The sequence below is a fragment of the Neoarius graeffei genome, chromosome 25, assembly GCF_027579695.1.
Source record: "Neoarius graeffei isolate fNeoGra1 chromosome 25, fNeoGra1.pri, whole genome shotgun sequence".
In the NCBI taxonomy this organism is placed as follows: Eukaryota; Metazoa; Chordata; class Actinopteri; order Siluriformes; family Ariidae; genus Neoarius; species Neoarius graeffei.
The window spans coordinates 55,235,338-55,379,516 of record NC_083593.1 but is presented as its reverse complement, the minus strand read 5'-3'; the positions used below and the strand labels follow the sequence as shown (position 1 = coordinate 55,379,516).

General features: G+C 41.3%; 2 protein-coding genes across 2 annotated transcripts; both read right to left on the bottom strand.

Annotated features, from left to right (window-relative positions):
* Positions 1-32,648: 32,648 nt before the first annotated feature.
* igsf9a (immunoglobulin superfamily, member 9a) lies at positions 32,649-108,390 on the bottom strand. The gene is made up of 22 exons (XM_060908749.1): positions 108,008-108,390; positions 86,778-86,885; positions 86,477-86,671; positions 63,807-63,953; positions 59,980-60,131; positions 59,007-59,124; positions 52,368-52,509; positions 52,117-52,262; positions 50,576-50,718; positions 49,480-49,620; positions 49,129-49,245; positions 47,887-48,040; positions 47,628-47,739; positions 45,151-45,332; positions 44,793-45,010; positions 42,570-42,654; positions 42,242-42,412; positions 42,020-42,044; positions 39,402-41,477; positions 37,760-37,938; positions 36,753-36,886; positions 32,649-33,578 (listed from the first exon to the last, which is right to left on the bottom strand). The coding sequence occupies exons 2-21, from the start codon at positions 86,848-86,850 to the stop codon at positions 36,762-36,764; spliced, it is 4,701 nt and encodes a 1,566-aa protein (XP_060764732.1). The 5' UTR covers positions 86,851-86,885; positions 108,008-108,390; the 3' UTR covers positions 32,649-33,578; positions 36,753-36,761.
* Positions 108,391-117,841: 9,451 nt separating this feature from the next.
* tmem230a (transmembrane protein 230a) lies at positions 117,842-123,042 on the bottom strand. Its single transcript, XM_060908269.1, has 4 exons — positions 122,915-123,042; positions 122,345-122,449; positions 120,960-121,082; positions 117,842-119,051 (listed from the first exon to the last, which is right to left on the bottom strand). The coding sequence occupies exons 2-4, from the start codon at positions 122,444-122,446 to the stop codon at positions 118,911-118,913; spliced, it is 366 nt and encodes a 121-aa protein (XP_060764252.1). The 5' UTR covers positions 122,447-122,449; positions 122,915-123,042; the 3' UTR covers positions 117,842-118,910.
* Positions 123,043-144,179: the final 21,137 nt, after the last annotated feature.

Genomic DNA, 144,179 nt, shown 5'->3' with positions numbered 1-144,179 from the left:
TGAATGGCTCTTTAATTCAAGATTGATTCTACTACTATAGTACCAGTTCACCCTGAGGCAAGCTCTCTGGCATGCATTCCAAGCTTCTCTTTCCCAGCATCATCTCTCTGAACTTCCACCAGCATCCTCTCTTGCCCACCACGCTTCCTTCTTCCATATGTTGGTTCCCATAGGAGGACTTTATTGGCTGTTAGCTCAGGTTGGCATAGACAGTGTCCTACTAGTCCCAAACTTCTGTATTCTATTATCTGGCTCAAACAAGGTTGATCTCCATATGGTTGGGAATTTGGCACACGGTTTTGCCACCTGGTGTTGCATACAATACTGAGCATTCTTATACGCTGCCTGGACAAAAGAAAAAAAAGCCACACACTCTTCCAATATTTCATTGAACCGCCTTTAGCTTTGATTATGGTGTGCATTCACCATAGCATTATTTTTGACAACCTTATACAACATTTATTTCTGTCCAGAGTTGCATGAATTTTTCACCGAGACCATGTATCGATGATGCAAGAGTTGAACCACTCTGTAAAGTCTTCTCCAGCACATGCCAAAGACTTTCAATGGGGTTAAAGCCAGGACTTTGTGGTGGCCAACTCATGTGTGAAAATGATTGCTCCCTGAACCGCTCTTTCAATGTTTGAGCCAGATGAATCCTGGCATTGTTGTCCTGGAATATGGCCATGCCATCAGGGAAGGAAATCTCCTTGTTGGGATAACCTGGTCATTTAGTACATTCAGGACTTGCCACAAAACATTGCTGAGCCTAGACCTGACCAACTGACCAATTTCAACCAGGTCAGTGTACCTGTACCATTTAGGGATATCATGCACTTAAGAGCTTTCTTTCTATGCCTGTCCCTTCAGAATTTTGATGTTGTGAGGATGATCAGAGGATTTAACCCAGGAACCTAGGTATTTGAAGTCCTCTACTTCTTTTAGCACTTGTCTACCAACAGTTCTCAAGAGCCTTTTGTGGTAATGGACTGTTAATAGTGATTACCTCAGTCTTGTTAGCATTGAGGCATAATCCTACACTCTTTTCTACACTCTTCCTCAACTTGATGCAGCAGATCTTGGGCTTGCTCCAGGGTGTCAGATAGCAAGCAGATATCATCTGCAAAGTCAGGGTCAGTCAAAGTAGTAGCAGGACACCTTCTTGATCACCTTGGGGTCATTCTGAGCCCCAAATCTGTCCACTGCTTGAATACATTGAGATATTCCAGGTCTGCATTCTATTAAGCTTTTCTTGTCATATGATCACTGTGGTCGGCATTCCTCTCAGTGATTCGGGTGGCCATTGATATTCTACTATAGATTCATCCACTCTTCAGAATAATTTAGTTTGGCTAGGGTCCACAGAGACCTTGCTTATTTGGTTAGGGTTAGTTTTCCATTTCCAAGCCTTTGCCTGAAGATTCTTAATCTGCAAGGGAGCAGGTGATGCAATGGTGAGTGCCAGGGCTTGGTCCACACATTATTGGGCCTGCACACCAAACCTCTCGGGCTCCAACCTCCATTGAGAGCCAGCGCAGTTCCACCTGGCGCTGCAAGGTACCCAGTTTCCCAGGTATGCCTTGTAGAGGTACTGTGTGAGTCATGACCTGGAGATCCATAAAACCACCAGGAAGGGACTTATGTACTCTGCCCCTCTTTTTGCTCCAAGGAGCTAGGAGGTGGTTGCAACTGGAAGCGAGAAAGACTAAGCAAGCTACATTACTCCATGCTATAAAATTACAGACTACAAGTCCTGTGCAGTCATACACCACACCACTGGTTCAAAATGACACAAAACATCAATTATCATTTTGAGTATCAGAAATCATAAAGATAACATATAAAAGCTGTGTGTGAGATGCTTTTGCTTTTTGGAAATAAAAAAAATGAAATCATAAATGAAGTAAAAATGAAAGACAGACAGTTTTTTTTCTGAAATGTGCATTGTTATTGATGGGGCTATAAATCGTTAGGTACAGTAAAAGGCCAGAAATTATGTGTGTAGTTTTCTAGTTTCAGGTACGAATTTAGAATCACATTCTGAAATCATTATCAACATGGCAAGCAGATGATAGGCCTCCATGATGATATCAGAGATTATGTTGCATTATTGTGGTGAAGCAAACAGCTTTTTCTCAAGGACTATAGGAGATTTTGCTCTGAAGATGGCTTAAATCGATCTGTGACTTAATCTATCATCCTTTTACCCCCAAAATGTGGTGGGAAACTAAAAATACTCTAGATAGAGACCATCTCCTACATCACAATCCATCCATCCATTATCTGTAACCGCTTATCCTGTGCAGGATCGTGGGCAAGCTGGAGTCTATCCCAGCTGACTACGGGCGAAAGGCAGGGTACACTCTGGACAAGTCGCCAGATCATCACAGGGCTGACACATAGACACAGACAACCATTCACACTCACATTCACACCTACGGTCAATTTAGAGCCACCAATTAACCTAACTTGCATGTCTTTGGACTGTGGGGGAAACCGGAACACCCGGAGGAAACCCATGTGAACACGGGCAGAACATGCAAACTCCACACAGAAAGGCCCTTGCCAGCCGCTGGGCTCGAACCCAGAACCTTTTTGCTGTGAGGTGACAGCGCTAACCACTAAACCACTGCGCTGCCCCATCACAATACAGTATTATTAAAAATCTCTTTAAATATGATTTTGTTACTATTTTGAATGTACATGCTAGTTTAATTTCTTTTCTTTCACTACCCTGACACTCTGCATAAGCTAACGTAAGATTTCATCACTAAAAATCTACATCCATCTTCCCCCACTAATTCTCAAAAAATCGAGTGACTCTGTCTCAGAGGAGCAACAAAAGTCATGAATGTGAAAAATGCAGAAATGATCACGAATATGGATTTACAAGTGTGATGTAAATAGCAAGGACAAACCAGAATGCCAAGGATCAGGGTCGCAGAAAATGTGTAGCGTCCAAGTGGGGGTCATTTATCCAAAAATGTTTGGAGACAGAACAGCTGATATTTTGTGGAGGACAATCTGATAGTCCTCTTCTTACTATGACTCTACATCTCATCTCATTATCTCTAGCCGCTTTATCCTGTTCTACAGGGTCGCAGGCGAGCTGGAGCCTATCCCAGCTGACTACGGGCGAAAGGCGGGGTACACCCTGGACAAGTCGCCAGGTCTTCACAGGGCTGACACATAGACACAGACAACCATTCACACTCACATTCACACCTACGCTCAATTTAGAGTCACCAGTTAACCTAACCTGCATGTCTTTGGACTGTGGAGGAAACCGGAGCACCCGGAGGAAACCCACGCGGACACGGGGAGAACATGCAAACTCCGCACAGAAAGGCCCTCGCCGGCCATGGGGCTCGAACCCGGACCTTCTTGCTGTGAGGCGACAGCGCTAACCACTACACCACCGTGCCGCCCCCATGACTATACATAATAATAATTTCAGAATCATTTCCAAAGCCATATACACTCACCGGCCACTTTAATAGGAACTTGTTCTTGACTCTAAGATCCCTGTTCTTGGCTGCAGGAGTGGAACCCAGTGTATTCTTCTGCTGTTGCTGAGATGCTGAGATGTTTTTCTGCTCACCACAGTTGTAAAGAGTGATTATATGAGTTACTATATCCTTCTTGGCAGCTCGGACTGCTCAATCTAGCCATTTTCCTCTGACCCTCTCTTATCAACAAGGTGTTTGTTTCCACCACAGAACTGTTGCTCACTTACTCAATTTTTTTTTGTTTTTCACACCATTCTGTGTAAACTTTAGATGCTGTTGTATGTGAAAACTCCAGGAGATCAGCAGTTTCTGAAATACTCAAACCAGCAGTCAATCTGGATCAAACCAATACCCATGCCACAATGAAAGAAAGTCACACAAAAATTGAGATCACAGTTTTTCCCATTCTGATGTTTGAACATTGTGAACATTAACTGAAGCTCTTGATTTGTATCTGCGTGATCTGATGCATCGTGCTGCTATCAAGGGTTTGGCTGATTATAGAACTGCATCAAACAGCTGCAGGTGGATGGGTGTTTTGAATAAAGTGGCCGGTGAGTGTACGTAGAGCTATCTAAGAGCATATATAGGCATATTGGCTGACCTCCAAGTAATGATTTGTGGCGATATCAGGGACAAGCACGGGTTTCAGAAACATGTCACTTTTAAATGGAGTAACCAAAAAGTCCAGTGACCTTTAATACATTTGTTTACAAGAAAAACTCTGTTATTGATGCTTAAGAAACAACCTTCCATTGATGTCTCTTTATCTTTGAAAGCCCTGCTAGCACATTTGAACCAGCCATCTGTGATAGAAACCCATCCTTGTGTAAAAACAAATGTAGGATCATTACTTTCTTCAAAAAATATGAAGCTGAAAAACATGGATGCATGATCCAGCACACTGATGATTTGTGGCGATATCAGGGACAAGCTCTGATAAGGTCTAAAAGTAAGAATTGTTTATCACTAATAAATAAAAATGCAAAGTAAAGTTTTATTTCATCATTGTGTCCATAGAATTTACCAATAAACATAACTGGAGTCGGCTGCTGTGCTGTGAAACATTGGTCTAATTGGCAGGCTGTGATGTGGCTTGGGTCCACCGTAATCACTCGGGTTAATCTCTTGGCTCCAAGAGGGTCAATTTTTCCAAGAGAAATTGCACCAGAGCTGCCATTTCCTCCAACTGTCATTACACGTCTTCTACAGTATTCCTCTGCCCTGGTAGATTAGGTAATCAGGACTGTGGAGAGTTTGAGTCGCCAATCAATGGCTGGTGGGGCTGCTTCTGAGATACGAGGCTGATGGTGTGTTGGTGAATTTAAGATGGAGGCATCAGTTGAATCAGAATCAGTTTATTCATCAAATGTGCACAGGAATTTAACACAATATATTCAAATAAGCAAGTGTGTAAACATACAAGTGTACAAAATACCTACAAAATCGCAATAATTAAAGTAGCCCTTTATCAGAATTGGTGTTTCAGAGTTTTTTTTGTTTCTGGCTGTCAGTATACCTAAAAAAATACATTTGAAGAGATACTTAATTTGATTGATTTAATTTCATCATCTGTATTCCAGGAAAATCATTAAAAATTATTTTAATGATGCACACTTGGGCTAATCTTTGTGTTTGTCCAATTATATGCTCTCCAGAAATGTATAAATCCCACCCCCAGGGTGGGTCTTGTTCTTCAGGAGCAGTTTGTTATCTCATCAATAGAAGTATCAGTAGCTGTTTAAAAAAAATTGCTAATTCTCTTAGCTATTCTCTATATTTAGCTAGTTTGCTAAGCTACTCTCAATTTTGTGTTGTTTTGGCAGGGTTGTGGTGTGGCTTATCAGAAACACTATTGGTTGTTGTGTAAATCAGGTAAACACTACGATTCCACTCTGACTTCCTGTTTCAAAAGGAAATACTTCAACATGTAGAATCAAGTCATGGCTCCAAAGCCATTTCAGTGGGATTTTAAAATACAATATAAGTACAAATGAGTTATTGTGCTCCCACAAAAAATAAAAATGGTAGGCCAAGTCTTTGGTGCTAAACTTTGTGTTTTTATTAATTATTTTATATTTATCATATCAAAATAAAAAACCTTCTCACTAAATGAAATGGAATAAAAAAAAAACATAAGAAAAAAACACACCCTGTTGGTCATATTTGGGGACATAGTGTGCTTAATTTGTTGTCATTACGTTACGACAGGGACTGACTGGGACCAAAAAACGGCCCTGGACTTTCCCCCCAAATAGGCCCACTATACTATCGTATACCATACTATAGTGCTATAGTAAAGTGCTAGAGTGGTATATTGTCTGTCATAACAAAACCCACACAGATGAACTATTTATGATTGTTTATTCAGGTAAGCCTGACAAACATATCTAAAATTAGGCTATTAACAAATTGCACAATGCAATGCTGCTGTGATTAGTTATGATACCATTCAACCAATCATCCTTCAAACAACATTTGTAGCCTATTCCAAAGACATTCCACCACGCACCACAAAAGAGAAGACAAATAGTGCCAAAATGGAAAACACTTCTCCACCTCACACTTTTGGTTAATGATAGGCTACAGCTTTGGTTCTCTTGAACGTAAAGAGCCTAATCTGCATGAATTATGCAGAGGTGAACATATGAAATCGCGGCCATTTGTGCTTGCCTATCTATTTATAATTGGCTTGCTTGGTAGTTACGTGTTTGTTTTGACAGCAATAAACCACATATTTCTCATCATCACACCGCAAATCCAGTCAATAGAAGGTTGGCCTACTATGAGAGGGGTCTATGAGTGGCCTTTACGTAACCTGTTTTATGCTATGGTTTTATGTCGTTGTCACTTACCGGTACCTCCTCCTCCGGTGAAATTCCCTCAGCTGCCTGCCCCTCATCATGACGATCATCATCAGCATGTGGTTGGTCAGGTTGGATGTCCACCTGGTTCTCAGTCTCGCTCGGTGATAACGTGGCATGAACGTTACTGCTGCTGCTTACAGTTGCACTGCTGCCAAAAAGCTCTGTGAGCTTTCTACATTTTGAAGCATCTTCTTCAAGTGACTTCACTTTCTTTTGTTTTAACTTTTCCCATCCACCTTTCTCCTTACGTTTTCTGCTTGCCATCTTTCTGTTGATGCCGTCTTTCTGTTGACAGACACTAACGTTACTCTTCTTTGTTGGCTTTTAAGCCTATGGAATAATGATTGACAGATAAATTATCGCCTTAGCGCCACCTGTTGTTAGTTGATAGACTGAAAATTTTGGTTATTGAACAGGGCCGACGGCCGTAGACCGTACAGCCGTTCTAGACTTTTCCAGAATGCACAGATTGCCAGTCCGCCCCTGCATTACTATAAGCATGCGCGTCAGGTACAATTAGCATTTTGAAAGTCAACCTGGTGTTAATATGTTTCACCTAGAACAAGCAACTATCAGACTGAACTTCTAACAGAAATGGAGATAAGAAAATGGAGATAAGAAAATGGTGACATCATGCTGCTTCTTCAAGGTCTCCTCCAGCTCCACCAACAGAAGGGGGAGCAAATGCTCCCAGCAGAGCCACCTCTGAAGAGCTTGAGCCTCCTTCTGTGAGCACCCATGATGAACCTACTAGTATAAGTGCTAGCTGTGGAAGACAACCCATAGTCATAGATGTCCTCGGGCTTAACTAGTCCATACAAATCTTCTTAGAACCATACCCTGCCAGCATTTTTAGTTTTAGGAAGGTTTAATTTGTTTCTACTTGGTATCACAACTGAGACTGGCTTGAATACAGTGTTGATGTTGATGTCAGCTGTTTAGTGCCACTCTGAGGTCTTGAACATTGGATGTCTTTGTGAATGTGGGTTTTGGTTGAAGAACACAAATCTTTGAAGGAGCATATCTCTTGATATACACTGTAGAAGGAGCAGGAGAGATATGTCAGTACTGGAAAGGAGATTGTCAAGGACTTGTCAATGGAGGCCAACTATGAAAGAACAGGAAGGGTTGTGATCCCTTACAATGCTGCATGACATGTATAATGAACTCATAGCACACTCAGTAGTGTGGTGACAGAGGCTATAGTGGATGAAGTAGGCGACTCTTATGCTTTAGAAGTATTTTGGAACCTGCCGGGTGTGAAAATATATTGATTGTCATTCGATTTATAAATGAGTCATATGAGATCACAGAGCACCTGCTAACCATAGCAACAGCTGGCAAAGGTGACACACAGACATTAACAGGCACTGTTTTGGCAGAGCTAAATGAAGTTAGACTGGACACATCATAGATTCTAAGGTATTTGATGGGGCTGTTCTGATGCTTCTGTCTGGGAAGCATGGTGGCATTCAGAAACTACCGCAAGAGAAACTAGGTCACGAGATAGCTTTTGTACACTGTCTTAACCACGCTTAATACTACCATGAATGGTAGTTTAAAAAAAAAGTTAAAGTCCTTCCCATGCCTTACAGTACCTGGTATTCCTAGGCAGTCTCCCACTCAAGTACTAACCAGGCCCAACCTGTATGGTGGCGCATTGGGCGGCGCTAATCTCCGTTTCCATAGCCCTCGGCCTCTCGCCTATTATATAGCTAGGGTTACAGTGGGGGGCTGGTCCTCTGGTAACCACAAGAGTTTAACTCCCCATACACATCTGTATTGCAGTGTGCCTTGCCAGATGGTAGTAGGTACCATTTTTATGATGGTCTTTGGTATGACCCGACCGTGAATAGAACTCATGATCTCCCGATCGAGAGGCGGACACGCTACCACTAGGCGGTACATGAATGGTAGTACACACCACTTAATGGTAGTACACACAATATCAGCAGAGACAGCTGTAGTGGACTTTTTCATGTTTTTCTTTCAGCTGCTCCCATTAGGGGTCGCCACAGCAGATCTATAACACATTTGATTTGGCATAGGTTTTATACCAGATGCCCTTCCTGACGCAACCCTCCCCAATTTTTCCGGGCTTGGGACCAGCACTAAGTATGCACTGGCTTGTACAATCCCTGTGGCTAGGTATTTTACCTAATCTGCATCTCTTTAGGGTGGCATGGTGGTGTAGTGGTTAGCACTGTCGCCTCACAGCAAGAAGGTTCTGGATTTGAGCCCAGAGGCCAACAGGAGCCTTTCTATGTGGAGTTTGCATGTTCTCCTCGTATCTGCATGGGTTTCCTCCGGGTGTTCCGGTTTCCCCCACAGTCTAAAGGCATGTGGTTAGGTTAACATGGGGGTGGTCTTGAGTAAGGCACCTAACCCCCACCTGCTCCCCAGGCGCTGTAGCATGGCTGCCAACTGCTCTGGGTATGTGTGTGTGTTCATTGCTTCAGATGGGTTAAATGCAGAGAGGAATTTCACAGGTGATGAATAAAGTTGTTCTTCTTCAAACTGTGGGGGAAACCAGAGCACCCTGAGAAAACCTACACAGACACAGGGAGAACATGCAAACTCCACACAGAAAGGCCCCCATTAGCCATGAGGTTCAAACCCAGAACCTTCTTTCTGTGAAGCAAAAGTGCTAACCCCTTGCACCATTGTGTCTCCATGCTGTTTAATGCTCTCTACAAATTCTGCAAGAAGCCCACAATTGTTGTGCACTATAAGGGTGTGCATCTTAAATGCCTTCTGGAACAGAGGTGGATGAGATATATTGCCACTGTGTCAGGCATTCTAAAGTCCTTCAGTGACATCACATCTTTCGACTGAGATTGAGTCTGTGCTGGCCTATAGAGCAGAGATACGAATGTGTGCCTGCTGTATGAGATGCCTGAGCACAGTTTCTCATTAATTGGCAAGTTAGTGCACACAGTTCTTGCCCTGTTGAACCCACCAAACACCACACTTCTACAGACAGAGGCCATTGACTTGATGACAGGTTTAAATATCATGGCTAGTGGAACACCTTGTGTATGGATCATTGTGATCAGGAGTTTAATAAGGTGTGGGACATGGCCACGGCTGCCACCGCATCACTGAGACCTGAGATCCCCAAACAGACACACAAAGCAAACATGAATATGGATGAGTATGTTGTTATGGGAACTACAGGACATAGGGATAGTGGCAGAAAAACAGAACTTCAGAGACTGTCACACACCACTATTGATTCAGGGCTTGGAGAGATGGATCACAGATTTAGCATGTGCAACTCACAGCTACCTAGTGAATTTGTTGCACAGAATCCAGAAAGTGATACATTTCTTAATGTAAAGCATCATGCGAAGCATATTATGGACCTGCCAGGATCATCTATAATTGACGATCACCCACAGCCAATTGAAGGGGACTGGACTTTACATCAAATCCTTTCAAAGTACCATACATCGATCTAATCGCAGGGCCCAGTGTACTGACTGCTTTCAAACATGCCTTAATATTCAGCACCTCCACAGCAATGTGTGAGATTTCATTCTCCACTCTGATAAATGTATTTTCAGACCACAGACACGCAATGCTCCATAAACGAAAGGCCCATTTGGTTTAGCAAGCATTTGAGAGGAACTTAACCAGAAAATCCACAACTGAGTGGAAGGACACCATTCACAGGAGATTCAGCACCAACTTACACCACGTGCAACTCTTCTAAAGGTAAGCCATGTGTTTAATTCACTTTATGACGCCAGTCTTGGCTTTCATGATGATTATGCAAAATCTTGAACGATTTTTGGGTCTATCTGCATTTATTCAGTAAGAGTGGACTATATAGTCTATTTCAAAAGATGTTCTAATGATGTACAGAGTGCAGGGTGGGCGTGAGTGAGAGAGAGCCCTTGCAGCACGTTTTGAAATTGGAACTGGGTTGGTGTTTTGTTTGTTGACCTGAAACTCATATTATCAAGCATTTATATCATAGAGTTCTCGAACAGCAGTTTGTGCCCCCCAGAGTTACTCTAATGACCCATTAGATTTGTTCTGAAGCAGAGTCTGAACTAAAATAAATAGACTGTTTCAAATTAATATTCATGAGCACAGGACGTGATGTCGCTCTTCCTAGAAGATCAGCAGGGTATGCTGGCTCAAAAAGGTTGATCCAAACTCATTTTCAGATGCTATTGAGGCCAGAGTTGGACATGGTGAGGAAACATCTCCAACCCGATTCCAAAAAAGTTGGGATGCTGTGCAAAACAGAAGTAAAAACAGAATGTGAAGATTTGCAAATCATGAAAACCCTATATTCCATGGAAAATATTACAAAGACAACATATCAAATGTTGAAACTGAGAAATTTTATTGTTTTTTGAAAAAATATGCTGATTTTGAACTTGATGTCAGCAACAGATTTCAGAAAAGTTGGGACGGGGCAACAAAAGACTGAAAAAGTTGTGCAATGCTAAAAAAAACTAATTTGGTTAATTGGCAACAGGTCAGTAACATGATTGGGACCCTCCCAGAGAGGCAGAGTCTCTCAGAAGTAAAGATGGGGAGTGGTTCAGTGGTCTGTGAAAGACTGCATGGGCAAACAGTGCAACAATTTAAGAATAACGGTCCTCAATTTGATATTACAAAGAATTTGTGAATCACATAGACTATGGTTCATAATATCATTAAAAGATTCAGAGAATCTGGAGAAATCTCTGTATGCAAGAGACAAGGCTGAAAACTGACACTGGATGCCTGTGATCTTCAGGCCCTCAGGAGACACTGCATTAAAAGCAGACACGTGTCTGTAGTGGAAATCACTGTATGGGCTCAGGAACACTTCAGAAAACCATCATCTGTGAAAACACTTCATTACTGCGTCCACAAATGCAAGTTAAAACCAGGTATAAACCATCTCCAGAAACCCCGCCCCCTTCTCTGGGCCCGAGCTCTTTAACGCTGGACTGAGGCGAAGTGGAAAACTGTCCTGAGGTCTGACGAATCAAAAGTAGAAATTCTTTTTAGAAATCATGGACACCACGTCCTCCAGGCTAAAGAGGAGAGGGACCATCCGGCTTGTTATCAGTGCACAGCTCAAAAGCAGCATCTGTGATGGTATGACGGTGCATTAGTGCACATGGCATGGGTAGCTTGTACAGTGGGGAAAACAAGTATTTGATCCCTTGCTGATTTTGTTGGTTTACCCACTAAGAAAGACTTGATCAGTCTGTAATTTTAATGGTAGGTGTATTCTAACATGTGGAGACAGAATATCAAAAAGAAAATCCAGAAAATAACTTTTAAATATCTATATTAATTTATTTGTATTTTATTGAGAAAAAGAAGTATTTGATCTCCTAGTAACCATCAAGAGTTCTTGTTAATACAGACAAGTTAAACTCTCCAAATTACCTTGTCACCTAAATTGAAGACACCTGATATCACTAATGACTTGTATAAAAGCTACCTGGCCACAGAATCAATCAGTTTGTCAGACTCCAAACTCTCCAACATGGGAAAGACTAAAGAGCTTTCTGTGGATTTAAGGGAGAAGATTGTAGACCTGCACAAGACTGGTATGGGCTACAAAACCATTAGCAAGAAGCTGGGCGTTAAGGTGACAACTGTTGGTGCAATTGTGCGCAAGTACAAAACTCACAACATGATCATCAATCGACCTAGGTCTGGGGCTCCAAACAAGATCTCACCTCGTGGGGTTTCCAGGATCATGAGAACGGTGAGAAATAGACCTAATACAACACGGGCAGAGTTAGTGGATGATCTTAAAGCAGCTGGGATCACAGTCACCAAGCAAACAGTTGGTAACACTTTACACCGCAATGGTCTAACATCTTGCAGTGCTCGCAAAGTACCCCTGCTTAAGAAAGCACATGTGCAGGCCCGCCTGAACTTTGCCAGTGAACATCTGAATGACTTGGAGAGTGACTGGGAGAAGGTGTTATGGTCAGATGAGACCAAAATTGAGCTCTTTGGCATCAATTCAACCCGTCGTGTCTGGAGGGAGAGACATGCTGCTTATGACCCCAAGAACACCATCCCCACTGTCAAGCATGGAGGTGGTAACATTATGCTTTGGGGGTGTTTTTCTGCACAGGGCACAGGGCTACTTCACCATATCAGTGGGAGGATGGACAGAGCCATGTACCGTAAAATCCTAAGTGAAAACCTCCTTCCCTCTGCCAGGAAGCTTAAAATGGGTCGTGGATGGGTCTTCCAGCAGGATAATGACCCAAAGCATACAGCCAAGGCAACCAAGGAATGGCTGAAGAAGAAACATATCAAGGTCATGGAGTGGCCCAGCCAGTCTCCGGACCTGAATCCTATAGAAAATCTATGGAGAGAGATGAAGCTCAGAGTTGCCAAGCGACAGCCACGGAATCTTGATGATTTAGAGGTCATTTGCAAAGAAGAGTGGACCAAAATTCCTCCTAATATGTGCAGAAACCTGGTCATCAACTACAAAAAACGTCTGACCTCTGTGCTTGCTAATAAGGGGTTTGCCACAAAGTACTAAGTCCTTTTGGCAAGAGGGTTCAAATACTTATTTTCCTCAATAAAATGCAAATAAATTAATACAAATTCTTTAAAGTCGATTTCTTGATTTTCTTTATGATATTCTGTCTCAGCATGTTAGACTACACCTACCATTAATATTACAGACTGATCGAGTCTTTATTAGTGGCCAAACCAACAAAATCAGCAAGGGATCAAATACTTGTCTTCCACACTGTACATCTGGGAAAGCGTCATTAATGCTGAATTATATATACACGTTTCAGCACAATATGCTGCCATCCAGACAAAATCATTTTCAAAGAAGGCCTTCCTTCTTTCAGCAAGACAATGCCAAACTGCTTTCTGCACGTATTTAAAACTACATGGCTCCATAGTAAAATAGTCTGGATGGTAAACTGGCCTGCTGCAGTCCAGACCTGTCTCCCATTGAAAACATTTGGTGCATTATGAAGTGCAAAATACAACAAAGGAGACCCCGAACTGTTGAGCAAATGAAACTGTGTATCAGGCAAGAATGGGACATTTTTCTTTCAAAACTACAGCAATTGGTCTCCTCAGTTCCCAAACGTTTACAGTGTTGTTAAAAGTAGAGGTGATGCAAGACAGTGGTAAACACGCCCCTGTCCCAACTTTTTTGAAACATATTGTTGACATCAAATTCAAAATGAACATATATTTTTCAAAAATCAATAAAATTTCTCAGTTTCAACATTTGATATGCTGTCTTTGTACTATTTTCTATTAAATCTTGGGTTTTCATGATTTTCAAATTATCACATTCTGTTTTTATTTACAGTTGGCACAGCATCCCAAATTTTGGAACTGAGGTTGTCCAAAACGCTGCAGTAAACATTGAATCCAACATCCATCATTAAGTTATAAGGAGCGTCTGTGCTGAGCTACACTGTCAGTTTCAGAATCAAAGATTTTGCCTGAACCACCAACTCACCCACACAAGTGCTTTTTAAGAATTCGTATATCCCGAAATAGTGTAATAATGGCACAAAATGTCTTGAAACTGTTTTTGCTTTAACTGTGAAAACGACCACTAATCAAATAATATTTTAGTGAATGGTCAGCTAAGCTAAAACCTAATTACCTGTGCAAACCCTAATAAATATCAACAAAGAACTCCACTCTACTGGAAATGTCATTTATCATCAACACCTTCACAACCCATCTGGCACACACAGCCGAGAATCTCAGTGTGACTTCAGGTAACAGACTTAACCTTTCCAACGACATCACATCAACCACCAGATCTTGTACATCTGTTTCGTACAGTAACATCCAAAGAACATGACCTTTTCCTCACCACAGAATCTGCTCAACTGCTCATACAAGCCCTAGTTATTTCTAGACTTGACAACTGCACCCCTGTTCCCACTGGCCGTCCATGTACCAGAGCTCTTCTTTCACAAAGGCATAAAAACACTGTGGTGTTGAATTCTCGATTGGTCAGAAGAATATTTATTTAATTCCTTTACCCACAGCTCTGACAGTAGTGCAGGCACAAATCACAGGTTTATATTAATGCTCTCATTCTAATATGTTATTGTTTCTGTAGTAACAGTAAACCTTAGGGCATGCCTTTTCTAAGAGTATATAGCAACATGAGATGATGAGCTGTCATTCTCCAGGATACAGATAAAATACCTGTTTATCTGGCTGTGGAAGGAAAAAGATGAGTTAAGTGTCAAAATATTTTAACTGTGTTTGGAGAAGATGTTGCATCACCAAGAGAAGGTTATGTTGAAAAAGAAAAAGAGAAGTGGGCTGAGCCCTGAGCCTTGTGGGACACCACTGATGAGAGATATGAATCCACTCCATGTTTCCTGATATGAGCGCGACTCAGAAATGTCTAGTGTGTTCCTTATGGCTTTTAGAACTAACTAGAAAAATGTTCATTCATTCATCTTCAGTAGCCACTTCATCCTGGTTAAGGTCATCGTGGATTCAGAGCTGATCATGGGAACACTGGGCACAAGGCAGGAAAAAAATCATCCTTGATAGAACTAGACAATGAAACCTTGATAAATCTACTTACAACTTCACATTCAACTGAGGTGATAAAATTCCATTCCTGAAGTGTGGCTACAAGTAAGGGTGGCATGGTGGTGTAGTGGTTAGCACTATTGCCTCACAGCAAGAAGGTTCTGGGTTTGAGCTCAGTATCCGAGGGGGGCCTTTCTGTGTGGAGTTTGCATGTTCTCCCCATGTCTGCGTGGGTTTCCTCCAGGTGCTCCGGTTTCCTCCTACAGTCCAAAATTGCCCACTCTAAATTGCCCATAGGTGTGAATGTGTGTGTGACCCAAGCCCAGAAATGGGAGGGTTGCAGTAGGATCAATAGGGTCCACATGAACCCTGATCTGGCAACAGTGCTGGACAAGGAGGAAGAAGAGTAGATACAATTAGGAACACGTGTGGCTGACATTCGTTCATCCATCTTCAGTCCTGGTCAAGGTTGAGATAAATTTGGAGCCTGTCTTGGGAATACAATATGGATGGGATTCAGGTCCATTACAGGGCACCATGAACATGTACATTTGCATCCTAGATGTACATTAGCACCTAACATGTTTTTGGAAGCTAAGAGGAAACCCATGCAAACATGCCCATGTACAACCCCGATTCCAAAAAAGTTGGGACAAAGTACAAATTGTAAATAAAAACGGAATGCAATGATGTGGAAGTTTCAAAATTCCATATTTTATTCAGAATAGAACATAGATGACATATCAAATGTTTAAACTGAGAAAATGTATCATTTAAAGAGAAAAATTAGGTGATTTTAAATTTCATGACAACAACACATCTCAAAAAAGTTGGGACAAGGCCATGTTTCCCACTGTGAGACATCCCCTTTTCTCTTTACAACAGTCTGTAAACGTCTGGGGACTGAGGAGACAAGTTGCTCAAGTTTAGGGATAGGAATGTTAACCCATTCTTGTCTAATGTAGGATTCTAGTTGCTCAACTGTCTTAGGTCTTTTTTGTCGTATCTTCCGTTTTATGATGCGCCAAATGTTTTCTATGGGTGAAAGATCTGGACTGCAGCCTGGCCAGTTCAGTACCTGGACCCTTCTTCTACGCAGCCATGATGCTGTAATTGATGCAGTATGTGGTTTGGCATTGTCATGTTGGAAAATGCAAGGTCTTCCCTGAAAGAGACGTCGTCTGGATGGGAGCATATGTTGCTCTAGAACCTGGATATACCTTTCAGCATTGATGGTGTCTTTCCAGATGTGTAAGCTGCCCATGCCACACGCACTAATGCAACCCCATACCATCAGAGATGCAGGCTTCTGAACTGAGCGCCGATAACAACTTGGGTCGTCCTTCTCCTCTTTAGTCCGAATGACACGGCGTCCCTGATTTCCATAAAGAACTTCAAATTTTGATTCGTCTGACCACAGAACAGTTTTCCACTTTGCCACAGTCCATTTTAAATGAGCCTTGGCCCAGAGAAGACGTCTGCGCTTCTGGATCGTGTTTAGATACGGCTTCTTCTTTGAACTATAGAGTTTTAGCTGGCAACGGCGGATGGCACGGTGAATTGTGTTCACAGATAATGTTCTCTGGAAATATTCCTGAGCCCATTTTGTGATTTCCAATACAGAAGCATGCCTGTACGTGTATGTGATGCAGTGCCGTCTAAGGGCCCGAAGATCATGGGCACCCAGTATGGTTTTCTGGCCTTGACCCTTACGCACAGAGATTCTTCCAGATTCTCTGAATCTTTTGATGATATTATGCACTGTAGATGATGATATGTTCAAACTCTTTGCAATTTTCCACTGTCGAACTCCTTTCTGATATTGCTCCACTATTTGTCGGCGCAGAATTAGGGGGATTGGTGATCCTCTTCCCATCTTTACTTCTGAGAGCCACTGCCACTCGTAAGCGGGCGCAGAGGACGATGAACCGGGATGAGGGAGCATACGCGCTGTCACACACCTGGAGCGCAGTCCTGGGGCAGCGACCTGACAGCAGGAGGCGTGGACTACCTGTCAAATTGGGCGGGACGTTCACGCCTCCATAGAGTACATCAGCTGATAAGGCACGTCACCACTCGACATCTGGTGACTGTTTTGAAGAAGGCGGAAGTGTTCGACGAAACTGTCAACAAATGAGGTAACATACTAAAAAATACGTGTCTTAAGAAACGAACTTAAAGAATAGAAATGCTCTTTTTATACCCAGTCATGTTAATGACCTATTGCCAATTGACCTAATGAGTTGCAATTTGGTCCTCCAGCTGTTCCTTTTTTGTACCTTTAACTTTTCCAGCCTCTTATTGCCCCTGTCCCAACTTTTTTGAGATGTGTTGCTGTCATGAAATTTCAAATGAGCCAATATTTGGCATGAAATTTCAAAATGTCTCACTTTTGACATTTGATATGTTGTCTATGTTCTATTGTGAATACAATATCAGTTTTTGAGATTTGTAAATTATTGCATTCCATTTTTATTTACAATTTGTACTTTGTCCCAACTTTTTTGGAATTGGGGTTGTATTTCACAGTGCAAACTAGAGTTAGTTATTGTAACAGTATAACTGGTAGGAGAAGATATGACATCATGAAGACAATGGTACGTACAAAAGAAGTAAAGAGAAGAGAAAACATGAAGTGGTAAAAGAGAAGTGGGTTGAGCACTGAGTCTTATGCACCACTGAGACCACATGGAGAAGATGCTGGAGGAGAGCTTCATGCTACCTGACATGAGGAGATCAGGAATGATGTCAGGTTGGCTTTCTAAAAAGGAACATTCTGGAAACCAGCCATGGGGACCGTATTTGTAGATCAGGGTTTGTCATTTCTGGTTCCAGATTACTGAGATACAATAGAGTTTGGTACCTTCCCTGTTCTGAAGTACAACCCCAATTCCAAAAAAGTTGGGATGCTGTGTAAAATGTAAATGAGACCATCAGTGACGGCATAGCTCACTCTGGCCCCGTCTAGTCCAAAAGGAACGATCTAAAGTGTGCAAGCTATACACATTATATGCAAGCTACTGTAAATATAGAAGTGATATCCACCCTAGAAATACCGACCTATTTACCAGAAAGAATCCAAAACGGTGAGGAATTGAATGAGAAGAAGCGATTTTTGTTGAACTGCTCATTCAGGCTTAATTAGTCTGAATCATTAATAATTGTAATGAAGCAAATCTGGGTAGAAGTTATATGCACCCTAGGTACCCCTACTGTACCTTCATGCCAGGAAGAATCAAAATCGGTGAAGAATTGAGGGAGAAGAAGTGATTTTCGTGAAATGTAGATGACGCCGGATGGACGCCGGACAACACATGATGGGATAAACTCCTCGCCTGTCGGCCGGATGAGCTAATAAAAACAGAATACAATGACCATTCCAACTTTTTTGAAGGGGTTGTATCTACTGAACCTGGTTAGTTGAATTCCTTGTCTTTGAGAAGGACAATAACCAACTTGTGATGGACTCCAAACATCTAGGAACCTTTGAAACCAGATTTAAAACCATAAACTGGATACTAACTGCTGGTGTTAGTGTTTCAGTGTTGGCTCTTGCTAGAAATAAAATCTGTTGGTGGAGTGATGAGTTAAGAAAGTAGGAGAATGATGATGAATGAAGCACTTTGGATCTGGACAAGGTTTGTTTTGCTCACTGACAGTGAGAGCTTTAAAGTATGAGGTTGGGAAAATTACATGATGTGTTTGTGCTTTAAAGCTGATTGAAAAGGCTGACAAAAATGCTCAAAACATGCTTTCAATATTGGTACATTTTTGGAAAATTGTGGAGTTGGGGATGAAGCATATAAAATACAAGTCTGCTTTTCAACAAAGTCAATGATAGTGTTTTCATCTTTTTTGCTTCTTTTCCAACAGTCTTGTGGCCAGCTGAAGCATTCTGATGAGTCAAAAGAATAAAGAATATTTAAAATTTATATCACGTTTATTGTTAGCATTGTTACATGGTCTTGAATACAAATGAAAGAGTTGATTGAGTCATTTTTTTGCCTTATAATCAAGACAGAAAGACAAAAAGAACTAGAGCATGAAATATAAAAGGTGAAAAAGAGCATTGCTTACTGAGATAATGAACCAAAAGGTCACATCCAGTCAGTCTGAAGTGATTTCAGTATTTTGAGAACGTTCAGGACGTTCTTTTTCCTCCCCACCTTGAAGATGTTCAAGCTCCGAGGAAAGACTATGCTAAAGCTTGAATTGTATTGGAAATGCATTGCTCTGTGTTTATTAAGCGTCTTGTTATGCTAGTGTTGATCCTGAATCAGCTTGCTCATATTTATCACTGTATGCTAATCAATATCTGCTAGCGCATGTGTAAGAGTGCTGGGAGGGGAAAAAATGATGCAGGAGATGGTACATTGGATGCATACTAATGTGTCTACAGCCAGTTCAGCTCAAAAGACAGAGCTGATCGAGAATGAAGGAGAAAGAATCAAGGGGGATAATATTGTCTTTAGAACATGAACGAGAAATATGGGAAGAAATTTTTGTAATCAGTTGTACTTCTATGCAAAACTTAAATAAAATAAAAACACCCATGCACAGATTAAGCTGTGTTTAAACATGGTGTTTGGCACTTCTTCTCTCATTTGCATATTATTATTGCTGGATATCAGTCACAGGACTCAGTGCATGGCTCATTAAAAGTATAAAAATAGTAACAGTCTGTCACAGAGGTCCTCTGCATACCAGAAACGCTCATCTTCTGAATCTATCATTTGGACCAACTGCTGATTTCTCGACGTGCACCTACAACCAAGTAATAATTTTAAAGGAAAAACCAATGTAAAATACAGTATGTTAGTAAAGTGTTGAACCACTACAAGCTACCAGAACAGCTTTAATGGTATAGATTCTACACGGCTCAAGAACAGTACTGGAAGATCGTCTCTCAGTTGGTGTTTTGATGATGGTGGTGGTGGTGGTGGTGGAGAGCACTGTCTAACTCATCTCTCAGGTGTCCAGGTCGAGATCTAGGGCCTGGGAAGACCATAGCATCTGATTTGCATAATTTTCACCTTTATTAAACTATTCAGGTCATGGAAATGGGCGTGGGGTCATCTTAGAAGAGACACCCCCACCAGAATAGAAATGTTTCATTGTACGATAAAGGAGATCAGTGAGAAGAGTGATTGGTAGTGATGCTTTTTTCTAAGCCAGGGGGGTCAAGCAGAGGTGTAAGGATCAGAAGATGTGGTTAACACACTGATATAAAAGGCAACAATTCAAATTAATTTAGGCAACAGTCATAAATTAGTACACCCTTCTAAGAAGGGTGCGTGTTACCTGTGCCCCCCCCCCACACACACACACATTCTGTCTGTCCCTCTGAGTTACATGTCGATCCTGAGATCGAGATGCTGAACCTCTTCTGCTCCTCGGACCTGCCTGATCCATCCTGATGCCCTACTTCTGGCTGGAGTCTCATCTCATCGCTCCTGTGGAGGACGGCCCCATATGGACAGTCAAAAGTCACACTTGGAAGACGCTCTGGACTCTTACAGTAATGCTTTTATGTCTGAGGACTACAGTTAGCTTGCTAACTTTAGGACTGCAGTTGTCATGAACAGTTTTGCACTCAAGTTTCCATCAATGTGCAGTTTATAACTTCAACAAAACAGACTTCATGTTAAAACTGTAATGGATTTCCTGCTTACATAGTTATACTTTGTGACTCTATAGGACACAGTTATCAAAACAAGCTATTTATAATCATGTTGTCTGTTATCACCCAAATGAGGATGGGTTCCCTTTTGAGTCTGGTTCCTCTCAAGGTTTCTTCCTTGTGTCGTCTGAGGGAGTTTTTCCTCACCACTGTCACCACAGGTTTGATCATTGGGGATAGATTAGGGATAAAATTAGCTCATGTTTAAAGTCTTTAATTTCTGGAAAGCTGCTTTGCGACAATGTCTGTTGTTAAAAGCACTAAAAAAATAAACTTGACTTGACTTTTAGGTCAAAATCCCCAGCCATAATGGTGGCACGATTCCTAGCCGTGCCTCCTTGCTGAGAATCAGGTCTCTTTTCAGATAGATGGTGCAGGGTGGACTTTCTCAGGAGATAAAGCAGTGGGCGACTGTTGGACGGAAGCATATAAATCCTATGGTGGCAGTGCGTTCCTAATCCTCGTATCTCCTGGAGGACCACCATAGGGTGTACTTCTCTCTCTAGAGGACCACCACAAGGGATGCAACTTGGGACACCGCCATCATTGTAGATCTTTGTGCCACAGATAAGCAGGATCCCAGGCCAAGACTGGGAATTGAGGTATTTCACCTGACATCACAGGGTCACGTGACGCCCCGGTGTCCGCCATTTTGAACGTCAAGCTACATACTAACGCTGCAGACAGAGAGGGAGAACCAGCTTGAAAAAAAACGTGTTACAGACACCTAGAATAGATTAATTTGTCAGTAAGCACTCTATAAATAACCATGGTGTTTGCTTGTTGTGCTGTGGGCTGCCACAACAGACAGGGACAGTGTGCAGGACGCTCCTTTTACCGGTTTCTAGTGATGGGAATTTCGGCTGTTTTTCGGGAGCCGGCTCTTTTGGCTCTTCTTACTATAAGGAGCCGGCTCTTTCGGCTCCCAAACAGCTCCTGAGATTTTATTTTTTATTTAATTGCTGCAATTAACTAGTTAATTAATTACATTATTTATATTTTATCAATAGGATGTTTTCCATTTTATTTTTTAGTTTTTGTAGCCATTGTAAAGCTTTGTAAAGTATAGCAGTGTAACAATGTTCTAGCTATAGAAATAAAACTTACCAATTAGTAAATTATTTTCTCACAAACATAATGCAAAACTGTGTTATATTACCAATATAAAATACACAGCTGATTTTCCCCTCCTCAGGTGCCTCACAGACTCCTCTCCCCTGCGCTCCACAGCTTTAACCCTCATCCTACCATGCTATTTTACACCTTAATCTTACCATGTGGGGTCCGTTTGGACCCCAATACTTTTCTTTAAAATTAAAGCTTATAAAGACAAAATCACCAGATAAGTTTTGTTCAGAACATCTTGTATTAATAACAGCAATACACTAAAGGGCCGAAGGCATAAAGAACACACTTAACCTTCATCCTACCAGCCAATTTTACATACACAAACTACCAGGCGGGGTCCGTATGGACCCCAGGAGGGAATACCTTGAAATCAATGCAGTAAGAACCAATTCAATGCAGCAAACAGACATAACTTTATTGAAGAACAAAATCCACTATGGCTGAATATCAGTGATGTATTATAAATGCAATAATATTGCAATAACTAGCATACATGTAGCAAATTATAGTGCCACAAAAAAATTGGCATTATATACATGATTTTTGCAGCTCATGCAGCTGTAAAACATTCTGGATTACAACTTGGGTCTTTTCTTACAGAATTTAAAACAAAAAAGTAATTGTAAAATAATTTAGGGCTTTTGTTTTGCAGCCTGTGCTTATTGCAGCAGTGGGGTCCACACGGACCCCAAGAAGGAATGCCTTGGTAGTTTCATTATGGAACATAAAAGAAATAAAAGAAGTTAACTTTCAGTGTGCTATTCAATTATAAAATGAAAGACAGATAAACTTTACTCTGGGGTCCGGTTGGACCCCAGTAACAAATTAATTATACCTTCACAATGCAAAAAGCTGATCTTCTGGTGCTTTAGTGTTTTAATTAAGACATAAATTCCGACAAATTCATAAAACGGTGAGGCAGTATGTCACATTTTTAAAATGGCAAACAAACATATAGGTGCGGGGTCCAGATGGACCCCACTTGGTAGGATGAAGGTTAAGCATTACACCAATTTTCATATTTTCGCAGCTGTGAATGACATCAACCAAAAAAAGTAGGCGTACACCATGCTACTTTTTTCCTTTGAATGGTAATAGACAACACAAAGATGCAATCGGACAGCAACTTTTTTTGTGAAAGTCTCTCTCTCTCTGAGGCACCTAAGGACAAAAAACTAATTCGGCTCCCCAACTCGGCTCCCACCGAAGAGCCGGCTCCCATCGTTCACTTCAAAGAGCCGGCTCCCGTCATTCACTTCAAAGAGCCGGCTCTTTGAACCGGATCGTTCGCGACCGACACATCACTACCGGTTTCCTACTGACCCAGACAAGAGGGCCAAATGGATTGCAGCTGTGAAGAGACAGGATTGGGAGCCAGCAGAGTACTCCAGACTTTGCAGTGATCATTTCATTTCAGGTTAGTTTATCAGTTAACGCAATTTTGATAAAATATATAGCAAAAAGTAAATGGGTCAGTGTTTGTTAACCCATCTGAGCAGTGAAACAAGGCAGTGTTAATTTGTCTAGGGTTGCATGTAGCAGACATCAGACATAAAACGCAATAACAGAGGCTAGAAAGAAACGGGACACAGAAATAAATAAACAGTGCTCCATACCAAGGCTGGGTACAGTGTTTGTGATAAAAGACAGATCCAATTTAACACGAATCACAGCTTACTCATCATCTCATTAACTCTAGCCGCTTTATCCTTCTACAGGGTCGCAGGCAAGCTGGAGCCTATCCCAGCTGACTACGGGTGAAAGGCGGGGTACACCCTGGACAAGTCGCCAGGTCATCACAGGGCTGACACATAGACACAGACAACCATTCACACTCACATTCACACCTACGCTCAATTTAGAGTCACCAGTTAACCTAACCTGCATGTCTTTGGACTGTGGGGGAAACCGGAGCACCCGGAGGAAACCCACGCGGACACGGGGAGAACATGCAAACTCCACACAGAAAGGCCCTCGCCGGCCCCGGGGCTCGAACCCGGACCTTCTTGCTGTGAGGCAACAGCGCTAACCACTACACCACCGTGCCGCCCTCACAGCTTACTTTCTTGTTAAAATGTGCAAAGGTCTCCACCATCTCATACCGCCTTGCACTGAAGGACTTAAGCGTGCCGTCCAAAATGGCTGCATCACGTGACTTGGTCACATGGGTGAAATACCTCAATAGGAAGTCGCACCCTTTCTCGATCTCATGTGAACAGTGGGTGATTGACAGAACGAGAAGTTAGTCTCCGCCCCCTCCCGTGCCCATACTATCGAAGACTCTCCTGTTCTAGACTGGGTCTTCAAAGTCATGTTCAAGCTCATCAGCATCGAGTTCAACAACTTATCCAAGCTCAATGTGGCAGCTTGTGTCAAGCTTATCCAGCTCAATGTGGAAGGCAGCATGAACGCACACACACACACACACACAGCAGTGGAGCAGTAGGGGGTTAAGTATCTTGCTCAAGGCCACTTCAGCCATGGATATAGAGGGAGGAGAAAGTGCTGTTCATTCACTCCCCCCCCCCCCCACACACACACACACATTTTTTCTGCTGGTCCAGGGAATCAATCCGTTGACCTTTTGGTCCCAAAGCTGCCATTTTTTTTTCTATGTAATCAAAACCGAATGGCTCCACAACAGCATTACAGCAAAATACACAACCACCACCAGATTTGTTTTTCTTTTAATCGGTCATAAATTAAAACAAAAACAGCAGGACAAATTTGGACTAAATTGTCATTTATAATATTTAGTGTGTCTTAAAATGGAATGTGCACAACGCTCCTGTCCCCTTTAGCCCAAATGTAGCTGACCGGCTGAGACACGCTTCTAATTACTGTAACTTTTTCAGTACAAAAAACAAATAAACAGAAATGTGTAGTGTGTGTGTGTGTGTGTGTGTGTGTGTGTGTGCGCGCATGTATACTTGCAACATACTGAGGACCGGAATATGTTTTTTGGCTGGCCCTCACTTCTTCATAGGGCTGTTTGAGGATTAAAACTTATTTTTAGGGTTCAGGTTAGAATGAGATTTAAGGTAAGGGGCGGGGTTAGGATAAGGGGCGCGGTTAGGCATTTGGTTGTGATGGTTAGGGTAAGGGGCTAGGGAAGTCAGTTAGTCCTCACAAAGATAGAAGTGTGTGTGTGTGTGTGTGTGTGTGTGTGTGTGTGTGTGTGTGTGTGTGTGTCTGTGTGTGTGTCTGTGTGTGTGTGTCAGGCTCTGCCATTAGACGGCCTAATGACCCATTACTGGATTTTTTAATTTAATCATCTGGAATGAAGGAAGAATTTGTCGTTAAACACACACACACACACACACACACACACACGTTTGTCTTACTATCCTTGTGAGGACCTTCCATGGATTACATTATTAATGCAGCTAATTAATTCTAATCTAACAAAACCACAACCTCAGGAAACCTTTTGGCTCTTTTAGTTGACTGTAAAAACTGAATGCCAAACCTGTCTGATATTCATATCCTTGAGGGGACATTACACACACACACACACACACACACACACACCATCTACTAATAATCATTTACTTTTAATGTATGAACTCATCACACAGAAATATCCAGTGTGATCTTGAGGATAAAATCACTGTACAAAGCTGTAACACGTTTGTTTTGGTTTAAACAGATGGAGATTTTGCAGTTCTGGAAGTGTTCTCTTATTTATTGATGAACCTGGGATTTTTAAAAAGAAATAAGAAAAAAAAACTACTGTAGAAAAATACTCTAAAATTTGGATGGACAGCACGTGGTAGTCGATTTGTACATTTACTGTATATAAACATTTACATATCAGCATATTTATATCACAAGGTTGCAAAGAAAGGCAAAATTTAAAAAAAAATGGAATGTGCACAACATCACAATGTCAACATGAACAGCGAACCGTAAAGTACAAAAATATAATTCGCAAAATAGAGCATGTGTTACAAATGTGTCTTTGTATGCATCCTTCCATCCTTCACACTCACTTTGGTCACAGTAGAATAGAGAACAAATCGGTTATAACGATTAAGCAGTGAAGATTTCAATTAGCTCTTGTTCCATTAGACAGGATGAAACAGGTTCCTGTTCCACCTGGAAGTTGATTAGTTTCCTACAACAGCACATCCTGGAGTCTTTTATTCCTCTTATATGATTTGTCAATGATGACATGATTACATCCTCATTAAACAGCTATACATTTAAGTTATTCCATGAAATCGAGTCATACATGAGCTGATAGCTGATGAGGCGTGTCTAACCACAGTCACTGCATTTTGAGAAACTGAGCATTTTAAAAAATTTTTGCAAATTCAGTAAATTAAGAACTTCATATAAAACGTCCGACAAAATCAGTTCCACTTAGAATGTTAACAAACTGGCAAAATGACAGGAGCAATTTGTGAAAACTGCAATAATAATAATTATTATTATTATTATTATAATAAATATTCCATCCTCAGTTGGTTCAGCAACACGCTCCACCATTTTGTTTTTCTCTACTCATGGTATATGAGCTGATAGCCTAGTAGTAGAGTAGCCAATCAGAGTGCATGATTGCTTATATCCAGTGAATGTGGATAGAATAATACTTATCTATTTATAGTTGCAATTAATATTCACAAAACAACCCATTTCCTGTTTCGTTACATCAAAGTGGATATAAACAGTCTGAAGCACAAAAAGCATAAGCTCTTCTGTCTCGAAAACATCAGAAAATTTAAGGTCACAGCAAATCAATGACAGTGACACTGCAGACTTGTTCTATAAACGTTAAAGAAACATCTCTGCATATCAGTGATTACTAAACGTATCCCTGTGGATGAGCTGTTACCATGGAAACAATAACATAGATAATAGAGCCAAGGAATGTTATAGAAAATTAATCAAGGCCTTCAGACCATCCGAATCGAGAATGTTGAGGAAAAAGCATTTCAGTGTGGCTTCTTATGACTGAAGACACAGTCTGGTGCTTTACATACAAACATGGAATGGCTTTAAACGCTGAGAAACTCTTTTAAAACACTTCTCTTCCTATTTGTGACTAATTTTCAGCGTCTACTCGACTATGAAGCTGGATAGAGATGCGACACTTCATTAACTCTCCTGATTTGGCGTAAACGTCGATCACGGTTGGTCTGAAGCAAGCGTGCATGATGATACACCTAATTTCCCGTAAAGGAAACGGAATAAAACAATTGTACGCTGTGTACGGTGCAGGTAAAGCAGATAATGAAACTCATTTTACACACCATTTCTCATTTCATGATGTGAAGGTTCTGCTGTGGTTTATTAAAGGGCAGGATTACAGGATCAGCAGTGTTCCTGATGCACATCGCAGGATCTCAGAAGCCAACGTTCACAGCATGTTTTCTCTTTTCGTGGTTCGTTTATTTTGTTTATATTGCCCCTGCTCAGAACTGAATAAGAGGAAATGCAAAAATACATCTGTGTAACTTTATGCTGCCTGTAGAGTTTATGATAAGAGTCTTCTCCTGATAGTGTGTCTGGTGCTGAAGCATCGTATTTACAGCATTTCAACGGTGAGAGCTTTGAGCTAGCATGTCACTGTGTCATGCTCACATTTTTTTCCCTACATCATGCCCTATTTTGCTGATTTACAGGGTCATTTTTATCTCACATTCTGATTCTCAAGATTGTCCAGCATCCTTTCTATCTGATTAATACGGCTAGTAAAAAAAAAAGAGAGAGAGAAAATGCCTCAAGTTGCTTTTAGCGCCACTGAGAAATATGTGAATGATCAGATGAATAAGGTGAATAGTTTGCTTTGGATAACAGTGCATTAGAGCCACTGGAGGTAAAAAAAAAAAAAAGGGAGGGGTTAATATTCTGAGATGAAACTCAGAAATTCCAAGATTAAAGTCGTAAATTTACGAGAAAAATAACTCGGATATTCTCTGACATTGTAAAGTCATTGATTTGCAAGAAATAAATTCACAAATTTATGTGAAAAGTCACAAATTTACAAGAAAAAATAAACTTGGAAAATAGTGTTGTTGTTGTGTCAAGGAACCAGATCGCTTCACTTTGCAAGACCAGATCAGCGTCATCACACCACAGCTGCCACGGCTGAGCTGAGAGTTAAAAGAAATGCAGTCTTTCCTCTTCAATCCTGCAATATAATGGAATAAAATGCTAAGGGATTTTTAACTATGTTTCTCAGAATGCACTGCAGCCAGGAAGCATGTGATTGTTGTGCTTCCTGGATGCAATGGGAGATGAATGTTTAAACAGCACAGCTTTATTTATCTGTGTATTTTTTGGTATAAACTGTTTATAAATGTAAATTATTGTGAAAGTTAAGTTTCTGTTATTTTCAGTATGCAGATTTTTCTCATTCGCCCAAATCTCTGTCACTTTGAAACGGCTGAGATGAGAGTTACAGGACATGCAGACTTTGTAGTCAATGTGCTTCCTTGACAAAGAAACACTATTTCAAGGTTTGTTCCTTGCAAATTTGTGACTTTTTTTTCTTGTAAATTTGTGATTTTTTGTCTCACAAATTTGTGATTTTTTTTCTCTTGTAAATTTTTCTTGTAAATTTGTAAAAATTATTTTCCTGTAAATTTGCGACTTTTCTCATAAATTTGTGAAATTTTCCTCGCAAATTTGTGACTTTTTTCTCTTGTAAGTTTGTGACTTTTTTCACCTAAATTTGTGACATTTTCTCATATATTTGTCTTTTTTCTTGCAAATTTGTGACTTTTTATTCTCATAAATTTGCCTTTTTTTCACCTAAATTTGTGACTTTTTCTTGTAAATTTATGACTTTTTCCTCACAAATTTCAGACTTTTTTTCCATGTAAATTCGTAAGCTTTTTCTCATAAATTTGTGATTTTACAATCTCAGAGAACATCCAAGATTTTGTCAGAAATTTATAACTTTAATTTCAGGAATTGAGTTTTTTGTCGGAATATTATCCCCCTCCCCCAGGTTATTTTTTTTAACCTACTCTGACCCCAACTCTTAGTGTTGCGAAAGCTGATGGGAAATTTTATTTCTGTGTTTGTTGGATGAATAAATTAAAGAAGAAAAAGGAGCTCCCTTATCATCCAGAAAGCTGGGATTGAAAATCTAACAGTCTGGATGTGTATTCTGTTCACGGGGCCTGGTAGTCTAGAGATTTTTCTACGATTGTGTTTGATTTCTTGATGGATATTATCATTACAAATTGTTTCATATTTTATTTATTCAAATAATTCATTCACTTCTATTGATTTCCTTTCCCTTTTTTTTCCTTCTCTGTCTTTAACAGTAAAAAATAAACTGCTATCAAGGTCTGTGGTGGTGGTGGTGGTGGGTTTAAAAGAATGAAAGAAAAAAGATGTGAATGAGGATAAAATAATGATGAAGCTGAAGATGTCTATCATTTCATCTTTGATTGTCTTCAGGCTTTTCTTTAATCCTAATTTTCAATTCTACACAACAATGTGAGCTTATTAGAGTTATTAGAAAAAATGAAACTGTCAGATTGTTTTTATTCTTTTTTCTTTACAGAGACAGAAGCTTTCAAAGAAGATCACCTACTGTGAAATCCACAATGTGTAATTAGACTTAATCCTCTCTGATACCAAAGCCTGAAAGCCAAATGACTCTGTTTCAGCAACTTAGCGAGGCTCGTCAGCGTTTCCCAAATCACTCCACGTTTTTACTCTTTTTCAGTTTTCAGTGCTGAATAAAGACAAAATTTTGGATCTGGAATCCCAGAGGATGGTTTTGGAAAACACTGCATGATACGACATATTACTGTCCATGATAACTGAGTATCTTGTTCTATATTTGTAATTTTCCACCTATTGTACAGTGGGGAAAACAAGTATTTGATCCCTTGCTGATTTTGTTGGTTTACCCACTAAGAAAGACTTGATCAGTCTGTAATTTTAATGGTAGGTGTATTCTAACATGTGGAGACAGAATATCAAAAAGAAAATCCAGAAAATAACTTTTAAATATCTATATTAATTTATTTGTATTTTATTGAGAAAAAGAAGTATTTGATCTCCTAGTAACCATCAAGAGTTCTTGTTAATACAGACAAGTTAGACTCTCCAAATTACCTTGTCACCTAAATTGAAGACACCTGATATCACTAATGACTTGTATAAAAGCTACCTGGCCACAGAATCAATCAGTTTGTCAGACTCCAAACTCTCCAACATGGGAAAGACTAAAGAGCTTTCTGTGGATTTAAGGGAGAAGATTGTAGACCTGCACAAGACCGGTATGGGCTACAAAACCATTAGCAAGAAGCTGGGCATTAAGGTGACAACTGTTGGTGCAATTGTGCGCAAGTACAAGACTCACAACATGATCATCAATCGACCTAGGTCTGGGGCTCCAAACAAGATCTCACCTTGTGGGGTTTCCAGGATCATGAGAACGGTGAGAAATAGACCTAATACAACACGGGCAGAGTTAGTGGATGATCTTAAAGCAGCTGGGATCACAGTCACCAAGCAAACAGTTGGTAACACTTTACACCGCAATGGTCTAACATCTTGCAGTGCTCGCAAAGTACCCCTGCTTAAGAAAGCACATGTGCAGGCCCGCCTGAACTTTGCCAATGAACATCTGAATGACTTGGAGAGTGACTGGGAGAAGGTGTTATGGTCAGATGAGACCAAAATTGAGCTCTCTGGCATCAATTCAACCCGTCGTGTCTGGAGGGAGAGACATGCTGCTTATGACCCCAAGAACACCATCCCCACTGTCAAGCATGGAGGTGGTAACATTATGCTTTGGGGGTGTTTTTCTGCACAGGGCACAGGGCTACTTCACCGTATCAATGGGAGGATGGACGGAACCATGTACCGTAAAATCCTAAGTGAAAACCTCCTTCCCTCTGCCAGGAAGCTTAAAATGGGTCGTGGATGGGTCTTCCAGCAGGATAATGACCCAAAGCATACAGCCAAGGCAACCAAGGAACGGCCGAAGAAGAAACATATCAAGGTCATGAAGTGGCCCAGCCAGTCTCCGGACCTGAATCCTATAGAAAATCTATGGAGAGAGCTGAAGCTCAGAGTTGCCAAGCGACAGTCACGGAATCTTGATGATTTAGAGATCATTTGCAAAGAAGAGTGGACCAAAATTCCTCCTAATATGTGCAGAAACCTGGTCATCAACTACAAAAAACGTCTGACCTCTGTGCTTGCTAATAAGGGGTTTGCCACAAAGTACTAAGTCCTTTTGGCAAGAGGGTTCAAATACTTATTTTCCTCAATAAAATGCAAATAAATTAATACAAATTCTTTAAAGTCGATTTCTTGATTTTCTTTGTGATATTCTGTCTCAGCATGTTAGACTACACCTACCATTAATATTACAGACTGATCGAGTCTTTCTTAGTGGGTAAATCAACAAAATCAGCAAGGGATCAAATACTTGTTTTCCCCACTGTATGTTTTAAGTCCTGCAGCTCCGTCTCGTTCCCGGCTTCTTTCTCACAAAGTTCAAATAAAAAGTCGATTGCGATTGGTGTGGCGATTTTAATGACCAGTTCAATCGGGATATTGATGATACCACAAGAGACGGTTTGTGCTTTGCTCTCGGTGCAGATCTATACACTGAGACCGCATCCACAAAGTTTAAAGGAGTGTGTTAGTGTGTGTGTGTCTGTGTGTTTCCCTGGAAACCAAGCTGACATTTAATGTGCTGTTCCACATCCTGAGTCTTTCTTTATAAAAGTATTATGTCTGGCAAACTGTGTGTTCTCACAAGCCATTTTTAAATTGCTCTTCTTACTCGGTTCATCACACAGTGGGCCTCGTTTATCAAGCTTTGTTTTCATGGGTCAACTAAATATCAAACTAGATACACAAACTAAAAACTCCCACCAGATTTAAAATACTACACAGAATAACGTTGATATTCTTCATACTTGTGCATTGTTTTTTTGTTGTTGTTGTTGTTTTTTTGCTAACTGTTAATCATCTGTAAATAAACGTGTTCATGGCGTATTTACATTCAGCCACGCCTATAAAACTCCATCAAAGGCAAACTTCACAGAGAACATCAAGATGACGACGAAACAGTGGAAGAGCACCTTGTAAATCTTCTAAATCCAATAACGCAGCTCAGCCACTGCAGCGCTTCAGCTCTTAGACACACACTACAGTAACTCCTCCTCTTTTTTCTTTTGTTTTAATTGAACACCTGGTATTAATTTATATTCTATCCACATTCACTGGATATGAGCAATCGCACGCTCTGATTGGCCGCTCTACTATGAGGATATCAGCTCATATACTGTTAGTAGACAAAAACAAAATGGTGGAGGATGAAATTAAAAACTCTACTCAAAAACGAAACCCTCAGAAATGCAAAAAATAAAGCAACAAAATATGGAATAAAAGTATTTGATGGTAAGAATGTATCTCTTTTTTTCAATAATAATAATTATTATTGCATTTTTCACAAATTGCTACTGTCATTTTGCCGGTTTGTTTACATTCTTCATCTAAAAATTTGTTGAATTTTTTTTTTTATTGAATTTGCAAAAATAAAAATGCTCTGTTTCTCAAAATCCAGTGAATGTGGATAGAATAAAACAGTCATTCCACTCAATCTTGACGTACACGGCTTATAGCCAACCCGGCACTATCAGCTCATGTGCGACTTGATTTCATGGAATAATTGTTAAATAGATGTTTTCTGTAATGCGTAGATCAATAAAATCGCAGCAACTCATCAACAATGATACATTTTGAAGCCAATCGATTGAGATTCCCATTACTGAGTCTCATTATACAAAAATGTATACAAACACAACTGGATTTTCATGAAACCAGAAACTATTTCTTGTATAAAGGCAAATAATTTACAAGTAAATCCATTTCTATATAGTTTTGATGAATGAGGCTAAAAATATTTGAAAAAATAAAGTTTATATATATATATATGTGTGATGTTGAGTAGAAAAATGTATTAAACAGTTTAATGTGATCTTGGTTGTTCTTTTCATTGTAATCCTTCATGTAAGTTTTGTTTTGAAAAAGTAAACTCTGCCTTCCATCAAGCCATTTTCACATTATATTGCATAATGGATCAGTTCTTACGCCCTCAGAGTACCAATCACAGTTCACATCCTCTTGTGTTATTCTCAAAGGCAATGAGTGCAAAAAGAAAGCGTTCACTTGATAACTTTTTTCCTGACAACTGACCAGCCCTTTAATCCCACCGCTCTGCCTCTGAGCACCAATCAATAATGATGTCCACAGATAATCACTGTGTACAAAGTCTGCTTCAAACTGCATCTCAAACTCAAAAATACCCGAGTCGGACCATCTGGACTGGCAACCTTGCTCAATTTAAACCTGTTCCATCCTTGGCATAAACCGTTGTTTTTTTTTCCCTTCAGATACAGGACGTGTGAATCACAGTGTCAAAAGATCAGAGCAGCTTATTTCGAGCAGGTTCTTGAGTAACTTTCCTTCTCAGTGTAATCTCAGGAGAGTGATGAAACGACGGCTTCATTTCCTTCACCCTTTGAGTCTGGTGAGTGCAACCAATCAGAGTCGCTCTCCTCAATTCCATGCTGAAATGATTCCTGAATCCAAATGTCACCGGAGATGTCATGATGGCTGGACTCGTCCAGGAAAATATTGGGCTGCCTTCATTTGCATATTTCCACTTAATAGGCATTAAGGTCGCATAAAGTGGAACGGAAAGTGATTTTTTTTTCTTTTTACTGCTTATCCGTGCTGAGGAAACTTCAAGAAACTTCAAGTTCTGCTTCTTGGTTCTGCTTTGCTTTGTTGCTTTCTCATCAAAGTCGTCAATGCTGTCATGTTTGGATGTGTATGAGGATAACATCGTTGCTCTCTGGTCCATCATGCTTGGTGCACAGGATCCTGTTTTACACAGAAAGAGATCCTGTTAGATAGCAGTATCAAATATGCATTGGGGTTAGCTCTGAGTAATACTCAATATTAAAATATTAAATAGAGCTGTTCTGTCTGAGAATGTAATATATGTAGTTATCATTCAGCTTAATCATGTGTCTAATACAATATTACTTTTGGCAAGGAAGACAGTTCTCATATTCTCATATTTCTGATTTATTATCTGTATAGACAAACACACACACACACACAGCCACACACACTCGGTAGACCGTGGACATGACCCTGTATTCACACTAGCACATTCCAAGACTCTTGTATCACTTGTTGTGGATGTGCGCTGACATATTTTTATTTGTGATCAGACACTCTACAGCCTACAGCTTGATTTCCGTGTTTCCTTGGCTTCATGCTAGCTTCATTTTCAGAGTAGATTAGATTCGATTAGCAAAGCATTAACTGTCCTAGGTATGTACACTCACTACAAGCACAAACAATTCCTCCTACATCCTTCCATGCTTTATTTTCCTGTTTTATTTTTATATTTTTCATCTTGGCCTCTCGGGCGGCACGGTGGTGTAGTGGTTAGCGCTGTCGCCTCACAGCAAGAAGGTCTGGGTTCGAGCCCCGGGGCCGGCGAGGGCCTTTCTGTGTGGAGTTTGCATGTTCTCCCCGTGTCTGCATGGGTTTCCTCCGGGTGCTCCGGTTTCCCCCACAGTCCAAAGACATGCAGGTTAGGTTAACTGGTGGCTCTAAATTGAGCGTAGGTGTGAATGTGAGTGTGAATGGTTGTCTGTGTCTATGTGTCAGCCCTGTGATGACCTGGCGACTTGTCCAGGGTGAACCCCGCCTTTCACCCGTAGTCAGCTGGGATAGGCTCCAGCTTGCCTGCGACCCTGTAGAACAGGATAAAGCGGCTACAGATAATGAGATGAATGAGATGAGATCTTAGCCTCTCATTAATTATTTATAATTAATGAGAGGCTAAGACAAAACCATGGATGTAAGGTTTTTATTTTCCTTTTTTCCATGAGTAAATGGAAACTAATTGCAGGTAGGAACTAAAGTAGGAAACTGAAGAAATGACCTAATGAGCACAGAACTGAGAAAATCCCACTTCAAATATCACACTTGTCACACTGTTGGTGAAATCGTGGCTTCACATCATGCGCATGCATAGAAATTGAAGGATGACCAATTACAGCGCCTTGCAAAAGTATTCATCCCCCTAGGTGTTTGTCCTGTTTTGCCACATTACAAGGTGGAATTAAAATGGATTTTTGGAGGGTTGGCACCATTTGATTTACACAACATGCCGACCACTTTAAAGGTGCACATTATTGTTTTATTGTGACACAAACAATAATTAAGATGAAAAAAACAGAAATCTGGAGTGTGCATAGGTATTCACCCTCTTTCGTATGAAACCCCTAAATAAGAGCTGCTCCAACCAATTCACTTCATAAGTCACATAATTAGTTGATTAAGATCCACCTGTGTGCAAAGTATCACATGATCTGTCACGGGTGGCACGGTGGTGTAGTGGTTAGTGCTGTCACCTCACAGCAAGAAGGTCCGGGTTCGAGCCCCGTGGCCGGCGAGGGCCTTTCTGTGTGGAGTTTGCATGTTCTCCCCATGTCCGTGTGGGTTTCCTCTGGGTGCTCCGGTTTCCCCCACAGTCCAAAGACATGCAGGTTAGGTTAACTGGTGACTCTAAATTGAGCGTAGGTGTGAATGTGAGTGTGAATGGTTGTCTGTGTCTATGTGTCAGCCCTGTGATGACCTGGCGACTTGTCCAGGGTGTACCCCGCCTTTCGCCCGTAGTCAGCTGGGATAGGCTCCAGCTTGCCTGCGACCCTGTAGAACAGGATAAAGCGGCTGCAGATAATGAGATGAGATGAGATGAGATGATCTGTCACATGATGTCTGTATAAATCAACCTGTTCTGGAAGGACCCTGACTCTGCAACACTGCTAAGCAAGCAACATGAAAACCAAGGAGCCTCCAAACAGGTCAGAGACAAAGTTCTGGAGAAGTATAGATCAGGGTTGGGTCATTAAAAAATATCCCAAACTTTGAATATCCCAGGGAGCACCATTAAGTCCATTATAGCAAAATGGAAAGAACATGGCACCACTGCTGTACAAACCTGACAAGAGAAGGCCACTCACCAAAACACACAGACCGGGCAAGGTGGGCATTAATCAGAGATGCAACAAAGACACCAAGATAACACTGAAGGAGCTGCAAAGATCCACAGCAGAGATGGGAGTATTTTAAGCCTTTAAGCCGTACACTCCACAGAGCGGGGCTTTATGGAACAGTGGCAAGAAAAAAAGCCATTGCTTAAGAAAACACATTTGGAGTTTGCCAAACAGCATGTGGCAGACTCCCCAAACACATGGAAGAAGATTCTCTGGTCAGATGAGACTAAAATTGATCTTTTTAGCCATCATGGGAAATGCCATGTGTGGCACAAACCCAACAACCTGAGAACACCATTCCTACAGTGAAGCATGGTGGTGGCAGCATCATGCTGTGGAGATGTTTTTCATCTGCAGGGACAGGAAAGCTGGTCAGGACTGAAGGAAAGATGGATGGCACTAAATACAGGGCAATTCTGGAGGAAAACCTGTTTGAGTCGGCCAGAGGTTTGAGACTGGGACGAAGGTTCACATTTCAGCAGGACAATGAGCCTAAACATGCTGCTAAAGCTACACTGGAGTGGTTTAAAGGGAAACATTTAAATGTCTTGGAATGACCTAATCAAAGCCCAGACCTCAATCCAATTGAGAATCTGTGGCATAACTTGAAGATTTCTGTACACCAATGTAACCCATCTAACTTGAAGGAGTTGGAGCAGTTTTGCCTTGAGGAATGGGCAAAAATCCCAGTGGCTAGATGTGCTAAGCTAATAGAGACATACCCCAAGAGACTTGCAGCTGTAATTGCAGCAATTTTTTTTTATTCATCTTAATTATTGTTTGTCATAATAAAAAACAATTTGCACCTTTAAAGTTGTAGGCATGTTGTGTAAATCAAAAGGTGCTGACCCCCCAAAAATCCATTTTAATTCCAGCTTGTAATGTGACAAAAGAGGACAAACACCAAGGGGGATGAATACTTTTGCAAGACACTATACTTTGTTACCTGCTAGTGTGAACAAAGTGTAAATGTCCTTACCATTAAGACTCAGAATAGCACAGCATCAGGATTAGGACCAGAGTCAGGGTAGCACATGGAGCCGTGCTGAATTTCCTGTTCCAGGAGAGACTGTTCGCAGCTGGGGGGCAAAATGCTCACCGAGTGGTACAGTCCTGCAAACACACACATTAATAAAAACACAAAAATGGTTGAATTTTCACTTTCAATTGGTTATAAGGTGTTGATTAATTCAAAGATTTGTCTACTAGTTTATATTAATGAGCTCTTGTTTCTGTAGTAATAGCTTGTTCACAGGGACTTGTACGGAGGATGTGCCAAATAAACATGTGCAATCGCTAATATGGTGAAGTTTTCTGTAAGGAGAAATGTGTTTATTTAATATTTATGGAAGTGCTAACGCTTTTTAACAGTCTGAGGTAAAGCTATAACTTTAAGTTCTCTGAAATCTTCAAGACTGACAAGTTTACACTTTGTGGTTTCGATATGGTATAAGATGAATAGATACTGCGAGCTGGCCTAGAGGTTAGCGTGTCCGCCTCTCGACTGGGAGATCGTGAGTTCTCCTCATGGTCGGGTCATACCAAAGACCATCATAAAAATGGTACCTACTACCATCTGGTAAGGTACGCTGCAGTACAGATGCAAGTAGGGAGTCAAACTTTTGCAGTTACCAAAGGACCGGCCCCCCACTGTAACCCTAGCTGTATAGGCGAGAGGCTGAGGGCTACAGGAGCAGAAATAGGCGCTGCCCAATGCACCTTAAGGGCCTGGTTAGTACTGGGACGGGAGACTGCCTGGGAAGACCAGGTCCTGGAATGAGAGGAACTTTGACTTTGATAAGATGAATAAAACACTCTAGGATATGCTATTATACAAAAACAATCAACTTCAATATAATAACATGAACTCCCTTGTCAAATGTTTTATTGCTTACATAAAATGGGATTCAATCAAGAAGTTATTTTAACTGTCAGAACATTTCAGAGAACTTTTCAAGTGTGTCTGATTCAACAGATTTCCCCCACCTCTCTTTTCCTGCTTTAGAGCCAGCCTGCCATCATTCACAGCACTCCTCTGTCTTCCTTTGCTCAGGATCTCCCCCTTCAGGCAGACTGTGCTGAGTGATGTTTTGGGGTCATTAGAGTTCGTGGAGACGTAGTGTGAGTCCCACTCGTAGTTCTCATCAACAGAATCTCTCCTGGAGCTGAAGACATAGTTGTAAAAAAGAGATTTTTTGCTGTTGTTTTCATTTTAGCACCCATGCTGAATACCACAAACCCCAATTTCTCAAGTTGATATTATTTATAGGCAACTTTCTTTTGGGGCGGCACGGTGGTGTAGTGGTTAGCACTGTCGCCTCACAGCAAGAAGGTCCTGGGTTCGAGCCCTGTGGCCGGCGAGGGCCTTTCTGTGTGGAGTTTGCATGTTCTCCCCGTGTCCGTGTGGGTTTCCTCCGGGTGCTCCGGTTTCCCCCACAGTCCAAAGACATGCAGGTTAGGTTAACTGGTGACTCTAAATTGACCGTAGGTGTGAGTGTGAGTGTGAATGGTTGTCTGTGTCTATGTGTCAGCCCTGTGATGACCTGGCGACTTGTCCAGGGTGTACCCCGCCTATCGCCCGTAGTCAGCTGGGATAGGCTCCAGCTTGCCTGCGACCCTGTAGAACAGGATAAAGCGGCTACAGATAATGAGATTAGAACTTTCTTTTGAGTTCTTAAGGGTCTGATTAAACTATTACTATTCTGTATGAAATATACTACCTTTGATAATGGTGACCCATACCACTTATCCATCAGCCTTGCAGGGGGAAGCTGGAGCCAATCCCAGCTGAGTTCAGGCAAGAGGTGGGGTACAATCTGGGGAGGTTGCCAATCTATCACCAGGCTAACATAGAGACAAACACCCATTCACCCTCACAGGCAATTTATAGTAGCCGGTTGACCTAATCCACATGTCTTTGGACTGTGGGAGGAAACCAGAGCACCTGCAGGAAACCCACTCAGTTATGAAGAGTTCATGCAAACTTTCCAGAGAAAGGCCCCAGTCAGCCATGAGGTTCAAACCAAGAACCTTCTTGCTTCGAGCTGACAGTGCTAACCACTGCATCACTGTGCTGCCCTGATTTCCATCACTGTAACAAAATTTCACACACACCCTGGTTATGCATCACAGAGCCCTAGAGGTCCTTGAATCCCAGTTTGAACTGAAAACATTTGCATGCACAGGAAAGCTGGTTCCCCAGGATCAGGGTTGGGAACCTGTGGGCTACACCACTGGTAGTTGTTATGCAACAGGAGAGAACCAGCTAGCAAGTGGGACTTGGCTACAGCTGTATTATTAGAAAATTGGATATGATTTAAAAAAAATTCTGGCAATTGTACACCAAAAAATATTGCATGTAGTTTTATGTTAATCAAGTTAATACTCTGAAAGAAAAGGATTATATCCACACTAACACACTCAGGATTCCATCACTTTATTGAAGGACCCCTGACATGCCTTATATTTTTTTTTATTATTTTTTTTTTTTATTTCACACACTTGATTCAAATAGCTGGTTTAATGCTCCAACACCCTCCTTTATATCTGTAGGCTAGAAAAACACTAGCTTAGAGCTTATCAAATAATAATGGACAAAGAAATGGAGATTGAAGCAGATATATCTCACCATTCCTGCAGTGAGCGCTGGCCAGCCTCATCTCTATCGCTCTCTTCAGGGATCTCTAGGGAGCTGTTTAAAGGGGGACTAAAAGATAGAGACTGCCTGCTGCTCGGTTGATCCAGACTTCCTCTGCCACTGCTTTGGCTGGCATAACTCCGGCAACTTCCCTCAGGTTCTGGGGAGTAGCAATGCATTGGAGGCCAGCTTGAATCCTCGAGAGGCATGGAAGGCGGACTATGGTGCTGACAGTCTTGGTCAGCAGTAGAGGCACTATTAGTGGCCTGCTGATGATGGGCGTCTTGAAGCTGAATTTCTGAAGGTTCACATGGTTTAGTTTCTTGACTCTGTGTTGTCCGGTTCTCCTTTCCACTTGGAGAAGGAGACAGGGAGGAATTTGGCCCCATGCTTAGTGAGTCAATCCAGGCATCAGGTGGCAGGAATTGCTCACTGTACATTTTATCATCCAAACTAGGGGCACTTTTGTGATGATTTACATCTTGGGACCCCCCACTAAGACCATTTTGGAAAGCTGGCTTTTGTTGATGTTTTGAAGGAAGGGTTCTGCTTGACCCACTACTCATCTTCTCCAGGTCTCTTTTCAAGCCTCTTTGAATGGTTTTGTACCCTGATTGTCTTTCTGTCTCCATCTGCAGCTGATATAAACTGGGTCTCTGAGAATCCATGGGCCGCGACATTGGCCTTGTTAGGGGAGCCTGAGCCTGTATCTCTGGCTCATCCACACACATCTCCACGTAATCATTCGGAGAGCCAGCCTGCAGTCTGCTTTTCTCTGCTGTTCCTTCTTGCTGTGCATCTCTTAGGTGACTCATTCTTGGGAAAATACGTAGTTGACTGTGACTGTAGGCTCCAGGATTCTTCAGGCTGCTCTCCACACTATAATGAGATCTTTCCGATGTTGGATCTAAATGTTTATTATCAAAATTGACAGGGGCACCTTCAGTCATGGTTCGCCTGCGCCACTGGTCTTTAACACATGATCTTTGGTGCTCCCCTCGCTCTAGACTTTTAGACCTCCTGTGGCTTGACATTAGGCTTAAATGAGAATCCTTCGGGCACTCAAAAGTCCTTTCATGGGGATTCTGTTCTTGCACTAGATTACTGGGAGACATTATATATCCAGCCTCCCAAGGAATACAAGAGGAAGCTCTTACTCTTGGATAAATAGTGTTCCTGGATAGAGACTGCCCTCTGTTGGACAGTTGTGTAACATGCAAGGATCCTATTCCTCTTCTTTTCCAGGCTGTTTCCTCATTATCCTCAATTTCCCTCTTGCACTCCACTCGGAGTGACCCACCTCTCTTGACTTCAAAGTTCCGATCTAGAGTGTACTTGCGCAACTCTCGCTCCAGCTCCTCTCTCTCTTGGGCCAGCCTAAGACAGCGGCTAAGGTTACCTTGTTCTTTTTCATGCTCCATTTGCAGAACAAGAGTGCTGGCTGTAGAACGAGTGCCAGCACGTTTCAGCGTTGGACAGCTGTCCGATGGTGGGTAGAGAACCGAACCACTGGTCTCAGAGGCCAGACTTGATCTATTTGAGATCTCCTGTCCCAGAGACACAGAGTAGCAGCCATAACTGGGCAATGTTTTTGCTCTGCCAGATGGAGAAATGTCCAATCCACAATAGGGCATGTCCACAGAAAGGACAAAAGGAGGATGCCTTCTTTCATTCCTGTAAGAGTTTAAAGATTGGGATTTACGAACTGTGGCATCACCAGGTTGCTTAGATGAACGTGAAAAGCCTTGCCTTGATATTTCATGCTTGGATGGAGCAGAAACTGAAGTGCTAAATTCTTCATAAGGCTCAAGCATGAATCGGCCATCTGGCCCACGGTGAATGAGCTCTACAGTGGAGGCACGATGGAGGTGACTCTCACATACTGAACCCTGGGAAGGGGGTTGAATACGTGGAAGTTGGTGCTGTTTTTGGTCAGGACTATCGTTACGGTTGGATTTGTCCAAGGAGGAGTGGTCTGAGGAGGAGGAGGAGGAAGTGGAGAGTGGGCGAAGGGGGAGGAGCTTCTGTTTTAGTACGCTGTCAGGGCTGTCAGGGGCTGAGCCAGCTCTGAGGGAGATACAGGGTGTAAAGAATTAGTGATTAAAGCAGTAATAACTGAATTAAACAAATAGCAAAGTTATAGTTTATTATTTGTGTAGTCATTTTTGATTTAGTAATATTTTTAGATTACTCAACCTTTACTACCCCATTATGTAGGACTTAGTTCTAACAAGCAAAACAATTTTAAAATTGTCTAATGTAATTCAAATACACACTGATAGATTTGATTTCACATTAATGAACCAATAACGCTAATAAACATCTTCCGTCCATTTACCATGACAGACGGTAAAATGTTGCATCAGTGTATCATTCAAGCAAGAAAATCAAGTCAAGGTGAAAGCTTTGATGAAAATATTTCTCATGTGAGATGAGAGGAAGGGGTTTCCAAGGGGTCATTTGATATTGAAGAGTTTAAATCTTCTACACATTGTTACTGTGATTGGCAGGTCTGTATTTTGTCTCAGTTGCACAGTTTTCTGTCCCAAAATTCATTCACTGTCTATAACTATGAAGTAAATTATAAGAGATGGATAAAATACACTTACTTCTTAGATGGTGGCGAGGAGTGATCTGAAATAAGCAAAGGTGTGAGACAATGGAAATGAATAACATATTGAAATGAAAACTGAGGGAGAATTACTTTAATGTTGTTCTTTTTTTTTTTTGCTAAATAGGAATTGAATGCTGTTGATTGAGCTGGGAAGGATTTTATTAGACATTCATTTTTTTAAACAGTTTCAAAGAAAAGAAAAGCATAGTTTCTTTACCCCGCATCATCTTCCTGTGTCGTTGATTTCTTTTACGGCCAATTAAACACACTGTAACCAAAACTGTCAGAAGAAAAAGGCACAGGACACCCATCCCAATCATGACTCCAGCCCATAGTGGCTGGGGTTCTGCCCCTGGGAGGCGTGAACCTGGAGGAGGCGCATCCACGGCTGCAAAATAAATATATATATATATTTTTTTAATTTCCATCACACTACTGAAAAACAGAGCAATGGATGATTTATGACAAGAATCCAAACAGATTTGGGACTAAATTGAATAAGCAGAGCAGTAGGAAGGAAAGTGGAGCAAGGCTGAGGCACTGACCCAGAGTGGAGACATTGATCGAATGACTGGGGATGCTCAGCTGCTCTCCTCGGCGAGACAGGAGTCTTAGCTCATAGTTGCGGTTCTGCAGAATGTCAGAAAGAGAATGAAGAAAGGCAGGCAATGAATGGAATGACAATTACTGAAATATCACAGAATGAAAATATCACAGTCTGAGAATGGGGTGCTTTGAAATTAGTATTATTATACTCAATGTCATGTAACTGCGACTTTAAAGGTGAAGTTTATAATGTTGAAAGTGTCCCTGATGTATTTTGGAGATATTCATGTTTTAATTTTAAAGGTCATGATTTCCAGGAAAACAATTACATTTTTGATTACTCATCCTGTACTAGTCTTCCATCCATCCATCCATCCATCCATCCATCCATCCATTATCCATAGCCGCTTGTCCTGTGCAGGGTCATGGGCGAGCTGGAGCCTATCCCAGCTGACTACGGGTGAAAGGCGGGGTACACCCTGGACAAGTCGCCAGGTCATTGCAAGGCTGACACATAGAGACAAACAACCATTCACACTCACCCTCACACCTACGGTCAATTTAGAGCCACCAATTAGCCTAATCTGCATGTCTTTGGACTGTGGAGGAAACCGGAGCGCCCAGAGGAAACCCACACGGACACGGGGAGAACATGCAAACTCCGCACGGAAAGGCCCCCATCGACCACTGGGCTTGAACCCAGAACCTTCTTGCTGTGAGGCAGCAGTGCAAACCACTACACCACCATGCCACCTTGCTCTAGAGTAGAAGCTCATTAAAGCTACAGTCACACTACAGCTCATGATGCTTTGCGATATTATCAATGAAAATGAGACGTTTTGGTGGCGATGCATGGCGATATACAGGTGAGCTAAAAGTTGTGGTCACACAGCAGGTGAACACTTGACTGTCATGCTTTCGTACGCTTGAGCCTGGCGCAGCTTGAGCGGTCATGCTTGCTCACAGAGCACGTTGTGCGCACTCTCGGGACCCAGTCGTTATGGGAAACACCTAATGCTGATTTAAGTACAATCAGCACACGCATATAAGGATGCTGTTTTCACAGAGACTTTGCAAAGTATTATCATTATCACATTTGTTTCTAGCTATGTTTACAGCTCTGGTTAAATACTCTGTTTTCTGTTTTGCTTTTGGTTTTGTTTGTGTTTTGTTACTCTGACCTTGCCTCAGGTTTTGTTTTTGTAAATATCATGCCTGCTAATGAACACTCTTCCTGCACTTACATCCATCTACCGTTGCATACCTGATAGAATACTTTGCAAAGTCTCTGTGAAAACAGTGTCCTTATGTATATGCATGTGCTGATTGCACTCAAATCAGCATCAGGTGTTTCCCATAATGACTGGGTCCCCGAATGTAAATCCACTTTTTAAGTCTCGGCGAAGGTTAGGCTATGCCTCGCCACTGTATTGATGAGGATCCCATGAGCATCGGGGGCATGGATTCGAGACAAATATATCTCAAGAGGCTTGATGAAGGTTCCCTGAGCTTCATGAAATATTCCCATACCCATCTGCGAGTATTCACTGCTTAGTTTGCTGATGAAAACATCACCAATTTTCACTGCATGAATTGAAAGTTTTTGCGATGTTTGTTTGTTTTTGGCCACTCATGAGGTGGAGAGACACCAAAACACAACTCGGAGAACATTTGCTGTGCATCACACGATTGATGGTGACGCTACCAATTTTTCATCGCCGAGTATTCACAAACCCATCGTGAGCTGTAGTGTGACCAGGACCTAAGAATAAAGTGTATTTTTAGTTGTGCGTCTTTCCTTCTCCAGTAATCACTTGGTGGATGATGAATGGTTGCAATCTATGTTTGGAAGAAGGTGGAAATTGTGTGTGCAATGTGACTTTACGGAGGTGTTTTACCAACGTGGGGATGTTTAATGCTGGAATGTTGCTACCTCTGACTGAATGAGAATGCAATTCCGTCTTTATACACCGTCTCCATCAGTAGAGTCAGTAATAACATATTATTTACCACTCAGACATATCAGACATGTCCCGGTGTTTCTTCATTCCAAGCACTGCTTTTGATTTGATATTTCAGGTTTGGAAATTAGCTTCACCCCTAACTTTTCCTTTAAAGGCAATTCCTGAGACATGTACGATTTTAACATGGGGGATGGAGTCAGTTGAAGAAAGGATAAGGATTGATATTTTTGCATCTCATCTCATCTCATCTCATCTCACCTTTTGTAAACCCTGAACAAGCATTTCACTCTTATTCACACTGATGTCCCCATCCAACGTCTTCCACTCCCCCTGTTCAAGACGTGACTGGAGGACAAAACCATCGATAGGTAGTTGCTGAGGCGATGGCACCGTCCACCGTAGGTAAACACCCTCAGAGCTCTGGTTGAAGGATAGCAGTGTGGGCGGCTCCAGCTTGGATGATATAGGAAGTGCGTCTGGATAGGAAGCAAAAAAAAAAGTTGTCACAAGTTGTGCAAGTGGCATGGTGGAAATCAGAATGCAAAACAGACAGATGGATCCAGAGAGAGAGAAGGTCTGGAGATGGTTAACAGAGGTAATAAAAGCTGGTTCTGACCCATGGTTCGGGCAGTGGTGATGTCACTGAAAGGGCCGCTGCCCAGCTTGTTGTGAGCCATCACGTTGAACTGGTACTCAGTGGAGGGAAGGAGGTCACTGACCAACATGCTGGTGCTGGAGGACGGACCTGGAGCTGAGTGCCACTTCTGCTGCGCCTCAACTCCACACACACACTTCAACCTGAAAGAGAACAAGGACTCTAATATTTGTACTGACATATCAGAAGTGGACTGAGGGGGGGCGTGTCCAGAGTTGAGTTAATACATTAAGATCTCAGTATTCAGATCTGACATAACTACAGACTAATGGCTTGTAATTCAAGGCCGTGATCCAACACTACTGAGAACCCCGTCTGGACATGCTTGTGCTCAGGAGAACTCTGGCAGCCTTGCAGGCATGAAACAAATACATGCAGGTAGCTTGTTGCAGCCAGCTGCATAATCCAACTCTGAATACGCAGAACTAGCGTTCATATTGAGAGGTTTTGGACTTAATTTGACAACTCAGGTACGATCCTGTGTGACCACATCAGTCAATAACCAGAGCGTCAGCGATGCAGTAACTCACACAGCCATACCATGAGAAACCAGACTCATTTATAATTAGCTCAGTTGTTCTTCATGAGAACATTTGCTCTTCAAAATAGGGGTCGACCGATAATTGGCCTGGCCAATATATCAGGCCGATATTCTGCATTTTTAGGGTTATCGGTATCGGCCATAATTTCCACCGATATGCCGATAACATGCCTTTTTGCAGCCATTTCGTTCCTAACGCGACTGTCACTGCACGTCCTTTCCTGCACTCGCCTCTCTGAGTTCAAGAACACGGTCCCGCCCACCACAACATATGATTTGTTTGGCACAAGAGATATAGCCAATCGACACGTGTAGCTAAACGCTGTGAACTGTTTCAAGGCGGCCGTACGGGCACTCGGGCAGAAGCAGATCCCACTTCAAGGTAAGGACACGCTGCTTTTGCCGCAATAAGTCACAAACACACAAGTTGCAAAAGCACAACATCATTATATGTTTACATTCTTCATCTACTACTCGTTAAAATTGTCCATTTGCATCTGTGTAGCCAGGCAAACTTAGCTTACGGAAGGAAGCACTTGAATTAGCCTACAACCAACTAGTCTCGCTGAAACTACATGTAATGCTTCCTTCACTACAATATAATCCTCCTAAATTGGGAATATCAGGCTTGGGCATTAAAAGCATTAGAATGTAGATGGTTACTTGTTAAGTTGTTACATAATAGGGAGTGATAGCCGACTTTATGTTTGATTTTACTTTTTAAAAAATGCTGCAGGCAGCTCCCTACACTTGATTTGTTATTTAAAAACTACTTGAAGTTGGTAAGTCTTACTTAGTTCTGAGTGTAAAAGAATCCAGAGTGTATTTTCATTTATTTTCCACTGAAAATGGTGAGCTGTAATATAGTAGGGAGTGATTTATTTTTTTATTGGTGAATATTTATTTTATTATTATTTTATTTCTCATTTTATTCTAACTAATGTTTGACTTTATTGTACAAATGCTGCTGGCATCTCCCTGCACAAAATTTCATGTTCAATTTTACAATTAAACATACATTTCATGGATATGAAGGTCTGTGTCAGTGTGTGCTATGTTTAATTTCATGTGAATTATAATGTTTACATTTATCGGTTGCACATATCGGTTATCGGCATCCCAATTCCATAATAATCGGTATCGGCCCTGAAAAAAACATATCGGTCAATCCCTACTTCAAAACAAATCAAAATCCATTGAAAACTCAGGGAGGAGTAGCGATTTTCCTGAAAGTTCGTTAACCGGCCTAATGAGCAACTTGTTAATGAGAAGTCATAAAACCAAGGAGTAACTTTTGTGCAGACTGAAAGCTCAGGGAGGAGGAGGGATTTTTGTGAACTGTGGACAGACGGACGACGGATGCCACGTGATGGCAATAATTCATCACCCTACGGCTGGTGAGCTAAAAAAAGAGGCGGTTCAAGTCGAGACAACACACTGCTACATAAGCCCCGCCCCTTCAATAAAAAGAGCTAATCACTTAAGAAATTAACAGAAAATAATTGGCCTGAGATTCTTTTCCTGATGAATACAGATATCAGTGCTTGAAACTTCATCATGTCAATCCCTTTCTGGTTTATGGGTCTCTCTGAGGCCACACCTGGTCTTGTGTAACTGAAAATAACTGCCCTTAAGCTTCGTCAAGATGGCTGCTGAGTGGATTTTTGCCCATTTATTATGTTCTCATTTGCGTTATAATAGCTATAAATGAACAGCTGTTGCGTCCTTGGCCTTTCCTTTTTTTCTCTCTCTCTCTCTTCAAGTTGTGTGTCCTGAATATGGTGTTTATTGCTTTATTATTATGGAGGCAGCATGAGTGCACGCACAGAGAGAGAGAGAGACAGAGAGAGAGAGAGAGAGAGAGAGAGAGAGAAATGATGAGCTTCTAGACACGAACCAGACAGTGAAGGTTTGTGTGAATCCTCCATCAAATCCAGGCACCCAGGACACATTGGCCTGGTTTACTCCGACTTCAATGGACACGGAGGACACAGCATGAGGACTCGTACCTGACACACACACACACACACACACACACACACAGAAAGAGAGAAAGAGGAGAACAGGAAACAGCATAAAGATACAGAGAAAAGAAGGAAAAATCTCCATTCTGTGTGTGTGTGTGTGTGTGTGTGTGTTGTGGGGTTGATCCTCACCAAACACTGTGATGGTGGTGGTGGCAGTGATGTTGGCGACTCGGTTCATCACACTGCAGTTCCACTTGCCATAATGCTCTTTACTCAGAGACGGAAGGAGCAGAGAGCCTTTCGCTGATACGGAGTACAGAGGGCGAGAGACAGATGGACTGAGCTGGAGCGAGAGAGAGAGAGAGAGAGAGAGAGAGTAATGGAAAAATGAAGAGGATAACATGGAGATTATTAATGAAGAGGATAACATGGAGATTATTATGTGATTAAGTGATGACCTAAAAGCAGGTGGTAAATAAATGAGGAATAAACTCTGTGCCATACAGTTACAGGAAACTAATCAGTGACGGAGTGATGAAGAGCGAGAGTCTCTCCACAACTGAGGATTTAAATAAAATCACATCCTGAAATGTTTTATTGCTCTTATAAAACAGCAAATTACCAACAATTAACATTTTTATGCAGTAAAAAATGGCATAAAAATGCTTTTTATCCATTTCTAGTTACATTTAATGTTATGGCGCATCTATGAAACAAGCTCTTTCTTTCTCTTTTTTTTCTTCCCTTCTTTTTGTCTATTCTTTCTTTTCTTTTTCTTCTCTTCTTTTTTCTCTTCTTTCTTCTCTTCTTTTTGTCTTTTTTGTTTTTTTCTCTTCTTTCTTTCTTTCTTTCTTTCTTTCTTTCTTTCTTTTGTTTTCTCTCCTTCTCTTTCTTTCTTTCTTTCTTTCTTTCTTTCTTTCCCTTTTCTGCCCTCTTTTTTGTCTTTCTTTTTCTCTCTTTTTCTTTCCTGTTCTTCCGTTCTTTTTATATTTTTTCTTTCTTTCTCTCTTCTCTTCCTTTCCTTTTGTTCTTTCTTTCTTTCTTTCTTGCTACCAAGAAAACCCAATGCAGAAACTCCTCTGTCATTAAAATGTTGAACACCAGAGTCACAGCTTCACCTCCTGATAGTTAGAAAGCACTGAAACTGGAGACTCCTTCCCTGAACGTGAGATAAATGTCTCTTTACAGAAACCTCACCGTAACCTTTTAATTCCGTTCACGTGGAGTGTTTGCTGTACGACTCCCTGTGACTGAGCCGTTGCTATGGAAACGATAACCGAGTGCATTAATATAAACCTGTGATGTGCAGCTGCACTACAGTCAGAGCTGCTGCTGTTACAGGAAACTAATCAACACCTTCTGACCAATCAGGATGCAGAATTCAACAGCATGTAAACGGAGCTCAGTGCCCTGGATAAACGTCCTGGTTACCTTAGTCCATGTGACTTTAGGGGGCGGATCCCCGTGTGCCTGGCAGGGGATAATCAGCGAGCTCCCCACCTCGGCCCTGTACTCCTGACTCGGAGCGAGTGCGATAGACGGAGGGTCCTGAAAGAGTTCAGCACATTACAGCACCATGTGATCTCATCTTATTTCCTGTATTAGTTTATTAGTGCAGTTTTCTTTTAAAGTCTCGAGGAGCTGAATTTCAGGATTGTTTTTATAATGAAGTGAAACTGCAGGAATAAATCTGAATAACTTTCATTGTTACAGAAACTTTACGTTTATACTGACTGTATGTGAAGAACACGGACTTGCTTTCTTCCGTTATGAGATTCTGACCTGCAGGACGACGCTGGTGCGTTCTGATTGGCCCATCGTCCCGTAGCTGTTATATGGCGTGCAGGTGTACACGCCCACTGCATCATCATTCGCCGTGGTGATAACGATGGAACCGCCTGCTGTCAGGATCCAGCCTGGGTACTGAACCAAGCGAGAACAGGAACATTATATTTTATTTACTAATACACTGACCATATTTACAGCTCGAAACATTAAACAACAGAATATGGGATGTGATTTGTGTTGTTCGCATCACAGCCTCGTCCTTCCTGTGTTCTATTTCCTGTCTCAGTCCTGGCTCAGCTCTTTATTATTGGTTTTATTATTCCTTCCTTTTCTTTCTGCTTTGTTCCCTTCATTATTAACATGTATTTAAATCTTTTTTGTCTCTCAAAGTTTAATGTCTATATTTAATGTATGCATGAAATATAAAAAATAATAAGAATAATTCTTCATTAAAAATGCATCCTGTTTTCTGAAGCATCATTTTGGTTCTTTGATGAATTTTGTTGACTGTTTATGGAATAAACCACAGTGGGCTGTTCATCTCATTATCTCTAGCCGCTTTATCCTTCTACAGGGTCGCAGGCAAGCTGGAGCCTATCCCAGCTGACTACGGGTGAAAGGTGGGGTACACCCTGGACAAGTCGCCAGGTCATCACAGGGCTGACACATAGACACAGACAACCATTCACACTCACATTCACACCTACGCTCAATTTAGAGTCACCAGTTAACCTAACCTGCATGTCTTTGGACTGTGGGGGAAACCGGAGCACCCGGAGGAAACCCACGCGGACACGGGGAGGACATGCAAACTCCGCATAGAAAGGCCCTCGCCGGCCACGGGGCTCGAACCCGGACCTTCTTGCTGTGAGGCGACAGCGCTAACCACTACACCACCGTGCCGCCCCTCCGCCCATAAATGTGACATAAATATTTTTCTTTGTTAAATATCTTTACTTTTAGACTTGGATGACGTGCAGTGTCCACCGTACAAGTCGTTCCTAGTCGTTATAGAAATGATTTTATGTTTAGCTGCTCTGTATTTTCTAGCTGGTGAAGAAAAAAATCTCAGAATCTGAAAAACTCTCACAGCGTTGAGATCCAGCGCTTTTCCGTTTTTGGTCCAGTCCACTCGGAGCAGCGGGGGTTCAGATACCAGCGGGCAGGAGATCACGCCTCTCATTCCTGTAGGGAGGAAGATCTGCTCGGGCATCTGGGTCACCTGGGCAGGGTCTGTTACAGGGAGAGGGGTTAACACTCACTCAACAACATTGTTAACCAAAAGATTATCACATTAGGAATACAATTTAAAGGTTCTGACTGCAAAGTTGAATTCTGGGTAAAATGTTCTGTTTCTGTTGCTGTTGGAGTTTCAAGACGTTTCACTGCTATACACACACACACACACACACACACACACACACACCGTGTATCCTGTGTGTCAATGTTTTGCTGAGATAAAAAGCGTCCCACATTTTACGATTCCGGAGATTGCTGAAGCAAGCAAGCAACAATATCATGTGACCACTATGGGGCGTGTTTGAGCTACTTTTAACCAAAACAGGTCGGTGTGGGCAAACATGGCGGACTCGGCTCTCCCACCAGTGGAAAAGAAAAGGAAAGCCTGCCTAGTGAGTGCAACTGCAAGATCGAGCGAGGTTAGATGACGTGTCATTTTTCTGGACAGATAACTAAATCATTCTAGCTAGCACTTAGCTATCTTAGCCTTAGAATGCATGGGCTCGACTCCACAGTAGTGAATATGGAGTTACACACCAAATGTTTTTATCTTACAGAGAAAGAAATGATACACAAAAGCAGTAACAGAGAAAAGATATAAATATTTGTCTTTTGTTTCACGGATCTATTCGTGAACATCAACCACAAATTACATCCCTGCGACTCAAAAATTCTCCGAGGTTGATGCAGAGTCACGATGTTTTCCGCACATTGCCATCTTGGTATGACACAGTTCCATAGTTATGATAATTACTTAAAGCTCCTCCCTCATGTTCGGCTGTTTCCTGTTTCCGTAGCGGGAGGAAAACGGTCCCAAAATAGAGAAAAGTGACCCTCAAGGTATCAGAATGATCACATCTTGTTCGTCAACATGATATTGTTCTTGTGAGACAGGAAAACGCCATGCACAATGAAAAAAAAAAATTTCAGAAGACTTTGCAGTCAGTAACTTTGAACCATAAACTAAAGGACAAAGAAAATGAATTTAGACAGAAACAATTTGTGGTTAAAGATATGGCCCAGATAAGGGTCCATTAGAACAAAGCCATTTCTGGATGTAGAACTGCTGATAATTGGTTCTTCAAAAATATTCTGGTGCCAAAAATAACCATTTTTCGTCATAAACATTTATTTATAAGATATCTAACGCAGACCAAAATATAACCAGACTCCCTCAGTACGTAAAAGCAGTAGCTATATTTATTTTAATTGATTTTAAAATAAATGCAAACATTTGAAATAGGAACTTTTTTATTATTTTACCTAAATATAAAAACTGTGATATAAATAATTTATTTGGTTAAAACCATAATTATATGTCCTTCACAGTAAAACATATATATGAAATGGAAAGCAAAATATTGACAATATACGCAATACATTTATACTTACGTCGCACTGTAAGCGTGGCTGAAGCAGTGGGCGGAGTCAGGAGTCCATTCATGGGCATGCACGTGTATTTCCCAGAATCCCCTGGGATTAAACTGGATATGAGTAGAGTGCCGTCGACCAGCACCTTCACACGAGACTTCAGAGATCTAACAAAACACACAATACAAAAAAAAAAAATCAGGATGAAACATGGCACTTAAATGCCTCGCTCATGCAGAAGCCGGTGTTTTAGCGTAAATCTGGAGACCCACTCTATATGATAGACGTTCTCTCCATCTCTCATCCACACGTAGGTCATGTTGGGAGGATCTGCCTCAGCCTGGCAGCGCAGCAAGGCATCGTGGGACATGTTGAGGACGGTGTCCGTTGGGGGAATCAGGATAACAGGAGGACCTGTAATGAGGAGATGGGGAAAGGAAATTTTAAGAACCACTGTGATTTGCAGACAGTTCTTAATACTACCACTAGATGGCAGTACCTGCTTATACAAGCTCATTGCCATTCAGATTACATCACTGTGTGTGTATCAGGAATATATATCTTCAACACAGTGGCTCATAAACCAGTTGTGTTGATTGTGTTACAGGGGAAAAAAATACGATCTGGGAACAGTTACAATCTCTTCTCAGGGGAAAGGAGTTCATAATTTCGTGAGAAATTACCAGATGACATCACTGATAATGTCAAGGACATTAAGCATTGATGATGTCACAGACATTAAGACCATCACAGTATGGGCCAACCAGAAACCATGGCTGACGGGGGAAGTCTATCGGTTACTGAAAGTCCGGAACGCTGCGTTCAGAGCAGGTGATGAGGCTGCTCTGAGATCAGCAAGAGCCAACTTGTCCCGTGGCATCAGACTAGCAAAGAGGCAGTAGGGGAGAGCGGGGTAAGATGAGCCACTTTTTACATTTTTCATCATAACTACATCTCATCTCATCTCATCATCTCTACCCGCTTTATCCTTCTACAGGGTCGCAGGCAAGCTGGAGCCTATCCCAGCTGACTACGGGTGAAAGGCGGGGTACACCCTGGACAAGTCGCCAGGTCATCACAGGGCTGACACATAGACACAGACAACCATTCACACTCACATTCACACCTACGCTCAATTTAGAGTCACCAGTTAACCTAACCTGCATGTCTTTGGACTGTGGGGGAAACCGGAGCACCCGGAGGAAACCCACGCGGACACGGGGAGAACATGCAAACTCCACACAGAAAGGCCCTCGCCGGCCACGGGGCTCGAACCCGGACCTTCTTGCTGTGAGGCGACAGCGCTAACCACTACACCACCGTGCCGCCCCTCATAACTACATGTTAAAGCCATTTTTGCTTCCAGTCTACACACCATACCAAATTTCAAAGTGTACTGTTACTATCTGAGCAAAAAATAATTGATAAGCTCTCATGGTTAGAGTGATATTACCTCTTGAAAAAAAAAATGTCAAGTGGCTCAACTTACCCCATGCACGGGGTAAGATGAGCCACTGTGTGGGGTAAATTGAGCCAACACAAAACATGTTAGGTTAACAAAGTAAACAACTTTTATTATTAGAAATGCAATCAATGAATCAAGTCAAGTCAATCAAGTGGGGGATAGGGCCGTTGCATAGAGAAGGGGAGATGAAGAGAGAGGTGATAGAACGAGATGGGATAGGGAGGGATAGATAGATGGATAGAGAGAGAGATATGCGTAGATAGACAGATAGAAAGAGGGATGGTTAGCGAGGGAATGAGAGATATACTATATTATAGAAATGACTAAAACAGTAGAACAGTGCCAAAAAATCTTATTTCTTTCAGTAGGTTAAAACATTGCTAAAACATGCAGCAATCATTCCATCAATCATTCATTTCATCATTATTCAATGTTCCAAGCGTTCAAATTGCAAGGGAACACCATTTGCCTCTCCCGCCGTGCTGTCCCCCCAACAGTAAAGGGGTGGGGCAATTTTTTCACAATATCCTGTCTTGACAGGACAGCCTCATCTTTCTCTTTGAAGACAAAGGTTGGCTTTCTTGCAGAGCCATGGCATGACCGGCTTCTTTTGAGAAATCTTGCCTCTATTTCGAAGACATCCAATTTGATTATCTGGCCAATGAAGAAATGCACTTTCACCAACTTGGTATAACCTGTCTCTACCTCTCCATTCTTTATCTTTTCAATGAACCTAGTCAGAGTCATCCTGTCCAAATGCATATCCCTTGCCACAGCCCGAATAGGCCTGCCTTTCCTGACTTCCTCTGCGGCTCTCTCCAAAACTGCACGGGACTGTGCGGCCCTGTCTGTTTTTCTTTTGTATGAGCGTGGCATCATGCACACCTGTAATAACAGAGGGCATTATTTTATTTATTAAAAACCTTTTAAACATATTATTTACATTAACATGTTATTTATTTGTTTGTTTATTTGGTGTTGTTGTCATATATCTCATCTCATTATCTCTAGCCGCTTTATCCTTCTACAGGGTCGCAGGCAAGCTGGAGCCTATCCCAGCTGACTACGGGCGAAAGGTGGGGTACACCCTGGACAAGTCGCCAGGTTGTTGTCATATATGACCAGTAAATGTGAAAACTTAAGTGTCATCCATATTGGGTAAGCTCAGCCACCAATGGGGTAAGTTGAGCCAGTGGCTCAACTTGCCCCACATCTAATGGCTCATCTTACCCCGTGGCCACCATTTTGTAGAAACATGCTAATAAAGGGGATTAGGCTAATCAAAATTATTTTTATTAGCATTCATATCATAGCTTAGAAAGCCACTAACTTAACCCTAATGTGTCTAAATATTATTCTACTTTTGTCTTCTCTAAATCATCTTCACTGTGGACAAACATGGAATTGACTTAGAAAGCACAAAAACACATTTTTATAAATATCTCCCTCACCAAGTTTGACATGTGGTGCTCCTCTCCACAAGTGTAAGTAAATGCTCCCGCCCCCCTTTGAATGTGGTCACATGGTCACATTTGTTTACTGTTTCTTAGAAACAGGGGGTGGCTCATCTTACCCCCTGGCTCATCTTACCCCGCTCTCCCCTACAGCAGCAGGATAACCCATCACTTCACTGACAGCAGAGACACAAGGAGCCTGTGGCAGGGGATACAGACCATCACAGACTATAAACCTCAACCACAGACCTGTGACAAGGACATCACTCTGCTGAACAGTCTAAACAACCTCTTTGGATGGTTTGAAGCCGACAACAGCATGCCTGCACAGAAGACACCACCCCTTCAGGATGACTAGGTGCTGTCCCTGTCTCCAACCAGTGTGAGGAGATCCCTCTTCAGGATCAACACCCGCAAAGCTGTAGGACCTGACAACATTCCAGGTCGTGTGCCAAAGGACTGTGCAGAGGAGCTCACAGATGTCCTCACAGACATCTTCAACACCTCCCTGAGCCAAGCTGTTGTCCCCATCTGCTTCAAGAGCACCACCATCATCCCTGTTCCAAAGAAGGCCTCTCCATCCTGCTTCAATGACTACCGCCCTGTGGCACTGACCCCCATCATTATGAAGTGCTTCGAGCGGTTTGCCATGCAGCACATCAAATCCATCCTCCCTCCCTCCATGGACCCGTACCAATTTGCATATCGGGCCAATCGGTCCACTGATGATGCAATCTCCACCGATCTCCACTCAGCTCTCACTCACCTGGACACTAAGGACTCTTACATGCGGATGCTGTTCTTAGACTTTAGTTCAGCATTTAACACAATCATCCCCCAGCAGCTGATACAGAAATTGGACTGTCTAGGACTTAACACCTCCCTCTGCAACTGGTTGCTGGACTTCCTGACCAGAAGACCACAGGCAGTCCAGGTTGGCAGCAACACATCCAGCACCATCATACTGGACACAGGGACCCCCCAAGGATGTATGCTCAGCCCCCTTCTCTTCACCCTGCTGACCCACGACTGCACACCAACACACAACAGCAACCTCTTCATCAAGTTTGCGGATGATACGACTGTGGTGGGACTCATTAACAACAATGATGAGTCATACTACAGGGACGAGGTGAGCCAACTGGCTGCGTGGTGCAGAGACAACAATCTCTCTCCTAATGTGGAGAAGACGAAGGAGATGGTTGTTGACTTCCGGACAGCCTCCACCCAGCATCCTCCACTGACCATCAACGGTGCCGCTGTGGAGAGAGTGAGCAGCACCGAGTTCCTGGGTGTGTACCTCACTGAGGATCTCTCCTGGAGCAGCAACACTGCATTGCTGGCCAGGAAAGCTCAGCAGCGCCTCTACTTCCTCCGCAGACTGAAAAGAGCTAGAGCGCCAGTCCCTATCATGCACACCTTCTACCGCGGAACCACCGAGAGCATCCTGACCAGCTGCATCACTGTGTGGTACGGCGGCTGTACTACATCCTGCCAGAAGACCCTGCAGCGCATAGTGAGAGCAGCTGAGAAGATCATCGGTGTCCCCCTACCCTCCCTTCAGGATATTTACAACACACGCCTGGCCCGCAGAGCACTCAGCATTGCAGGCGACTCCACCCATCCCAACCACCAGTTCTTCAGCCTCCTGCTTTCTGGGAGGAGAATGAAAAAAAAAGCCTCCAGGCGAGAACCAGCAGACTGAGAGACAGCTTCATCCACCAAGCCGTCAGGATGCTGAACTCCCTCCCAGGCCAGTACCCCCTTCCCTTAATACACAAACCAAATGTCACCAGCCACTTTAACGAACTGTAACGAAATTCAATTGCACTATGTAAAACTGTTTACAATACTGTTTACACGTTATATTTTTTTACTTAATTGCACTATATAAAAACTGTTTACAACACTGTTTACACTTTATACATCTTTTATTTTTGATAGACTTCACTGCTATACTGTTTATACTGTTATATCTGCCATATTTATACTTACACTGAATTCTGCTCATACTGACATTTCTATTTATACTGATAATTCTGTTTATATCGTGCTATATTGCCCTACTATACTGTCAGACTGCTGTTCCCGTTTACACTGTTCATTCTGTTTATATTGTCATTCGTCACATTTAAATTTATACCGTTAATTCTGTTCACACTGCCACATTTGCCATATTTATACTTTCTGGATTGCCACTGTCTTTTCTTAGATAGCTTTAGCTTGTGTGTGTGTGTATGTGTATATACCTTTTTTTTTAAGTTTATATCTTTTACCTATATTTTATATTTCATGTTTATTACTGTTTGCACCGCGGATAAGAGGGAAACGCAATTTCAATTCTCTGTATGTCCTGCACATATGGCATTATTGACAATAAAGTTGACTTGAACTTGAACTGATTAGTTTGCATAGTTATTGGATCATCATTTGCATATCAAAATGTGTCACATGGAGAAGAAGAATTTTCTAAAGATACACTGACTAGAACACAGTTTTATCAGAAGAGTAAAGAGATTTTTGCCTGATTACAGATACGGTGTGACGGCACCACAAACTATTTACACAAATCATTTCTATCAAGAATTCAGACAAAATATCACTGAGAGTCTGAAATGAAGTACAAAGAAGTGCACAAGTGGACAAGCAACGGTGATCAGTGACTGGACATTGGGAATAATGTTGATCAGTAATTGGATGTTGGGAACAGTTGTGATCAGTGATTGGTTGTTTTTGTTAACAGTGGTGATCAGTGATTGAATGCTGGGAACAACAGTGATCAGTGACTAGACGTTGGGAATAATGGTGATAAGTGATTGGATGTTGGAGAAAAAAGTGATCAGTGATTGGACACTGGGAACAACAGTGTCAAGTCAAGTTTATTTTTATAGCGCTTTTAACAATAGACATTGTCGCAAAGCAGCTTTACAGAATTTGAATGACTTTAAACATGAGCTAATTTTATCCATAATCAGTGACCAGTGACTAGACGTTCAGAATAATGGTGAGCAGTGATTGGATGTTGAGAAAAATGGCAATAAGTGATTGGTTGCTTTTATTAACTATGGTGATCAGTGATTGGACATTGGGAATAATGTTGATCAGAGATTGGATGTTGGGGGAAATGGTGGTCAGTGGCTGGATGTTGGGAACAACAGTAATCAGTGACTGAATATTGGGAATAATGTTGATCAGTGTTTGGATGTTGGGGGGAAAAGTGATCAGTGACTGGACACTGGGAATAATGTTGATCAGTGATTGGACATTGGGAATAATGTTGATCAGAGATTGGATGTTGGGGGGAAAAGTGATCAATGACTGGATGTTGGGAATAATGTTGATCAGTGATTGGATGTTGGGAATAACGTTGATCAGTGATTGGATGTTGGGGGAAAAGTGATCAGTGATTGGAGGTTGGGAATAATGTTAATCAGTGATTGGATGTTGGGGGGAAAGTGATCAGTGACTGGACATTGGGAATAATGTTGATCAGAGATTGGATGTTGGGGGGAAAGTGATCAGTGACTGGACGTTGGGAATAATGTTGATCAGTGATTGGATGTTGGGAATAATGTTGATCAGTGATTGGATGTTGGGAATAATGTTGATCAGAGATTGGATGTTGGGGGGGAAGTGATCAGTGACTGGACGTTGGGAATAATGTTTATCAGTGATTGGATGTTGGGAATAACGTTGATCAGTGATTGGATGTTGGGGGAAAAGTGATCAGTGATTGGAGGTTGGGAATAATGTTGATCAGTGATTGGATGTTGGGAATAATGTTGATCAGTGATTGGATGTTGGGAATAATGTTGATCAGTGATTGGTCAAACAAGTACAATTCAAGCCCTACACACTGGTGGTGAGTTCAGTGAACCTGTTCTCTCAACACGTGAACTGCAGACCTGTATAAGTTCACAACAATGTCTGAGAAACACTGCTCTAGACAATAGGATCTCTAATGGAGGGGGAGGTATTGTATAGGAGCTGACCTTTGACCCTGAGCTGCATGGTGTGAATCTCATTTCCCTCGCTGTTAGAGGCTTGGCACTGGTACCGCCCCACTGTCCCTCTGCTTGCAGAAGAGAAAGTCAGACTCCCATTCAGGACCTTTAGAGAGAGAGAGAGAGAAAGAGAGAGAGATGGGTCAGGATGGAGTGGGGACAACAGGAAGGGAGGAGAACATACATGGAAATTTTGGTGGAGAGGAAAATGAAAACTGATGATGCAAGCCACAAATGTTATGTTAATGATACACAATCACGGGTAATGAGATTTTAGGCCAGTATTAATGATCCGGTCGATTCTGTGCAAAAAAAAAAAAGTTTTTAAATGTTTTTTTTTGTGTTCACTTCTAAGACAAGGCTTTCACAAAGGTTCACAGGTTAACAGTTCCAGTTTTCTACAAGGGATATATGTGAAACTTTTCCTAAAAGTAAACCCTTTAGTTGTAACCTGTTTCATAAAGTATGTGGTAGGATGTTCATCATCTGGACCGAGAACAAGAGAACTTCTCTTCGAGAAATTATCATAACATTTATACCTGGGAAACAATGACAGAATTAAATGGCTATTAATTTCTGAGACATCACATATTAATGCTGTTCACTGCGGTTCTCTTTTTGTCATCTTTATAGAACACATGGTCAGTTTATACACAGATGTTCTTGTGACCATTTCCAGTTCGTTAGCATTAAAGGAAAGTATTTAGCAATACGGTGTCCCACAAGGTTCTCTGTTAGGCCCCTTATCATTCTCCCTCTATATCCTGCTTCACTTGTGATTCAGAAATGTAAAGTTTGCTGTCATTTCATCGCTAATGATATACAATTTATACATATCAGTTTGGGCAGATTCATCAGCACAGCTACACAAAATGGAAGACTCAAAGGAAAACGCACTCAAATTAATACTACCCACGTTTTTGGAAGAAAACCAACCTTAAAACTCATAGACATATCTCACCGTGACATTGCTGGTCTGGTTTATTACAACACCATCTTTATACCATTTGATGGTGGGAGGAGGGTTGCCATGGGCAACACACTTCAATGTGATTGGTCTGCCGAGAAAGGCTTCTGTGATTGAGGGTGGAGTTTCGCTGAATATAGGCGGAGCTGAAAGTACAAATAAATAAATATTTTGAGAAACTTATAAAACAACAACACAGGGCAATAAATCATCCTTATCACAACAAGAAGGAAATTCAAGATCGTCCTCACTGCAGAATCAAAATCCATGGGGTGGAGCGAGACCTGATCCAACTCCTCCTATAAGCATAACCCTGAACCTCTAACCCCTAACCTCGCCTTCTGGATCTGTGTCTCATAATATGTCCCTGACTCTACCCTCTGGACTTTTTATGAGACATTAGGAAGAAAAATAAAGATTGGAAGGAAGCCAAAGAGACCATTGGTTCCTCTGGTGTGTCTACATAGTTAGTACAGTTAGCCTGCTAACTTTGCTAATCTCTCTGCAAACAAAGCTAATACGAAATTTAGCATGTAACACATAAATCAAACTTAAATACTCTTTAAACAGTGATGTATAACAAACGCTGTCGAGGCCACGCCCACAAGCAACAACAGTCTGCAAGAGACAACCTAGAAGCGGTACAAATTTATCGCGAGTTCTATTTTCTTTATTTTCAGTCATTTAATATAGATATTAAGGTCACTTTGAAGCTGAAACTCTAATACTCAAACTGTAAGTTGAAAGTAAATTATTCATTAAATGAGCACAACAAATTTGAAGTAAATTATTGTCCTTAATGCCATAATGCCATTAACATGGATGCTAGCCAACCACATTTTGTGCGTATGCTAACTCTATACTAAAAACTCAACCCTGTTATTTATTTAAGAGAAAATGCAGCCTGTCAGGAAAGAAAGTGTGATAAAAAAAAAAACAATGAGATTGTTTCCTTAGATTCTTTAGATTCCGTTTTGAAAAATTATAAACAATAAAGTTGAATTTTAAAAACTTATAATGGCTAAATGGCACCGCAATCACAAAATCACGACTAATGCTAATGTTATTCATCAACATCATCCTGCAGGTTGGTGTTTCCTCTGAGAATAAGACGCTAGCTGTTCCACACATTCTCTCTCCATGTATTATGCAATTTCTCCAGTGAGATCAATAACATAATGAATATCTCATCTCCAAACTTGTGCACCTGAGGTTGAAGTAAAGCCCTCAGGAGTTTGGGTTCTCCTCAGGTGAGCCAGCTACTAAAAACATGCCAAGTTTCCAGTCTGGTGATCACATTAATAGTTTGTATAACCTCGCAAATATCCTTCATGTTTGTTATGCTTTGTGATTTCAAGAATCAGTCCAAGGTTATTACCACCATCAGATTTGTTGGAGGAGGTTATGTTTTCATCTTGTTTTTTTTGCTTTTCCCAATGTAACTCAAAAAGTAATGAACAGATTTGGATGAAATTTGGAGGAAAGGTGGGCCATGGGCCAAGGAACAATTGATTGATTAGATTTTGATGCAAATCCAGATATGTATGTTGATCCAGGATCCAGATATGTATGCGGATGCACGATTTTTTTTTTGTTGTTCCCAACATAACTCAAAAAGTAGTGAATGGAGTTTGATGAAATTTGGAGGAAAGGTGGGCCATGGGCCAAGGAACAATTGCTTAGATTTTGATGCAAATCCAGATATGTATGTTGATCCAAGATCCAGATATGTATACGGATTCAGGATTTGTTGTTTGTTTGTTCCCAACGTAATTCAAAAAGTACTAAACAGTTTTTGATGAAATTTGGAGGAAAGGTGAGTCATGGGCCAAGGAACAATTGCTTAGATTTTGATGCAAATCCGGATATGTATGTTGATCCAGGATTCAGATATGTATACAGAGCCATGATTTTTTAATCTTTTCCCAACGTAACTCAAAAAGTAATTAATGGATTTGGATGAAATTTGGTGGAAAGGTGATCCATGGACCAAGAAACAATTGCTTAGATTTTGATGCAAATCTGGATATGTATGTTGATCCAGGATTCAGATATGTATACAGAGCCATGATTTTTTAATCTTTTCCTAACGTAACTCAAAAAGTAATTAATGGATTTGGATGAAATTTGGTGGAAAGGTGATCCATGGACCAAGAAACAATTGCTTAGATTTTGATGCAAATCTGGATATGTATGTTGATCCAGGATTCAGATATGTATACAGAGCCATGATTTTTTAATCTTTTCCTAACGTAACTCAAAAAGTAATTAATGGATTTGGATGAAATTTGGTGGAAAGGTGATCCATGGACCAAGAAACAATTGCTTAGATTTTGATGCAAATCTGAATATGTATGTTGACCCAAGATCCAGATATATATACAGATCCAGGATTTATTTATTTTTTGTTCCTAACATAACTCAAAAAGTACTGAACAGATTTTGATGAAATTTGGAGGAAGGGTGAGTCATAGGACAAGGAACAATTGCTTAGATTTTGATGCAACTCTGAATATATGTTGATCCAAGAACCAGATATGTATATGGATCCAGGATTTTTTTTTTTTTAATCTTTTCCCAACGTAGCTCAAAAAGTATTTAATGGATTGGGATGAAATTTGGAGGACAGCTTTAGTATTATCCCAGGTTCAAGTGATTTGATTTTGATGTTGATAATACAGTATGTGACTTGGTGGAGGTATGCGCTCTACCGAGTGCCCTTCTAGTTTCAAAAATGTATTGCTAATTGTATAATTAGCTTGTTTTATATTTAAAGGAGCAGGATTTATCACAGCTACATAAGGGTCTGTGGATAATCTCATCTCGATGATGTAGTACCAAGTATAGAATAGAGATGTGTATAAAAACAACAATTGTTTTATAACATGTTGAATCGTAACGTGCCTAAAGATTCTCAACTTTGTTTATTTTTAAAAGGGCTACCATTTTGGATGCTCAGAGTCACTTTTTGCTAATAAGTCCATTTTATATAAATAAATAAAAAAGTCATACACTAAGTTTTGAAGAATTTGTATACAAGTGTAAATGTGTACGATTTATTTAGGGCAAGAATATATGAAATGATTATCATCATCCATAACGGAGGTCAGAACACAGGCAGGCAGAAACACACCAGAATAACCCATGCTCGGAAATCTGGAAAAGCAAGCGCTGGTCCAAACCAGGAAGTACCAGGTAATTACAATGGAAAAGGGGACTAAATCTGGAATGGGATGTTCAACAAATACATATGGGTGTGACGATGACGTGACTACAAACTTTTGGCCATATACTATAACGTATTTCATAAAATCTTCAAACACTCACCTCATCTTGCCAAACAGCAAGTGAGTGAAAGTAAGTGAAAGCTCAAGTACAGATGTTTGTTTGAATTATTTGCTCAACGTAATCATTTTAATTAAATGCTACTTTTGCATTTTGCTTTTGTAAACACTGAATGTCAGCAGGATGAAAGTGTTACGCATGATCCAGCACTCATTTCCTGTCTGAGTATCTTTGAGGAACAGAGCAGGAACATTTCTGAGATTGCTGGAGCACAAGCAGGCGCACAGTGCGAGGACCCATAAGAACCCATTCATTTTTAGTGTGTGTGTGTGTGTGTGTGTGTGTGTGTGTGTGTGTGTGAGAGAGAGAGAACAAAAGCTTTGTACCACTAACACAATGCCATTGTGCGTATCAGCACCAACCTTCAGTCCAGCACTTCAACAGCTGGAAGGCAGAAGATACCGAAACACACCTCCGGCTTCATATCAGCAATTATTTATTTCCATACAAGTCTGTCTTTTTTCTCCTTTGCTCACCTGTGACTGAGAGCAACATCCAGCTGCCGTTCTGTGTTTCCTCTGAGGGTTTATCCAGCAGAAGTATGCGACACTCGTACCAGCCTTCATCCTCCAGGACAAGGTTCTCCACCCTCATCGCCGTCCCCATGGCAAGAGACACCCGACCTGGAAAAGGTCAAAGCTTCATGCTCATTAAAACATTTCACACTCTCGAAGAAAAAGAATTTCTCTCCAGCACACTGTAGGTTCATTGTAGGAACTTTAGAACATTTTATGTCAGAATCAAAAACAGAAACTTTCTCTTTTGGGGAACGTTATTAGAAAGCTGGAATTCACTTAACCAAAGAACCCTGTTTTAAAATACACACTTAAAAAAAACTCTGTTTAATTTTCTTGTGATTTTAAAGGAAAAGTTTAATCTTCCAGTTATTCCAAATGTCATCAGTCTGAAAGCAAAACATCACGCCTCCAGCACTTAGTGGGAAAGAAAAGAAAGGAACAAAAAACAGAGGAAGAGAAGGAATCAGGGGAAATGATTTAAGGAAGGAAGGAAGGAAGGAAGGAAGGAAATTATTTAATTTGAAGGATGGAATGAAGGAAGAGAATTAGGAAGGAACAAGGAAAAGAGGATAAGAAGAGGGAAAGAACATAAGGAAGGAAGACAAGAAAGACAAGAAAACAAGAGAAAGGGGTGGAAGGGAAGGAAGAAAGGGAAACAATTTATGGTAATAAGGAAGGGAGAACAGTAAGACAAGAAAACAGGAGAAAGGAAGGAAAGAGTGAAGGAGGATGGGAAATGAATTTATGGAAAGAAAGAAAGAAAGAAAGAAAGAAAGAAAGAAAGAAAGAAAGAAAGAAAGAAAGAAAGAAAGAAAGAAAATGAATTTATGGAAGGAAGTTAGGAAGGAAGGAAGGAAGGAAGGAAGGAAGGAAGGAAGGAAGGAAGGAAGGAAGGAAGGAAGACAAAACAGGTAAGAAAGACATGAAAACAGAAGAAAGGAAAGGAAGTAGAGAAGGAAGGAAGAAAGGACATTAATTTATGGAAAGAAAGATGTGAAAACAGGAGAAAGGGAAGAAAGAAAGGGAATTAATTTATGGAAGGAAGGAAGGAAGGAAGGAAGGAAGGAAGGAAGGAAGGAAATTAATTTATGCTAAGAAAGGAAGGAAAGAAGACAAGTAAAAAAGACACGAAAACAGGAGAAAGGAAAGGAAGTAGAGAAGGAAGGAAGAAAGGGGATTAATTTATGTTAAGAATAGGGGTCGACCGATAATCGGCCTGGCCGATATATCGGGCCGATATTCTGCATTTTTAGGGTTATCGGTATCGGCCATAATTTTCACCGATATGCCGATAGCATGCCTTTTTGCAGCCATTTCGTTCCTAACGCGACTGTCACTGCACGTCCTTTCCTGCACTCGCCTCTCTGAGTTCAAGAACACGGTCCCGCCCACCACAACATCTGATTTGTTTGGCACAAGAGATCTAGCCAATCAACACGCATAGCTAAACGCTGTGAACTGTTTCAAGGCGGCCGTACGGGCACTCGGGCAGAAGCAGATCCCACTTCAAGGTAAGGACACGCTGCTTTTGCCGCAATAAGTTACAAACACACAAGTTGCAAAAGCACAACATCGTTATATGTTTACATTCTTCATCTACTACTCATTAAAATTGTCCATTTGCATCTGTGTAGCCAGGCAAACTTAGCTTACGGAAGGAAGCACTTGAATTAGCCTACAACCAACTAGTCTCGCTGAAACTACATGTAACGCTTCCTTCACTACAATATAATCCTCCTAAATTGGGAATATTAGGCTTGGGCATTAAAAGCATTAGAATGTAGATGGTTACTTGTTAAGTTGTTACAGAATAGGGAGTGATAGCCGACTTTATGTTTGATTTTACTTTTTAAAAAATGCTGCAGGCAGCTCCCTACACTTGATTTGTTATTTAAAAACTACTTGAAGTTGGTAAGTCTTACTTAGTTCTTAGTGTAAAAGAATCCAGAATGTATTTTCATTTATTTTCCACTGAAAATGGTGAGCTGTAATATAGTAGGGAGTGATTTATTTTTTTATTGGTGAATATTTATTTTATTATTATTTTATTTCTCATTTTATTCTAACTAATGTTTGACTTTATTGTACAAATGCTGCTGGCATCTCCCTGCACAAAATTTCATGTTCAATTTTACAATTAAACATACATTTCATGGATATGAAGGTCTGTGTCAGCGTGTGCTATGTTTAATTTCATGTGAATTATAATGTTTACATTTATCGGTTGCACATATCGGTTATTGGCATCCCAATTCCATAATAATCGGTATCGGTATCGGCCCTGAAAAAAAACATATCGGTCGATCCCTAGTTAAGAAGGAAGGGAAGAAGAAGAAAAGGGAGAAAGGAATGAAATAAGAGTGAAGCCGCTCTCTCGTCTCGGTGTGTTTGTGATTTTCACCTCTTCAGTGTAAAATGAGAGAAAACCAGCTGCAGACTGAACACACCTTTCACTGATCAGTTAAATTTAGCTTCAGAGTCGCATTGTGTCCGTTTATTTTTGGCCGAACGATCCCTTTAAAGCCGAGACATGAGCTGCGTGTGGAGAAGCGAGCGGGTTAAAGGCGTGGTCAGATGTTTGAGGTGAGACAGTAAACACTGCGTCACATGACTGAGGAACTGCACATCAAATACATTCTTTATCATCGGCACTGCTTTACGACTCGCCACATAAAAGCAACGCCATAAACCACATGGTCCAGTTTCACATTTCAAAACACACACACACACACACACACACACACACACACACACACACACATACACTTGTGCAGGCTCTGAAATTCAATCTTGTGGTTGCCAGGTGACTACACCCTGGAGTAGCCGAGCTCTCTCTCTCTCTCTCTCTCTCCTATTTCTCTCATTGAAAGCACCTTTTCAATGCCTCTTTTATTCTCTCAGCCTTTAAACGGGACTCAGCTGAAGAAAAAAGGTTCCTTCTCTAAAACCTCTCAGAGCAGGTTATGGGTTTTTGTCCACTTTGTTGCACTTGATTCAGTTTTAATGCTCAGGTGCCTTTGAACTGCTGCTTTAAATCTATTTACACCACAGCGATAAGGAACTCTGCGTTCTGATTGGTCAGAAAGCGTTGATTAATTTCCTCGGTATCGTTTCTATAGTAACAGTTCATTCTCATGGACGCTGACAGTGGAGACGCCACAAAAAAAAAAAGTGTGTAATCGAAGATATGGTGGCGTTTAATGTTCAGAGATTTTTTACTGAACCTTTATCCCCTTCGGACACAAAGAAAAATGCTCTGGAACTTCATGTGTACACATTATATCTGAAGGGTTTATGAAAGGAGTCTCCAGTGTCAGGGTCATAACAGTCAGAGATAAAGCTGTAACTTTTCTAACATCTTCAGGATGGAGAAGCTTATGATTTGCAGTTGTCAAAGAAAGAAAGAAAGAAAGAAAGAAAGAAAGAAAGAAAGAAAGAAAGAAAGAAAGAAAGAAAGAAAGAAAGAAAGAAAAGCAAGGGGGGAATAAAGGGGAAAGAATATGAAAATAAAGTGTCTCTGCGTCTCAGGGTCTCTGTGTATCAGTGTCTCGGTGTCTTCATGTCCCTGTAATCTCTGCATTTCTGTGTCTGTGTCTCTGCATCTCTGTGTCTTAGTGTCTCTGAAATCTCTGTGTCTGTGTCCCTGTAATCTCTGTGTCTGTGTCTCTTAGTGTATCTGTGTCTCTGTAATCTCTGTGTCTGTGTCTCTTAGTGTATCCGTGTCCCTGTAATCTCTGTGTCTGTGTCCCTGTAATCTCTGTGTCTGTGTCTCTTAGTGTATCTGTGTCTCTGTAATCTCTGTGTCTGTGTCTCTTAGTGTATCCGTGTCCCTGTAATCTCTGTGTCTGTGTCCCTGTAATCTCTGTGTCTGTGTCTCTTAGTGTATCTGTGTCTCTGTAATCTCTGTGTCTGTGTCTCTTAGTGTATCTGTGTCTCTGTAATCTCTGTCTTAGTGTATCTGTGTCTCTGTAATCTCTGTGTCTGTGTCTCTGTGTCTTAGTGTCTCTGTAATCTCTGTGTCTGTGTCCCTGAAATCTCTGTGTCTGTGTCTCTTAGTGTATCTGTGTCTCTGTAATCTCTGTGTCTGTGTCTTAGTGTATCTGTGTCTCTGTAATCTCTGTCTTAGTGTATCTGTGTCTCTGTAATCTCTGTGTCTTAGTGTCTCTGTAATCTCTGTGTCTGTCTCTGTAATATCTGTGTCTGTGTCTCTAAGTGTATCTGTGTCTCTGTAATCTCTGTGTCTGTGTCTCTGTGTCTTAGTGTCTCTGTAATCTCTGTGTCTGTGTCTCTTAGTGTATCTGTGTCCCTGTAATCTCTGTGTCTGTGTCTTAGTGTATCTGTGTCTCTGGAATCTCTGTGTCTGTGTCTTAGTGTATCTGTGTCTCTGGAATCTCTGTGTCTTAGTGTCCCTGTAATCTCTGTGTCTGTGTCCCTGTAATCTGTGTCTGTGTCTCTTAGTGTATGTGTCTCTGTAATCTTTGTGTCTGTGTCCCTGTAATCTCTGTGTCTGTGTCTCTTAATGTATCTGTGTCTCTGTAATCTCTGTCTGTGTCTTTGTCTTAGTGTCTCTGTGTATCTGTAATGTCTGTTTTAATGTCTCTGTGTCTCATTGTCTCTGTGTATCAGTGTCTCTGTGTCCATATCAATGTCTCCGCATCTCAATTTCTCTCAGTCTCTGTGTCTCAGTGTTTCAGTGTCTTTCTTTCTGTGTGTCATAGGGTCTCCGTGTATCAATGTCTCTGTGTTTCAGCGTCTCAATGTCTCTCAGCCTCTGTGTCTCAGTGTTTCAATGTCTTTCTGTTTCTGTGTATCAATGTCTCTGTGTATCAGTGTCTCCGTGTCTCTGTGTTAAAGCAGTAACTCCTGTGTGCTGTGATGTTTTTTTTAATGTTAGGTGCTGACGCTAATCATTAACCTGCTCCCCTGAGGCCCAAACTGCACCGTGGAGTCCAAGCTGTGACAACAGGAGCAGCCCAGAGCGCCACTCCGCCCTGCTTAGTTCACTTCACTCATCTACAGCCAGCAGCGTGGTAAAGCCACGGGGGGGCTAACACTGATCAAACTGACCCGTCTCTATAAACACACACACACACACACACACACACACACACACACACAGAGACTCGCACAGTGATCCTAAGTTAAACAGCAGCGCAAGGACCTGCAGCCGTGGTCGAGATTTGAATGTAGTTGCCATGGAGACGAGGATTAAAATCACATGACGAGGCAGTGGCTGGATTCCTCACCTTCCAACTGCACTGAGAACGTGACGAGGAAAAAAACACAGATATCTACAAACATCACATGGGTGTGTGTGTGTGTGGGTGTGGGTGTGTGTGAGAGAGAGAAATAAAGTCAAAATGGGAAGGAAGAATCAAAAGAAAGGAAAAAGAGGTAAAGAGAATGGAGAGAATGAGACAGAAGGAAAAGAGAAATAGAAATATAAAAACTGCTGGAGAAAAAATAAAGAAAGAAAGAAAGAAAGAAAGAAAGAAAGAAAGAAAGAAAGAAAGAAAGAAAGAAAGAAAGAAGATAGGAGATAGAAGGAAAAGAAAAAGATGAGAACAACAATGGGAAAGGGGAAAAACAAAAGAAAGAAATGAGAAGGAAAGGACAAAAAAGAAGGAAGGCAAAGGAAAAAGAGGAATAGAAAGAAAGAGTCTTCAAGTCTTTTGAGAGAGAACAGAGAAAACAGAGAGAGAGACAGACAGAGAGAAACAGAGAGACAGAGAGAGAGAGACAGACAGAGAGAACAGAGAGAGAGACAGAGAGAGAACAGAGAGAGAGAGAACAGAGAGACAGACAGACAGAGAGAGAGAGAGAGAGACAGACAGAGAGAACAGAGAGAGAGACAGAGAGAGAACAGAGAGAGAGAGAACAGAGAGACAGACAGACAGAGAGAGCAGAGAGAGAACAGAGAGAGAGAACAGACAGAGAGAGAACAGAGAGAGAGAACAGACAGAGAGAGAACAGAGAGAGAGAGAGAGAGAGAGAGATGAAGCCTCGGTGAAGGTAAAAGTTTTGAGTTGTGGTTAAAACAGTAAAAATCTCCACACAGAATCAACACAGTGAAAAAGTTTTCAAAGGCATCATCTGCGTGTCCACCTGCTTCCCCATTCAGTAGGGAACCACTTCAAACACACACACACACACACACACACACACACACTGTTGCTGAGTGATTCCACACACTTCACTGCACACTGCAAACTCGCAGCACAAACACGCACTCCGTCTGCTGCCACTGGAGCAGCCACAGGCTTTAAATTACACACAGTAAACAGGAAACTCACTTCTTCTCTTCAACACTCACTTCCTGTTTATAGCAGAAATTTTTTTATCATTTTAAAAATTTCTCTCAGTCTTTATGGGGAGGGTGGCAGAGGGGCCCGGGGGGAGGGTGGCAGAGGGGCCCGGGGGGAGGGGTTTATATACCGTATGAGACGCTGTGACCCCGGAGCAGCTCACGCTTCAGTGCTCTGCTTAATAGGCGTGATGTCATTAATCACACAATGGGGCGGGGCCTAAACTGGACGTTCCACAGCATTAATGTAATCACAAACAGATAAAAAGTAAACAGCAAGAAGAAGTGATTGGAATTGTTGACAAATTGCTGTGGCATAGGAGGAATAAAACACTTCAGGACCTGCTGATGAAAGAAAACACACTTAATCATGGTCATGGTTAGGAGAAAGAAAGAAAGAAAGAAAGAAAGAAAGAAAGAAAGAAAGAAAGAAAGAAAGAAAGAAAGAAAGAAAGAAAGAAAGAAAGAAAACTAAGGAAGGAAGCAATGATACTCAAAGTGTTTAGTAGGAATGAAGAAAGAACAAAAGAATGAAAGAAAAAAAACATTAAAGGAGCAAAGCTGTAAGGAAGAAAGAAAAAAGCCAGGGCAGGAGGGAAGGAATAAAGAAAGGAGGAAAGAAGCAATAAAGAATATTAAATATGAAGGGAATGAATGAAGCAAGAAAGAATGAATAAATAAAGGAAAGAATCAAAGAAACATAGAAGGAAAATGAAAGAAGGATGCTAAAGAAGCAAGGAAGAAAGAAGGGAAATAATGACATTCAAAAAGTTAAGAAAGAAAGAAAACTAAGGAAGGAAAAGAAACTTAGGATCCTTCCTTCTTTCCTTTATTTCTTAATTCCTTAGTTTCCTTTCTTAGTTTCATAGATAGATAGATAGATAGATAGATAGATAGATAGATAGATAGATAGATAGATAGATAGATAGATAGAAAACTAAGGAAGCAATAAATGAAATAAGAAGGGAAGAAAGAAAGACAAAACTAAGGAAGACAGAAAGATAAAAGAAAGAAAGATCGATCAATCGATAGATAGATAGATAGATAGATAGATAGATAGATAGATAGATAGATAGATAGATAGATAGATAGATAGATAGATAGATAGAAAACTAAAGCAATTAATAAAAAAGAAAGAAAGATCGATAGATAGATAGACAGATAGATAGAAAACTAAAGAAGCAATGAAGAAAGAAAGAAAGAAAGAAAGAAAGAAAGAAAGAAAGAAAGAAAGAAAGAAAGAAAGAAAGAAAGAAACTAAAGAAGGAAGGAAATAATGATACTCAAAGTCTTTAGTAGGAATGAAGAAAGAACAAAAGAATGAAAGAAAGAACATTAAAGAAGCAACGATGAAAGGAAGAAAGAAAAAGAACACCAGAAAAAGAAACAAGAAAAGAATGAACAAATTAAGGAGAGAATAAAAGAAAGATAGAAGGAAAATGAAATAAGGATTCTATAGAAGCAAGGAAGGAAGAAGGGAAATGATTCCTATAGATAGATAGATAGATAGATAGATAGATAGATAGATAGATAGATAGATAGATAGATAGATAGATAGAAAACTAAGGAAGAAATTAATGAAATAAGAAAGGAAGAAAGAAATGGACAAAACTAAGAAAGAAAGAAAGAAAGAAAGAAAGAAAGAAAGAAGAAAGGAAGGATTTTTTGTAATTTTATGTGGAAGAAATTTTTATTAATTATTTTATCCTCAATAATAAATGAGTAGCATCACTAATGAGCTCACTGTAACGAGCTCATTAACAAACTGTGTATTTCGTAATTAAAGGAGAGACCGTGAAGGTCGGTGTGTTCAGCGTGAGGGTCGGCGTGAAGGTCGGTGTGTTCAGCGTGAGGGTCGGCGTGAAGGTCGGTGTGTTCAGCGTGAGGGTCGGCGTGAAGGTCGGTGTGTTCAGCGTGAGGGTCGGCGTGAAGGTCGGTGTGTTCAGCGTGAGGGTCGGCGTGAAGGTCGGTGTGTTCAGCGTGAGGGTCGGCGTGAAGGTCGGTGTGTTCAGCGTGAGGGTCGGCGTGAAGGTCGGTGTGTTCAGCGTGAGGGTCGGCATGAAGGTCGGTGTGTTCAGCGTGAGGGTCGGCGTGAAGGTCGGTGTGTTCAGCGTGAGGGTCGGCGTGAAGGTCGGTGTGTTCAGCGTGAGGGTCGGCGTGAAGGTCGGTGTGTTCAGCGTGAGGGTCGGCGTGAAGGTCGGTGTGTTCAGCGTGAGGGTCGGCGTGAAGGTCGGTGTGTTCAGCGTGAGGGTCGGCATGAAGGTCGGTGTGTTCAGCGTGAGGGTCGGCGTGAAGGTCGGTGTGTTCAGTGTGAGGGTCGGCGTGAAGGTCGGTGTGTTCGGCATGAGGGTCGGTGTGTTTGGTGTGAGGGTCGAAGTTTTCGGTGTGAGGGTCGGTGTGTTCGGCGTGAGGGTTGGTGTTTTCGGCATGAGGGTTGACGTGAGGGTCAGTGTGTTCGGCGTGAGGGTCGGTGTGTTCGGCGTGAGGGTTGGCGTGAGGGTCGGTGTTTTTGGCGTGAGGGTCGACGTGAGGGTCAGTGTGTTCGGCGTAAGGGTCGGTGTGTTCGGCGTGAGGGTTGGCGTGAGGGTCGTGTTTTTGGCGTGAGGGCTGAAGTGAGGGTCAGTGTGTTCGGCGTGAGGGTTGATGTGTTCGGCTTGAGGGTCGGTGTGTTTGGTGTGAGGGTCGAAGTTTTCGGTTTGAGGGTCTTTGTTCGGCGTGAGGGTCGGTGTGTTCAGTGTGAGGGTCGAAGTTTTCGGTGTGAGGGTCGATGTGTTCGGCGTGAGGGTCGGTGTTTTCGGCGTGAGGGCTGACGTGAGGTTCAGTGTGTTCGGCATGAGGGTTGATGTGTTCGGCGTGAGGGTCAGTGTGTTCGGCATGAGGGTTGGCGTGAGGGTTGGTGTTTTGGGCGTGAGGGTTGACGTGAGGGTCAGTGTGTTCGGCGTGAGGGTTGATGTGTTCGGCGTGAGGGTCGGTGTGTTCGGCGTGAGGGTCGGTGTGTTCGGCGTGAGGGTTGGCGTGAGGGTTGGTGTTTTGGGCGTGAGGGTTGACGTGAGGGTCAGTGTGTTCGGCGTGAGGGTTGATGTGTTCGGCGTGAGGGTCGGTGTGTTCGGCGTGAGGGTCGGTGTGTTCGGCGTGAGGGTTGACGTGAGGGTCAGTGTGTACGGCATGAGGGTTGATGTGTTCGGCGTGAGGGTCGGTGTGTTCGGCGTGAGGGTTGGCGTGAGGGTTGGTGTTTTTGGCGTGAGGGTTGACGTGAGGGTCAGTGTGTTCGGCGTGAGGGTCGGTGTTTTCGGCGTGAGGGTTGGCATGAGGGTCGATGTGTACGGCAGCTGCTGTCTGATACATGTTTCATGTAGATGATGTGTTTAGTGTCGCGTGTTCACTGAAGCAGCGCTGTACACCGAGAGAAGCTTCAGTTCCAGTAAAGTTTCTTTTTTTTCAGACACTGAGATGAAAGCAGGGTGACCTGCAGCAGCTTCGTTCCCGTACACACACACACGCGCGCACACACACACACACACACACACACACACACACACACACACACACACACACACTCCATCCTTCAGCCCGTTCACAGTGAAGCTCTTCACGCCTAATCTCCTATGTTAAAGCAATTCGTTCTGTCCCAAACCTGAACTAACTCCCTCCATACATTCCTGTAACCCTCCTGCCACCCCGCCCGGGGGTCTGAAACGGGGAGTCCATCGACTCGTCCCTCTTCTGCCCTGCAAGTGTTTCCTGTGCACACACTCTCGGGTTTCAGAGCAGGTAGAGTTTCATCCTGCGCCACTTTATCCACAGCCTCTGCTGCCATTGTTCTGTTTAACGGCTGTGTTTTCATTTGAAATTTGAATCGAAGCACGCTGAGGGATTCGAAACTTCAGTGGCAGGTTGTGAAAAGAGAGCGAGATGTGACGCGGGGCTCGGGTCACTCCAGACGCGGGGGATGGGTGGGAAACCACGGCTAACACACGGGGGGTGTTTCAGAAGCCTCGGGCACAATGAGCACCATCACACTGTTCGAGTGTGTACTCACACTCACACTGCAACAATGTGGGTCTTCTATTGTTCACACAAACCAAATGAACCAGCAGGGACAGGAAATAACACACACACACACACACACACACACACACACACACACTAATATGGAAGTACAGCTTGTAACCAACTTATAAATATATGACTGTGTGAGTTTAAAATGCAGCTCAAAGTCAAAGTGCCTTACAGTGTGGAGTAAAAAAAAAAACAAAGAAAGACGCAAACATGAGTCAAAAAATAAAAACGTGAAATAAATAAGTTTAAAAATAATAGTATTGTAGAAATTAAGGAAGGAAGGAAGGAGGGAGGGAGTAATGGTAGAGAAAAGTTTAAAAAGATAATAATGTAGGAAATAAGGGTAAGGAAAAAGGGGTTGAAAGAAAGAAAGAAGAAAGGAAGGAGCAAGGGTAAGGAAGGAAGGAAGGAAGGAAGGAAGGAAGGAAGGAAGGAAGGAAGGAAGGAAGGACATGAAAATCAAAAAGAAAGAAAAAAGAAAGAAAAACAACAAAAGAAAGAAAGAAAGAAAGAAAGAAAGAAAGAAAGAAAGAAAGAAAGAAAGAAAGAAAGAAAGAAAGACAAAGGTTGTAGGAAAGAAAATGAAAGAAGGAAGGGAGAAAAGAAAGGAAGGAAGGAAGGAAGGAAGGAAGGAAGGAAGGAAGGAAGGAAGGAAGGAAGGAAGGTTATGTAGGAAAGGAAAGAAAGAAAAGTTTAGAAAAAAGTCGTAATAAAAGACACAAACTCGGCTTGTCATGTCACTGAGAAACTGTAAGTCGTAAACTCCTCCATTCACATTCAATAAACATCTAATAATAAACTTCACCAAATCAACAGTGAGAGATTTTTTTTATTTGTTTATTTGAAGCCTTCGTCGTGCACGTTACCTGAATGAGCTGTTACTATGGAAACAGTAACGTATTCAAACGAGTGTATTAATTACATTCCAGCTTGGACTCCAGTCTAACTCATGCTGTTACAGAAAATTAATCAACACCTTCTGAGCTGCATAAGCTCCAGCACTGTGCACAAAACTGATGAGGGTTTTTTTATTATTATTAATATTTTTTACAAACGCGTGAAAAATGTGACCCTGCGTCCTGAAATAAAGAGAAACTTGTGGCATTTTGACCGCTTTGACTCGAAGGACTCAACTTTCATAACCTATGTGTTCTAGAGTAACACTAACACACTACAGAGAGCGACAGTCGAGTCCCTGAGACGAGGTTTATACCCTGAAGGCTTGGAAACGACACCACGCTTCTCCTCCTCCTCATCCCACCCTCCTGTAAGTCAGAGATCTCCACCTGAGCGAACAGCCCCTCCAAAGCTTTTGTTGTTTTCTCAAACAGACTGTGAGCTCGGGCTCAGAGGAGACGCCAAATCCTAAATCCTTCCAGACGTCTTTGTTCTGCTCCTGTTTTACATCAGGAACGTGTTCAGTTTCCTTGTTTGGGAATGTTCATAATAAGTTATTGAGTGTGAATTTCCATCCAGGCCTCTTTCTCCTGCAGGGGAGAGTCTACACGTTTATAATGTGATCTTTTAGGGTGTAGATACGCCTTGAGTAAGTCGAAACCCATGATTATTGTCGATACGTCAACACAATTGTAACTATCTGTTTTCGCAAGACGACCTAAACTTTTTTTATTTTTATTTTAGAAAGGAATAAACAACTCAGAAACTCCTCTTATAAAACAACTCATTAAAAATGATTACAATCTTTGATTAAATAAAGAATGACAAGTTTTATATAAATATCTATATATTATATAAACACGAGTGTTTTACTGGGAAATACACCACTGGTATTTTTCATCCGAGCTCCATCCGGGACATGGAGAACCAAAACCGTGACAAATCTCTATCTGTCACTTGTGAGGAAATCAATGAATTGTTTTGATAAATTTGGGGACTTTTTGTTTGTGAATGTGTCGATATAATAAAAAGAAAATCACATGCTGGCTTGAAGATATGAACTTTATCTTCTCGTGTTGAAAAACTCGCATTTTTCATATGAAATCCATCGCGGATCTGAGTGACACATTTAAATAATATTGTTTGGCTTTTTTTCGTGGTCTATCAGATATATTCCATTCAGCTAGCATGATACCGAACAAGTCAAAAACGAGTAGCTGAATGGAGTATATCTGATAGACCATGAAAAAAAGCCATTATTATTATTATACATACACATTCCTTTCGGGTGTTCAACGCGTCTTTCTCTTTCAAAATTCTCTCAAAATCTTCCGTATTTAACAAAGCAAACCTGGCGGCCATGTTTGTTTACAAATTGTCACAGTCGCTCGCTTAATATGGAAGTTTTACGTCTCGTAATACACATAGGATAAGTGATATGTTAACAATATTGCATGCTATCAAATCAAATGGATGAAACCCGCTAAAGGGAATAGAACACATGCTTTTATTCCATGGAAGAAGTGTCCTGTGTGAATAATAATTCCCGATATTTCACTCCGATGGCGTCACTCACAGTGTTTTCCCACTGGCTAGATGTACGTTGTCAAAATGGTGAACCGGTTCAAAATTAAAATTTTTTTGATTAACTTGTGGTGTTTTTTGTGGATGTGTCCATAGAATATAAAGAATATGGTGCGAAGATTTGAAGTTTTTCTCGTCTTCAAAATATTTCACTCATTTACTTCACTCACCCATGATATATACGCTCACCACTTGAAGATAAACTTCATCTCTTCACACCACCATGTAATATCCTCTATATATTATCTATTATCTGTTTCTAGTAATATGTAATGTCACACCAGCATATTAGAGATATGGTAGGGGAAAAAAGAAAGAAAGATTGAGCTGAGGGTGGGGTAATACTCTGAGAATACTCAGAATTTCTGAGATTAAAGCCGTACATTTTGGAGAAAATTTGGATATTCTCTGAGATTATAAAGTCACAAATTTGCGAGAAAAAAGTCAGAAATTCTGAGATTAAAAAGTCACAAATTTATTTTATTTTATTTTTTTTGTCAAAGAACCACTTCATGGTTAGCGCTGTCGCCTCACAGCAAGAAGGTCCTGGGTTCGAGCCCCGTGGCCGGCGAGGGCCTTTCTGTGTGGAGTTTGCATGTTCTCCCCGTGTCCGCGTGGGTTTCCTCCGGGTGCTCCGGTTTCCCCCACAGTCCAAAGACATGCAGGTTAGGTTAACTGGTGACTCTGAATTGAGCGTAGGTGTGAATGTGAGTGTGAATGGTTGTCTGTGTCTATGTGTCAGCCCTGTGATGACCTGGCGACTTGTCCAGGGTGTACCCCGCCTTTCGCCCGTAGTCAGCTGGGATAGGCTCCAGCTTGCCTGCGACCCTGTAGAAGGATAAAGCGGCTACAGATAATGAGATGAGATGAGATGAACCACTTCATTTCACTTTGCAAGGTTGGCTCAAGACCACAGATGCCACGGCTGAGCTGAAAGTTCTAGGAAATGCAGTCTTTCCTCCTCAATCATGAATTATATAAAAATAAAGTGCTAACAGATTTTCAACTGCATTTCCCAGAATGCACAGGAAGCATGTAATTGTCGTCTCAGAGAATATTCAAGTTTTTTTTTTTTTTCTCATAAATTTGTGACTTTTTAATTTTGGAATTTCTGAAGGGTTTTTTTTTTCTCACAAAGTAATAACTTCATAATCTCTGAGAATATCTGAATGTTTGTCATAATTTTTTTTACTTTAATTTTGGAAATTCTGAGTTTTTTGCTTTTTTCCCCTCTGAATATTACTCCCGCCCTCATATGTGTAGTTTTGTATTTTTTTAATCTGCTACAGTCTTAACATGCTGCTGTATAATGTTCTGTAACATCCATAAAATAAGTTAGTTCCTGCTGTAACTTCATATTAAAGCAGCTGTAAACAGGGCTGCTGTTATTCTCAACCAATCAGATTTGAGAATTTGACAGTGCTTGATTAAAATAATATGAATATTAAATAATAAATTGTGTGAAGTTTTAGTTTCATAAAACTAGAGAAAGTATTTAATGTTAATATAAATTTTAATATACAGTAAATGACTCTGATTTATGCATAAGGAATAAAACGTGATGGGCCGTACTGTTAGAAGGAAACAACTCCATATGAAAGTTAATTATTTTCCAATGACAGCACGCTCCCAAAGTACAGCGATTTATCCCAAACAATTTTTCATTTGTTAATGAATGTCACTTTGGTGCTTGCTTTAAACCTTTTAAACTTGAAAATTAATATTCGGAAATGTTTCTGAAACAAGTTAGTTCCTGTTCTCACTTACGTTATAGCAGCTATAAAGAGTCGATCCCTCACCTGCCTCTGTTTAGGGCTGTTCACACGGCACATATTTTTTGCATCGATGCTGCACCGATGTATTTTGTTGCGATATATCTTACACCGGTGTAAATTTTGTGGAGCGTTCACACATCACAACCCTGCTTACTAGAGAGAATCGTGTTAGCACCGGTGCAGCCCCACTTGCGTTCACACAGCAGTTTTTGCGACCGTGCTATACGATAGTAATAATGCGGAAATGAAATATGCGCATGCGTGAAAATGTACTTCCTTTTCCCGGTTGTCATGGCATCACCAAGCGTCGGGAAAACAACGTGGATGAAGACACCAGTGTTGCCAGATACTGCTGACGTTTTCCAGCCCAAAATATGATCAAATCCGCCAAAATGCACTTAAAACCGCCCAATCTGGCAACACTGGAAAACACGCAGTTCTGTTGTTGTTGATATTCGCCATTTTGGAAGCGCAAAATACCAGGATGCAAATTATGCAATGCCCGTATGTAATCAACTCTCCTCACGCGTAGCGAGTCTACCCCTGTAGCGTTCAGACGTCCCATTTTATATCGGTGCTGCCCCGCAAACTAGCATTTACTCCGGAGTAAATTTCTTAAACCACCTCCCGAGCAGGGTTAGATTTGCACCAGTTTAAGCAGCTTTCAGGGGCGACACCGGTATAACTTTGTACCATGTGAACGCTCTACCGGGGCAGCCCCGGTGCTACACCGGAGTAAAAGTTGCCATGTGAACACTCCTTTTGTCTCTTTCAAAATTAAGTCACAATGAAACCATGAAGCATAAAATTTTCTGTCATGAAGATAAAAGACAAGAGTGCTCTGAGAGCACAATGATCCCCCGCTGGCAACTCGGCCATAACTCTGGTAAAATGTGACTGAATTGAACGAAATTGCAATATCCGTATTACCGACATATAACAAAGAACCTTACAAAGTTTCGTGAAACTCCTCCAAAAATTGTGAGAGGAGTTGATTTCAGAAGGTGAGTACCCTTCCTGGGACGGACGGACGGACAGACAGACATCACCATGACATAATCCCCCTTTGGTCCTTTCAGCCAGCGGGGGATAAAAAAACTTTTTGCCAAATTGCATGAAATTCCTCCAAAAATTGTGAGGGAAGTTGATTCCAGAAAGCAAGCACACCTTGATGAAATTGTCAAAGTACAAGTTTGTTAATAATCAAGGGCATAACTCTGGGAAAATCTGCCCAAATTAAACAAAATTTCAATCTGTGTATAACTGTCATATAACAAAGCCTTTTGCCAAGTTTGGTGAAATTCCTCCACAAATTGTGAGAGGAGTTGATTTCAGAAGAACGTACACCCTCATGAAATTATCAAAGTACAAGTTATTTAATCAAAGGTAAAAACTCTGGGAAAATTTTCACAAACGAAATTAAATCGCAATCTGCGTATTACCGTCATATAACGAGGCCTTTTGCCAAGCTTCGAGAAATTCATCGAAAAATTGTGAGAGGAGTTGATGTCAGAAGGCGAGCACACCTTCATGAAATTGGGAAAGTATAAGGGCTGTAACTCTGGTAAAATGCGACCGAATTGAACAAAATAACAATATGCATATTACCGACATATAACAATGCCTCTTGTCAGGTTTGGTGAAATTCCTCCAACAATTGTGAGAAAAGTTGATTTCAGAATGTGAGTACTCTTCCCAGGATGGACGGACGGACAGACGGACATCGCCACGACATAATCCCCTTTCGGGCCTTTTGGCCAGTGGGGAATAAAAAATATCATGGAAGACTCCTTCCATAAGTGTTCAATAAACTTGCATTAATATCAACCTATCACTCGTATCACAGCTGGAAAAATACTGTCAGTGCTGTGCAGGTTGAGAAAATGAATCCACACCTTCTGAATCAAGAGCTCAACCTTTCTCCTAGAGAAAGGAATTTAGGCTGTCTTAGATTACAGGAAGTATTATTTAACTGGATGAGATCTAGACAATATAGTCTTTATTTAACATCACCGCTTCTTCTTCGAAGGCTGTAGGATTTGAACAGCAAGAGCTTGAGGAAATGGAAATGTTTCACATGAGGCAGGGAACATCATGTGGGCATAAAAATGTTCTTTAAATGACACATAAACCATGCTAACCATCGCTAATAGCTTCACTGTACAAATACCAAGGTGACTCCACTGACTGTTAGCCATATTAGCATTAATGCCTACTCCAAACATTCCTTCCTGAATTGTCCTGGAAACAGAGCGACGGACAGATGCAGACCGTCCCACGTCTACCCTGCCAACTAATAAAATCTTCCTCTCGGCTAATGAAAGGTCGTAGGGTCGAACCCCCTAGTTATACAGGGGTCACGATGGCACTATAAACTCTACAGCTTCCAACGTAACCACGGCAGCTATTCGTCTGCTCTACATTAGCGCCATTGTATGCCTTTTCAAGGACAAGCTCCACTCGCAGCCCATTGAATATGGTGTCCTATTCATACACACTCTTTGTACTACAGCCTCGGAGCACACAATGATGTAATGAGATGGAGGAAAAGCGAGAACTTCCCCGCAGACACGCAAGAGTACAGTTACAGCAACTCGGGAGTGACACGGCGATAAGGTGGAGGGATTAGCAAAACGGCTAAGACTTAATACGTCGTAACAATGAGGTTCACGCAGACATTTTATCTGTAAACAAGTAAAAATTACTTAACGTTTAATTTCAGTTAAATCTTCCCGATTTAACTTGTGCTTACTTCAGCTTGTGTTAATCATAGTATTAATCATTACACAAAGAAACTTTAGGCTGCATATTTAACATCTAATTATCTCTACAATCTTTATCTAACTGTATTATTAACTAGTTAGATTACGGTATTTATTTAAGCTCAGTTAATTGCTTTAATGTTTACAAAGAAAAAATTTCTTAAGCTATCTTGCTTTACTATTCCCGAAAGTAACTGATTTCAGCTTGTGTACATCATATTAATTGTGACAGAAAGAAATTTTAGCGAATATATCTACAAGCACGATCAACTTTTCTTAGGTAGCTACATGAGCGTATTTATTTAAGTTCTGTTAATTGCTTCAACATCTAAAATGGCAGCCTTTGTATTCCTGATCTTAACTTTGGTAATTATCTCCACAAATATTATCTAGCTATGTCTAGCTAACTAGACTAGGCTGTTTATTTATTTAAGTTGACTTTAATGTTACCAAGGGTAACTGATTTTGGATTGTGTTCATGTTATCGATTATTACACAAAGAAACTTTAGCTACGAGATCTTGCTAATTATCTCAACAAAACTAACTTGATTAGCTAGCTAGATTCACACTCGCTACATGTCACAATCCGAAAAGTTTGTCTACTCGACCGGTGTCGCCATGATTGAAAATCACGTGATTGCATTCCTGTGCGCTGATTAGGGGATACTGATAGGCAAAACAGCACGGCATGTAAGGTTCACGAACACCGTTTCAAGCTTTGGCCAATCAGCGCACAGGGATGCAATCATGTGATTTTCAATCATAGCAGCGCCGGCGGATGAGACGAACTTTTCGGCTTGATTCAGAAAACTGGCAGCAGGGGACACTGATATTGATTTGAAGTTGCTGACATGTTGACTGGGGAAACCTTTATTGTTTTGTGATCAAACGGAGACTGACAGATGGTATGTTTAGTGGACCGTTCATGAATTACAGCTTTGGGGATTTTCCGTGTCATAACTTGTAGAAAAAGAAGACCGAGGAGGATTGTGTACTGTGACATGTAGTGACTGTGGCCAGATTAGGTTATTTATTAAAGTTTAGTTAATAATCTAAGCTCCCTGATTCATTATTTCATTCAGGAATTTAGTTTGTATGCGATTTTTTGGCTTTGTGAGATTTTGCCAAAGCACTAGAACACATTTTGGTCTCTAACTAGCTTCTGAGTTTGGAGTATTATGTTACATAGCATTCCATTAGTGGCTTAGACATGTGATATAATCATAAACAAACAAACTACAAGGCACTGTATATTGTCCACTCAGATGGTAAGACTTTACATATCTTGAAGTAAACGTCCTTCACAGTAATTAGTGTATCTCAATGCAAGTCTGGGGGGGTGGGGGCACATACTTATGGAAAGTGTGAAATTCTGGAGTGGTGTCTGTAGTCAAGTCAATGTCCCTCTCACGCCAGAATCTGGTCTTCCCAGGCAGTCTCCTGTCCCAGCACTAACCAACTCTTTAAGGCGTATGGGTGCCGCGCTGATCTCTGTTTCCATAGCCCTCGGCCTCTCGCCTATAGAGAGTGTGCACGTGACGTCACGAGGTCACGTGATATTCGTTTATCCGCCATTTTGGATGGCAAGGCCACACATAGAACTTAGACGAACCCGTTCTAATTATCAAGTGTGTGGGAGTAGATCTTTCGAGAATGGTTATATCTTGTTCAGCATTTGGTTGTACCAATAGACAGGGCCAAAAGGAGGGCGTGTCATTTTATAGATTCCCCGCAGACGAGGAGAGACACGTAAAATGGGTGTCCGCTGTGCGAAGAGAAAACTGGTACCCCAGTTCTACCAGCCGAATTTGTAGTGAACACTTCATATCAGGTAGGTGTAATCTTCTAATTCAATACTCCTAGTACATCTGTTAAGTTGATTTTCGGATTGAATGATAGCTGCATACTTAGAAACTAGACAGTCTCGAACGTTTAAAATGGCTATGCCTAGCCCTACTACCCTGGCCTAGTCTATGACAATGTTTTATCTTTTTGGCTCATATATGCCTTTGAAAGGCCAATCCATAGTAGGGATGGCGAAAACTAAAAAAAATCTCGACCAACCACCGAGCCTCATTAGCCGGTTAAAGTCGGTTAACCTATGAGTTTAAACAGGGATGCAAACGGCGGATGCGCCTTTTTCACGGCTGAATCGCGCAGATCCGATTTTTTTTTGGGGGGGGGGGCGTTGGAGTGTCTGAATAATTTTATCAGAGTAAATTATGTATTAAAATTACTAAATGAGCAAATGCCGTTACAGTCCATGAAACAGGAAGTATTAGTATGAGAAGAAAACAGTAATTCAGAAAGCTGCGCACATTTGCGCAGCTTCCGCGCAAACGTGCGCAGCTGTTTTTCAGACAAAAACATACATATTTACAACCCTGTCATTATCTGGAACTGAGTTTAGATTTCGAACATTCTTAAGATAAAACGTCCTGCATAGTCTCTTTATGATAAACGTCTTAATGCCACTTACCCGTGAGGTTATCAAGTAGACATTCTTCTCCGGGACCTTCCAGAGGTATAGTTGGGATACCCATCCCGCAACAAAATATTTATAAGCTTCCAGGCTCTTGTAAGCTTTGAGGGCTTTGCCAGTGTAACACGATTCACGATTAACGAGAAAATGTCGTGGTAGGCCAGATCAGGCAAATCGCCGGCACCGCAGCTCCGAATTTCCCTGAACAAGGATTGCGGTAAGTTGTACGGATCTGCAATCCCCAACCTGGAACACTTTTCCACGTAACGCTGCCTCACGTCACCTTCAAAATGCTGAACAAACTTAGACAAGTAATCGCGCGATGTAGATGGGGTATTTTCCGAATTTTCTTGGAGATTACTGCTGGATCCATTACGCTCACGCAAGGTAAACAATCCTGATGCCGTCCAATATGGCGGAGTACACACGTGCGGGTCACGTGACTGCACATCCTCTATACAGCTAGGGTTACAGTGGGGGGCTGGTCCTCTGGTAACTGCAAGAGTTTGACTCCCCACTCACATCTGTATTGCAGTGTGCCTTACCAGACAGTAGTAGGTGCCATTTTTATGATGGTCTTTGGTATGACCTGACCGCAAGTAGAACTCGCGATCTCCCGGTCGAGAGGCGGACATGCTAACCACTAAGCCAACTCACGGCCAGTGTCTGTAGTATTGCACACAAATTAGAGACCTAAATATGGGATACGTTCCATAAGTAAGTCTTCCTCCCACCTCAAAAAAAGCCCCGCCCCAACACCCTTGGTTCAAATGACCAAAGTCTGTACAGGGTTGCCAGGTCTCAACCAAACTACTCATTTAAAAAAAGTCTGAAACTAGCCCAAAAATCACACATCACATTTTTTCCTCACTCTTTACCCAGGAAAAAAGTTCACCACCGTGGTGCACATGCATTTCTAATTCACAGGACGCAAAACACCTGTTTATCTTCGCCTGATTATTACAGAATTTATCCACAACATAATCACTGTTTCCTTCTCTTAATCTTTATAATACATCTTACAACCTGAAAGGTTCTGGATATCGTAGCTACACTGGCTGCACTTGAAGAGTTTAGTTCCAAAACGAATGGAATATCCAATTCCACTGATTCGAGAAAAATCACTTTTTCTGATTATGGGAAGTGATAAAAGGAAAACCACTGTATCCTGTTTTAAAATTTATTGACTAACTCCTTAATGATAATAAACTTCAAAAATGAAATCCAGAACTAATTAACAGCTTTTAACTGAACCAAGTAATTATTTTTTTGTCAAGTCACCACGCCACGGCATTTTCCCCCAAAATGCTATGGTACATATGCCTTTTTTTAAAGTGCATTAACCGTGTTCTTTCATGACAGATCTGAAATTGGATATATAATGTGCTTTAGTATCCTGAAAAATGGCCAATGTCAGCCGGTGTGAGTTTATCAGCATGGCAAAACACACATGTACGTGCTTTATGCGTGTACACAACGGCTGGTATTTTCCCAGCACCAGAATGCCGCATTTTTTTAACGTGTTCTTGATTAGGATTTGCTTTTCGTGGCCTACGTTTCTTCCCCACTGGTGAAACCATCACGGCTTCCTCCGTTCCATCGAAATTATTCATAATTCAGCGTGAAATTGTCCAGTAAATTCGAGAAGTGACGAAGCGATTTCCTACTTCATGGGCACAGCCATCTTAGAAGACTTCATATCAATTGCGGCCTCTTGCCGCTTTTCCACTACAAACGCGGCTGAGTCGGGCTGAGCCGTGCCGTGCTGAGTCGAGCTGAGCGGGGCTGTTGGAGTTGCATTTCGACTACAACCGCGCTGAACCGTGCTGGCTGGAAGTGGGTGGACACATTGGGTGGAGTTAGCGAAAGTGGGTGGACGTCACGTGATGTCGTTAAGCAGCGCAAACAGTGACATCAGTGATCTTTTAAGCGGTAGTCTCACGACCCGGATAGTAAACAATAAACATGGAGTCGTTAGTGTTGCTGGTCTTGGTTTTGTGGCTTGTTGTCACCAACAACGCAAACAGATACTGGCAAGAGCGCATAGATGAGGCGAGGCGCATAAGGCTTCAGAAATTCTCGTAATTCTTCTTCTTCCGGGTTTACGGTGTTTACAGATCCCAGCATGCCCGCGGGGCGTGTGTGGGCATGTGAGGACACTCCTCCTCACCAATCAGTGCACAGGGGAGTGTCTGCTCACGCCCCCAGCCTCACTCGGCTCGGTTTGGCTCGCTTCAGCCCCACTCAAAAACGGTGCGAGTTTTAGGGGCTAAGCAGGGCTGAAGCGAGCTGAGTCGAGCTGTTTTTTGGTAGTCGAAACGCGAGCCGTGTCGGGCTGAAGTGAGCTGAAGCGAGCTGAAGTGAGCTGAAAAAGGGTAGTGGAAAAGGGCCATCTGATTGACCAAATGGATATGTCTGGTTTTGAGAAAAATCGGTGATGGCACTTGTTGTGTTTCGGAATGAAAAGCCGTAATGCAGTGTGTAAATCAATGGCAGATATCGGGTTTTGGTAAAAACTTAATGTGGTACGGGTAAGATATGATAATTGCTGATGGTTTGGTGGTAGGAGTTTCAATTTTTCAAATTTGGCATTTATCGCGTTTTGGAACCAAACTCTTCACTCAGACTTCAACTTTGTTTGCGGAAAAGGATTAGTTTTAATTCTGATTATTTCCTAAAAAAAAAACCAAGACCTAGACCAAAAACGTGATATTTATCAGACATATGCTATACTAATCATGCTAGTCAATTCTGAAAAGCTCACCTTCATATCTGGGATGCACTCGTGGTGGATGTGCTCCGAACTTCATGAGGATGGGAACGTCGTAATCCCGACGGACCCACTCGACTACATGCAGCGGAGCCGAGGAAACTTCCGCAGGAGCCCTGAGGGGACAACTGAGCAGCGCTGAACCTCCTTGTTTCACCTGCAGTGTGGACTGAACACATCCGACTCCACCTGATACAGAATCGCACAATTTTTTTTGTCTAATTATAACACGTTAATCCAATTAAACATGTTTATTTTTATTATGATAGAGCTTTATATCTTCATTCTTCCTCACCAAATAAGCAGAGCACCAGAGCAGCAGCAGCAGTGATTCTAACTCCAGGTACAGGAAGCTCCTTTAGTGCCATGGCAGACGTTCAAACACACTCAGACATCGCCTTAACTGAGAGAAAGATCGATCCGGTCAAATATTATTCAATAATCAATGATCTAAATTCACTAGATGAGTCGATAAGATTCACTTTATCGCACATTTAACCATAAATTATTCAAACAAGGTAAAAAAATCCTCTACTAAGGACTGTTTTTAAACACCAGTTAACTTCTGAAACAAGATTATGATTAGGGTTTGTTTTTTTTTTTACAAATAGACAGTTGAGTGCAAAAGTTTATACACCCTTACGACCAAAATCAAGAATTTCTCTGTAAGTTTCTTCATTGCAAGTCAATGTTAAAGCACAGAAAGTACAGTATATCAGTTTACATGTTTGCACAGCCTTACACTGTTATTTTCTGACAACATCAAGCCCTTTAATAAATTCTTTATTCTTTTTGTACCACAGCAAATTTGTCAATTATATTATTTTTCCATTTATAGCTACATTTAATGTTGAACGTCCCTAAAACTATTTAGTGTAAGACAAAGCACTGACACTGGAGAATCCTTTCATAAATGCTAAATAAACTTCTCTTTACAAAAAAAAATCACCATATCAACAATTATGCTGATTTAAGTGTTTTAATCTGGTTATGTATTGCTTTAAAGGGGCTGACTCACTCTTCCCAGAATCCTCTGCGCCGAGTAGCAAGTCGCCATTTTTGCATCCGTCAATATTCTATTCTACTGTTTGAACAACAATACGCAACAATGTGATGACATGCTAAGTGATATAAATTATTCTATCCACATTCACTGGATATGAGCAATCGCATGCTCTGATTGGCTACTCTACTACTAGGATATCAGCTCATATACCCTGAGTAGAGAAAAACAAAATGGCGGTGCGTGTTCCTGAACCAACCAAGGACGAAATAAAAACTCTACTTGAAAACAGAACACCAAAAAATACAAAAAAAAGCAACAAAATATGGAACAAAAGTATTTGATGGAAAGAACTTATCTTTTTTAAAAATTATTTTTAAAGAATTATTATTATTATAGCATTTTTCACAAATTGCTCCTGTCATTTCACTGGTTTGTTTACATTCTAAGTGGAAATTATTTTGTCGGACATTTTGTATAAAGTTTTTATTGATCGAATTTGCAAAAAATAAAAATGCTCTGTTTTTTTCAAAATCCAGTGAATGTGGAGAGAATAAAACAGTTATTCCACCCAATCTCATCATACATGAATTATAGACAACTCGGTGTTGCGTGCCTCACCGGCTATCAGCTCATGTACGACTCGATTTCATGGAATAACTGTTAAATATAATGTGAAATTGAAGATATTTTGTTAAAATATCTATATTTAAGAATTATTCACAGAAGGTGAAGTGAATATCAGTGAATAATAACTGAGACGAAGTTGAGGTCGAGGTTATTGTTCACTGATATTCACTGAGCCTGAGGCAGCTAAGGCCAAGTTTACATTAGACCGTATCTGTCTCGTTTTCTTCGCGGATGCACTGTCCGTTCACATTAAAACGCCGGGAAACGCCGGGAAACGGGAATCCGCCAGAGCCCACGTATTCAATCCAGTTCGTGTCTGGTCCGGTGCTGTGTAAACATCGAGAATACGCGGATACGCTGTGCTGAGCTCTAGCTGACGTCGTCATTGGACAACGTCACTGTGACATCCACCTTCCTGATTCGCTGGCGTTGGGATCTCAAACACAGCAGCTCAGTCCTGAATCACTGCTCGTGCGCTTCACTCGCGCGCTCTGTGAGCTACGCAGGGCCAGAGTGCGCACCCTCCAGAGGGCACTCGCTGTTCAGGGCGGAGTGATTTGGAGCGCAGGAGGAAGCGCTGAGCCGCACTGAGGTTTATTTACACATTTCAACCTCCTTCAGGCGCTTAAACTCAGTGAGAACATGAACATCACAGCCAGGTGTGTTTATTTGCTGGAGAAGGTGTTCGCTTGCCATCCTTCCACTTGCAAGTGGTGAGTGACTTGCGCATGCCCGATATGCACTGGGATCATGTGACGTACCGTCTAATTAGTCATGTGATTAGCGTATCCGTGTATTGGCGTTGCTGTGTGCACGCGAATCGTGTATTGGCGTTGCTGTGTGTACGCGAATCATTTTAAAAACGTTAATCTGATGATCCGCTGATTCGAAATAATGTAAACAGGGCCTAACTGTTTTAATATAAATACACAGGTGATTATTTTAAAAAAATACAAAAAAAATCATATTAAAAATTATTTATTTCAATCTTCAAAAGCTTCATGCAAATGTAATAATTTTGCGACCTAGACTTGTGTCACTTATCTACGCCGAGCCACATAAAATATTTTGTTTTGAAATCAATAAAATAAACCACAATCCCACCTTACCTTTGAATAGTTTTAGACCAAACTTCAGAGCATCTTTAGTGCTTTTAAGAACAGCATTTTCTTTCATCATCTGTAATTCTTCCTCACTTACGGTGAGAAAGGCGATCAGCCGCCATTTTGCCGAGTCGCTCGAGGTGATTATCGAGAAATAGTCTGAATTTCTCGACCAATCAGGGCGCACGATTTTCTATAATCACCTGCATATTTATACCCATTTAAATTATTCCAACTGATGCTTTCTGTATTCTGTTGGAATGGACCAGAAACTATGAGGCATATCCTATTCAAAACTTGAAGAAAAAGTCTGAGATGGCTTTCAAAGGCATCACTAACACTAATAGTGAATTTGCAGAGGTTTTGCTGCACAGAAAGCTAGCAGAGTAACCATCACGTGATATAAAAAAACCAACAACAAACTGGATTCTTGGAAGGGAAAGTCTGCCTGTTTAAATACCTGTGAATGAGCTGTTACTATAGAAACGATAACACATTAAAAAGGGCGCATTAATATAAACTTGTGATTCTGTGCTGTATGTGAAAACAACGTTGGTCGTGTCGACTGGTTTGCTCTGCAGCTAACAGGATTAGTGAGTCAGAAGAACTGGATTGTCCACTTGGCGTTGTTCAGTAATTGTGTTTGGCTGATGAGTTGCAGAAGGAACAGGGTTAATAAACAACCCGTGAACAGACTGATTCTTGTCCAGGACTCGTGTTTACAATTACAGCAGCAGTGCTGAAAACTATTTCAGAAACACGGAGTCAAACAGGGAGAAGCTCCAACTGACGTAATTATCATCATTTTAAATGTGTTTTGGTGCGTATCCTATCTGTTATTTGTTATGGCTTGGCAACGTTCCTGTGTGCACTGGATATTTTACAAAAGCGTAATAGTTTTCTTCACATGATTCACATCATATCCAACTCCCCAACTCCACACCCAACTCCAGCGCACAGTCATAAGTGCGTACTACAATTGTCCTTCCATTCTCTGGTTTATTGTGTTTCTTGTAGAACATTTTCTTTGGTTTACTTTGCATATTTTGCAAAAAAAGAATCATGGCCCGTGGTTTCATATGACAGAAAAACAGAGTAGAACTTTTAATTAATTATTAATAACACACCACAATCTGGGGTCTGAGGTCAACTGGACAAAGTACGGTAATGCCAAGTGCGGAAGAGAAGTGAAGAAGAGAGTGTGAGCAGGTTGGAATGGATGGAGGAGAGGAGAATGTCAGGAGTGATTTGTGACAGAAGGATACCAGGAAGAGTGAAAGGAAGAGTGTACAATGGTGTATGGTTTGGAGACAAAGAGACAGGAGGCTGAACTGAACTGGAGCGAGCAGAGCTGAAGATGCTGAGATTCTCATTAGGAGTGGCAAAGTTGGACAGGATGAGAAACCAGAACGTCAAGGACGTAGTAGGTCATCTGGCCTGCCATCAAAACAACCGTGACGACCAAAACATCAACCAGAACTGAAATGTGACGATGTGAGAGAGAACCACCCTCCACGATAAACTGTTTACAACAGGAACAACAACAAAGGACTAAATTTTGTTCCCCGAGGGAAGATCAACCCAAAACATCAATCAGAACTGGAATCAGATGATAAATGAGAGAGAAGATACAATTCTATTCAGAAGAAAATGTGTTAAGTTGACCTAATGACTAATTTGTTAGAAAAAATATGACAATACAATGATCGAGTTTTGTGCAGAAGGTCGAGTTCTTTCAAATAAAATAATCAGAACTGCAATCCACTGAGAACTGAAGGAGGAGACACAATGTAACCAATTGTTTACAACAGGAAACTCAACAAACAAACGGCCAAGATTTGTTCCTCAAGGGAAGATCAACCCAAAACATCAATCAGGACTGGAATCGGATCAGAAATCAGAGAGCAGATACAATTCTAGTGAGAGGCCTGGAAAATTTGTTAATTTGGCCTGATTAGTAACTCGTTAGCAAAAGATTTGACAAAACAATGATCAAGTTTTGTGCAGAAGGTTGAGTTCTTTCAAATAAAACAACAAGAATGGAAACCCGTGGAGAACTGACGGAGGAGATACAATTGAATTGAATTGTGGACGACGGACGGATGATGGACGCCACGCCATGGCAATCAGCCTTACGGACAGATGAGCTAATGAGAATATTAGAGGGACAGGACATGTAGGACGGCTTGGAGACAAAGTGAGAGAGACAAGATTGAGATGGTTTGGAGACATACAGAGGAGAGATCCAGGATATATTGGGAAAAGAATGCAGGAGATGGAGTTGCCAGGTAGAAGGAAACGAACAAGGAAGACCAAAGATGACGTTTATGGATGTGGTGAAGGAGGACATGAGGACAGTTGGTGTGACAGAAGAAGATACAGAGGACAGGAGGAGATGGAGGGATATTATCCGCTGTGGTGAGCCCTAACGGGAACAGCTGAAAGAAGAAGAAGATTAACAATGCATTACATTACAGGCATTTAGCAGACGCTGTTATCCAGAGTGACGCACAACATACCCAGAGCAGCCTGGGGAGCAGTTGTGGGTTAGGCACCTTGTTCAATGGTTATTCAACTATTCCTGCTGGTCCTGGGACTCAAACCAGCAACCTTTTGGTCTGAAAGCTGCTTCTCTCTGACAGTACTTTCTAATAATGTTAGTTAACTGAAGGGTCCATGACTATATGAGTCACCTCTGTATGTACTGTGTTGAAAATACCACAGCATGACAATTAGATATCACAGCTTAGTGAAAGGACTGTGATCACATGACCAGTGACTGACTCACATTCTAGCCTCATTTCCATTTCATGGCAAGTCAAATGAGCTGCAGGAAAGACGGCATGATGTAATTCATGTCAGCGATGAACCTGACGTGCCTAGCGTCGCTCTTATCAGTGTAAACGCTCTGTCACATCCCGGGCGTGTCCAGCTGCAGGACAATAACGCCAGTTGACTCAGTTTACTCATTACCACTTTAAACTGAGTAAGAAATCGATTCATATCATCCCCTGAAATGGTTTCTGTTCATGTGCATGCTGCCATTTTGGTTTTCGTGTTTGGTTAGTTTGCTGTTTTGCTTTATGCAAAAACCTTGAAGCTCTCACTGAGAGTTTGAACAAGAAAAAGTCCAACTGAGCAAAATGAGCACGTGTATATGTACTATATAATAATAATAATAATAATAATAATAATAATAATAATGGTGGCACGGTGGTGTAGTGGTTAGCGCTGTCGCCTCACAGCAAGAAGGTCCGGGTTCGAGCCCCGGGGCCGGCGAGGGCCTTTCTGTGTGGAGTTTGCATGTTCTCCCCGTGTCCGCGTGGGTTTCCTCCGGGTGCTCCGGTTTCCCCCACAGTCCAAAGACATGCAGGTTAGGTTAACTGGTGACTCTAAATTGAGCGTAGGTGTGAATGTGAGTGTGAATGGTTGTCTGTGTCTATGTGTCAGCCCTGTGATGACCTGGCGACTTGTCCAGGGTGTACCCCGCCTTTCGCCCGTAGTCAGCTGGGATAGGCTCCAGCTTGCCTGCGACCCTGTAGAACAGGATAAAGCAGCTACAGATAATGAGATGAGATGAGATAATGAGATAAGATGAGATAATAATAATAATAATAATAATAATAATAATAATAATAATAATAATAATAAAGAAAAAATAATAATTTACATCAGAAGAATATTTTGTCATTTTGTTTACTTCGCATCTATCTTCTCGAAGTAAGGAATAAAACATTCTGTGTCATGCTTCTATAGGAAAATCATCAACAACAGGATGGTGTGATGAAGCAGATTTATGCCCCGGTCCCACAACACCGATAACTCTAACTACACATATAACTCCAACTGTGACTCTCCCTCGGCATGAGTTTCGTTCCAGTCTGAAGCAGAAACACCACAACTATAATCCCACTATAATCCCACTTGGTCCTGACAACACTTGGGAAATAAATGCATGCAATTTAGGAATAATCATGGAAGTTTTTTCCAAGTAGCAGCACATTATTCCGGGTCGTACTGTACAGCTTGGACTCCAAAACAACCCACGCACACACTCCGGTGGCTGATATAATATGGATCGGTCACAGATTACGGAAATATAATAAAAAAGAATACAAAATACGGAGTGGTTATGGATTTTAATACGGATCCATCACGGATGCTAATAATTTATGGATTGGTCACGGACGTTTCAGTGTATTACAGATTGGTTACCGATTTCATACGGATGATGCATCCGTGAATCCGTATTCCATGACTTCATGATGCAACAAGGATGTATAGTGATGGCACGTGCTCAGACAACGTCACATGTAAACAATGACCTGATTGATCAGGTATTTTATCGGATCAGGTCCAGGCCTGGAAAGATCACTCCGCTGATATGGATAAACCCAGGTCTGGGCTATAAGGATCGTTATCAGTCTGCTGTGAGCACCGACCATATAAACTGCAGGGGACTGATTTATTTATAGTTATTGTTATAGTTGTAGTTATAGGTATCGTTATTGTGGGACTGGACCTTTACTGTTACCTCTAGTGACTGTAAAGTTGATTATTTTCCTATAAGGAAACAGCCTGACGTGTTTTATTCCTTTTATACCACAGCAAATTGACAGTGCTATTTTTTATATCTATTTTTTTATTCATTAAAGAATCATACATTTTTAATCATCCTTTTTATCCAGTTATAGTTACATTTCATGCCTTGGAACATCCATGAAACAAGTTCCTGAAGATAATAAGATAAAAAAAAATGTATTACCAAGAAACTCCAAAGTGTAAACGCCTTTGTCCTGAAAACTTTAAGCTACATCTTTACCTCTGACGTCTGAGCATTGAAATTGGAAACTGGAGACTCCTTCCAGAACTGTTGCATAAACATAAAACTCTTCTCACTAAAAACTTCACCACATAATCATAATCAATCACAGAATCCGTTTACGTGGAGCGTTTGCTGTACGAGTCACTCTGATTGAGCTGTTACTATAGAAACGTGCGATAAAGAGCGCATTAACAGTGAATAAATCTGTGATTTGAAGCTGCACTACTGTCAGAGAAAACCAATCAAGACCTTCTGACCAGTCAGAATCCAGAATTCAACAGCGCTGTGGTATGATGTGATATAAATATTTTCTAATCATTTATGACCATAAAATATTTCTGTCCATTTTGTCGTTGGCGGGATTTTTTCCGCTATTTTGTTTTAGAGGCACATTTTCCATTCAAAGTCTGCAGGGGACGCAAACTTTTGCACTGAACCATATCTGGAAGCTCTGGTGATGTTACTGACTCGTTGAGACATGGAGTGTATAGCACTATTTAAGGCCAAAGTCCTGAAAGCAAACACACTCTGTTTGATGGCCGTGTGCTGCTGAAGATCAAGCAAAAGTCAAATGCTACCTCAGAGCTTTCAGGAATAAAGTGTGTGTGTGTGTGTGTGTGTGTGTGTGTGTGTGTGTGTGTGTGTGTGTGTGTGTGTTTACGTGTATGACAGACGTATGTATCATCACAGTTTCTGTCTGCATGAATGTTTACACACTATTGTGAGCTTTCATGAAAAGAGCTTCAGAACTTAAAACCACATGAATCCTCTGTTAAAAAGATTTCAAGTTGAGTTTAATCCTCTGTTAAATCTGATTTTTTTTTTTGGTTGCAAAAACCTGTAACGAGAGAATCTCAGGTATTTCTCCATCCCTGGGAAAAAAAGCCATGTGTGTGGGTGTGAAATCTCGCCTTCGTCGTTTGTTGTGAATCCATTTCCATATAAGGAACATCAGCATTTAGTCACAAAACTCTGAATTTTTCTTTCCTTTGCTTTTCATGGTCTGTCCCACACACCAGGGCTGGGCATCATCACTATTGTGATAAATGTCACAATACACCTGTTTGAGATATTGTCCATTTCATTGTCCCAGTGTGGTTGCGAACGTCATGTGATGTGAAACTGAGTGACTTAGTAAACATCGCTGTGATAATCCGGTTTAAATAATAACAGAACTTCCTGGGAAATCTGAAAGCACATTCTATCACTGTCCAACACTGAGTACTGTCGAGAATTGTTATGGCATGCAGCAAGCTAGTTTAGCTAGCTAACACAGGAAGTGAAGTATTCTCCAACTTCACTGAAACACCCAACAAACAAGCAGCCGAGCCAACAAACCCTCGTCAAACTTTTTTTACATGAACATTACTCATTATTTCAAGGCATAACACTGGATTCCTTCAGCTATGATTAGCTAACGATAATAAACAAGTAATGCTAGTATACATCATTAGATGTAGTGTAGCGCACAGGGGAACCGTCAGGGCCTTCTAGGCGTTCAGAGAAGGCCCAAACCTATCAGCATTTCAAATGTTATATTTAATTTCTTTCATTCTTTCATAATTTCATTATAATTATTCTCTTCTAATTCTAATTCAGCCTCATTTTCTATCGAATTTGCTTCAGAAATGAAAGGACAGAAATTACTGTCCTGAAAACATGAAAATCGAGTTCTCCAGTGAGATTTTTTTGTGTTTGTTTGTTTGTTTGTTTGTTTGTTTGTTTGTTTGTTTGTTATCTCTAGGCTGAGAAGAGTTTAGAGCTGCTCACTCTTTGGTTAAGACTTCATTTCTGGAACAGAAGGCCATGGCAGTGTATGTTTATGTAGGAAGTGACAGATGACTGATTAACCAATCAGATTTTGATTTATAGTGGGAGGGACCAAAAATTTATCACCCTCGGCCTTCTTGAAGGCCAACGTGAGCTTAAGCGCGAGTCAGCGCTGTCAACGTAGCAGTGAAGCCACCTTCCAGCCGGTGTAGCGTTCATCAGTAGCATTAGCGAATGCTAATAAAGCGATCAAGCCAGTGCTATCGAGAGCTACATGCTAACGACTGAGAAACTAAGATTTCTGTCTCCAGACTCTTTTTCCACGCTGCACGCTCACCACAGTATTTTTCACTCAGACTTAAGTATTCATTTCCCTGTGTAATTTACTTCGTTACTTTTAAAATCAACATTGACAGCTATACACAACCGAGCGGCCTGGCAGCCTGCCACTAACCCCTTACAAAATCCTTTGCCCTGTTGATTTTTTGGTGTCTGGCTACATTTTGGCTGAGCTCAAGTCCCAGCTATAATAGTCACACTTCACCACTGGTTTAGTGTTATGTTAGCGATGACTTTTTTGTAGTTTGTCAAACAGCAAGTAAATGTCGTATTTGTTATGGACGCAGGTTAGTATTTTGCCCAAACAAATAATTCTCCAATAAACCTGGACATCCCATTGTAAAGGATTTGGATACGCCCCTGAGTGGAGCCCCGCCAATCAGAAAGTAAACATGGAATTTATAGCAAATAGTCCATGGGTGGAAATTTTTAGGCTTTTGAGTCATTGTGAAAAAAAACCCTGACTTTATCTATTTTATTAGTACCACTTCTTCGATGCAGGCATGAGTTAGCTAGGTTAGCTATCATAAGCTGAGTTGTTGTTGCTTTTGGGAGCATCATTTACGTAGAATATCTGCTTGCTTTTGGATTCTACTGAAAGCCTTTCCAGATCCCCAGATCTGATCAATAATACAACATCTATCACATGTTAACAGTTTAATTTGTTAACCCCGGCTTCCATTTTTCAAAAACTTAATCAACATGGGCGGGACTTGGATTGAGCCATTTTTGTACAGCATCTGAAATTAAATCTCTGATTAAGGCTATGTCAATATTAATACATTTAAATTTTAAAACGCATCACTTTTGCTACGTTTACGCCTGGTGTCCTCGCTACTCCGGAGTTTTCAAGCCCCAGAAACGAAGATGTTTGGAAATGATGACACAGACACCCACATTCGCTTCCTGATTGGGTCTCATCAGTCACGACGTACCCTTATCTGGTTTGTTTTGCTCCTATCACGTGACTCTTTTCCAGAAGAAAAGTAGCTGGCACGTGATGCGTCATGCCCAGTCTATGTGAATGGTCACGTGATATGCATTTTCAGGCGTGTTATTATGGACAGAGATCTTTTTTTTTTCTTTTTAAAATGCAGTTAAAGCTAAAACATATTAACGTGGATATAGCCTAAGAATAGATGTCCTCTACAGGTCATTATTTTGGACCAATTTAAAAACTATTTATCCTTCTGTGAAATTTCAATCCTGTAATTCAATTCATTGAAACAAGTGGGATTTGAATGAGTACATTTATGATGATTTTGATAAACTGAGTTTGTGGAGTCATTTAAAAGAATAAAAAGATATTAAGGTCATTAAGGTACAACAGAACTTATATTCTAGAGATGTTGATTTGTTGGAGGAAATATCACTAATTTTGACACATAGCTATTCATTTCCTTTTATGAGATATTGTTGCCTGAGATGGGTTAACACGTTTGGAAATCTTTAAAAGGTATTTTTTTTTTCTTGATTCAGTTTTAAATTTTAAAAATTAAAAAAAAAAATCCACCATAATTCTGGAATCATCCAGTATTAATACATTTGTGATAAAAGTATTATTTTAAAATGCAGTATCGTAATAATATTTCAAAAACTGTGATAAATTAAATGCCATTAAGATTAATGCCATTTAAAAAATAAGGAATAAATGTGTATATATATATATATATATATATATATATATATATATATATATAATTTTTTTTTGAGCTCAGAACTCATCCAGACTCTAATCAGTAAAATCTCCTTGGAAAAAAAAAAAAAACAGGGTTGGGGTGAGGTGGGGTCTTAAAGCAATCAAACCATAAACAACGGCTAAATACAAGGGCTACTTGAACGACCCAGAGCACAAAAGACAAGAAAAAGACAAAGCCAACGTTAGCTTGCTTTATCGTTATTTTACCCCCTGAAGCCGTGCTCTCCGTGATAACCCGCTGGTCCTGCGTTTACCCGTAAACACTAGCACGTGCTGAGAGAGCTAGCGCTAGCCACTAACTGCATTTGTGTTCTGAGACGAGGAAGCAGACGGCTGGTATTTAATGTCCAACTGGGTTCATGATCATGTTCTCAGATTTAATAACAGTGGGTAAAGCATTGATTTCCTGGGGCCAGACAGGCTAACCCATTTACTGTGCCAGTTCCGTTTGGCCTTTCCTGACCCAAACAGATGCTACGGGCAGATGGACCCAAGAAACGGCTCATATGAGAAAAGTCTATAACGGAGATTAGTGGATAAAGATTAGTGGATTCATCAGTTGTTCTGAATTGGTAATTGGAAAGGTGAACACTTGAACAGATCCATGATGTGTTCTCGACCACGGTGTGGTTCTTCACACCAGTGAGAAACTCGAGTGAACTTCTGAGTGAACTCTAATGAGAAAGTGATCCAACTCTGAATCAACTCACCTACAGGAAATGAATCAAACATCCTGTATGAGGATGTATGAATCAAAAATGCTGTATGAGACATACAAAATATTTAAACAAGTCATAATTCCGAGGAATGACTGAAAAAAACATTTTACAAGGATATTTTCAGCCTTACACAAGTGTCAGTCAACACCAAAACAAATAGCAAACAAAACCATAAGTATCTGATTCTCTCCGATTCAGATTTAAGACAAGAGCCATCAGATGACGTATGCCCCCCCCCAGCCCCCACATGAAATCCCACTCCAAATTTCCCTAAGTTGAATTGGTTGCCATGAAAATACACTACCGTTCAAAAGTTTGGGGTCACTTTGAAATGTCCTTATTTTTGAAAGAAAAGCACTGTTCTTTTCAATGAAGATCACTTTAAACTAATCAGAAATCCACTCTATACATTGCTAATGTGGTAAATGACTATTCTAGCTGCAAATGTCTGGTTTTTGGTGCAATATCTCCATAGGTGTATAGAGGCCCATTTCCAGCAACTCTCACTCCAGTGTTCTAATGGTACAATGTGTTTGCTCATTGCCTCAGAAGGCTAATGGATGATTAGAAAACCCTTGTACAATCATGTTAGCACAGCTGAAAACAGTTGAGCTCTTTAGAGAAGCTATAAAACTGACCTTCCTTTGAGCAGATTGAGTTTCTGGAGCATCACATTTGTGGGGTCGATTAAATGCTCAAAATGGCCAGAAAAACGTCTTGACTATATTTTCTATTAATTTTACAACTTATGGTGGTAAATAAAAGTGTGACTTTTCATGGAAAACACAAAATTGTCTGGGTGACCCCAAACTTTTGAACGGTAGTGTACAGAAAAAAAATTAAAATCACAGAAGTCACAAAATGTCAAAAGGCACAACTCCTCTAGCCATTTAACATCACTGTGAGGTTTCATGAAAAAATTCCAAATAGTTTTTGAGTTACGCTCCGGAAACTAAAATGTTTACAGACAGACAGATGGACAGAGCGACAGCTATATCCCCTCACATTATATGCCGGGGGGATAAAAAGGACTAAAAGGTGTGAAAGCCTCTCAGACTTGTACAGAAGGAGTCTTGTTCTTCTGCATGGACACAGCAAGGCTGTCTTCCACCACATGCAAATTGTACTAATGGAGGGGAGGGAAGTGCAAACAAATCCATCTCTACCACCAAGATCACACCCTGATCTCCACTGTGTGTGTGTGTGTGTGTGTGTGTGTGTGTGTGTGTGTGTGTGTGTGTGTGTGTGTGTTACTGTTAACTCCCTGAGATTCGTCACCTTCTGTATTACTTTGTAAATCATTCCTCAAACCTGTACAGATGGCTGTAAATCTTACGAGGAAGTGACTGAGCTCTGATTGTGTGTCTAACAAGGTGTGCTGGGTTTATGACAGCGATGTGACCTGTGGACTTTCAAAAATCACATTTCTCTCAAACAGGTTCAGCTCTGCAAGCATTTCGAAGCTAGAAACCAAAACCTCATCTCATGACGAAGTTATACGAATAGGAATGAGTTTAATTTTATGCAAAGGAAGTCCTAAAAGTGGGTACGAACACTAATCCCGCCCCTTATTCAAACCTTTGTTACTTCTTATGCAAATTGAGTTTTCATTTCAGTTCAGTTCAAGACAATTGAGTCAGAGTTGTGAGAAATCTTCAAGGGTGAGACTGAGTGAGCAAAAGCAGCTTGTTTTTAGGTTGTTAAAAGTGACTTTTTGTAGGTTTTGGTCTGGTGATACTGAGTTTGTAATAAGAAATCGCAGGATTGCTGAGCAAGCCAAAGTGATCTCATGAGAAATTTGTAGGAATTCAATAAAATAAAAGCAACGTGGTGGTAATTTGTTTCATTTCATAAATATAAATCAAGCTGTAAGAAAAGTTACACACTAAATTCAACCCTAAGCTTCATAAATATTCAAGTGTTCATTTCAATTTTCAGTTTAAATTCGCAAAAGTGAGACCAAACTAGTAAAATCAGGTTCCATTTCCCAAACTTTATAATTTACCAAAAATGGCATTTAAGTTTCTGCTTCAATAATATTCAACAATTTTATACAATTAAATCCTACAGCTACCAGCATGACAACCTGAAATCAAAAGAACTTTGTACAAAGTCAACAATATAAAGGTTAAGTTGTTGGATTTTCTTTAATTTCATATAAACAAAATCATAAGAAAAGGTACCAACATTAACTCTGCCCCCAACTCAAACCTTTGTAACATTTCATCCTAACTTTCAATTCTACTCAATTGAATTTGAGTTGTTCCAAATTTGCAAGTGTAAGCCAAAGCTCACCAAACCGCCTCACATTTCCCAGAGGTTTCATTATTATTATTATTATTATTATTATTGTTATTATTATTATTAAAAGTGACGATTTAGTTTTTGGATAAGTTACTGAACGTTTATGCGACAAAATTCCAGGATAGCTAGCGAGCAAAAATGATCTCACAAGAAATTTGTCCAAATTTGATGAAACTAAGGTAAAGTGGTTTCAAAGTGATTTCTCAATGTTTGATTTCAGATGAATTAAGTTGTATGAAAAGGTACAAACACATCCTATCCCTCATTATAACCTTCATAACTTTTCATTCAAATCGAATTTTCACCTCATTTTGAGTTTGAACTGTTTGCAAAAAGTTGCAAACCAGACCGAGTAAAAGCACCTTGCATTTTTTCAAAATTTTCTAGCTATTAACAGTGACATTTTAGCTTCTGCACTAATGTTTGAAAGTTTGTAAGATTAAATCTCAGGATTTCTCCTGAGCCAACCTGATCTGAGCAGACATTTGTACAAATTCAACAAAACCAAGGCAAAGTGGTTGGATTTTGTTTGATTTAAGACAAATGGAGTTTGAGTTCATACAAATTTGCAAAAATGAGACAGCATTAGCAAAAGCAGGTCATAATTCTTAATGTTTTTAGGTTACATTTCTTAAATTCCTACAATTATGATTTGAACATTTATATGAATAAATTGCAGGATTTCTAAACAGCCACTGAGCAAGGCCTTCTCCAAAACTTATTTTCTTACCCAAACAGATATCATGAGAAATTTGTATGAATTTAAAGAGATGAAGGTTGAAGCGGTGATAATTTGTTCTATTCCATATGCATGAAGTCAGAGATGTAGTCAAGATCACCTTTGTCATGTCTAAGACAAGTCCAAGACCAGGACTAGCTGAGACCAAGTCAAAACCGAATCCAAAGAGGTTCAAGTCCAAGTCAAGAATCCAAAGAAGTTTGAGTCCAAGTCAAGACTGAATCCAACGAGGTTCGAGTCCAAGTCAAGACAGAATCCAAAGAGGCTCAAGTCCAAGTCAAGAATCCAAAGAGGCTTGAGTCCAAGTCAAGACCGAATCCAATGAGGTTCAAATCCAAGTCAAGAATCCAACGAGGTTCGAGTCCAAGTCAAGACAGAATCCAAAGAGGCTCAAGTCCAAGTCAAGAATCCAAAGAGGCTTGAGTCCAAGTCAAGAATCCAAAGAGGTTTGAGTCCAAGTCAAGAATCCAAAGAGGCTTGAGTCCAAGTCAAGAATCCAAAGAGGCTTGAGTCCAAGTCAAGACCGAATCCAATGAGGTTCAAGTCCAAGTCAAGAATCCAAAGAGGTTCGAGTCCAAGTCAAGACAGAATTCAAAGAGGTTCAAGTCCAAGTCAAGAATCCAAAGAGGTTCGAGTCCAAGTCAAGACAGAATTCAAAGAGGTTCAAGTCCAAGTCAAGAATCCAAAGAGGTTCGAGTCCAAGTCAAGACAGAATTCAAAGAGGTTCAAGTCCAAGTCAAGAATCCAAAGAGGTTCGAGTCCAAGTTAAGACAGAATTCAAAGAGGTTCAAGTCCAAGTCAAGAATCCAAAGAAGTTCGATTCCAAGTCAGGACCATGTTCAAAGAGGTTCAAGTCCAAGTCAAGACTGAGTCCAAATGAGAGAGACAATGAGTTTTGGCAGGCATACGATTGGTTACTAGGCGGCCAATATCAATGCCTGTTCTAGGTGGATTTTGAATTACTTAAACTAATGCTCATTTCCTGAACAAGCTCGCTTAATCAATGATTTTGTTTTGAAGGAGGATTTACTTGAAAAACAACATATATATTTTTAAAGGCAGCTGGACTCAGTCAATACCAACTGGATTATTTGGTGAGACCAACAGCCAAGACCAAGTCAAGTCCAACTGCAAACACCAACAAGTCCAAGACAAATCTGAGACAACAGAAAAAACATCTGGAGTCCGAGACCAGACTCGAGTACTACAGCCCTGCATGAAGTCAAACCTCAACCAAAAGTGCAAATTTACATTCTGCAATAGAGTACAAAAGTGTATAAGATTAAATCCCAGCATTGCTCATGACCCAACCACCACTAACCCTGTCACTAAACCAACACAAAATGAGTTCATTACAAATTTCCAAGAATGAGACCATGTTGACAAAACCAGGTTGCATTTCCACAAATTTTAAATTTTATTTGCCAAAATTGGCAGTTAAATTTGAGCACTGGTGACCTGAAGGTTGTGAGTTCAGAAAGTGTGTGAGCAAAGCTTTAAATCCCTTAAATCACTCGGCTCACCTGATCTCATGGGAAATTTGTGCTAATTCAAACATTCGGTCATATCACATGAACAAAATTGTGAGGAAACCGTACAACCACTAGCCTAACCATGATTTTCTTAACATTTAATTGTAATTGAGTTGAATAAGATTATGTTGGCAAAACAATGTTGTGTTTCCTGAAATTTTTACTTTGTCAGTTGTTATCTGATCCCACCACCAAGCCAGACGCCAGCACCAGAGCCTAATCCGGTCCAGATTTTAAGGCTCTTACACTCACCTGAACACTAGCTCACCTGTTTCCTGTTTAGTTTCAAACCACTCCTGCTATTTCAGCCACAAATATTATTCAATCATTTTTTTTCTTTTGTGTTTGATTCCCTTGTTTGTTACACTCCTCATTTTACCGTCTCTAATCCATTTTTGCTTGAAGTCTTCTGTTTTTCTGATTGTTTGACCTTTTGCCTGATAATTTGGATACAACTATACTTTCACATAATTCCACCTACACACCTCAACATTGTGACACCAGTAAAAGTGACAGTTAAGGTTCTACACCAGCAACCAGAAGGTTATGAGGTCAGAGAGCCAGTGAACAAAGTCTTTTAAAAAAAATCACATACATTTTTGCTAACTTGAACATGGTGGATGGATTTTGTTCAATTCAATACGAATGAAAAGATTTGTGAGAAAAGGAACACACACTCACCTTAACCTTAAACTTAACCTTTCTCTTTTAGCCAGCATTAACTTTTTTCAGCAGTTGGTGCTACAGTAGCTCTTCTGTGGGATTGGACCATATGGGCTAGCCTTCGTGCCCCATGCGAATCAATGAGCCTTCGACACCCATGACCCTGTTGCCGGTTCATCGGTTGTTCTTCCTTGGACCACTTTTGGTAGGTACTAACCACTGCATACCGGGAACACCCCACAAGATGTGCCATTTTGCAGATGTTCAGACCCAGTCACCCAGCCGTCACAATTTGTCAAACTTGCTCAGATCCTTACGCTTGCCCATTTTTCCTGCTTCCAACACATCAACTTCAAGAACTAACTGTTCTCTTGCTGCCAAGGCTGTCCCACACCCTTACAGGTGACACTCAAAGTCAAAAGTCAAAGCCCTTCCCATGCCAGGACCTGGTCTTTCCAGGCAGTCTCCCGGCCCAGTACTAACCAGGCCCTTAGGTGCATTGGACAGCGCCAATCTCCGTTTCGATAGCCCTCAGCCTCTTTCCTATACAGCTAGGGTTACAGTGGGGGGCTGGTCCTCTGGTAACCACAAGAGTTTGACTCCCCACTCACATCTGTATTGCAGCATGCCTTGCCAGATGGCAGTAGGTACCATTTTTATGATGGTCTTTGATATGATCCAACCACGAGTAGAACTCGTGACCTCCCTATCAAGCGGTGGACACGCTAACCACTAGGCCAACTTGCGGTTACAGGTGACACTGTAATGAGATAATCAATTTTATTCACTTCACCTGTCAGTGGTCATAATGTTATGGCAGATCAGTGCCATAACATTATGATCATAAGTCTTTATCGTGTCTCACAGCTTGACTGAAAGTAAATCAATGAGTCACAGCAGGCTTTAAATGAGAGACAATCTCCATGGTTCTGAGCATCGATCACAAGCTCACATTACAGCCATATGTCCATGATGCTCTCTGCTTTCAGGATCTTCATTCACTATAATGAATATTTAATGTGAAAAAAAACGTACCGAACAGCTTCACTGGTCAATTATGGGTTATGATTAGAGCTTCGTCTGGCTTTCAGGGGCTGAGCTAATTGAAGCTGGACGCTCGTTAAACCCTGCGACAGCAGATGAGTGATGATGGAGTGTGTTTTTAAAGTTCCCTCGCTAATCAGAGGCTTCAACCACATGCACTTTTCTTTCCCACACAAGTGCATCAGTGGTCTTAAAGGCGCCTGTGTAGGAATTAATTTCTTCGATAAATTCTCGAGTGATATTGCTACCACAGTGCTCTTGAACTCTCCTTGATTCTGATTGGTCAGAATCAAGTTTCTTTGGCAAACTGCAGGTTGATATGAATGCACTCATTCTACAACGTTATTGTTTCTATAGTGACAGCTCATTTACTGGGATTTGTACTGCACATTTTCCACATAAACGGGGAAAAAAACATGGATAATTGTTGTTATTCTATCCACATTCACTGGATATGAGCAATCATGCGCTCTAATTGGCTACTCTACTACTAGGATATCAGCTCATATACCATTAGTAGAGAAAAACAAAATGGTGGAGCATGTTGCTGAACCAACCGAAGACTATTCTTGAAAAATAATTATTATTATAGCATTTTTCACAAATTGCTCCTGTCATTTCACTGGTTTGTTTACATTCTAAGTGGAAATGGTTTTGTCGGACGTTTTGTATAAAGTTTTTATTTATCGAATTTGCAAAAAATAAAACTCAAATGCTCTGTTTCTCAAAATCCAGTGAATGTGGGTAGAATAAAACAGTTATTCCACTCAATCTCGTCGTACATGGATTATAGCGCTATCAGCTCATGTACGACTCAATTTCCTGGAATAACTTAAATATTGGAACAGAATTTTGTTGAAAATAGACCTTTATTATTTCACATTTATGGAAGGAGTCTCCAGTGTTAGCACTTTATAACAAAGGTAAAGCTGTAACTTTAAGGACGCGTATAGATGTATAGATGTGTATACGCTTTTTGGTTTGGTAACATTTCTCTCCGTGGATGTTACACATTAAAAATGTAGCTATATATAAATAAATATATGACGTTTTGCGCTTTAATAAGTAAAGAAATGCAAATTATTGCTGATATAAGAGCAATTAAACACTCCAGGACGCACAAACACTGTGGTGTTGCTTCATCACACCAACTTCTTATGTTTTGTTTCGTACTTAAAACATGCATATCTCTTCATTGTGTTCATATTTTGGCAACATTTTATCCAGACAGTTTCTACTGTAATTCCAGTATCCGATATCAACCAGGAAAGAACACGTTCCGCTTTTTTTAATCGCTAAAGTTTTTCAGCAAATTCCTTGCTCATGACTGAAACCTGAACCTTGTCACAGATCTAGATGTCAATTTCTGTAAAAAAGCTGGTTTGTAATAATCACAGTTTTATCACACTTATTGTTTTATCGTATCCTTACTCTCAATAATAATCAGTTTCTTACAGATATTAATATTATAACACCTTTACATACACACACACACACACAAAAATTATAATTTTATCATTATTTTGGACGCCATTTTATCCAAACTGTCTCAAAAATGTCTCCTATGGTAAACAATTTAGTTTCAAAATAAGTAAAACATTTCTGAGAATCCCTCTCATTAATAAATTTATCATTCATATATATTAAAGTGTCGAGGGGAAAAAAAGAAACGTTTTTGGTTCCTGGATTGGTTCCTAATTTCAGCTCCTTAATTTTTAAAGAAAGATTTCGCATCTAATCCAATATTTAAGATTATGTTGCTTTTCAGTGACTTATGAGTGTAACAATTTACAGTCTGAGAAATAAAGGTACTGTACCTAACTGTACTTTTCCTTCATGCTGGTATGGTACCATGAAGAGTACCATGAAGGAAGAGTGCGTCTTTTCTACTTTGACTACCTTTTCCCTGGGAAGGTGTGTGTGTGTCGTACCTTTAAATAGTGTTGAAAGTACAGCTTTAAAGGTACACCTGTGGTTCTTAAGGTCTGACTGTGTACTTTAAAACATTTTTAAATATAAACATAGATACAAACTAAAGGTAAGGTACCATCCCAGTGACAACATAAAGTACAGTTTTATTATACCGTTATTTACATTATTTACAGTATACTCTCAGAAATAAAGGTACCAAACAAGACGGAGTGTTTTGTACATTTTAGTACGTATTTTTCGCCTTTATAGACAATACAGTATCAGGTACATTACTGGATTTTAAGGACCTGTTGTACCTTTAAAGCAACACACACACACACACACACACACACACAAAAAAAAAATGCACCTGGATGGTTCAATCCAAGCAACAACCATCCCAAAGTGCTGTTTGGTGCCTTTATTTCAGAGCACTGGACTCTGCTTTTGAAAAACAAAACAGTACGTACAGTACTCTCAGAAATAAAGGTCCTAAACTGTACTTTTCCTTGTTCGGGGATCAAGGGAGCATGTTTTGTCCACCTTAGTGCATGTTTTACACCTTTAAAAAGATAACGTAACGTAGATCATTGGACCTTAAGGACCTGTGATACCTTTAAAGCTCCATCCTTTAAAAATAAATATGAAAAATAGCACCTGGATCATACCATCCAAGCAACAACCATCCCAAAGTGCGAATGAGGGTACTGAGCCAGGAAGTCATTTATAAATAAATGAATAAATAAATTAAACAAACAAACAAATAAATAAACAAATACAAATTAAAAAATTAGATTTAAAAAAAAAACAGTATATACTCTCAAAAATAAAGGTCCTGAACTGTACTTTTCCTTGTTCGAGCCTGAAGGGAACATATTTTGTTCACCTCTGTGCATGTTTTTCACCTTTAAAGAGATGAGATGTTGGACCTTAAAGACATGTTGTACCTTTAAAGAATTTAAAATATGGAAGGAAAAAAAAAAAAGGCGCACCTTGATGGACCTTGGTGGTACCATCCGAGCAGTAAGGTACAGTACAGCTTGTTACCTGACAAATGTGGAAATAAATAAGTAAATAAATAAATGCAGTCATATATCTCTACTCTGTCCAAAAGTTGGTGTCGAAAATGCGCTCGTGCTCAGGTGTGCACACCTGTCCTGCCTTAAGCAGCGCATTAGAGGAGAATAAAGTCGTTCTATGTGTGATATAAAGTGATGAAGGCTGGAGTAATAACTCCTACTCACTCAGGGATGAGAGAAATCCTCACTGCATCCTCCTGTTCGCTGTTAAACGCGTAAAAATGTCCCACCAAAGCGCTTCATTATTAATAATAATACTGTTATAGTTCTTATTCTTATTCTAATTATTATTATGATTATTATTCCTGCAAATGCTCCTGCACGCGCAGCTCCTTCTCGAGCTGGTTCTCCTTCCACACCTTCACCTCCACACTCACCATCCAATTCAATTACAGCACAAAGGAGAAGATCAGACCGGATCAGATCAGAACTCGGTCAATAAATTACTTTTTGTTCTTTTTTTTTTTTAATTTAGTTCACCAGGAAGTGAAACGCTTCCACGGATCAGCTCTGCTCGTGCACGGAGTTTTCACACGCGCGAGACTCTCTCTCTCTCTCTCTCTCTCTGTCTTCTGTTCTGTCCTGTTGCCTCGGGGACGCGCACAAGCACGCGCGCGCGCGCACGCACACACACACATACACACCCGCACACGGTTACCCTCATCAACCAGGAAGGGGTGTGTGTGAGGGAGGACTAATCTGATCTCAGAGCAGTTACAACATCTGCTGTACTTTCTACTGCAAACATCTCATCTCATTATCTGTAGCCGCTTTATCCTGTTCTACAGGGTCGCAGGCGAGCTGGAGCCTATCCCAGCTGACTACGGGCGAAAGGCGGGGTACACCCTGGACAAGTCGCCAGGTCATCACAGGGCTGACACACAGACACAGACAACCATTCACACTCACATTCACACCTACGGTCAATTTAGAGTCGCCAGTTAACCTAACCTGCATGTCTTTGGACTGTGGGGGAAACCGGAGCACCCGGAGGAAACCCATGTGGACACCATCCAAACTCCACACAGAAAGGCCCTCGCCGGCCACGGGGCTCGAACCCGGACCTTCTTGCTGTGAGGCGACAGCGCTAACCACTACACCACCGTGCTGCCTAAAAATATTGTTATTATGATATTTATTAGCGGGCGGCACGGTGGTGTAGTGGTTAGCGCTGTTGCCTCACAGCAAGAAGGTCCGGGTTCGAGCCCCGGGGCCGGCGAGGGCCTTTCTGTGTGGAGTTTGCATGTTCTCCCCGTGTCCGCATGGGTTTCCTCCGGGTGCTCCGGTTTCCCCCACAGTCCAAAGACATGCAGGTTAGGTTAACTGGTGACTCTAAATTGAGCGTAGGTGTGAATGTGAGTGTGAATGGTTGTCTGTGTCTATGTGTCAGCCCTGTGATGACCTGGCGACTTGTCCAGGGTGTACCCCGCCTTTCGCCCGTAGTCAGCTGGGATAGGCTCTGGCTTGCCTGCAACCCTGTAGAAGGATAAAGCGGCTAGAGATAATGAGATGAGATATTTATTAGTTATTAATACTCTTTTAATATGTGTTAATGATTGTTTCATGAAGGTGTGCTGTGGTATCTGGCACCAAGACATTAGCAGCAGTGAGGTGGAGCCTCCATGGATGGGACTTGTTTGTCCAGCACGTCCCACAGACACTCGATCGGATTGAGATCTGGGGAATTTGGAGGTTTGAACTCTTTGCCATGTTCCTCAAACCATTCCTGAACAGTTTCTGCAGTGTATCAGAGAGCATCATCCTGCTGAAAGAGGCCACTGCCGTTAGGGAATAGCATTGCCCTGAAGGGGTGAACTTGGCCTGCAGGAATGTTTATGTAGGTGGTATGTGTCAAAGTAACATCCATGTAAATGCCAGGACCCAAGGTTTCCCTTCTAGGCAGAACATTGCCCAGAACATCACACTGCCTCCGTCAGCTTGCCTTCTTCCTGTAGTGCATCCTGGTGCCATGACTTCCCCAGGTAAGCGACACACACACACACACACACACACACACACACACACACACACACACAAAACCATCCACGTGATGTAAAAGAAAGCATGATTCATTAGACCTTCCCACCTTCTTCCATTGCTCCATGGTCCAGTTCTGATGCTCATATACCCATTGTCAGTGCTTTCGGTGGTGGACAGGGGTCAGCATGGGCACTCTGAGTGGTCTGCAGCTACACAGCTTCATATACAGCAAGCTGCGATGCACTGTGTGTCCTGATACCTTTCTATCATAGCCAGCATTAACTTTTTCATCAATTTGTGCTACAATAGCTCTCCTGTGGGATCCAGTTAGTCTTGAGCACCCATGACCCTGTCACCAGTTCACTGGTTGTCCTTCCTTGTCCTTTAGTCCTGGGTATGACTTTAAACTGCAACTGGTGGTGAGTCTCAGGTCTGAGAGGACTTGAGTATTGGGGAAAGTGGAGTTACCCCTTAATCACCATTGCTCCCAGGTCCGCTCTGACCCAAAGTGGTAGCACCTGCCTGGGTCCCAGCTAGGGGTTAAATAGTATATCACCAATAAGGCACTGGCAACAGGGCGCTTGTTGGTGCAGTGTGGCAAATGAACCCAACAGGGCCAATGGCACACCACCAGATGCCATGTGGAAGAGCCACTCAAATGGCCAACGGATGGCATCACTCAGCAAGTCAGTTGCCACTGCAGGGCAACTTCCATACTCATCAGGTCTGTGGCACTTTTGTGCACCACTTGGAATCAGGTCTGGAGGTCCAGAGAGACAACACGATGGAGGCACAACATTGTTTGTCTTACCTTACTGTGCAAGGTGCTACATTAGGAGAGGAGACTAGTACGGTATATGAGAGCTCACAAGGCCAGGCATTCCATGGCTGCTCGGCTGGGCTGTTCGTGCCACCGCTGCAGGTGACTCTGTTGCTCTGGTGTGGGCCTCGTGGCCCATCTGCATTTCTGCACATCCTAAGGAAGCAGTCATCATCGCTAACAATGGACAGCCGATGACGGTTGTCCTTCCTTGGACCATTGCTGGTAGTTACTAACTACTGCATATCCCCCACAAGACCTCCCACTTTGGAGATGCTCTGACCCAGTCGTCTATCCTCCACAACATGGCCCTTGTCAAAGTCACTCAGATCCTTACACTTGCCCATTTTTACTGCTTCCGACACATCAACTTCAAGAACCGCCTGTTCTCTTGTTGCCTAATATATCCCACCTATTGCCAGATGCTACTGTAATGAGAGAATCAATGTTATTCACTTCAACTGTCAGTGGTTTTAATGTTATAGCTGATTGCTCTATGTTGTTATTCTAATAATATATACATTTACAGTAAATGTTTTTTACTGAAAATAAATCAACAATAAATAATTTTGTACAAGAAATTAATAATGCAGATGGCACGTTAAAGTACTGAACAGTGCAGGATGAGTGCAGTGATGTTAGCAGAGTGGTGGTATGGAGTTCAGCATGGTCACTGCCTCAGGGAAGAAGCTGCTTCTGAGCCTGCTGGTGCAGGAGCGGAGGCTCCTGTAACATCTGCAAGATGAAAGGAGGGAGAAAACTGCATGGCTTGGGTGGATGGCATCTTTGATGATGTTCTCACCCTGCCAAAGCATCACTTGTAATAAGTGTTCTCAAGGGTGGGGGAACTGAGTGCTGGTAATCCATTGAACAGTTTTCACCACCTGCTGGAGTGCTTTATGATCTGATACGGTACAGTCGCCATAACATACTGAGATGTGATTCATGAATATGCTCTCTGTGGTACAACAGTAGAAGTCTACCATTATCCTGGGACAGAGGTGAGCTTTCTTAAGGGTCCATGCTGTTGCACCTTTTTTTACCAGAATGGAGGAGTTTAGGGTCCAGGTGAGATCATCAGAGATGTGGATACCAAGAAACTTAAAGCTTGACACACACTTTACAACAGTTGCATTGATGAAGATGGGGGGTGCATAGCTCATCATGGCTCCTAACCCATCTGAAGTCCATGATGATCTCCTTGGTCTTCTGTGTGTTAAGCACCAGGTTGTTATTGTCACACCACGCAACCAGGTGCTGGACCTCATCTCCATAGGCTGACTCATTGTCATCTCTGATTCAACCCACCACCGTAATATTATCTGTGAACTTGAATATGGTGTTACAGCCATGGATAGGAATGGATGAACAAGGAGAACAGTAAAGGGCTCAGCACACAGCCTTGTGTTATGCCAGCGTTCAGGGTTATAGTGCTGGAGGAGAGATTGTCTAACTTAACAGACTGGGGTATGTTGGTCAGAAAGTCCAGAGTCCAGTTGCAAAGGGATGTACTAATACTAAGCTAGCTAAGCTTGGAGATCAGCTTGGAGGGGATCACAGTGTTAAAGGTTGCACTGAAGTCAATGAACAGCATTCTGACATATGAGTTGTGGCAGTCCAGGTGGGTCAGAGCAGAGTAGAGTGCCATGGAGATGGCATCCTCTGTTCACCTGTTGCAGCAATAGGCAAACTGGCATGGGTCCATTGTGGCAGGTAAACAGGATTTCAAGTGTGACAGAACCAGTCCCTTGAAACACTTGACAATGATGGGGGTATGGAGTGCTTTGGCACTGACACAATGGAGGCAGTCTTGAAGCTGGTGGGGACAACTGCCTGGGCTAGGGAAAGGTTGAAAATGTCCATAAAAGACCCTGGTCAGCTGCTCTGCACAGGCTCTAAGCAAATCTCCAGGTATTCCATTAGGCCCAGCTGCCTTCCTACATTCACCCTGCTCAGAGTACAGTAGATCAAACTTCTGAGGTGGAGAAAGTGAGAGGCTGCTCATCTGATGGAAGTTCTGCTTTGATGATGACCACCTTGTTTCCCTGATCAACGCAAGAGTAAAAGTAGTTGAGCTAACTGGGGAGAGAGGCCGAGCTGGTTGGTGGTACAGTGCTGAGTGGTTTGATGTCAGTGATAGTCTGTAGCCCTTGCCACATGCACTGGGGGCAGAGGAATTGAAGTGCTCTTCAACTCTCCATTTATAGTTGTGTTTAGCCTGAGAGATTCCCCTTCTTGGGTTGATCCTAGTTGAGCTGTAAGCTTCCTGGTCTCCAGACCTGAAGGATTTTCACCAGACCTCTTGCTTTGAGCAGGAGGTGACCCTCTCTGTTCATCCAAGGCTTCTGTTTGAGGAAGGATTTTATTTTCTTGTAGGTTGTCACTCTGTCCACACACTTGTTAATGTGATCCAGGACAGAGTTGGTGTAGGTGTCAGTGTTAATCAGAGAGCCTGTGGTGGCTTGGGCAGCAAACACATTCCAGTCTTTGTGCTGGAATTGATCCTGGAGAGTGGAATCAGCACCCTTGAACCAGATCTTGATGGTCCTCATTGTGGGTTTCACACATGAATGGAGTGTACTTGGAGAGCAGGAACAAAGAGAAATTGTCAGACTGTCCAAGGTGGAAGAGGGGTGTGATTTTGTAAGCATCAGCCATATTGATGTAAATGTGATCCAAAGTATTTTGTCCCCTTGTGGTGCAGGAGACATTCTGGTGAAACTTTGGAAGTACAAATATCAAAGTGCAGTGATTAAAATTCCCAGTGACAATAAAGGCGCCATCCGGATGCATGGTTTGCAGCTTGCTAACAGCAGCACAAAGTTCTTTCATGGCCACTTTTGCATGAGCATCCACAGGGACATAAACTGCAGCCGCAAAAATGTAAGTAAACTCACATGGTAGGTAGAAGGGTCTGCACTTAATATACCCCTACCCTTGCTTTTAACCATGGTGGAACTACTCTCTCAGCCCTGAAGATGGTGTGTCCCTCAAAATCCACCACACTGTTTGGAGCCATGTTTCTGTGAAGAACATCAAACAACAATCCATGAGCCTTTGCTGTGTTAGGGTCCAGATCTTTAGTTCATCAAACTTGTTCACCAGGGACCACATGTTGGCCAGGAAGATGCTAGGTAGTGCTGGCTGGTGTGGGATTAGCCTTAGCTTAGCACACAAACCTCTACATTAACCCACCCTTTTTTTTACGGTCCCGATGCTGACGCTGGACACTTCCAGTCAGGATGAATGGTTAATTTGGCTTCTGTGTCCTGAGCTCTGGAGGTAGCTGATTGAAGTCCGTTCACCATGAGGTAGCTCTGGAGGTACCGGTAGCTGATCAAAGCTGGGGAACTCATAGCCTAGAGGTTAGGGAAGTTGCTTTGGGACCAAAAGGTTGCTAGTTTGATTCCCTGGACCAGCAGGAATGGCTGAAGTGTCTTTGAGCAAGGCACCTGCTCCCCAGGATGCTCTTGGTATGTTGTATGTAGCTCTGGATAAGAGTGTCTACTAAATACCTGTAATGTAAGTCAAATGGGTGATCCAGAATGATGTTTGTACAGTGATGATTGATTGTCAGGTAGTGTTTTGTCATATATGAAGTTTGCATGAGTGAATTGAGCAAAAAATGTATATATTTGTTCAAGAATCTATTTATGAATGCAAATTTTCATCAAATGTTGAAATCAATGTTCTGTAACAAAGTTTTTGTGAATAACTTTACAAATTATTCTGGGTTTTTTTTTTACCCCATTTTTACTTTTAACTTAAAGGCTGTTGACATCATTAACTTTTAAATATTTCTGACCATTCCTGAGTAATAATGACCAAGTACCAATATGGATATGCTTTCTAGTAATTTCTGCATTTATGGATTAAAGAGGAAATACAGTCGATAAGATTTTTTTTCACCCTTATTACTGTATATTATCAATAAAAGTCTAGTGTCGAGCTCCAGGGTGAAGTTTAGTTCATGTTTACAGACAACAGTAAGACACACCATGTGATAAACCACACTGACACGTCATATATGAGAGAGAGAGAGAGAGAGAGAGAGAGCACTAAAGATCTGGATGAGAAATGTACAGAGAAGATTTTAACACACTTGCGTTCTTGTTCACAACATTATCCTCGTGTTAATCAGATTTGTCTCCGAACTGCTCCTTTAACCGTGTTGTGATCCACTATTTATTTCCGAACCCTTCCTCATATCACAACATGTATGTGTTTGACACACCCTGTGTACTTTGCCCTCTGTTCCTCTCCTGTGTAAATCACGAGAGCACATGAGAAATGATTAAATAAAATGGAGGAATGTGAGATAAAGTCATGAGGATGGATCCAAGCAGGCCTTCAGTATGGGGCGGAGTCTTCACCATGATAACTTTAGGACTGCAGTTGTCATGAACAGTTTTGCACTCATGTCTCCATCAAGTGATGAACAGTTTATAATTTCAACAAAACAGACTTCATGTTAAAACTATAATGAATTTCCTGGTTACACAGTTATACTTTGTGACTCTATAGGACACCGTTATAGAAGCAATTTATTTATAATCACGCTATCTGTTACCACCCAGATGAGGATGGGTTCCCTTTGGAGTTTGGTTCCTCTCAAGGTTTCTTCCTCATGATGTCTGAGGGAGTTTTTCCTTATCACCATCACCTCAGGCTTGCTCATCAGGGATAAATTATTGGTAATCTTATTATAAGAACTACTGGATCATTTTAGCTGGACTCAAGAGAGTTTCGTTTGATAAGATGTGATTATTTTTGCAGTGAATTGTAGTGGATGCAAACCTTTGCACTTTACGCTATATCCTATCAGCTGTATAAAAAATTGATCAAATTATTAAATGGAAATATGTAATTAAAATGAATCATAGTCCTACATACATACCATTGTCCTTAAATTTATCGTGAATTCTTCTTTATCTCGTCTGATCAGATCCGATTCCTCGACTCGATGAGTCGAAACAGGAAGTACTGGGTTTTTTTAAATAGAAAGTTTACTGTAATCTACATTAGCTTTTGATGTTGGTGTAACAATAACACCCACAACATTTGTAGATTTGGGGGAAAAAAGAAAGAAAGAAAGTATATCTTTAGTATATTTCTGTTGACAGACACTTTGTGTCACTAGATGGCGCTACAAACCTGATGGACTGTCTCAACCTGGATTATTTTTCAGTTGTTCACCTTGAATCATATTCCTCAGGAATTACAGTGAGATTAACAGGAAGTGTGTGTTATGAGAGTGAGGAATGTCACACTGGACTTGATGACAGTTTCAGGAAATTTCTAAACAAGTTAAATCCATCATTTTCCCAAAAATGAATCACTTACAAACTCCAACCGTCACCAGATCATATTTTTATTAATAATTTGTGTTAAATTAAATAATCAGCTGCTCAACACTGGTTCTGTGCGCTCTTTGCACTGATAGATGAGTGCCAATACTTTTAGTACTTATTTCTGTAGTTGGTAATGGTTCAGCTACTATTGAATGCAATACAAAATGAAGCAAATGTATTGAGTGTGTTTGGTTTCAGTGTTTAAACTGTGCATTGTTGAGGAATGGGGTTGGGCGATACAATAAAAATATATCTCGATACTTTTCTATGATACACGATATGGATCACGATATTTACTTCAGGTTTGCTAACCAGCTACCAGCAAAACACTTTTAAAATATAATTTGGATCATTTTAATAAATTTTAGTCACTTACTACGAAAATTTTAACAATAAGCAACTTTATTAGGAACACCCATACATCCACCTGCAGCTGTTTGATGCGGTTCTCTAATCAGCCGATCCCTCGACAGCAGCACGATGCATCAAATCACGCAGATACAAATCAAGAGCTTCACTTAATGTTCACAATGTTCAAACATCAGAATGGGAAAAATTGTGATCTCAATTTCCGTGTGAATTTCTTTCACTGTGGCATGGGTGTTGGTTTGAGCCAGATGGACTGGTTTGAGTATTTCAGAAACTGCTGATCTCCTTCCTGGGGTTTTCACACACAACAGTCTCTAGAGTTTACACAGACAGAATGGTGCCAAAAACAATAAAAACACAGAGTGAGTGAACGACAGTTCTGTGGGTGGAAAAAAAAGACGGCTTGTTGATAAGAGAGGGTCAGAGATCAGAAAATGGCCAGATTGAGCAGTTTGAGCTGCCAGGAAGGATATAGTAACTCATATAATCACTCTTTACAACCGTGGTGAGCAGAAAAGCATCTCAGCAACAGCAAAACACACTGGGTTCCAGTCCTGCAGCCAAGAACAGGGATTTTAGAATCGAGAACAAGTGACATGTGATAAACGTATATCGTGACGTAATGTATCATGATACTGATATTATATCGCCGTATTGCCCAACCCTATTCAGGGAAAAATATTCGATATAATAGTTCTGAGGTTTGCATCCCAGCTTCTTGAATGTTACACAAATAATTAACAGTTATTCCATGAAATCGAGTCGTACATGAGCTGATAGCTGACAAGGCGCGTAGCACTGAGTTGTCTATAATCCATGTACGCTGAGATTGAGTGGAATAACTGTTTTATTCTATCCACATTCACTGGATTTTGAGAAACAGAGCATTTGAGTTTTATTTTTTGCAAATTCGATAAATAAAAACTTTACACAAAACATCCGACAAAATCATTTCCACTTAGAATGTAAACAAGCCGGTGAAACGACAGAAGCAATTTGTGAAAAGTGTGATAATAATAATAATTCTTGAAAAATAAAAAAGATACGTTCTTACCATCAAATACTTTTATTCCATATTTTGTTAGGGGTTTTTTTTGTATTTTTTGGGGTTTTGTTTTCGAGTAGAATTTTTATTTCGTCCTCGGTTGGTTCAGCAATACACTCCACCATTTCGTTTTTCTCTACTCACAGTATATGAGCTGATATCCTAATAGTAGAGTAGCCAATCAGAGCACGTGATTGCTCATATCCAGTGAATGTGGATAGAATAATTTCTGATATCTTGTACTTCAGATGTTTTCCTTTATATTCTCTGAACAACTTATTTTTGTTCTTACAAGTTAAAAAGTTCAAATAATTTATTTTCGTTCAAATTATTAAAACAACATTTCTTTTCTTACTCAGTGAATAACTATAATGAATCAAGAAATATTTTTATGATGAATCTGCATTATGTTTTGTTATCCAGGAACGCCCACATTTTATTTTTAACATTATTTACTTTTTTTTGATAAATTGCAAATGAGCAATACATTTTCATAGTTTCTCAGTACTGACAGGGAGCACAAACTTTTGCACTCAACCATACTGTATAAAATGTGCACCAGTAGTAGGTATGATACATGATATAAGCACAAGCAAACAAAGCAAGGCACACAAATTTATTATTTTCAAACCACAGCAATATCATAAAAATAGTTTAAATATACTATAATACTTTCTTTTAACTATGTACACATCACATCATACAGAAATATAGAACATAAAACAAACATACAAAGGCATTTCTTTTGGCTTTTTATACAGTGCTGTACAAAAGTCTTAGGCACATGTAAAAAAAATGCTGTCGACCAAAACTGGCTTTAAAAAAGGAAATGAAATGTTTCAACATTTTTAAAAAATACGATAAACAGTAATCAATAAGCCGTAATAAATGAAACAAAGTCGATATTTGGTGTGCGACGACCCTTTGGTTTAAAAAAATAAAAAATAAAATAAAATAAAATAGTAATCTCAGGTCCAGTGAGTGCAGTTTTATGTGGAAATGATCTGTAGGTTTTACTGAGCATCTTCCAGAACCAGCCCCAATTCTTCTGGACACTTTGACTGTCACACTCGCTTCTTCATTTTGCACCAAAACCCAGCAGCCTTCATTATGTTTTCTTTTTTCATCTGAAAAGTGGTTTCTTAAAAGTGGTAATATGCTGCTCAGATATATATTTTTTTTCTGTATCATTTAATTTTGTGCTGGAAAAAATGAACATTTGGAACTCTAAAATGTTTTTGTAATGTTTTAGCTCGATAATGTAGAAGTCATAAAATAGACAAAGTTTGTATGAAAATAAAAATCAAAAGGGTGCCGAAGACTTTTGTACAGTACTGTATGGAGTGCAAAACTCTATTTTGCATATCAGAGTATATTTGCGATGATTATACTGGATGGATATACGAAGCAGCAGGCGTGTGCTCAACCACAGGAAGTAAAACTCAGGCGAAAAAAAGGTGCCATGCGGCTTGTGTAATAACGGCGTCACGACACGAATCAGGATCAGTCGTCAAAATCTGGAATATCATCGTAGGAATAGCCGCGGTAACCTTTGGAGGCGTAGTAGGCGATCCTCAAGTGATAAAAGCCAGGAAGGAAGACGAGCACGCCGATGATGAGCACGGGAATCGTCCGGTCTGGGTTCTGAGGGAACAAAAATACCAGAACGTCAAGGGTGTAGTCGTTCATCTGGCCTGCCATCAAAACAACCGTGACGACCAAAACATCAAGCAGAACTGAAATGTGACGATGTGAGAGAGGACCAACCTCCACGACAAACTGTTTACAACAGGAACATCAACAAAGGACTAAATTTTGTTCCTCGAGAGAAGATCGACCCAAAACATCCATCAGAACTGAATCTGCTCCTTTTTCTGGAATTAAGGTTAAACTTTATCATCCAATTTAATGTTTATTATTCGTTTTTATTTATGTATCTCCACACACACAGTTTTAACATTTATCCATCTTCCTGTCCACTCGACACACTCACTACATAGCGTCCAAATTAAACAACATGCCGGTTGACGTTTAGGCACTCTTCTCTCTGTGTTCACGAACATTAAAGTATTGGCACCCCTTGGGCTCAACCTGTGAGATGTTGCAAGCGACAACAACATTCCGGTGTAAATGAATAAATGTGTCCGAATCACAACCACACGACCTCCAGAGAAACATCGAGACGAAACTAGGGCCACACCAATTCAATTAGTTGGTTCTCGGAATCGCCGCTTGAAGAAGATGCAAAATGAAAAAAAAAATCTAAATCAAACTCCCGCCAGCAGGTCACGTGACGTCGAAAACCAATCAAATCGCCCCTTTCACTTTCGATAAAGACTTGTGGAAGAAACATGCCTGTGGAGGGGAATCCTGCAAAGCCTGTGTTTGTGATTATTAGGATATTCAGCGAACAGAAGCATAAAATCTTTGACAGGTGTGTTGAAATTCTGTTTACTGGTTTGCCTGTATTGTTTGGTCTATTTCCACCGCTAATTTTACCATCAGAGCATTTTTTAAATTTTATTTTTATTTCGCCCGCTTGCTTCATATTTTTCCTGAAAAAATCCGAGAACCAACTAATTAAATTGGTGTGGCCTAGGGTGCAAAAAGTTCTGGAGTCAAATTATATCATTTCAGAGTTCCCTTTCTCACCCAGAAAATGATTACACACTCGCCGGCCACTTTATTAGGAACACCCCTACATCCACCTGCAGCTGTTTGATGCGGTCCTCTATAATCAGCCGATCACAAGGCACAAACTCACGCAGATACAAATCAAGAGCTTCAGTTAACGTCCACGATGTTCAAACAGAATGGGAAAAATTGTGATCTCAATTTTCGTGTGACTCTCTTTCACTGTGGTATGGGTGTTGGTTTGAGCCAGATGGAGCATGAAGGTTTGAGTGTTTCAGAAACTGCTGATCTCCTGGGGTTTTCACACACAACAGTCTCTAGAGTTTACACAGAATGGTGCAAAAACAGAAAACACTTTCTGAGAGAGTGAGCGAGCGACAGTTCTGTGGGTGGAAACAAACACCTTGTTGATAAGAGAGGTCAGAGGAAAATGGACAGAATGAGCAGTTTGAGCTGCCAGGAAGGATATAGTAACTCATATAATCACTCTTTACAACCGTGGTGAGCAGAAAAGCATCTCAGCATTGGGTTCCACTCCTGCAGCCAAGAACAGGAATCTTAGAATCAAGAACAAGTTACCAAATATTGCATTTCATATTCAATAACACAGTTTATAGTTACATTTAGTGTTGTGGAACATCCATAAAAGGACTTCCTGTTCTCTCTTATGTTATAGCAGTTTAAAAAAATTTTTTTCTCTCACCAGCACCTTTTTTCTCTCTCATGAAGTTAATAAGACAAGAAAAAAAAGTAACTTTGTCATGCTACTGAGAGAAAATTAATCAACACATTCTGACCAAGCAGAATTGAGAATTCAGCAGCACTGTGATATGATCAGGCTTATTCCATATATTCATTATGATTATGCTATATTTGGTTTATATATATATATATATATATTTTTTTTTTTAAACTCACCTCAACATGAATGTATCCGGTGAGGAGCAGAGAGCCGATAATAATTAGTAAAGACCCGACCAGGAAGAGGAACGTCGCCAGAGCGATGGCCTTGTATGGAACTTTCGGTGGACTTCTCTTAAACTGTGAGAAATTAAAAACAGTGGGGGGAAAATGAATTTTAAAGAGATACTCTGATGTTTTTCAGCCTCATTTTAATCCACTGCATCTGTATCAAACATATGTGCTGTGACTGGCAGGGAAATGATTCGCTCAGCTTTATCTCAGATTAGATTTGCAAAGTAAGCTGACTGTACGAGTTGTTTAACACATTTAATGAAAGGTTATATAAATGACATGATAAGATGAAATCATATGTTTTTCTTTCATTTTTGCAGGACCAAATTGTAGACAGGAACTAAAGTTATGAGCGAGGAACTGAAGAAACATCGGACCACACGTGCCGTAAGATCAGTCAAGACAATCGCTTGAATTTGTCGCTTTACTGCATCATAACTACTTTGAATAGAATTCATTCAGAGAAGAAAAAGTATTTCCAGCTCAAAGAACCAATTCTACAGATTCAGAGCTTCATTTACACACAAACACCTTTGACTGAAGAATTTGTTCAGCTTTTCAACAAAATATTTTTCAAATTAACGTTTACTGAGCTCAAAATCTGGCCGTAGGTTTCCACTAAAAGTGCGTGCAAAGAAAGGTTTTGAAATTGCCCGCTCTTTGTTCTGATGATAGAGTGGATTTACAGTGCTGTGCAAAAGTCTTAGGCACATGCAAAGAAATGCTGTAGATAAAAAAAATGGCTTAAAAAAATAATGAAATGAAATGTTTCAACATTAAAAAAATACGATAAACAGTAATCAATAAGCCATAATAAATGAAACAAAGTCAATATTTGGTGTGAAACGACCCTTTGCTTTGAAAAAACAAAACAAAACAGTAATCTCAGGTCCAGTGAGTGCAGTTTTATGTGGAAATGATCTGTAGGTTTTCCTGAGCATCTTCCATAACCAGCCACAGTTCTTCTGGACACTTTGACTGTCACACTCACTTCTTCATTTTACACCAAAACCCAGCAGCCTTCATTATGGTTTCTTTTTTCATCTGAAAAGTGCTCTCTTATGGAATATGCTGCTTAGATACAAACTTTTTTCTGTAATATTTAATTTTGTGCTGGGAAAAAAAAACAACATTTGGAACTCTAAAATGTTTTTGTAATGTTTTGACTCGATCATGTAGACATCAGAAAACAGAAACCTATAACAAAGTTTGTATGAAAAAAATAGGGTGGATAAGAATTTTGCACAGTACTGTAGATTAAGGTAAAAACACAACAACATTGAATTATTGTAATTATTATTATCATTATTAAAGCTGTTCCTTCTCACCTGCAGATCGATGTAACCTTCATCGCTGTTCGCAAGTCTGGAGTATTTCACTTTATTGTTTGAGATTCCCCCAATGGCTGAATTGCTCCGAACGGGCATCATGACCTGCGTGATACCAACATGGAGGATAATAATAATAATAATAATAATAATAATAATAATATGAACATGCATATGGGTGCAGCACTGTTTAAGACATAAAATGCAGCTCAACATTCCTCAAATAAATAATTAAGAGAATATAATGTAAAATATACAGCCCTGTGCAAAAGTATTGGCATCCAAAGGACATAATTATCTCGAATTACAAAATAAAAAGGAGAATAAAAACAAAGGTGAGAAAATCTGGAGACTAAAATCATAAAGTTGATAAAGATACGGATATAAAAACATAAGAGATAAAATATAGCGATAAAAATATAAGAGTTGCGCATTTTGAACTGATATTTTTCTCCCTGGAGCATTTCCCTGAGCTTACTGCAGTTAAAAACCTGGAATAAAGCCTGAGCTGTGGCTCATGCATACAACAGTATATTTTAAAGTAATAAAATAAATAATATAGTCACTAACTTTTCTTATAAAGCTGCAGGAATCCCGTCAGGCTCCTTATTTTCATTTATTAATTTATTTAATAAAATAACCAGCCTGTTTGTTCGCTCTCTCCATTCTTTACATTGTTTACTTCCGGGTTGGTGGCGTCACTCATGTCGCATGACTGGAGAGGAGGCGAATCCAGCCCAGAGAGGAAACGGGGTCGCCGCCATTTTGGACAGTGTTACTAATTACTACGACACGTCTTCGCGGCGGCCATATTGGAAAAGGCTCGATTCAACAGGAAATCATTGTAAGTCTATGGAGTGATGCTAGTTTAATCTAATCAAATCAACCGCAAGTCTCTTTCTGTTTAACTGATTTATACAGGTAATACGTGCATAAACCAGGGGTGATTTTTAAGAGCTTTAAGGTATGAGGGGTGCTTTGGTCTTTCTGGTGTAATCATGGGAAACACTTATGAATGGACACAAGGATTAGCTGGTGTCTAAGGACAACAATGAATTCAACTGAATTGATTGAGTTTCTCCTCTCCCTGTGCTCCCTGGGTTTCTGTCAGATTGATTTTTATTACATAAAGGTACATTAATCACTATATTTCCTTTAATAAAGCTGAAATGCCGCAATCTATGCCTACATGTTAGGTGAAAAGGTCTGTGAACAGCCATTGTCTTGCCTGATTTCCAACCATCCTGCTTGACCTGTCTAACATGAACAACAAAAAGAATAGAAAGACATAAATACATGCATAATGCATGCACAAAGTCAGGAAACTTTTATACGTTTATATGACGTGGATAACCAACGTTGACCAAGGAGATACGCAGAACCATGGCCTCACTTTTTATTTATAAATGCCTTGCGAACTCAAGAATGGCACAGGAATAGTTTTAAGTGTTAACAATAAATCTAGTATAGTAATTTTTACGATTAAAATGATTCATATAGGTAGCAGTCTGAGTGAATGGCCTTGACATCTGTGACGTCATAGCAGGAAGGCTATCGGTCTCTGCCATTTTCACTATACTAAAACACAGAGCTAACTGCAACTTTGATCCTCCATTTTGAGCTAATTTATCGTGTGCCACGTAGATGTGTTGCTGGAGGGTGCAGCAACACAACAGAAGGTGGATTTATGTTGCATTCATGGCCCAAGAATGTTCAAATTGCAACGATTTGGACGCGTTTTGCGAGAAATTCACGGGCACGTTTTACTGATGACTCGTACAAAACCTCTGATCTGTTGAGGAGCGTTGGCTATAAGCCCGTATTGAAAGAGGGTGCAGTACCAACAATTAAAGGAAAAGGAAAGGAAAGTAAGTTCAGTTGCACCAGTTCTCCCGGAGTGTGAGCCAAGCAGTAATGGCGGAGTACTCAGTATGGAGAAAATGAAGAATAAGTGGACCAGCCGTCAGATTTCTCGACTGGATATGCTTTTTTTTTCCACTGGATATGCTTGCCTCAGCAGCAATATCTCACCCTTACATGGAAGAAGCGAATGAACGAAGAACTAAAGTCAGATTCTTTCAAAACAATCGGCCTTCAAGAAGCGAGAACACAGATGGGTAAGATGCGACTCTTATTTGGTTATATCACAACACTCATTGTTTACCTGCATTTAGATTAATACATGTAACTTGTATTGTGTGTTTAAGTTAGCGGTATAAGATTATTTAATTTGCTTCAGAATGTGATTGTCTCAATTCATCTGATTATTTAATTAGCCTTTTACGTTTTGTCAGTGAAAATGCATGCATGTACATGTATGTTGCATAAGTTATAACACCTATCCTGTTTTAATGAGAGTCACATGAGACTGTCGGTTTAATTCCATCCGATTCTCTAGACGGCTTTGTTCTCTGGCTTTATTTCGTAAGGTGGGGGCCTCCATGGCCGACGTGTTACTATCGAATTCTCTTTCCGATGGTTCGAACTGATACGGTTCTACGTGTATAGCAGCAGCATGTACACACACTCCAGTTTCAGGACTATCACAGTCAGATGTATTACTATCTGAGGAATCCAAAGAATCTCCAATAAATCCGAATGAAGAGGCCATTGCAACCACTCTCGCCTGCCGAGTCTGGCTTTGGTTTATAGCTGTCAAAGGCCTCGGCCTTAAAACTGGTTACCGCTGTGACGTCACGCACTCAGGGCTGGCTGGCTCAGCGGGGCAGCTCGAATGCCAACTTTGCGGTTGATTTTAACTCTCAAAAATATATATATTTTTATTCCCATTTATGCAGCGTACAAGAGTCAAGGATGGAGATACTGTCTACTCAGAAATGTATTTAAAAATGAAGGTTCTGCATATCTCCTTTAAGTTGAGAATTATATTGTTGAAAGTCTCGTTTCATTCATTTATGTTTATTAGTACTTTTACACCTGAAATACAATTGGAATAAGCAGCTACCAAAAAAGGTTCAATGTTCAACTTTGTTTCTTCATGCCTTTCATATAAAGTGCTGCATTAAAATGACTTTCCCTATTATTTCAATACAATAATTTCAACGTGTCATGTTTCACAATGGGTAATCATGGCTAATTACAATGAATGTAAGCAGCTGAACAGAAATAATAGACTTTTGAATTTACAAATGCTAGCCTGTACTTTCTACTTTATGCTGGGATCAGACTACACAAATTCAGCCTGATTTTGTTATGGCTGATAAATTTCCAGCATCAGCTCCAAATACAAACATTAGGAATGACAAACAGGCCTTATAGTGTGACATAATCGACACCCTGACGAAAAGTCGAGCATGTCAGAATTTTTTGTGGTCACTCAGCCGAGACTGTGCTTCTCTACATCAGTGAGGCACTTCATGCAGCACGTGCTGTCTCCCTTTCCTCTGTCCTGATTCTCCTTGACCGTTCTGCTGCATTTGACACTGTTGATCACCCCATCCTCCTATCATCTTTATCAGCTCTAGGGATCTGTGGGACAGCCCTAGACTGGTTCAAACCTTAAGGGCACATCTTGGGTATATTCAGGAGCAAGACATACATGTCAACCCCTTTGGGTGTCCACCTGTAGTATCAGAGGAAGAAATCCATAAAATCAACATAAAATCCTTATAGCCTTCGAATCGCACCAAACTTAATAAATAAATAAGTAAATATAACTTGCCTGAGAACTTCGTCCAGCATGTCGAAAATCGCCTCGCCCGTGCCAATATTGCACACGGGCATGTCTGTGATTCTTGACTTCGCCCCTCTGTTTATGTCGAAGACCCGCACCAAAACGGCCAGTCGCTTGTCCGTCTTTTTGTCATTGGATTCGTGGAAAATGGCGACGTCCGGCAGTGCTGGATGATCGGTAGTGTAGATCATTTTTGATTATTTGCGTTGTTTTGGTGCGCCTACAGCTGATAGATTTCGCAATCATACTGTCCGTGCAAATTCGCGGCAACAGTTCTGTCAGGTGGTCCGCAACGGCTAGCGGCAAATTGTGCTGAGCAATAAAATTACAGATCGTAACTTCTGGTCTTATTACACTTGTTGGTTGATCATCGGTCTTAGGCTTTGCAAACATCGTCATTTGCGGCTGATTCTGTTTCTGGTGCAAATTTCGCTGATGTAATTTGGACCTCATGTGTTCCCTCACATCATAAACTCCAGACGCCGCAACTTTTATATCTCGCACACAAACTGTGCAGTGCGTGTACTCCTCATTTTTCGCCTGAACAATGACACCATTAAATGTCTCCTTCCATTCAGGAAGATATGCCCGCCGTATCTCATTTTCTTTCTCGGTGTTCCCATTCTTTCACTCAGCAGACGCTATTCAAAATCTCTCAGGTGTAAACAGTGTCGCTCTGCACAATGAGAAAATCGTTCGAACAATGACCGTTTGGCGCGTTTAAATGCAGATCGTGCGCATGACCGGAACGAGCGAAGTCTCGCAGTCGGGATACCGCACGAGGCTTGAGGAATAAACATCCGGTTTCACGTAGTCTGGGTTATCTGCCCCTGCATACACGCTGTTCTTTGTCTATAAATCGAGCTTTTGTATGTTTTTGCGACGATCAGCTGACGATGTTCAAGTAAGATACACAAAATAAATTTAGGTCAGAAAATACTGAAAATCTGTAAGACTTTGTTTATACGCCCGTACGCCCTTGAAATGAGCTAAAATCCGTATAATTTCCAGACAATCCGTATAGGTTGACATGTATGGCAAGATCAATGTCTCATCTCATTATCTGTAGCTGCTTTATCCTGTTCTACAGGGTCGCAGGCAAGCTGGAGCCTATCCCAGCTGACTACGGGCGAAAGGCGGGGTACACCCTGGACAAGTCGCCAGGTCATCACAGGGCTGACACATAGACACAGACAACCATTCACACTCACATTCACGCTCAATTTAGAGTCACCAGTTAACCTAACCTGCATGTCTTTGGACTGTGGGGGAAACCGGAGCACCCGGAAGAAACCCACGTGGACACAGGGAGAACATGCAAACTCCGCACAGAAGGGCCCTCGCCGGCCCCGGGGCTCGAACCCGGACCTTCTTGCTGTGAGGCGACAGCGCTAACCACTACACCACTGTGCCGCCCGCAAGATCAATGTAATTCTCCTATTTTATATTAAACTTTGGTCAAATATCTGTCACATTTTGCATTTTGTGCAATTTTTTTATCTTGCGCAATACCAGAAAAATTCAGTTGAAATCAAGCCATTTGAAACGAATTGGTCTGCCTCTGAAAAAACTTGGCATTTGGATTTCCCGGCAAACATTGATTTTCGTGACGTCATGTGCGGGATGCCTCCCTCTGAATCCTACGTCAGCGTTGGTTTGTTTATGAGAAAATGACCTGGTGGTTTTCTGCAAATTTCTTCAATGTTATCATGTAATTATTAAAATGGTTAACAGATCGTAGGAGGGTGTAGCAACACCAATCTTGATGAGATTAGTACTCATCGTTTTCCAAAAGACCGGACAATGAGAGAGAAATGGGAGCACTTCATGCGAGGCACCCAGAAAAATTGGCTACATGCTACAGACTACAGCATCATATGCGGGGCTCACTTCATAAAGCCCAATGACTTTGAGAACTATTTGCAGTGGGAAATGGGCTTCAAGAAGCAACTTGATCTGAAAAAAGACGCAGTTCCATCTGTCAGAATGCCCAAAGCAACACCGTCTCCATCTGTGTCAGCGTCACCAAGGAGCCAGCCGTGTTCGTCTCCCCTGACAGAAGGCGAAGTTCCGCATCCACCGAGGCCCTCGAAGCCGAGGACCAAGCAGAGCCGAGAAAAGGACCAAGAAAATCCGCAATTCACAAGTTGACTGTTGCCAGGGTAAGAAATAAGAGAGACTATACTCTAAATTATGTGTTCCTGTGTTTGTCTCTCAGCCTGCTGGCGGATCCGCACATGACGTCATGAATCTGGATCAATATGGCTCCAGACTCCCTTGGGATTTTTCCAGACGCGTTATTTTATTTTTTTCTGCCGTAGACAGATGGCCTTGTGCAAAATTACCCTTCTGGATGAGTGTGTAAAGGGACATACTTTCATATAAAAAACACTAAATTGGTTCAGGATATGCCCTCCTTCCAAGGTTACCTGGTCTGTTACTGTATCAGCACCATGCCCACTTACCACTGGCGTCGTTCAAGGTCCGCTTCTCTTCTCCCTCTACACCCAGTCTCTCGGCCCGATTATCACTGCTCAGGGTCTATCCTCCCACTGCTATGCTGATGACACCTGACTGTTTCTCTTTTTTCCTCCTTCTGACGCACAGATCTCCGCTCGCATCTCTGCTTGCCTGCGTGACATCCACAGCTGGATAGACAACCATCACCTGAAGCTCAACCCAGGCAAGACAGAGGTAATCTACATCCCTGCTCCATCCTCTCCACCCCTGGACATCATTATTTCCCTGGGGGCGGGGGACATCTCTAGGTTACCTTCACCCAGTCCAAAGAACCTAGGGGTCATGTTCAACAACAAACTCTCCTCCTCAGTAAACGTCGCTGCAGTGACCTGGACGTGTAGATTCCTCCTCTACAACATTCGAAGGATCCGCCCTTTTCTTACCACCTACTCTATTCAGCTCCTGGTCCAAGCACTGATCCTCTCCTGCTTGGACTACTGCAACGCTCTCCTTACTGGCCTTCCAGCTTCTGCCATCAGACCCCTGCAGCTCATCCAGAATGCTGCAGCTCTCCTGGTCTACAACCTCCCTTGTTCTTCCCATGTCACCCCTCTGCTTACTGACCTGCATTGGCTACCTGTCACAGCTCGTATCAAATTTAAGACATTAGTGCTAGTTTAGCAGGCTGTCAAGGGGTTAGGGCTAGCATACCTCCAGAGTCTGATCCACCCATACACGCCAGATCTCTACACTCTGTGACTACTGGTTGCCTGGCCCCACTCCTGCCCAGCCCGCTCAAGACTGCTGTCTGTCTTGGCTCCCCGTTGGTGGAATGACCTCCCACTGAGGTCAGAACTGCTGACTCCCTGACCACCTTCAAGTGCAGACTGAAGACTCACCTCTTCAGGCTGCACCTCTCCCCTTCTTCCCTGCCCACTGTGTAACTGCATTTCAGTCTAGACCAGGGGTCGGCAACCTTTTTGCCATGTAGTGCCAATTAGAAATTTTCTTGTTAGTTAGTGTGCCATTCAAATAGGTGTTGTTAACTGTGTAATTAGACACCACACATTTTAGACGGATATGGATATTTAATGCATTGAGCAAATGTAAAACACCATTGCACTTGTTTTATGCCATTAACCTCACACACAAGGTTTAAGAACACCCCCCCCCCCCCCCACACACACACACACACACACATTGGATAACAACATTGCAAGCAGCTTATACAAATTCACAAAATAACATCCAAAATCTTTCAGTAGGTAACAGGCCCAAGTTATTCACAATAAAGACGTAGCAGCCTAATGGAAATGGAACTGATGAATAATAAAACTACAGAAAAAACATTAAATAATGAGTGTCAGAGAACATTGACAAGTAGCCTACATAAAGTGGCTTAACAATAAACTGCAAATTTGAAGTAGCCTTGTTACAAAATAAATGTTTTGCCTATCAGTCAATGTGATCCCTGGCCCTGCTTCCCCTTACTTAGCGCCGAGATGTGGGGATGGTAATTGGTCACTTTGAGTTGGACGCATGCTTCCGAATGGCCCATTGTCAGACGACTTCGGGAGGGGCAAAGTGCATTCTTCATGTGCGAAAATATCTGTTCACACGGATATGTTGATCCGAACACTGACGATAAAGACAGTCACTACGTTTACATGCACATAGAGAGAATCGAATTTCTGCCGTTGCTCGACTGAAATCGAAGTTCAAAATGCCATGTATACACCTTAATTCGGCTGAAATTGAACCGAACTTGATTTCTCGGAATCGAGCTACACGACCTAGTTTATGCGATTTCTGCCGAGCTACTTTGTGCATGTAAACCCTATCGAGCTAGTTGTCGAGCTACTTCCGGAAGTGACGAGTGACGAGACCACAAGCGGGAAACACAACAGCCTCGGTCGGCATGACAACAGTAGTAGCAAGCAGCAGAAGAGGTCAGGAGGAACAAACGAAGAAGAGAAAATGGCGATGTAGAGCTCTCTGAAGTGTGGGTGGAGCACAGAGGATGGCAGGACAAAGCTTCTGGTACTAATAGGCTTTTTATTGTCAGACTTTTCAGTTTAACAGCCTACTTTTATTCTTGAGAGAAAAACACACACACACACGCTGTGTTCTAGTCCCGGGATCTGCTCTCCCTCTGCCTCCTTAAATAGGGCGCGGTTACTGGGAAGACATACAAACACAGGTTAATTACCGTCAGGTGAAGTGATTCTGCCACTCACCTTCCCTGGCTCCGCCCTCCTGTCACAGACCGGTGCTTGACCACGCCCCCACTGCCACAGGCAAGCAGAAACGTGCACTTCTGGAGCAATGAGGAGACAGAGTTCATGCTCATTCAGCTTGAGTTGAATATATTAAAATTCATGGACGGGAGAAAAACGCGCAATGGAGAACACGGAACTGATAACTTTGTTTACACTCTTGAATAGCTCTTCTTCATGACGACGACCGGAAGTGTACCAACACGATGGGGCGTGTTGCGCCACCTGTGGCTCGGGTGCACAATGCACCTCACACAATAACCCGATTTCATTGTGTGCATGTAGGATTGGATTTCTCTGGCACCCTGCTGGGACCTTCAGCTCGATTACCGACAGCAGCTCGATTTGGATGTGCATGTAAACGTAGTCAGTGTGATATTGCGAAGACAGTTGAACTTTTCGGGTAAAGATGCCCAGCAGGATTCATTGGCTTTAAACAGCAGAGCTCCTCTCTCACAGTCACATCACAATATCTTGCCATCACTGCCAAACGTGCCACGTCATTCACATCTACGCTTTCGTCAAGCACAATGCTAAATACCGCTGCATCTTTTATGCCAGTTGTTTGCTGCACCCTTACGTTTTCTGCCATTTCACCAATTCGTCACTCAACAGTTCTGGCTGATACGGGCATGTCTTTTATTCTTGATTTTATTGTCTCTTTATTTGGCAGCCCCTCAAAAAGACCATCCGAGCCGGAGAGAAAGGCCTCCTTAATGTATTCACCGTCTGTGAATGGCTTTCCATGTTTAGCTATGCAGTGAGAAATTATATAGCTAGCTTCAGTGGCATTGTTTGTAGCTGAGGCAAAGACTGTTAAAGTGTGGGCTTGCTTCCCATATCTGCACACTGCGCGTGAGATTGATTCGTCCCTATCTGCCTGATCTTTGAAAGTCTTTTCGTGCTTTGCCTCGAAATGACGTTTAACACTGGATATTCGACACACAACACTTTCAAAACATAACGTGCACACAGCACGGTCCCTCTGAGAAACGAACCCATATCCTTTGGTCCATGAGGAGAGGAAAGCCCGAACTGTCGGCTTCTTTGCCATCTTAGCGCAACTGCTGCATCAAGTGGGCCCATCTCGTGAGAAATATGGGGAGGGGGAAGTGTTGCCAGATTGGGCGGTTTTAAGTGCATTTTGGCGGGTTTTGAACATATTTTGAGCTGAAAAACGTCAGCAGTATCTGGCAACACTGGGAGGGGGGCGCTATATTGTTGTGTAGTCATGCTAAAAGAGCAGGCTCGCCATGCAACAGCCAATGACCGTTCAAGATGACGTTTGAACATTTTTAATGTGTTGAATAATTAGGTTTGTGTATCATCATCAGTGTGCCACTGGAAATTCCTCGGCGTGCCAGTTGTGGCACGCGTGCCTAGGGTTGCCGACCCCTGGTCTAGACCAACCCAGGCTGTGTACAGTCGAGCCTGGGGTTTGCTGTTTGAGTTCTCTATTTAGTTGTACTTCAGATGGTTGGTTTGTTTCCTTGGCTGTTTGAGTTTTAATACTTAAACAGAATATTACATCAGGTATTGTTGTCATTTATTCAGTTGGCACTAGAACTTTGTTGTCTAGAAGTTCAGCACTTCGTGTACCTGACTTTTGCACTTGTTGTATGTTGCTCTGGATAAGAGCCTCTGCTAAATGTCATGTGATGTGATGTAATGTTTTCTCACCTAGTTTGACAGTTCTGCTGATGTGTTCCTTAATAGTAATACTTGACAATTTCTTGGCCCTCCTCCTCGAAGACATCCAAGGATGTGAACGATGATTGGTCAGGGTCAAACTTGTAGTGTTGTCAGTTTCCTGACCAAGACATGGCAAAAATTTAAGGCAGTATGACTGTCTAATCTGACGTGGCGACCATTTTGAAAGATAAAAATATCGTGTAGGTTGAACCTGGAATAACAGCTTCCTATGATACTTGCTAGACAAGCAATGCCGTCAGTTAGTCCAAGTTGTTTAGTATCATATGTACATATTTTGATCGTCTAATTTCTGGAAACATCCATCAAAGCAAAGTCGTGCTGTGCAGCTAAATGTGTCTGGGAATTTTATAAAATGTTTTGGAAACATCAATTTTAAACAAGTAACGGTCATTTTAAAATGTGTGGCCAAATTCAAAAACCAGCTATAGTTACATAGCCTGGCTAACGCGACTTCAAAGCTCTCCGAGCATTTGGTCTGGCCAAGCTATTAAGCCCAACCGTTTCCCAGAGCCCGTGGTTGACCCACCTCCCTGAAATGCCTCAGTTTGCTACTGGTCGAAGCCAGAAAAGGCTGTGACGAAGCTTAAACCAATCACATCACTCTTTCCTCTGACGTATGCGACGCGACGGGGCTAACTGGTAGATTAAACTCTTACCGAAGCCGGTCGGGAGCAAGGCGAAAACGTCCTTCCTTTCAATAAATACCTCCAGGGCTGCTCTTTGCTCCGTTTTCAATGAGAACTTCCCGTTGAATGCTTTCAATACAGCATCTATGCATAATAGATGCGGAAGCGTGAATGAAGCGCTTCCGGCATAGATTCTGTAAACAATCTATGGCTTCCGGTCGCAGTTCTACTATGTCACTGCCTTGAACACACCTCTACCCAGGGCCGTTGGAGATGCTCAAAGTTGATTGGTTCCCGATTTTTCGGGAGCTTGGAAATGCTGTAGATAGCCTGCCTGGCCAGACTAAGCTCGGAACAGGCCCTCATGTTGCGTCACACTTAGGATGGGCGGGCCCAGGCTAATAGTTACATGGTAATGGAGTTTTTCTTTTATGTATGGTGCCATTTTTTTCAGCAGGGATTCAAATTTCTAAACTTTATTGTCTGCAACAGTATGTTAATGACCTTTTAAAAAATATAAAAAAAATAAACAAACAGGGGAAAGATCTGGAATTTTTAGATATTAAAATATAACTCGAAATCAGTAAAGTTGGGACAGTATGGAAAATCCAAATAAAAAAGAATGCAGTGATTTCTAAATTTCCTTTGACTTGTATTTCATTGGAGACAGAATGAACCCAAGATATTTTATGTTTTATTGGTCAACTTCATTTCATTTCTTAAAGGTCCCATGGCATGAAATTTTCACTTTCTGAGGTTTTTTAACATTAAAATGAGTTCCTCTGACCTTCTTAAGTCACCCCAGTGGCTAGAAATGTCATAATGTGTAAACCAAACTATGCCCACCCTTTGTCAACATTTGAGAATGGTGCATCAAAATGGCGCGTTGATAGGCTCTTCCCTTTACTATGTCAGCAAGGGAGATGATCCCCACGCCCTCCTTCTGGAGTCCCACCCACTGTATGGATTGCCCGCCCAGCTCAAAAGTTGCCAGCATAGATATGTCACTTCAGTTTTGTAGTGAGGAGACCATAGAGGACACAACAACATGGCATCACCTAAGCGAGCGAAACATGGAAATTGCGCTGTACATGGATGTGACAACACAGAAAGGAGTCTGTTTTTACTGCCGACGGGAGAGCCCCTGAAGACGCAGTGGCTTAATTTTATTTACTCCAATAATACGCCGTCGAGTCTACCTAAGACGGTGTATGTTTGTCGGAAGCATTTTCCTGATGAATGTTTCCACAACTTGGGACAGTACAGGGCAGGTTTTGCACATCAACTGTCACTGAAGCCTGGGTCCGTACCAAGCATCCCTGCCGCATCAGCCACAAACAGCGAACAAGTAAGTGTATAACTGTTAAGTCGTTTTGCCGTGTTTTAAAATCGGTGTGTTAGCCTTGCAATGGCTACATTAGCTGTGCAGCTAACCGCTTCCTGCAGTTAGCCAGGTACTCTGCGCTACAAAACCAGGGTCGGACTCCGGGTCAAAAGCGAAAGCTTGGACTGTTGCTTGACCTGCCATTGCTACTGTTCACACACAGGTAGCATGCCTGCAGCTTGGTCAAGCCCCTCCCCCTCCCCCCATGGCCCGCCCCCACCCTCTACCCTTCCCCGCCTCCATGCTTCTCATTAGCAAAACGACGCACTGGGAAAAGGGCTGAAATGGGGCTTTCTCCCAGGAGGCTATATCTACTTGCCGAGGGTTCATTTCGAGAAAGGCTGCGGATATAACATCCGGAAACCTCCACGAGCCCGTTTAAAGCATCAATAAACCACCATGCCATGGGTCCTTTAATATACATCCATTCCTGTATTTCAGACCTGCAACACATTCCAAAAAAGTTGGGTCGGAGGAAATTTAGGGCTAGTAATGAGGTACAACAATGAAATAATGATGTGATTTTGAAGCAGGTGATGTCAACAGGTGATTATAATCATGATTTGGTACAAAATCAATATTGAGGAAAGACCTAGTCTTTAAGGAGCAAAGATGGGCTGAGAATTTCCAGTTTGTCAACAAATATGTGAAAAAAATAATTGAAATGTTTAAAAACAGTGTTCCTCAAAGAAAGATAGGAAGAGATTTGGATATTTCACCCTCTGTGGTACATAATATCATTAAATGATTCAAGGAATCTGGAGGAATTTCAGTGAGTAAAGGGCAAAGGGCTCAAGCCTAATCTGAACACCCGTGATCTCTGATCCTTCAGATGGCACTGCATCAAGAGCCATCATTCATCGATAGCTGATATATAACGGCGTGTGATGTTTGATTGATTACTGCAACTGTATTTATTTAATACTATTAGTTTGGGAAAAATAATCATTGCTTTATTGTAGAAGATGAATATTTATTTATCAGTCATTCAAATAAGTTTTAAAAAAGTGTCAAATGTCAAATTAAATGATTGGTCTACAGGACAAGGTAGAACAGTAGTGCAGTGGGTTTGAACCTTGCAGCTGACTGGGGGCTTTCTGTGTAAAGTTTGCATGTTCTCCTTGTATCTGTGTAGGTTTCCTCTGGGTTCTCCGGTTTCCTCTGACAGTCCAAAGACATGTAGATTCGGTCAACTCTAAATTGCCCATGAGTGTGAATGTGAGTGTGAATGGCTGTTTGTCTTCATGTTAGCCCTGTGATAGACTGGCGAGAGAAGAGTACACCCTGAAGCTGTGACTGGCTCCAGCTCACCCACAACCCTTAGTTGGATAAGCGGTATAGATAATGGATGGATGGATGGATGACATTATACTCAACTGTCAAACAGGCCAGTATAATGTCTCATCTCATCTCATTATCTGTAGCCGCTTTATCCTGTTCTACAGGGTCGCAGGCGAGCTGGAGCCTATCCCAGCTGACTACGGGCGAAAGGCAGGGTACACCCTGGACAAGTCGCCAGGTCATCACAGGGCGCCAGTATAATGTCTTTAGTCAAATCTCACTGCAGTATGTGCCACTGAGGCTTTAGTGCTCAAGTCTGTACACAAACAAGTCCCAAACTTTTTATACCTCGTATGACTATTTCACGCTTTAATGCTCTTCATGGCGTGAATCAATTCGTATACAAAACGTCTTCGGAAATGAGTGCAGCTTATCTTCGACTCCCAGCTTCTAGACAACTTAAGTGATAATTAGTCTGAGCAATTTCCTCACACAGAGCCATTTTCCTGTTCTCTGTTCTGAATAAATAAATGCAAACAAACCTCCTCGGAATACATTAGCATACTTTAACAGACAACTTGTCCATGAATGAGCATCAAATCAGCATTCAGGAGTTTGTTGAAGTGTATGTAGCCAATGTGAAGGGTTTTTAAAGCATATTATGGCAGACACAATTCTCTTGCAAGCACACAGCCTGTTGCTTGGCTACTTTTTTCCCATTGTTGGTTGACGTCTGAAGGAATATTAAAATTCTGAGCATGCATCGAGTCTGTGAGAGCTGAATGGATTGGGGAAAGCTGGTGATATTTGCACAGGACATGTGTAAAGAAAAAAATGCTTCAACATTTATTAACTTTATCAGTGTGTGGAGAGACAGGAACTTTGAGCTTTCAAGGTTCTGGTGAGTTTCATAAAAAAAAAAAAAAGTAATTCCTGGGAAATTAGAAAGCACAAGGGTACCATGGATACCAAGCCAATTTATTCCTGCAGTCATGTCATTTTTCATAAATCACGAATCCACACACTGGCCACTTTCTTGTTTTCTTTTATTATCAGAGCTGACCTTCACATATAGAGACGACTGTAACCAAGAAACAAAATCCATCAGTGTCCAACTGAAGCAAACCAACAAACCAGCCAGGAAATGCACTTTCTGATTTATTTATCGATGCCAAGCTAAATACAGTACATTTTATATTTGTATCATATACATTTTATATCATCCGAGCTTCCATGTGTCACCGGAACCTCAGAGAGAATGTAAAAATGCTGAAAATGTGAAAAAGAAAAGCTTGAGGAGCTGAAGAGTTGGAATGTGTCCAATACACCCACCATCCCAAGTGCACAAAAGTGTTAGGAGGGGCGTAAAGGGCTCATACCATCATCCTGCAGGTGGCTGCAAAGGACAGAACGTGCACAAGGATGCCGCCGAGATTCGCTTCCTTTCTTAGACCTCAGTTTGTCATCTGAGCTCCGGAGACACGACTTCATCATGAGGTGAGTTTCATATTGTTCACAAAAATCTGTCTGCTCAAATTAAGATTTTGAATTTACAATTGTCTTTTTTCTTTTATATATATATATATATATATATATATATATATATATATATATATATATATATATATATAATATATGAACATCCTCCAAGAGCATGTTGCATGTATTATAAAATGTGCACGAAACAGATCTGAAGCTTAAATCAAATCCTTGTGGTGATTAAATGTTAATTCATAAAGACAATTCCCCATTTTAAAGAGACCCCAGTGATGAGAAATTGATGAAATGGAGTTGGTTCTTGTGCTGCGATTCCCTGATTGGTGGATTTTGTGAGATAGAAGGACGTGTAAATATTTTCTAATTTATTTTATTGCCTTTGTTGTTGTTGTTGTTGTTGTTCTGACTGAATCAAATAATATCTCTCTCTCTCACTCTCTTTCTCGATCCTAAATAACACACAGTTCTTTTTCTGTGATTTTTTTTAAATCAAAGAAATATGAATTATGCTTTTATACAGCCTACACTCACCAGCCACTTTATTAGGAACACCCATCCACCTGCAGCTGTTCTCTGCGGTTCTCTAATCAGCCGATCCCTCGACAGCAGCACGATGCACCAAATTACACAGATACAAATCAAGAGCTTCAGTTAATGTTCACAATGTTCAAACATCAGAATGGGAAAAATTGTGATTTCAATTTTTGTGTGACTTTCTTTCACTGTGGCATGGGTGTTGGTTTGAGCCAGATGGACTGCCGGTTTGAGTATTTCAGAAACTGCTGATCTCCTTCCTGGGGTTTTCACACAACATTCACTAAAGTTTACACAGAATGGTGCAAAAAACAAAAAACATTTTTTGAGTGAGTGAGCGACAGTTCTGTGGGTGGAAACAAACGCCTTGTTGATAAGAGAGGGTCAGAGATCAGAAAATGGACAGATTGAGCAGTTTGAGCTGCCAGGAAGGATATAGTAACTCATATCATCACGCTTTACAACCGTGGTGAGCAGAAAAGCATCTCAGCAACAGCAGAAGAACACACTGGTTTCCACTCCTGCAGCCAAGCACAGGGATCTTAGACTCAAGAACAAGTAACTATTAAAGTGGCCTTTGAGTGCGTATAACATATAGACTATAAAATATTTGGTGTATTTATTTATTTATTTATTTAAAGTGTGCAAATCTTCAGTGTGGAAAAGAAGATTAGTGTTTCGAGTATCCTCTGTCTACTGGGATTTAATGAGGAAAAATAGGGTTTTTTATTTCTAATTGTGACAATGTTTATTTTTGCATATTCATACATTTTGAGGGTTTCTAAGACTTTAAACATTAAAGGAATAAAAGTGATTCCAACTAAATGTGAGGGTTAAAATACATGAGGGTTAAATTTCATATACAACCCCGATTCCAAAAAAGTTGGGAAAAAGTACAAATTGTAAATAAAAACGGAATGCAATGATGTGGAAGTTTCAAAATTCCGTAGTTTATTCAGAATAGAACATAGATGACATATCAAATGTTTAAACTGAGAAAATGTATCATTTAAAGAGAAAAATTAGGTGATTTTAAATTTCATGACAACAACACATCTCAAAAAAGTTGGGACAAGGCCATGTTTACCACTGTGAGACATCCCCTTTTCTCTTTACAACAGTCTGTAAACGTCTGGGGACTGAGGAGACAAGTTGCTCAAGTTTAGGGATAGGAATGTTAACCCATTCTTGTCTAATGTAGGATTCTAGTTGCTCAAATGTCTTAGGTCTTTTTTGTCGTATCTTCCGTTTTATGATGCGCCAAATGTTTTCTGTGGGTGAAAGAGCTGGACTGCAGGCTGGCCAGTTCAGTACCCGGACCCTTCTTCTACGCAGCCATGATGCTGTATTTGATGCAGTATGTGGTTTGGCATTGTCATGTTGGAAACTGCAAGGTCTTCCCTGAAAGAGCCGCCATCTGGATAGGAGCATGTGCTGCTCTAGAACCTGGATATACCTTTCAGCATTGATGGTGTCTTTCCAGATGTGTAAGCTGCCCATGCCACACGCACTAATGCAACCCCATACCATCAGAGATGCAGGCTTCTGAACTGAGCGCTGATAACAACTTGGGTCGTCCTTCTCCTCTTTAGTCCGAATGACATGGCGTCCCTGATTTCCATAAAGAACTTCAAATTTTGATTCGTCTGACCACAGAACAGTTTTCCACTTTGCCACAGTCCATTTTAAATGAGCCTTGGCCCAGAGAAGACGTCTGCGCTTCTGGATCGTGTTTAGATACGGCTTCTTCTTTGAACTATAGAGTTTTAGCTGGCAACGGCGGATGGCACGGTGAATTGTGTTCACAGATAATGTTCTCTGGAAATATTCCTGAGCCCATTTTGTGATTTCCAATACAGAAGCATGCCTGTATGTGATGCAGTGCCGTCTAAGGGCCCGAAGATCACGGGCACCCAGTATGGTTTTCCGGCCTTGACCCTTACGCACAGAGATTCTTCCAGATTCTCTGAATCTTTTGATGATATTATGCACTCTAGATGATATGTTCAAACTCTTTGCAATTTTACACTGTCGAACTCCTTTCTGATATTGCTCCACTATTTGTCGGTGCAGAATTAGGGGGATTGGTGATCCTCTTCCCATCTTTACTTCTGAGAGCCGCTGCCACTCCAAGATGCTCTTTTTATCCCCAGTCATGTTAATGACCTATTGCCAATTGACCTAATGAGTTGCAATTTGGTCCTCCAGCTGTTCCTTTTTTGTACCTTTAACTTTTCCAGCCTCTTATTGCCCCTGTCCCAACTTTTTTGAGATGTGCTACTGTCATGAAATTTCAAATGAGCCAATATTTGGCATGAAATTTCAAAATGTCTCACTTTTGACATTTGATATGTTGTCTATGTTCTATTGTGAATACAAGATCGGTTTTTGAGATTTGTAAATTATTGCATTCTGTTTTTATTTACAATTTGTACTTTGTCCCAACTTTTTTGGAATCGGGGTTGTATTAATTTATTTGGTATTGTAAATTATTAGTTAAATTATATTACTCTACTCAGTTATTGAAGGGGTGTGTGTGTGTGGTGGTGGTGGTGTCCCCTCTACCCATTCCCCTTTCTGTATACTACACGATCATCCACAACATTTGGAGTCAGTAGCCCATATTATGAACAGTTGTTCATTATATAAAGGACTGTATACTGCCAGACATGACAGACTGGTGGACCTCATCGCCGTCCAGATTCCCCGTACTCCACAGGAACAGATCTACAAACACACCTCTGTAAAGCCACATTGGTTCAACTCATCCACAAACCCTTTCTCAGGAATAGCAAACACACCGGATATCATTTGCTTGTCACATGACAACAAAACAGTCAGATTCTTTGAAGTAGCTTGTGCTTTTGACCTGTTCATGGAGGAATCTTACTGTACAAAAAAACTAAAATACCAACCTCTAGTATCTGCCATTGAGAGCTGTGGTTACAAATGCTTGCTCATTGTGCCTGTCTTTGGGAGTCTAGGCCATGTACATAGGCTGGTGGTCAGTGGACTTAACATCGGTGGATTAAGTAAAAGAAGTGCCAGACAGCTAGCTAAATACTGCTCCATATCAATAGTTATAGGGAGCATGTTCATCTGGAAGAGAATATGCTTCCTGTATCCCTGAGACTGCATCGCCATAACAGGATGTTTTTGGTCCTGATAGTGTTAGGATTATTCACTATATTTGGTTCCTATTGATATTAACTTGTAATGTGAAATCAAATAAAGTATATAAAATGGTGGTGGTGGGGTTCTTCAGACAAACCCCTTACATTATTTACAGTTTTTGTAAGAATGAAACAGTGATTTATGGGTTTCTCTGTATCCGGGTCGATAAAGCTCAGGTTCCGTGACTGAAACTCACTGCCAAAATGGCTGCCAAGTGAACAGACTTTACTCTGAGGAAATCTATGACTGTATTTATTATTTATTTTTGATCTCACTGAAGTTTATTGGTATTCACATCACCAAATAGGAGCACTTTGATTTTCAAGCCACTTATCTACTATCTAATGCATGTTGCCAGATTGGACTCTTTCACCCTCACCTCGCCCTGACAGGTGGATCTCATTTGTTTGAGATGTGATTGTTTTTCCCTGGACCTGATCCCAGATATTTTGGAAGCAGTGATTTAATGAAGGGTACATATTCTTCATTTAAATAATATCACTAAATATGCTGTATTGCGGGGTGGCACGGTGTAGTGGTTAGCGCTGTCGCCTCACAGCAAGAAGGTCCGGGTTCGAGCCCCGTGGCCGGCGAGGGCCTTTCTGTGTGGAGTTTGCATGTTCTCCCCGTGTCCGCGTGGGTTTCCTCCGGGTGCTCCGGTTTCCCCCACAGTCCAAAGACATGCAGGTTAGGTTAACTGGTGACTCTAAATTGACCGTAGGTGTGAATGTGATTCCAGCTTCCTTGCGACCCTGTAGAACAGGATAAAGCGGCTAGAGATGATGAGATGAGATGAGCTTTACATCCTGTTAAATGTTCTGAGAAAGAACATAGTCATCAGTTCGGAGTCAGGATCATCAACAAGGTAATTTTTTATTCATTTTCACTGTACGCTACTGATACCTGAAAGTACATCAGAGTTGCAATTAAATGATGAATATGAGCTCAAAGTGCAGACTTTCAGCTTGATGTTGAATATATTTACATCCAAATCAGGTGAACAGTGTAGGAATGGCAACCGTTTTCTTATAGATCCCAATTTTTGAGGGCCAAAAGTAATCAGACAAACAGTTGTGAATTAAATTATGATTTTTATTTTTTTAAATTAATACTTAGTTGCAGATCCTTTGCAGTATGTTACCTGTGTTACACTTGATTACTCTAACATGCAGGCCGAATTTAGTGAGGATCTGGGAATGTTCGTTTTTCATCGAAAAAAATAGTAAGGGTTTAGCCTTTGTGGGGGTTTGTTGGGCAAAAAAATGGACCATTCTCTGATTTTCACCAAATTTGCCCAGTATTTTAGGACGATCAAGACTGACACAGTAGTGCACATAGTTTTGTCTTATCATACTCCAGAACTGAGATCTTAGGTTCTCATTTCCAAAATATTACATCCAATAAAATATACAAGTTTGTGGCTCACAAATGTACACATTTAATAGTCAAAATCAATTAAAGTACACATGTAACTGCCACTTGGATAAGCTTGAAAGGAAATGTACCTGTTTGTTCTGCTGTACTGCACTATACTGTACTGTAGTACACTATTCACTCTCACAGTAGGAGTCTATTTCTATCCACAAAGGTACAGTCTACACTAATGTACCCCCAAGGGCTCATTATTGGACTTCAAGGTCCAATACTTAGGAATATAAGTACACCCCCAGGTACTTATATTCCTCCACCACGTCCACACTGACCCCTTGGATGTTAACAGGGTTCACCGGAGCCCTGATTCTCTTCAGATCGACCACCAGTTCTTTCATCTTCGTCACGTTGAGCTGTAGGTGGTTCTTCCTGCTACACGTGACAAAGTTGTCCACCACCGTCCTGTACTCGCTCTCATCATCATCAGTAATACGTCCAACCACTGCAGAGTCATCAGAAAATTTCTGGAGGTGGCAGGTCTCCGTGCATTAGTTGAAATCAGTGGTGTAGAGAGTGAAAAGGAAAGGAGAAAGGACAGTCCCTTGCGGAGCCCCGGCGTTGCTGATCACTCTGTCCAACACACAGCACTGCAAGCGCATGTACTATGGTCTGCCAGTCAAATAATCCACAATCCAGGACACCAGTGGGGCATCCACCTGCATCGCTGTCAACTTCTCACCCAGCAGAGCCAGCCGGATGGTGTCAAAAGCACTGGAGAAATCAAAAAACATGATCCTCACAGTGCTGGCTGGCTTGTCCAGGTGGCCGTAGACTTTGTTGAGCAGGTAGATGATTGCGTCCTCTACTCCAAGACGGGGCTGGTAGGAGAGCTGAAGGGGGTCAAGAAGTGGTTGGACCATAGGCCGGATCTGCTCCAGGATGAGTCTCTCAAGGGTCTTCATGATGTGTGACGTCAATGCCACAGGCCTGTAGTCTTTGAGGTCACTGGGATGCGGCTTCTTTGGTACAAGGACGAGGCATGATGTCTTCCACAGCACAGGGACCCTCTGAAGACCCAGGCTCATGTTGAAGACATGCTGAAGTACTCCACTTAGCTGGAGGGCACAGGTCTTCAGGGCCCTGGGGCTAACACCATCCGGGCCTGCTGATTTTCCTGCATGGAGTGTCTTCAGCTATCTTCTCACTTGCTCCTCGCTGATGATCGGTGTGGAGGTGACGGGTGGGGGAGGGATGAAGGTGTTTCTGGGGGGGGTGCTCAGCCAGGGGGTCTGTTGAGGAGGTGTGAGCAAGGTCCTGAAATGGGGATGAGGTTGGGCAAGAAGAGGCGGGGGAAGGGAGAGAATGTGAAGTGTGTGGTTGTAGCCATCCCGCAGAAGAGTGGTGATGGTAGGTTGGGGTCATGCCATCGAATCTGTTGAAGTAGAGATTCAGTTCATTCGCCCTTTCCACATTGCCAAATCTACTATACTATACATTGCTATGCTATACTATAGCTGTATACTGTACTTTAGTCTGTTGTATCTCAACTTTGGAGTGTGTTGGGATCAAACGAGGTGAACTTTGGCGATTGTATTGACCACCCTAATACACAGTGGCAATTTGGTGAAGATTCGACAACATCAAATTTTTGCGGTGAAAAAGTGATAAGGGGTTAGCCTTTGTGGTTTTTGGCCAAAAAAATGAACACACTTTAATATTCACCAAATTCACACCATGTGTCCGGTTGTTCATTAATAGCATTGGAGTGCACTTAGTTTCATAATATCACGCTCCAAACCTGAGATCTGAGCCTGTCATTTCCAAT

Excerpts from the sequence above, each read along its gene's own strand:
- igsf9a (XM_060908749.1), bottom strand. The coding sequence starts at position 86,850 with ATGGCACTAAAGGAGCTTCCTGTACCTGGAGTTAGAATCACTGCTGCT. Across the intron at positions 49,246-49,479 it reads GCACCAGCGTCGTCCTGCAG|GACCCTCCGTCTATCGCACT; the intron begins GTCAGAATCTCA and ends GAACTCTTTCAG. Across the intron at positions 37,939-39,401 it reads CAGCGCTCACTGCAGGAATG|CTCCAGGAGAGATTCTGTTG; the intron begins GTGAGATATATC and ends CTATGTCTTCAG.
- tmem230a (XM_060908269.1), bottom strand. The coding sequence starts at position 122,446 with ATGATGCCCGTTCGGAGCAATTCAGCCATTGGGGGAATCTCAAACAAT. Across the intron at positions 121,083-122,344 it reads AAGGTTACATCGATCTGCAG|TTTAAGAGAAGTCCACCGAA; the intron begins GTGAGAAGGAAC and ends AATTTCTCACAG. Across the intron at positions 119,052-120,959 it reads CCGGATACATTCATGTTGAG|AACCCAGACCGGACGATTCC; the intron begins GTGAGTTTAAAA and ends TTGTTCCCTCAG.